Here is a 130,552-nt window from a genome sequence, read left to right on the forward strand (position 1 = left end):
TGAGAAGGCAACAACTGTTGGCGCAATTATTAGAAAATGGAAGAAATTTAAGATGACGGTCAATCTCCCTCGGTCTGGGGCTCCATGCAAGATCTCACCTCGTGGGGCATCAATGATCATAAGAAAGGTGAGGGATCAGCCCAGAACTACACGGCAGGACCTGGTCAATGACCTGAAGAGAGCTGGGACCACAGTCTCAAAGAAAACTATCAGTAACACACTACGCCGTCAGGGATTAAAATCCTGTAGCGCACGCAAGGTCCCCCTGCTCAAGCCAGCGCATGTCCAGGCCCGTCTGAGGTTTGCCAATGATCATCTGGATGATCCAGAGGAGGAATGGGAGAAGGTCATGTGGTCTGATGAGACCAAAATAGAGCTTTTTGGCATAAACTCCACTCGCCGTATTTGGAGGAAGAAGAAGGATGAGTACAACCCCAAGAACACCATCCCAACCGTGAAGCATGGAGGTGGAAACATCATTCTTTGGGGATGCTTTTCTGCAAAGGGGACAGGACGAATGCACCGTATTGAGGGGAGGATGGATGGGGCCAAGTATCGCGAGATCTTGGCCAATAACCTCCTTCCCTCAGTAAGAGCATTGAAGATGGGTCGTGGCTGGGTCTTCCAGCATGACAACGACCCGAAACACACAGCCAGGGCAACTAAGGAGTGGCTCCGTAAGAAGCATCTCAAGGTCCTGGAGTGGCCTAGCCAGTCTCCAGACCTGAACCCAATAGAAAATCTTTGGAGGGAGCTGAAAGTCTGTGTTGCCCAGCGACAGCCCCGAAACCTGAAGGATCTGGAGAAGATCTGTATGGAGGAGTGGGCCCAAATCCCTGCTGCAGTGTGTGCAAACCTGGTCAAGAACTACAGGAAACGTCTGATCTCTGTAATTGCAAACAAAGGTTTCTTTACCAAATATTAAGTTCTGTTTTTCTGATGTATCAAATACTTATTTCATGCAATAAAATGTAAATTAATTACTTTAAAATCATACAATTTAATTTTCTGGATTTTTTTTTTTAGATTCTATCTCTCACAGACAGTTGAAGTGTACCTATGATAAAAATTACAGACCTCTACATTCTTTCTAAGTGGGAAAACGTGCAAAATCAGCAGTGTATCAAATACTTGTTCTCCCCACTGTATGTGGTTATTATTATGAGGAATATGGGATGGCAGACCACCACTACATCTGAACAAATAGTAATACGTGTATTTGCTAGTGTAGACTTTTTTTTCTATCATTATTGAAAATGAACAGACTGAGACAACGGTCTTCTCTGTTAACCAGTGGAACGTGTGCAGCCGGGCAGGCATTCAACCATGTGCACCTGAGTGAAGTCTGTTTTGCTCTGGTGGCCATGAATTTCCCCTCTTGTTAATTAAGGGCTGATTAATGATGTGTTGGGCTGGAGTGTGGTGTTTGCCCAGGGTGTGAGTTTTCCCATTCACATCCTAATCAGGTCATACTGTGTCGACACTGACCACTTACACCTTCCAGAGCGAAGGAGTGGTGTGTGTGTGTGTGTGTGTGTGTGTGTGTGTGTGTGTTTTGGGGTGAGACCATCATGGCCTTGGAAAGAGCTCAACTTGTTAGGGCATTAAGGTCATCGCGTCATCGCAATGTTCATTCAGAGGCCAAAGGAACCAGTCTGTCTGATCAATACTGTTATTACTAGGGCTGCAGGGGTTTTACATTATAGAGGCGACTACAGCAAGTTGTCTGTTAAAATGTTGCAGAGAAATTTCGCATTTGGCCTTCAATAGTGGAAGCTTATGTGTAAGTATCCATTGCAAATGCCACCTGATACCTAGGCCTGATACCTAGATTAAACAGGCTTAATTAAAGTTTCAAAAACCCAATATGGACATGATTTACCTGATACTCCTGCCAAGAGGTAACCATTGTCTCTTTTTGTGCAACCATACAACACAATGATTTCAAAATCATCGCTAGGCTAATATTTCTGAAATTATAATGCTATGTCCTAGCCCTTCTTCTACCTGCCAACACAACCAGGAGACTACCATGTAACCTATTCAGTCAAGATATTTACTTATTGGCCTAGTAAATACACTGCAAGCTACTGTAAATTTGCCGCACAAACGTTTCCCCTCACGGTAGTAGAATCATGTTTTTCTCAATATCAGAGTCCTAGACTACAATGTGGGTTCACAACTGATTGGGGGGGGGGGGGGGGGTAATTAATGACAGCTCATATTTTTGTTCCCTTTAATTACGAGTCATCACTGTCCAAGAATCAAGTACCGGTAGTAGTAAATATAGAACTGAAACCAAGACACTGTCTTTACATTCACATTCACATTCCCTACCTACTGCCTAGTGCCTGAGAGGAGCCACACGCAGCTTTGGACATGGCCTCTGATAGAATGAGAGAATCACATCTGGTGCAAAGGAAAGAGGAGATTGGTTTACGATGGATCAGTGTAGCTAGGTAGAGACAGTGAAAAGTAGCCAGGGTGTGATTTCATTTGGTGTCATTATTTTCCCAATGTCCAGTCATATTCAGTTAAGGAAAGGTGAGGGAAGTGCTTGTGGAAACGCGTTTCAGAGTATTTATTTATAAAATATGCCAGTCTTTTGATAAGGCGACTTGTAATCTCTGAGGGCATACCAGCTTCGGTTGCTGTAAGACAGATTTTTTTCTGTGTGCGCGCCTGTGTGTGGACCTGTGGGTGCGTGCAACAGGGTTTTAGTAAACAGCTCCGAACAGATGCTGATTAGCCTGAGCTGCTTAAAGCAGGAACTGACTCATGGATTCCTAAGCTTACTCCCCTCCACCAAAAACACCATCAAAGGATAGAGTAAGGAAGTCAGTCTGAAGCAGAATATGCAGCGGAATATAATTTTGCTCAATAATACTGTAAGCCTACATTTAGCGGAAGGCAGATCCAAAAAAAATAATGGATTCATTAATAGTCATGTGAAGATGTCCTTCATCATCAGATGCCTCACCTGTGATTGTGGTTAGGCTATGTCACATGACTGTGAATCTGAACAGCTTGTTTACCAGGGCCATGTGAGCGTGTGTCAGGGGGAGATAGATAGCATTGCTGCAAGGGAATCCTCCTCCTGACTGTACTAGACTCTGACTCCGTCAAATGGCTGCTCAGCCCCCATGCAGCACACACAGGATCTGAATCCACTCAACCCTTGGATTCAGTAACCATCTTCAATTTCCTCCTGTGCCCAAGAGTCAGTTTACAGTCCTCTCTGATGGAACTAGAGCACTCATGAGTCTGTTTTCATAGACAGAGAGGTGTTCAACCTAGTACCCATAGTGGAACGCTCTGCTGTGTGAAGCAGTGGAAATTGTGCTCAGACGTTTGTACCAAGTCTGCATTTCTCCCCCTCAAAAAAGTTTAAACAATCTGCCATTTCTGGTTGTCAATGTTATTTTCCAGATCCATGCCACAGAATGTGTGCTCTTTTCCTTTGTTGAGTTTCGTGTTTTTAGTTTTGCCTTAGATTTGTGTGGAGTTTATTTGTGCTTGTAGGTTAGCATTTTTTTAAATTGCAAAACATCTTTCTCAGTCTTCAATCTGTAGTTGTAGGATGATTGTGTATGTGTTATCACACTGTATTCTCTCCACTGCACCTCTACTCCTGCATCCAGTCTTTTTTTGCCTTTTTTCCCTCTGTCTCTCACAGTTTCTCTCGCTTTCTCTCCCTGTTTTTATATCTCCTCTTGTGACTCCTTGTTTTTTTTTCCAATTCTCCTTGGTTCTCCTTCTACCCTCTTCTTACCTTTTTTTTCTTTTTCCCTTCTCCCTCTCTCCTGCTCTCTCGCTCTCTCCCAGTGAAAGGCTGAGAATACCCAAGGGAGCTGATGCAATTAAAATGCTAATCCTGTCTGTCTACAGAGAGAGGGAGAGAGGGGGGGGGCTGACAGCATGAGGGATTGCGGCTCACATGGAGAACTCGACTGAAATGGAGAACAGAGGGAGAGAGGGGGGTGCTGGGGGGTGCGGAGGGGGGAGGGGATATGGGGGGGGGGGGGGGGGGGGGCGGAGAGAGGCCAGAGTGAAAAGGGGATGCGAGAGAGAGAATAGACAGATGAGGATAAAGCATGTGCTGTGAGCTGAGCAATGATATACCGAATCTGTTTTGGGGTTCGTCTCTCTAATGTACTGTAGACATTCCGTTTAATATACAGCGCTGCACTGTTAGTTAGACTTCCCCTACACTTCCACACATGTATTGTACCTGCACTGCACTGCACACCATTGCGATATTGCCTGTGCAGAAATGAGAGTGATTATGTATGCAGTCGAAACCCAGCTGGATACCCTGAATATTTCATAGTATGGGTTGCTCGCTCTGTCTCTCAATGCCACACAACCTGCCTTAGGGTGGTAGCAGGTCCGTAATGATGTGGTTTTAACAGCTACGCATATAGTTTGTGGGCCTTCCAACAGCTCCCTATTTTTTTATGGGGGGGTTTTGGAAAACATTGCCGAAACATTATACACGTACTTAGTAGAATTACGCATTTTGTCTGATGGGCAAATGGGTATGCCTTAGAACATAGTATCAGATTAGCATTCATAGGCTTATAGGCTACTACGATGTTCATGTATAGGCTTACTAGGTGTGTTTACAACGATGATTGTTTTACTTGTGTCACCGGCTCTTCGCTGTATCTCAACTCTTCTGAATAGCCCTAACCCCCCCCCACTCCAGACTGTGTGAGTGTAATTGTCAGAAATCACAGCTTAATTGGAGTAATTAGGGGAATCTAAGGGCATTAGGCTACAGCTGGGGGCCATAATGAGTAGTGGGGGGGAGGAGGAGAGGTGGAAGGCCTACAGTTTTGCCCTCTTGACTGTAGGTCAAATTTTTCAATCCCCATGTATGAATATGGCAAACCTAAAGACGGCGCTCTCCTCCACTACCCTGCCCGCTCTGCTGGGCCAGGAAGTAGTCAGTCTGGAGCAGAGTCTGTGTCTGGGACAGGACCGCCCAGACGGACTTCCACACGCACACACACACACACACACACACACACACAGAGAGAGAGAGAGAGAGCCCCAAACTTAGTGAAGCACAGATGAATCATCCAACTTCATGTACTCAGACGCACACCAAACTTCTTAACACTTAGTGGGACTTAAAGTATAGGCTTGTAGGTGCATACACGTTATAAAAGCACTCTCTACCTAAGTACTAAAGTAGTGCTTTGTGAGTGACTGAAGGGTAGAGGGTGAAAGGGAGAGAGGGAGAGGGATGGGCCAATCGGGGTCATTAGTTCAGTCGGCTGGGTCTGCTGCATTCCTGGGCCCTGAGTGGGGGAGCAACAGAGAAGGAATGTGACTCTGTGAAGGGGGAGCAAGAGAGAGGAGCTAAGTGGAGGGAGTCAGAGGCAAGAGGGAACAGGAAAAAAGAGCAACAAGCAGGGGAGGAAAAAAAAAAGGAGGGAAGGGGAGTTTATAAAAAAGGAGGGAAAGTTGGAGAGAAGTTAGAGAAGGGAGACCTTTGAAGGGGGGATGGGGTACTTGGCAGAATAGTTCTGGTGCAGTTTAAAGTGAAACAAAGGACTAGGGCAGTGTTAACTAACTCCTTTACTAAAACAAGATTTGTCTTGTGTTTTTTCTGCTGGACAGAATATGCTTTCCGCAAGCTGCTAGTCATGGCATTAATGCAGTAAAGTTCCAGATGTCTCTCTCTCACCTCTAGTCTAAATGCTGTCCTACTTATTCCCCCTGTGGAGTCTGATGTCTGTCTATTCAGTGATTCTGTTATGGCCATGCTCTTGTGGCAGAAGCAAAAAACATCAACAACAAAAAAAACACCTTTGATGATATTTTTTGATTGGCTTAGGCTACATAATCCCCAATGTTGAATCTCAAAGTGTGTAAGCGGCAATAAATACATTAACATTTCTTTTGTAATGAATCTTGTCATCCCTATTGCCTGCGTCCATCAATTACTCAAACACACGTCTGTTTCTCCTGCTGTTTAGATGCCTAGATTGCCTTGGTGCAATTTGAGCATGTTACCTACCTTGGGCCCTACATCATAAAATCTGACGTAAATGGTGAATGGCTTGATACCAATATAAATGCACAATGCTGGTCAAGTGTTGGCTACATTTTGACTATCACCTATTGTGATAGATGCCCATTCATGGTGTTGTTGGTGATGACAGTGAAATACATTGCTCTTTTGTTGACCCACAACAACACATTTAAAAAACGGACAATGGCTTCACCATGACATCCAACACACACTTGCATACTGACTCGCATATGCTGTTAGTTGAAACTTGTGTTTCTGTGCGAGAGAGACTGCACTGTGTGTGTGTGTGTGTGTGTGTGTGTGTGTGTGTGTGTGTGTGTGTGTGTGTGTGTGTGTGTGTGTGTGTGTGTGTTTGTGTGAGAGAGAGAGAGAGAGATGAGTGCATGGCTGGAGGCTGACAGAGGTCCTGGTTTAATACACTGGTGGAGTGGAGCGGCTGAAAGCTGTACTTATGGCCAGTGGAGCTCATAGTGACAGCACATGCACTCCTATTACTATCCCCATGCCTCATGAGCCCCACATTCCAGCAGCCTGCCACCGAGGGGCCACACTGCCCTCTGCTGTCGGAACAGGGCAACTGCAGGCTCATTTAGAATTCACTAAAGATCCCAGGGCAGTGACTCTGGGGAGCAACTTGACTGGTGTTTTGACAGCTTTGCACTTCTCCTTGAAATTTAGCATTGATAGAGTGTCCTCCCTTGCAGTCCCCGAAACCCAGAATAATGTCACTCTTTGGCAGAATTAATGTGGTGTTTGCAACATTTTAAACAGTCTCCACTGTGCAGTGCAGCATTGAGAATGACAGTTAATGTGAATAATGTTGTTTCTGCCTGCCTGTGTGATTCCTGTGACTCCTCTCCAGTGCTGAGTATCCGGGGCGTGGATGAGGAGGACCCCCCAGATCCCCAGATCATGCGCCTGGACAACATGCTGCTGGCGGAGGGCGTGTCAGGCCCAGAGAAGGGCGGAGGCTCCGCAGCGGCGGCCGCAGCTGCAGCAGCGGCAGGAGGGTCGCCCAATGACAGCAGCATCGAGCACTTGGACTACAGAGCCAAACTGACCCAGATCCGTGGGATCTACCACTCTGAAATGGAGAAATACGAGCAGGTGAGAGCGGGGGATGGAGGGGAGGGGGGGGGGGGGGGTGGTGGTAAGTAATGGGCTAAACTTGTCCGAGCTCGCTCACCAAATGATTATGTAAAGTTTTATTCATATTCATTCCTAAAGATCTACCCTTGGGGGCAGGTTTCTTGTCTCTTGACTGGATCGTCACTCTCTCTCCTCTCTCTCCTTACTCCAGGCATGCAGCGAGTTCACCAACCATGTGATGAACCTACTGAGGGAGCAGTCACGCACACGGCCCATCTCTCCCAAAGAGATCGAGCGCATGGTGGCCATCATCCACCGCAAGTTCAGCTCCATCCAGATGCAGCTGAAGCAGAGCACCTGCGAGGCCGTCATGATCCTGCGCTCTCGCTTCCTCGACGCCAGGTCTGTGTCTGTCCGACTGTTTGGAATTTCCCAGACAGCCTTTGTATAATTGCTGTACATGTAGCGCTAATACTAAACACAAAACACATTCTACGTCATCCCCCTGACTGACTCGTTCGTCTCGTTTGTGCCTCAGACGCAAGAGGCGTAACTTCAACAAGCAGGCGACAGAGGTGCTGAATGAGTACTTCTACTCCCACCTGTCCAACCCCTACCCCAGCGAGGAGGCCAAGGAGGAGCTGGCCAAGAAGTGTGCCATCACCGTCTCTCAGGTGAGCTCACAGCCTCGTCCGTAGCTCTGTTGCTGCTGCTGTCTGTCAACAGCACTAACCGTGTGTGTCTCTGTGTGTGTGTGTGTGTGTCTGTCTGTGTGTGTGTCTGTGTGTGTCTGTGTGCGTGTGTACCCCTTCCCCCCCAGGTCTCTAACTGGTTCGGCAACAAGAGAATACGGTACAAGAAGAACATTGGTAAGTTCCAGGAGGAAGCGAACCTCTACGCCGTTAAAACAGCGGTGGATGCTGCCAGCGTCTCAGCGCAGGCTAGCCAGGCCAACTCTCCGGCGACGCCCAACTCAGGTACCGTGTGCCCCCACCCCCCCCCACCACCTCATCCACACCATCACCCTCATCAGGTCAATGCTTTTATGACACTAAAAAGTTCAACTCATCATACAAACACAGAAGAGAACTACTGAAACATACGAACGTCACAGTCAGAAGGACAATGTCTGTCTGTCTGCCTGCCTGCCTGCCTGCCTGCCTGCCTGCCTGCCTACCTGCCTGCCTCTCTCTGTCTTGTCTGTGGCTGGCTGGCTCTCCATCAGACTCGTTCTTCCATTTTGCTTGTCTGCCCTGTTTGGTGTTGCTCTCATTGAATCTTTGATAGAGCAAGTCTTTATTGAGTCTTGAACTAGTTGAAGAGCGGTTGGCTGGGAGGAGATGAATGTCTGGATTTACCAGTTTTTTTTTTGCTTACTCGTCGGGGAGTGTGCACCTTATAGGTAGTAGCAATGAAGTATCCTTGCTAGTTCTGTAGACCATTATTCTCAGCCATGTGCTCTGTAGCACTTTACTACTAATGAATGCGTTTCCGGTATGAATGTTCTATTGTTATGCTTGTGTTAGCTTATGGCCATATTTTATCGAACTATTATCGCTACTAGGAAATGACCCCACCCCCCTCCCCATCAGACCACAATTCCTGTAAGCATTCTGCAGTTTTCACCACTTCCTTTGACATCCACTCTTGCATCTTCCATTTTTCATCCTCAAAATAAAGACATGTCACTTCTTTTTTTTTTCATTTCTGCAAGCACCTCAAATACTCTGTTTGCGCTGTCTTCATGTATAGCACGCTTCACACAGTCAGTTTACACACACACACACACACACACACACACACACACACACACACACAGACAGACAGACAGACAGACACACACACACACACACAGAGAACAGTTACCCCTATTTGCTCAGGAAGCAGACAGGAGCAGGTAGGTGATCATTCAGTCATTGTGACCTGTAGAAGGACCATGTCATGATCAGCTCCCTGTTGCTACCTCCATGCTGAATCTCCTCCGCTGTAAACCACTGGAGGCTGATAACAGCCAGTGAAGGAGTCGTGGTATCATGCTACTGTATGACTTGAAATGTTGAAGAGATAAACCGTATCCTGACACTACATGAGTCGATATTTTTTGACGTCCCAGTTTGGTCAGTTTTGGTATTGGAAAGAATTTCCAAGTCCTTTTTTTTTCTCCATCGCTTCTACTCATGGCTCACCCATTCAGAATGCCATGACCGTGATCAGTGACGCTCATGTTAAAGAAGTTGCTCGGATCAGATCATAGGGTGTGACTGTTCCTTTGCAAAGCAAGTGTACATGACCCCTGATGAACTCTGACCCTGGCACCGATTGGCTGCGTGTGTTGCCTGCAGGGTCATCGGGGTCATACAGCTTGTCTCACACAGGCGACGCCTACCTTGGCCTGCGCTCACTCAACGGGGAGGGTCTCAACATCACCCCCTCTCTGCAGCCGCAGGTAGGCACTGAGGACATCTGCAAAGCCTGCCTCAATGCCCCCCCCCCCTACAAACCCAGCCACCTAAACATCCTTAGATACCTGTTCTTAGCACCTCCTGGCTGTGACCCCACCTTAGACCCTGCCCTAGCATCAACCCCTAACTCCCTTGACCCCGTGGTACTTGCCCCTTTCCACCCTGCACAAATGTCTCATGGTGCACACGGCCCTCTCCATCTCCAGACCTTCCATAACCCCCTGTGCTGTTCAGTTTAGTCCTTGGTGTAACCCCCCCACCCCACCCAGACATTCCTCCTCTCCATACATACATCCCTTCCACCCCCCCCCCCCCTTCCCCTGTCCCCCGTCCCCCATCCACCGTCCTGGATTTAATGTGTACTTGCACACTTATGTCGTCCCTCAGAGGATCCACAGATTTCTGCTGTAGTCAGCCTGGCGTCCTAAAGAGTCCAAGAGACCAGTAATACCACAGTATCTACCTACCGGTCAATAGCTACTGAGAATAGAGAACTAACAATGGATGGTGAGATCATGTCATTTCATCTCATGCCTTGTCTGAACAGTTAACACTAACGGATATTGACTGTAAAGCTGTCACTCCAAGAGATGGTGTATGACAGCAGCCATGAGATGATAGAGAATTGTGATATTCCAGTGGTGGATATGAGCCCACGGTGAAATGGTTGTAGTACAAAGGGAGAAATTAGGGAGAGCAGTCAAGGGTGATGCTGATTTGCATTTACAGATACAGCAGAGGTTTGTGGAAGCTTTAGTTCCTTGTTCCTCCTTTGTTTGTGTGAGAATATGTTCTGATGCAAAAACTGGGTGGTTATATGTGTGTGTGTGCGACAGGGTTTCCGTTAACCGGTAATTACCGGTCTTTGTCCGGTAAAATCTATTGAAGTCCGACAAATTGAAACCTCTTCGGTCATAATGTCCGGTGAAAATAATTCCCTCTAAGCACAATTTGAATACAATTCGCTAAAGTTTAATTGTCACATTCTGATTCCTTCTATATTAAAAAAGACGAATATATAGGCTATATATTTCTTTTATTATTATATGATTTGACGCCGGCATGATGATGACTCCGCGAAACAGCGGTGGCAGGGTTGCCAGATGGGATTTTACAGCCTAACCAGTCTATTACCGCTAAACCCAGTAGCCCATTCGGCGATAACCCGGCCCATCTGGCAACCCTGCTTTTAACCTGCAAACGTTGCAGCTCAAAGTGCACCATAGCGCGCGAGAGGTAAACATGGCAAGACAAAGTAAGCTTAACAATTACTTCATGAAACCAAGCTACAATGAGTCTGAGGAGAAGTCTGACTCTGAAGAGATGGAGGTAGTGGCTCCTCCAGCCAGAAAGTCTCGAGGGTTCCGAGTTGAATGGAAAGAACATTTCCCCTGGCTGCGTTTAGATGGGGAAGGAAAAATGTTCTGCTCACCGTGCAAAAAATCGGGGAGGAATAACGGATTCACGAGAGGAGCATAATATAGCATAGCGAATATGAGAATGTCTCACTGATCACAGTCGGTGCAGTGAGCACATATCGGCGGTCAGTTTGAGGCAACAGCAAACCGCTATGAAAGGCCACTGTGAGCAGGCTAATGAAACGGCTAACAATAAGCTGCACTCTCAGTTGCATTTCACATGGCAAAAAATGGCATCGCATGTCATCAGTATGTGGGACTGACTGAGCTACTGAAAGCAGTTAAGTTCATTTAAAGCCTATTTATTTTCAAAGAGTTTTCTTCTATTTTATTTTATCTGATAAAAGGCATATGAATGGAAATTAGGCTAGCCGTGTCACGCCAGAAGCCTACATGTAACCTCTTGCACTTTTCAATAAAATGTTATAAATCTAGACATTGTGGTATTTCTTTATATACGTATCCCAGCCTGCCTATCAATCGTTTCTCAATAAACAGTTATGTTCTCCTCATTGTCATACTCGCGAGTCCGATTAAGTATGATTTGACAGGCAGCTAAACTAAATGCTTTCCCAACCAGCGAGACCTAGTTATAGAAATGACGTTGTTTTATTGATAAAAAAGGGTAAAACTGGAAAGAGAAAATAGAAAATTAATCCCAAACAATTTAACAGACTTCAGTTAACGTAATGTGGAGTCCGTTCATTGATCGATGCAGTCTGTTCAGTTCCCAGTGTGGCGCGCGTTCAGCGCTGGCCAATATTATTATATTTAGCCAATATTATTATATTTATTATATAGCTCGCATCTAATCGTATCGGATGAGAAATAGACATTAAACGGCATATACTATAGGCTACACAACAGTAATCACCGCGACAAACAGCTATATTATATTTTAATATGATGACCGGAATATCTCACGTTTGTCCGGTAAATTGAAATCTTCCCGGACACGTTGACCGGCACAATTTTTTTCGAACGGAAACCCTGGTGTGCGAGTGCGTGCGCCTGTGTATCCTGGTGTTTTTATTTAGCTTACACCCTCTTGTTTCTGATAGGTGGATACCCTGCACCATGCTACACACCTGACGGGCGGCTATGAGGAGCTGTCAGGTAGCGCCCTCTACACCCCTCACCGCCTGGATGTGAGTGCTGTCTATTATTTGTCTCCTTTTGTTTACAGCTTTTGACCCTTAATATAAAACCTTTACATTTATCCATCATGATTTCTGTCCATCATACAAGACTGACGTACAATATTCATCCATGTACCATCTCTCACTCTCTCTCTCTCACTCTCTCTCTCTCTCCTGTTCTTGAATTTTGTTGTAGGCTAACAACAGCTGGCAGGACACCACCAACCCCTCTGTCACCTCGCCACCTGGTCCTCCTTGCAGCGTCCACTCTGACACCTCCAACTGAGACACCATCGTACCCCTCCCCCCTCCACCTGCCCCCTCCTCCCCCAGCCCCCTCCCTGACTCTACACTCTGCTGTGGTCTGCTCTGATCACTAGGCTTCCCTCTGCCACAATCTTCCACTTTCCAACTCCGGACTGGACACCCATGCCAGTTTGTACATGTACCTGCTCACATACACACCGAAACAAACAAACACACACACACACACACACACACACACTCTCTCTTCTACACTTCTGTGGACCGTGAAACGGACAGCCGAACAGAAGATGGAAGGAATTGCCCTCCACCCTACTATTGAATTTGAAACGTCTGGAGGCTCCTTCATTCTCAGATTGAACGTGACCTACAAGACCCAGGCATTCCCTCACCTCAAGGACCTTTTGGAAATCCCTAACCTGGCTGTGTCGGTGGTCATGATGTCTGTACATTACCTGTGTATATGCACGTCTTAACTCCACCCAGTATTCACAGCCTGTCCATGTTGTATTGACCTCTGCACTCATCCTTCACTGGGGGAGCCTAGACCCTTTGCTCTGGTAAACTGTGTGACTGCCTCATGAAGCACTGGTGTTGACATGTGATTACCAGTCACTCGCTCTCGCCAGGCACCACGGTGATGCAGGTCACTAGAGAGAGCTCTGCTCACACCTTGCTTGTACCAAAGTGCTGCCCTGATAGTTGTCACCCCTTCGGTTCCTCCGAGAACGACCTCTGGCAACTAAACGCTAAGACACCGTAGTATCTTCCATCCTTTATCGCTTGATGTTTAATTTTGGGGAGGATTTGTAGTGCTTTATAGGTCAGATATGCTCAGACACAACCACACACACCCCTCCTCTTTTACCACCTCTTTTATGGAAAGTAGATATATACTTTGGATCTGTCAAGCACAAACCTTTGCACCTTTTTACAGGCGCACCTATCTGGTAACAGTAGTTTTAGGAGTTAGGTTCTGGGTCTGAGGATTGGACTGAGGAAGATGGATGGAGGGATGGAGGGAGAGGGCAGAGGGGAGATTTGAATTATCCTCTATTATGTTAGGGTGATTGGCTCAACAGCCCCCCTGTGGCTAGTCATCAACAGCTTAAGTAGATGGTTTGTAGACTTTACTTATCTCTTTCTGTCAACTAATTTTAGTTGATTGTAGCCTTTTTTCTAATGCTGTTTCACAAAGAATGCACCAGCCACCAAATAAAAGTAGTTAAATAGAACTTAACAGTGGTGTTAGGAGAGATGGGTGGAAGGAGTTTGGGCCAGTGATATAATGTGACATGAAAAAAAATATATGTGACTGTCTTCCATGCATGTAGGCTTTTAAGTGTTAAGTGATGGTTTTCAGTTCATCTTCAAGTTTTTTAGCTTCACTTTTATTAGCAAAAAGAAAGGGTATAAATGACAAAGACCAAAAAGGAATACATGCATCATGCATTGTAATGCTGTATGTACAGAGTTCTTGAGTCTCCGTCATCATGCTGGCTGGTGCCCCGTTACATTTCTCTGAGTTATTTGGTGTATTTCAACTGTGGACAGGGGACTTCCACCTGCTAATGGGAGGCTAGACAGGGCTCTTCTAGGATCTGCTCATAACCTGAAACCTGTGAGATCACAGGCCAACAGATAAAACACACTACAACTTGTCTTGTACCAAAACCAAAAATACCGTTATCAATAATGTAATTATGATATGTCTCACAATATGTTTGGTTAAAAGCCAAAATTTTCTGTTTGGGGGAGAGGAGGAAGTCTATTTGTACTTTCTGTGTCTTTCTGTGTATGGTGTTGTCTCATGTTACTTCATTTTGGGGGTGGGAGGGGTGGGGGGGGGCTGTCATGTCTGTCATGTCTGTCACACCTGTGCTTAAGAATTGATTGATTGTATTGTGTGCAGTTGAGCAGCCATTCCATGGGAAGGCATGTTGTTCTCCCCCTTTTATCCATCTTATAACATCCGCTGGTAAAAATGGTACCTTTGGTTGATTTGGCCGATCAGCAAGGGCTTTTCTCTTCCTAACTGTTACCAAAAAGGCAGCACTGAGTTTATTACAACTTAAACAGGTGGTCTGGAGCCAAATAAGAATTGGTCAGATGTGTTTCCTTTTTCATTCTTTTTTTGTTTTCTTTAACACTCGTTTTGATAAATAAAAAAAATCTATATTAAACAAAGACTTACGAACATTGAAATGTAAATTGAGGCTTTGTTAATACATGTTACAGAAACAACTCTTGAAGAGCCTTTATGCTTTGATCAATGTATTACCCAGATTACTGTGTCCTTGTTTGCTGTTACATATTATAAACATTTCATGAGGCTATATCTAACAAATAATGCTATCAGTACACCAAATTAGTTGTCGTCGTCCCCCCCCCCCCTTTTTATTTTTTTGTTTTTTTTAATACCAGTCGTAAATGGATGTCACTGTACAGATTGTGGAATGTTTCAGTGTGTTTCTCTTTTATAAAACTTTTTTTTCTTTCCTTTTGGGTGAGTTGCCTGGTTTCTTTGGCCTTTATTGTTCTGCTGGGTTGGGGTAAAGTGTTTTTTGGGGGGTTTATGGTTATCTGAATACTTTGTTAATTGGGTTTCAATGTGGGGTTTTATGGGCCTGAAGTTGTTTGTTTGGTGCTGTGAGAATTCCCATTCCATCTTGTTAAAAAGGCATTCTAGCAATAACCTCCAAATTAATGCCAGACTTTGCAGGCCATCTAGCTAAAAAAAAATGTATCATGAATGATTTGTAACTTATTGTTCATTGCATTCTGGAAAAGGACTGACTTAAGGCCAAATTGGGTTCTGGTCCAGAAACCACTGCTAGTCCCTAGGCAGCTCTGAAAGGATTGGATGGGTAGGATCAATATGGTGAGGGTTCCACCAAGGTGGCACAACTCCTGTATTGCTTATTTCTATGAGAATGTTTCAGATCTAAATAAGTGTTAGTGTTTTTCTGGAGCAGACATTGGTCCTTTTCCCAAGACAGGGGGCGCCCCTCTGCCCTTACCTCTACAGAACAGGAGAAAGACTGGATCTTTCAAAAAAAAAACTTTTTAAAATATCCGTAACTACTCATGCTTCAAATTGTGGTTGTTATTTTTGTATTATTATTGGTTGGTGCTATTTCCCTATCTATTAATTCATGTTTGTCCTCCCAGTATTTGTAATAATAGTACAGAGCCACAGATGAATATACAATTTCTGCCATCTACCATACAGGTTGAGACAAAATTACCACGTTTGAATTCTCCAGCACCAAATCAGATGATCCTTTAACCCGTTGGTCAATTTGTTTATCTTTGTATCTCCCCTCTTCTTCACATACCCTTGTATTTACCCCCCCCCCCTGTCTCTCTCTACCTCTGTCTCTCCATTTCTCTTGTATATAAACCCCACTGTTTTCAGACTTGTGAGTCTGTATGAACTCCTTTTATACCTCAACTTTAGAATTGTCCTAGAAAGAGTCAAACAAAAGAAAAGGAAGAATATGACAAGTTGTAGTGTTCCTTAGAAAACTAATAAAATAATTTAGTGTGATTTTCATTATTTGGAGGTTGGTTATTTTGGGGGAGTTGACTGTTTTAATTATAATGGTTTTAGTCACTATCTATGCTCTTGTGACATTTAAGCATAATAAAGTTAAACAACATTATACAATTTGATGGCATTTTACCTAATTAAGTATTCTGGCAAAGTGAATATTTGGCACTCAAAAGCCCAATGCATACTTCAACAAGATATGGCATTAGGACCTCTTACAGGACATTTGAATCATGTACAAAAAAATGTTACATTTAGTCTGGGTTTTTATAATGTATTACAAAATATACAAAAAGAATATGGAGGTAGTCTTAAGTAACATGCCAGTATGTAACACATTTACAGATAAACAAAGACAATGTTTGTACAAACAACAAAAAATGATTAGCATTTACAAGAATGGGTAAACAGGTTACCATTTGAGTGACTGAGATTACCATGTTGTTCCAAAGATAACTTTTCATTTTGTCAACTCAACATGCTAGATGACCTATTTTGATCCCATTAAGTTCATGCCCCCTGTGTAGGCTGTGGGTTTTGCTAGCCATCATCTTTCCATGGCTCCAGGCATAGTCCAGCTCTCTGGAGGAAGTGGCTTGTAGATTGTCTGTAGAGCAGAGTTGGCCTTGTCCTCCTCTGATTTCATGGCACAACCTATATTTTCCTGTGGGGATGGAGAGACAGACTACTATCACTTAACTAATATTCTTAAACCCCTATTATTTACAAATACACAATAAGGCAAGCATTAGCAAAAGGAGAGGGTATAGAGGAGCAAGAATAAAGAAGACAACACAGGAAGTGTGCCGCCATTACATATTTATTATACTTTATGTGCATCAAAACATTATATTTTAGTTTTGGACTCATTACATTTTAACCAAATTTGATTGTGTAATGATAGCAGACCGAAAATGTTTTTTGTAGCAGCCGAGCAAATATCTGGAGCATTCAGTGAAAAACATCCACATTGATAGTGATGTGAGACACTGACATGCCACTGTTATGACTTTCAATAAGTCTGTTACAATATTTTGTGTTCACAGATACTACGGAGGAATTCAAAGAAATGCACCACAGGACAGGACAAGCAGAGCCACCATCTTGTCCATCTTAGATGGAGATATCAATTACTATCAGTGAATCAAGGGGAGGGAATATGCCATAGCCAATGCCAGTGTTTGAGGCAAAGAAAATATTCTCTTCTGTTAGATGTTTTCAAAGTTGCACTGTGCTGAACTTGCCAATGGAAATGTCTTGTACCTCTGGTTGCACCTTATCAAATGGGGCAGGACTGATCACTGAGGACTGATCACCCTGCTGGTCACTGCCCCTTCTGCACAGGCAGCAGAGGATCCGCTTAAACGTCCTCCTCATCTCCTTGTCCCGTAACGAATAGATGATGGGATTGACCAGAGAGTTACACTCAGCTAGAACCAAGCAGTACTTCTCATATTTCACTGCATGGCTGTATTTGCCCAGAAGTCCATCCAGTAACAGAGTCATCAGGCCTGGGGTCCAACAGATCACGAATGCACCTGCAGAGATGGGGAAAGGAGGAAGAGGAGATGATAAACGAGAGAGAGAAAGGGATCATGTTCATTTAATGACCAAGTACTCAATTAACACACCATCATGTCCATTAGGCTTACCTTTACCTTACCTACCCACCTACCACTTAAACAGAACACTGTAGATAAATGAGCAATAAACAAGTGTGAAAAGGTGTGTGGAAGTGAATAATTTTAGGAATGATTCATGATTGATTGTTGGATAAATGACACGTGTGACATCAAGCTGATTTGGTAAGCACCACATCCGCCTGGAGATTTGATTGAGAAAGTTCAAACAAGGTTAGAGAGAGTTGAAATACCTTTGAGTGTCTGTAGTTACTGTATGAGGAATGCTTAAGTATATGTGAATGGAGTGTCAACACTCACTATCTCAATCGCATTACAGCGTGTTAGGTCTCTGCTATGCTGGCGAAAGCAGAGCACATTTAGGGATTGTGTCTCTAGGACGGGTCTGGATCCTACAAACATGTAAACTGGAAACTAGCATGTCATGACTGTGTGACAACGCCGCTCCGACTGGAACAGTCTGGGGATACGGACATGGTGGCTGATTGATGGATTACACAGATAAGCTTACATGTACGTCATGTGACTCATACTGTGATAGTGTCTTCATGCCGAACTTGAATGGATGCAGTTCATAAGCCTTAATTCACTGACAAGAAATCCAAACTTAGATATTGGACATACTACTACTACTACTACTACCACCATCACCACCACACTCACCCAGAACCATGGAGATGGTCTTCATCAGGTTGACAACAGTTTCGTTGTCAAGCTCATTGGTGAACTGGGACATGCGCTGGCTCTTGCGCCGCACGTAGATGAAGATGCGGGTATACATGGCCACCATGATGAAGAAGGTCAGAAGATTGAGCAAAGCCCAGAATACGAGGTAGCGTCGGCTCAACAAGGGAGCTATGGTGGAGCAGTTATCCAGATCACACTCGCAGTTCCAGTAAATGGGCACCACGCCCATGACGATGGCCACAGCCCAGATGCAGATGATGAGCAGCACCACCCTGCGTTTGGACATCTGACTGTGTAGCTGCATGGTGACGATGGTCTGGTGCCGCTCCACCGCCACAGCCAGCAGGTTGGCCACAGAAGCAGTCAGGCTAACGTCAACCAGGAGCCCGCGGACAAACCACTGGTGCTTCGACAGCTGTATGGTCCAGGGCCCGGTGTTAAACATAAGATTGGTATAGGCAAGACCTGCAAAGAGGTCTGCAGCTGCCATGTTGCACAGTAGGTAGTAGATGGGGAAATGATAGCGTCGGTTGATAAAGATGGCTGTCATTACCATCATGTTGGCCAGAATGACAATGAGGCAGACCAACAGGCCGAGTCCCACCACTACAAAGTCCCGTTTTCTCCATTCTCCAGTAATGGTCTTATTAACCAGTTCATAGAAGAAGGTAACATTGTGGCTATAGTCACATGCATTCCCACTGCTCTCCATGGCCATTTCTAGAGAAAGAGAATGGGGAAATGAAAAGGTAGGTATTGGCATTTTATTGGTTTTAATTACTTTCTCTATTCCAGGTGGAATTACACCCCATGACATATGCCAGTTGTAATTTAGTTGCCTCTACCGTCTATATAGGCCTACATTGTTATCAAATATGTCGATGCAATTCAATTTAATCTATTTGATGCATGCCTGTTGCACACAGATATAGGCTTGAATCTACAAAAAGAAAATGCAAAACAACATTATTGTGAATGATTACTACCTACTACTACTTATGGTACAGGTGCATTCAATTGCAAATGCATGACATTTGATACTTGTAAAAACAACGAACAGACAACTCTGAGGACAACTTTTCAACATTAAATGATTTCCAGTTTTTCTGGATACACAGGATATACATGGCATCAGCAAGGTATGCAGATTGGAAGACGTTACTTAATGATCTCGACAAACACACTTTAGGGCACAGTGGGTCAACATTGTGTACAACTTCAACGGCTATTTATCATATCGAAATAATAATAATAATAATAATAATAATAATAATGAATAGAATAAAGGAGGAAAAGAAAAAGTCGTTAGAAAGGGAGGTCCGAAGAGTGTAAATTAAGACTTTTTATTTTAAGTAGCTATTTTTAAGAGCAAGATTAGCTTCAACTTCTACAGGGAGAGTGTCTCTAAAAGTAGTCTTCCTATTGCGCTAATTGTTAATCAAAACACAAATATTGATAAAGCTTTCTAACACAAAATGGCCAAAACGTATTGAATACAATCATGCGTAGGTCGATCTATAATGACAGAAAGAATGCCATCAGTTACTTACCACTTGCTGCGGACAAATGTAATCAGAGTAACAGGACAGAGTTCGCTCCACGACCCGACATGTCAACGCTCCGAGTGGGTTTGGTAGGAGACATTTTATAGCAGACGTGCGACCCGATGGACAGACGAGCCACACCTGTCTCACCTTTGGTTGGGCGACACACCTACTGGCGCTGGGCTGGCGCTCATGTTGGCAGAGGAAGTCTTGTGAAATGTACAGTTGGTGGTGCACACCATTTTACTAGGAGATACACACCATACATTTGTAATTTAATTCACTTTAATGATCAGACTTAAATTATAATGGTAGATTGGTTATTATTTTTCTCTCTCTCGTATTTATCAAGTGTGCCTTCCTGTCAGATCAAGGCTCAGATTGAGGCTCTTTCACCATATTAGTTTAGCCTACTACCTACCCATTGTTTTAATTCTCATATTAATTTGTAATGTATTTTATTTAATCATTCGACTTACATGCTTTGCTGACATTCTTTGCTGCATTTTTGTTTTGTTTTAAGTTGCGGGAAACAAACATCGTGTGTGTGTGTGTGTGTGTGTGTGTGTGTGTGTGTGTGTGTGTGTGTGTGTGTGTGTGTGTGTGTGTGTGTGTGTGTGTGTGTGTGTGTGTGCGTGCGTGCGTGCGTGTGTGTGCGTGCGTGCGTGCGTGCGTGTGTGTGTGTGTGTGTGTGTTACACATGAAAATGTATACACATGCTTGTGTCAATGCATCCATGTTCAATTTCTGTAATGACCAATGTCACTTTTCACAGTTGTCTGCTAACACACCAGATGTTGTTGTTGTTAATGAAGAGTCCAGAGAGGTGTCTGTATTAGAGGTAGCATGCACCTTTGATATAAGCCTAGAGGAAGCCTTCATGACTAAGGTCATGAAATACCAGCAGCTTGTAGACACCATCTCAGAGCTAGGCTATAAGTGTACTCTATTAGTCTTTATATTTGGCAGTCTTGGACATGTGCACAGATTGGTTGTCAGAGGACTACGTCTACTGGGAATGTCCAAGGGAGAAGCAAAAAGGCTCAGCAAGTATTGCTCTGTCTCTGCGATTATTGGCAGCCGCCAAATATGGCGGAGACGGTGTTACTTGTACCCGTGAGTCTTGTATGTGAAAGACATTGTCCATGTCTGTTTGTGAATGCATCCCATCTGTGCCTTCAGTATTTGTGTCCTTGTATACTTGTTTCTATGTGGACAGAAATAAATGATTAAAATGTGTGTGTGTGTGTGTGTGTGTGTGTGTGTGTGTGTGTGTGTGTGTGTGTGTGTGTGTGTGTGTGTGTGTGCGTGCGTGCGTGTGTGTGGGTGTGTGTGTGTGTGTGTGTGTGTGCATTTAAAATGTGTGTGTGTGTGTGTGTGTGTGTGTGTGTGTGTGTGTGTGTGTGTGTGTGATCAATGCAACTTGCAAGGTGTGGATAACATAATAATTTATGTTTCCTTTTCGATTCCTATGAAGCAAGTGTGAAAACTGCCAGATGCCTGTGCCAGGAATCCCTAGAGCTATGGCCTACTAATCTTCCAGCAGTCTAGTGATCTAACACATGGCCTCAGTTGTGCAGAGTCCTTTCCCTAGACAAAAGTCAAGTTTCATTGTAAGCAACAAAGAGTAATCTAAGCACAATCCTCAATCCATGTTGCAGTTAACCAATCAAAGGAGGATCGTATTGCTGATGTGATTATGGTGAGACTGTTATTTTAGTATTCCCACTCATAAGCAAATAAAAATGTATCAGGGATTCCTCAATATAGGTAGGTCATCCCTCAAGAGTGTGGATTCACAGGAAGAAAAATACCTGGAAAAAATATGTAAAAGTAATCAAAAGAATGGGAGACGATGTTGTTTATTTTGTTGGGGACCATTTTATACAATAACACCACTGACATTAGATGAACCTAAGATGACCACAAAACCTATGGATAACAGCAGGCCCAAATGGCAAACACTTATAATCCATATATATACATAATTTTTAAAAACTATTAAAAAATATTTAAACCTAGCACTATAAGAAATACTGTGTTAATGTGCTGTCCTAAAGTTGGGGGTTGGATGGGCATTGTTCAGTGACTATGGTCTCTCTCGCTTTGGAAACATGAGCGGTAGCGTTATGTCAACACAAACTGTCTGCAGCCAGGACAGAGGTGCACAACCACAAGAGTTCCTGTGGTTAAATAAAACAGATGATTATCCTAATGAAGGCTACCAGCAGGACCCCCATTCATTCTCCATTCATGTGATATGAATGTCTGTTGCCAGCATGGCTGCTCCTCTCTGTCCAGAATGAAGTCCCACAGCAGTTTGTTGACTGTCTATGGCTTGTCCTGCTGTACTCAGTGACTGCATCCTGGGATGGATCAAAAGACCACAGAACCCCTAGTGCAGGGTCTGTTCCCCTAGACATCCCCTACACTAGTATGCTGTCAGCCTCCCCTCAGAACAGCAGACTTGACACCTCCACTTCTTTCCTTCTACTTGTAGACAGCATTATGGAACCACATTGTAGATTAGAATGTAATATAACACTGATCTACGGTAGTGTTTTCCGGTGCTGATCCAAAGTGCTATGTTCTCACTATTTCTATGTTTTTTTTGGTCTTTATTCTAAAATATATACAAAAGGTCACTGATTATGTTAAAACAATCACATTGAGATGATGTGAAGAAGATGTTGGGCAAAGACCCAATACTACACAAAGAGTTTCAAGTGCACAAGGTATTTCTCAGTACCCATGTTATACAGTAGTTGTGTTTTGGGGATGGGTTGCTGACCTGAGGAGTGAGGTAGTGAGGTAGTACTTTAGAGGGGCAGTCAGGCGATAGAGGTAACCCTCCAATTGGGCTTCAGTTAGCCTCCGAGCACGGTTCCTGATGCCAACACGCCGTCCACACAGCAGACTCTGCATGAAGTGGACAAAGAGAGAAATGAGAGAGAGAGAAAAGTAGGTCTGATCATGACAGGGACAGGTCTGAGGACAAGGCGAGGGTCAACATTAGGTGGAGAAAATGAGGGGAGTGGACAGTGAGTGAGACATGGTACAGAAGGGGAAATACAGTACCTGTTGTGTGTCCGAGTGAGTGTGTGTGTGTGTGTGTGTGTGTGTGTGTGTCTGAATAAGAGATAATGAATATACCTATATGTTTGATGTAAGTGTTACCCTGAAGTCCTCCAGCGACAGAGCAAACTCTGACATTATAGGTAGTTGGAAGGAGCAGGCATGACCAGAGCGTAGGACCTAGGAGGGTTCCTCAAGACTGCATCTGTGTAGATTAAAAACACTGGAATATACAGGCGCAAAGAGACAACATGTAACATGTTTCAACAAGCTGTTTTCCTCTGGCTATGCTGGTGGCGGAAAATCGCCCGAAGAAGACTTATTGCAACATATTGCCTACACCAGTATTGTGGCTTTCATACTGATAACGTTGCCACTAGGATTGCAGTGGTCTCTCTTCTTCAGTGAATGTACATTTCTATTGTTTCTCAAGTACAGCCATCATCATGAAAACCCTCCTGGGGCTTAGACAGGCATGTCTACAGTTGCTACAGAGAAGGTTGTGTTTAGGTGTAAGCTACGAATGCTTTGTTACCAAGCCAGTCACATGGCACTCTAACACACAACTTGTGTGGCCTGTAATCAAAGGGGAAGACACAGTATACAACACTAACTACTCTCTTAACTACTCTCTGACACATTCATTGTACACCAGAAAGATTCTTCAATAGTGTCCCTGATGTCATAATAGAGAGTAGTCATCTAGCTGGGAGGGGGCGTCTCCACAGCTAGGTCGATCCAGCGCCACCGTGTGGAACTGCCTGCTAAATTCACACCACTGGTATCTCCAGGGATACCCGAGGGATGGGAGGCCAGAGAGATACTAATGCTATGGGAAAGTCAGTGCATTCTTGCCTAAAGAGATTGGATCAAAATATTGTAACTTTGGACAGGTGCAGTAACAGTTTCAATGTGTTACATGAGAAAGGTATTTGGTGAAAGAACATGGAAAAAAGAGGGGAGAAGATAAATGTGCAGATGAGTTGCCAGTTCTCAGGCAATCCATGAAGGTGCTCATCATGTAATGGAACCTCAATCCAGAGCTCATCATCTGACAGCTGATTTGGTTTCCATCATACTATCATTACTTCTGGAATGTCAACATTATTGGCAGCCCCATGTTCATTTCTCAGCTTGTTGTTGGTCATCCAGGCTCTAATATTAGGGGTAGATAAAGGTTGAAACGTGGAGGTGGAGAGGGTGCTAAAACTAAAACTAGGTGCCTCTTACCTCTTAAAAAAGATTCATCTCTCATTTTCAACTTACATAGATCAATACAACTTCAAGTTGATTTCCTATTCCAATGACATTCTAAATAAATAATAGGAATACCATAATGTTAACCATCCAGATATTTTATACAGTAGTATTGGGGATAGACTACCGGTACTCAAATCTCAATCTTACCCTGCCCCACAGTTGCCGGTGTTTGCCGAGAGCAGGATCCCGTAGGATTTGATGGTTCCGTACAGGGCTCTCATTACTCGCCATGTGATTTGGGAAAGAACCAGGCAGGATGTGATGACAACCATGCCATACACAAGGACCCAGTACTGTCAAGTAAGAAACCAGAGACAGGTAGGAACCACTAAAATGGATGTCGTTGAATGTAACTTCAATATTCCTGTGGCGCTTGTACCTGTCCAGACCAGTGGCTCGGTGACGAGTGTGAGCTGTCCCCTGTCACAAGAAGTAAGCGGTATCAGGCCACTACTACACTGTGGTGGATTGGATACGCTTTGCCAAACAACTACAGCTGTGGGGCCACAGTCCACTTATGACTATGGTTATAAACACAACTCACATCTCCACAGCATCACATGATTCAATCGCAAGCGGTTATAAATAGTTAGAATGGGACCATTCTGATCTCTCCATTCAAACTTATCAGATGAAGCAACGATGAGTAATGCATTTCTAGACTACACTAGCACAGATGGGGATAGGATGGGGCTGTATATATCCTATGCCCCCATAGCACTTCACAATGTAAATCTGGAAACATTGAATTGATATAGGCCCAGAGCGTGCAGGCTTTTGTTGTAGCCAGTGTGCACCAACACACATGACTCAATTAAGCTCTTTGATTGGTTGATGTGTTGAATCAAGCTTGTTATTGCTGGGATGGAACAAAAGTCTTGACGATGGAGACCTACTCAGAAACATCATAATGAATAGCAGGACCAAGCTGTTATGTTTCTTTTTTATTTTCTATAAAAGAGATGAGTTTATTTCATGACCATAACAGATTGAATCACTGACCTCGATAGACCACTCACATACCAAACAATAATCGAGGAAAATGCTTAAAACACAAAACCCAAAACAAAACAAAATGTAACACAAAATAAAATACCTGAATAAAGCAAACTCTCTGCTGAGCAGCAGGTCAGCACATTCTCTGTAGAATCCATTTCTATGGCACATTACGTCCAACAGTTACCATGGAAACAATGAAGAATTAAAAGGCTTGCAGGAATGAAAAGTATTGTCTTTACCTTTTCAAAACCAATCTAACAATAAAAATGATATATATTCATATATGGTGGACTTCATCTAAATTATATAAAACAAGATGAAGGTGACTTTAGCAAAGAAATGTGTTCTTGAAGCATTGTTTGTTCATCCCCATTAAAAATGCTTGTATACACATGCTTCCCTATGCCACAAACCAAAACCATACTTACACACGCATATATACGCATCCACACCCACGCACGCACACGCACGCACACACACACAGACACACACGCACACTCGCACACACACACATGCACGCACGCACACGCACACAGAAACATGTCTACCTAAAACGTACTGATTGAACAAAATGAGAAAGTAGCTGTGAAGTGTACACTCATCATAGAAGTCCAGCTAAACTACTTTTAAACCTGAATATTGTAAATGGGTAAAATATAAAATGCTGACTTTCCTTTTTGCCTTTTTACACAAGCTCTCCCGAAATCTCCCTCCCCTTCAAATATTACACCACCCAGTCCCTCCCCACCCATACCCACCCAAAGTGTAATATATGCCAACTAGAATCGCAATACAATACAGGCACTGGAGAAAAACACCATAAGAGAAAACTCAGGAGGACACAGCAAGATTTGAACTCGTGCCCTCACGGTCTCAAATAACAGAATTAGAACTCACATCCACTATAATCGAACAAGAACAATGATAAATCAGAGCTGTTTTTGTTTTGCTATTTTTTTTTATATATTTTTTTTGTACATTTTTGTGATTATCTATCATATGTTGAACAGCTGACAGAGTGCCCTCTGTTAACTTGTAATAAAATGATCTGTGAACTAAACGACATCTCATGCAAAGAAGAGCTGGGAGCTCTTTTTGGTCTCTGCTCTCTGCATGAAGTCTGAAACTGAATTTATAGTGTCTAATAATCTGTCAAGAGTCAAATTAAGTTGTTTTCCCTCCTATGTTTTGGAATTGCCTCTTACCCCCTTAATTATCCCGTCTGGGTAAAGTTGGGTGGGGATTAATTTAGAGAACAACCACATTATACACATGGTTTTGATCTGAGCACTACAAATTCAAGGCCAATAACAAGGACATACACAGCTACTCATCAACCATGAAACTCGTATCCAAGGTTCAGTAGTGTGAATGTGACTTGGCTGTGATGAGGAAATTGCAATTAACACTCCTGTCTTAAGGTGTAATACACATAAAGGTGTTGCAGTGATCATAAAATGTCTAAAGCAATGGGGTAGCTCAGAAACAACTGGACTCTTCCCTCTACATGATTCTGCTCCAGGTTCAGATTAATAGATGAAGGAAATATGAACATTTCAATGGTTCTGTCATTAATTAACACTCGTTGGAATAATGCATATATTAGGTTTTTCCTCTTCTAATAGCTAAATGTTTTGTGTGGGGTGAAGAGGACAAGAACAAAATATTTATATATTAAAAACATGTTAAAATGAAGTTTTTAGGACTAGGACTTCAGCATATAGGTAATGGTTGTTTGGCATAGACATTGGTGGGGGGGGGGGCAAATGTGTTTGTGAGGGTTAAAATATTTAAAAAATAAAATAAAAATAAAAAATCATAGTATAACAAAATACTTTACAGTAGATCCTACATAATGAAAAAGTCTGCACATAATAATGCTCCTGCTCCTAACTAACGGTTGTTATTGATTTGTTCATATGTCCAGGCGAGGGAGAAAGATAGAATGTAGTATTGTTTGTGTGTATAGGAAAGAGGTGTAAGGCAAGCTGTACCTTCTCTCCTGAGAAAAATACATGTCTGAAATGAATCCCCCACCCCCACCATTTCCTTGCATGTGTTATTTTCTAACAAACAAAAACACAACATAACAAAAACATCGTCTTATCATCCACCTCAGACATCTGGCAGTTCATGAGCGCCTCAGTACAGATCACCAGTCCTTTATCATAATTGTTTTTGTGTTTAACGGTCTTTTTCCATTTACATTATTACTCTCCTTTGCTCCCAGGTATCAAACAAGTGTGACATCAGGAGTCCTTTCCCTCCTGGGCGAACATTGTCAAATCCCCAAGAAATGACAGCGAAACATGGGAAAAATATCCCTGTTTGCAATGTCCCTCTTTCAACAGAGCTGCAGCAGAGGATCAGTCTCCTGTCCTGCATGTTTCCACAGTATGGGCCAGTCCAGCTGAAGGTCAGTCTCTGGAGGATTAGTCACATCCACAACGGTTCCTTTTCCCCTCCATCACTTAATCAGGATCATCTCCTCAGAGGAAGTTCATATTATTTTTGCAGTTAAGTTTCTGTGTTCCTCTCCTTATCAGAACAGGTTCTCCTCAAAGATAGCCATCAGCTCACTTTGGAAATTCATGTCAATGGTTGCTGTCATCTGTAGAGGTGAGAGGAGAGAAAATAGGCATCAAAACACTTGATCAACTGAAATGACAAAAGGAGAAGCTCACCCTAACAAAAAGAAAATGCACAAGCACTTTCCCCTATGTTCAGTACCAAAGTATTGAGGAAACTATCTTACCGCCTCTCTCCTCCTCCTCTCCTGTTCGCGGCGACGTGCTAGCTCCCTCTGCTGGTCGAGTGCGCTCTGGGCTGAGGGCTGAGGAGGTGTGGGTGCCTGGGGGGGATGTGAGACTGCAGCGGGCTGGGCCTGACTCTGGGCCTGTTGTTGTTGGGGTTGCTGCTGCTGTTGTTGTTGTTGTTGTTGCTGCTGCTGCTGTTGTTGTTGCTGTTGCTGCTGCTGTTGTTGTTGTTGCTGCTGTTGTTGTTGTTGTTGTTGCTGTTGTTGTTGTTGTTGTTGTTGTTGTGGAGGTGCCTGGATGTGCTGCTGTTCCAGCCGCCTGCGAGGCTCCTCATGCACCCTTCGAGGCTGCTCCATCACATCCTCCTCATCGCGACCCCTGACACAGACAGACAAAGAGCAGTTAGTATTTGTGTGTTATTGCGTTTCTCAAAGTGTACCCTCCCCCCAATGTCCCTCTTCCACCTCTCCTCTCCTCTCCTCTCCTCTCCTCTCCTACCGTAGTTTCTCCTGCTCCCTGCGTAGCCGGTCCTTCTCCGCCTGCTCGGCCTGGGCTTTCAGGGCCTTCTCCCTCTCCTCCTTCTCCCGGGCAGCGCGGCGGAACTGTTCGAAGCTGTCACTCGATGACTTCACAGCAGATGAGGGAGCTGACGTGGACTTCTGTGCCAGGCTGGCCCACGAGCCCATGTTCTTCAGTTTCACATCCTGACAGAGACAGACGGGTAAACAGAGGGAAACGGTACAGGAGAGGAGACAGGTTAATAACTTACCTAAGACTGAACCGTCAAAGAGATTCGCTATACCTGATCACATAGCATGTAAGTACTATAAGCTACGACTCAAATTAGCGTCAACAAAGGAGGGAATCCTCCTAATGTCGGCAAAGTGTGTCCTTCCACCCACCTGTACCTTTTTCGGGGCGAGAGGCGTCTTGGACTCCTGCTTGAACTTGTCCTTGTCCTGCAGGGAGGAGGGGGGCGGTCCGCTGGGCTCTGAGGAGCGAATCACAGGCCGCGAGCTGTCCATGGACTTCAAGTCTGTTCCAGGAACACACAATGTATCAAAGACGAGGAGCATGACCCTTCTCACACGTTTGTTGATGCACATAAGTCACACACACAGAAAAAGTAACCCCAGTCCCACGGTGACGACTCACTCGGCTGGCCATGGCCTGGTAGAGAGGGCTTGTTGTCAGTGTGTTTGTGGGGGTCTTGTCGCATAGCAGGGTTGAAGGGCTCCCCTCGCGTCACTGGTGAGGGTGGCAGCTTCTCCTCTTTTAGTCCACTGAGAGCTGGGGGCGCCCGCTGCTCCTTGGACAAGCACACAGCAACACAGTTACATACGCATTCATCACACACACGCATTACCATAGCTTTACTGGACATGGTGAGGTATGCACACACACAACTCACTTTTTTAGGCTGCAGGGTGTGAGGAGGAGACTGGTGAACTATAGGAGGATACTGGGGTATCTGGGGGGAATGCATCATGAGTGAGGCGGGGTTCTCCCGCAGGTGACCTGTTAGGACAGAGGAAAAAGTCAGTGCCGTTTAGTCTACTTTAGACACAGCACGGTTATGTCCTAGCGTAGGCAAAACCAAAACACACTCGATGTACTGTGACGCGGGTCCTCACCAGTGTTGTAAGGGTCAGGCTTGAGCTGCCGAGGAGAGGGATGCTGCTGCTGCTGCTGCTGCTGCTGCTGCAGGATGATCTGCTGTGCTTTGGTGGGGGGCATGGACACCTTGTGTTGCGTGGCCTGCGACTGGGCTGTCTGCACGGGCCCCTGCGGGTAACCCATCTGCTGCTGCGCATGCTGCAGGTGGCGGGCCTGGTGAGGGGGCATCTGAGGGGGCTGGGGTTGGTGCGAAGGAGCCGTCTGGGCCTGGGTCTGGACCGAGAGCTGAGGAGGTGGCAGGGAGGCCTGGGAGGGCAGCTGAGACTGCACCTGGACAGACTGCAGGAGCGGCGCCTGGCCTGACTGCTGCTGCTGCTGCTGCTGGCGAGCCTGGAGAGACTGCATGAGCTGCTGTGGAGGCTGGGGCTGGCGGCCCTGCTGGAGCTGCTGCAGGTAGAGCTGCATCTGGCTGAGAGGCATCGGGGTGACGGGCTCCTCGTCGTCCTCCAGCAGCATCTGGGGGGGCTGGGACGACAGCAGGCCCTGGGGGGTGAGCGTCGGGGGGGACAGGGGGCGCTGGCGCAGCGGCTGGGGAGGGTGGAGGATGTGAGGGGGGAGGTGGTGTTGCTGGGGCGGAGGGGCTTGCTGAGGCTGAAGCTGCGGTTGTTGTTGGTGTTGCTGGGTTGGCTGCGGCTGCTGCTGCTGCTGCTGCTGCTGGGGTGCTGCTTGCTGGGGGGGTTTGGGAGGTAGAGCTGCTGCCCTGTGACTGGGCCGGGAAGGTTGCTGGGGCAAGGCGTTGTGCAGGGCTTACAGGGACCAGAGAGGAGAGGAAGAGAACAATAGCAGAGAAAAGGATTCGGAGAGTCAGGATCATTGACGTCACATTTACATTTTTGGCATTTAGCAGACGCCTTTATCCAAAGCAACTTACAACAAATACATTTGTTTAAGTGAGTGAAGTCATCTAACCATCAGTCATCACAAGAAAAAGTAATCTATGCTCGGGCCAGGGGCCACTGGCAGTCATGAAGAAAAATGTGGTTTTTACATTTTTATTTCCCAATCAATCTAATCACACGTAAATGAACGCAACTTTGATCAAGCCTTTAAACGGTAGGAGACAAGACAGCCAATGTACATACCTGGGGGTGGGAGTATGGGGTGCTGGTTGAGGAAGGGGTGAGTCTCCGGGGACACTGGGCCTGCAGAGTGGGCGTTGAGGTGAGGAGGAGCAGGTGAAGAGGAGTCCCCGGCGTGCTGGGTCAGGTGCATGAGGGGCTGGCCGAAGTGGGGCAGGGAGTCAAACGTGTTCTCCAGCATCTGGGAGGACTCCAGGGCAGCCACGGGAGGGGGAGGCATGTAGGTCACAGGAGAGGGATGCTGCTGCTGCTGCAGTTTCAGATGGGCACTGGGCAAGAGAACAGGGGCCTGGGGGTGGAGATGGGGGGCACCCTGAGACAGGGGACCACCTCCACCCATAGCATGAGCATGTGGCTTCTTCCCGTCCTTGGTAGGGTGGCCTTTCTTCTTAAGTTTGGGAGCCATTCCTGAAAAGAGTAAATCAAATGTAAGACAGTGGACATCCTCCAATAAATGTACTGCGCTGTCTGCAGACAATTCCAGGGCAAAGCCGCTAAAAATGTATAATTTTTCTGTGGCAACGACAGCTACAGAAAACTACATTTGGAGAGCCATGCCAAATCCATGCCACACATGATTTGCATGGAGGCAAAAAAAAGTCTGACTGTTCCTGGACCGACGGACCACACGAAGACTACACGAAGATAGCCACAACCAGCTAAAAAAATTAATTGCCCCAGCTTATCATGTCGCAAATACAGAGCAGCCTAATACTGGATCTGCAAGAGATAAATGGAGTGGACGTCAGGGGCAAGTACAAGTCTGATCAAGCTTGCCCAAGGTGAGTGACTTTATTTACTCTTTACTTTACTTTATTAATGTTAACTACTTATTTTCAATGAATCTGATGTCTGTGATGGTTAAACGAGGACAACGACCTGGCCCACTACAGTGCTGACATCCTCCAAACAGTCACTGACCACTTTGCTACGGTGCTGGATCGCAGTGGATGCGATCGCAACAAGGCATAGCATCACAAATGGCTATCTGCCAAAGTCTGCCAAAGTCCTTGTTAAGTCCCTGACACACAGAGACAACAAGCCAGGGCATGGGGGGATTTCCTTCTTGACCCGGATCGGCAGAAGACTTTCCTTAACCTCCTGATGGTGGTGGAGCTGATCTTAGTCATTCCACTGTCCACTGCAGCATGTGAGCGCGGGTTCAGTGCGATGAAGAGAATAAAATCTGATTGGAGGAGCCAGCTATCGGTTAGGCTATCGGTTAGGCTGATGTTTTTGGCCATTGAAGGCCCTTCAGCTCAAAATGTCAACTGTGACCGGGCGTTAAACACTTCTGTTCAGAGAGGGCACAGAGGGTGTAATTGGTCCTGTCTGAATACTCTGAAATAGCACTCGTCATTTCACTGATCTGAAATGACTACTGATTGATAGGTTCAGTTTCTGCCATATTGCTTTTACCCATCCATGCTACAAATAAGTTAATAGTTGGAACCAATTCTCATCTAAAATTAAATATAATGATTGATGAAATATTGCTAATACATTTTATTTTTTAAGAAACTTGTGTTCTGTAGTGTTTTACACACAATCAACAGGCAATGGGTTTTAGTTAGAAGTTGTGAGAGAAATCTATGCGCCGCACAGCCGGCAACGGTACCCCCTAGGCAGGGCAAGTAGAAATTTCGATGGGGCAAGTAGATTTGACAAGCAGGAAAAAACCTTAACACCGAACCCTGAATAATATACTTTTTTTGTGTGAATCTGAATGTGACTGCAGCCACAATGCGAGTTAGATATTATTTGTTAGATAGTTATAGTTAGATAGTATTTGAACATGCTTTGAATTTTTTCTTCCAAAAATAGACGTCTCACCCGTCTCAGAGTCGTCGCTGTCTGAGGAGCTGGACTCACTGCTGTCTGAGGAGGATTCAGTCTTTTTGATGGCAGTCATGGCCTCCATGGTTTTCTCAGCGACTGCAGAGAAGAAGGAAGGAATCACATTCTTTCACACAAGTTTCCCAGAACGCTGAAAAAGACACTGCCTCGGGTGGGGGGGGCATGTATGTAGGTCATGGTTATACACTGCATTGCTCAGACAAAGGATCAACACAGAGAAAGAGAGTCCCTCACCTGGAACCTTCTTCTTGTTCTTGCGGAGACAGGAGGAGACATATCGCTCCAGCTCGCGCAGCGTGGAGGGCTTGAGTGTCTCAAAGTCAATCTCGATTTCGTCGGGATTGGAGTTCTTGAGCGAGGGCTCTCGGGACTGGATGATGTGCACCACGCGGCCCAGCTTGTCTCCAGGGAGCTTGTTGATGTCCAGGCTCAGCTGCCTCTTCTCCTCATATGACATGGGTCTGCACTTGTCCCCGGCAGCCATGCCTCCTGCTGCACCGGCTGCCCCCAAGTCCTGCTCTGCATCGAGGCCAGACATGGGCAGCAGGGTAGGGGGCCCAGCTACCTGGGGGGCTATCAACCTGTTGTTCTTCACCCCCTCCTTCTTACTGCAAGACCAACAACAGACAACAAAGACACTCAGTGTTGTTTCACAGGGAAAAAAACTGTCAAAAACCCATGTGAAAGACCGTGCCAACGGCGTAGAAAACAATCCATGTTTAACACTTGCCATGGATATCAGAACCATATAAATGGCTTAGAGGATTAGCTAACAAAACAGCTGCATGAACAATAATCTGGCAGAGGCAATCAGTCAAGTCTGCCAATACAATTCAGTTGCTCCCTCCAAAATCTCCTTGGTCCTGTGCTGGTTCCTGAGCTTAGACAGAGGCTAGCGGGACGGTGAGGGGGTTGGGGGCTTACCTGGGCTTCTTGGTCTTCATTTTGGGCATGAGCTCCTTGTTGTTGTTGTTGTTGTTGTTCTTGGTCTTTTTCGGGAGCTGGATGGTTGGCGGAGGCTCCTGGATCTCATCCACCAGTGCAGACATGCCTCTCGTTTTCTTTTTGTGCTTGTCTTTCTTTTTCTCTTTCTTCTCCTTCTCTTTCCTCTTTGGTTTGCAGACTGGTGGTTGGGACAGGGCAGCCAGCTGCTCGTGGACAGCCTTCAGCTGGAACAGAGAGGAGACCTGTGGTAAATGCACTGGGACAAGAGGCTGTACACACAGATGATGACAATGACGTAGCCATCCTTCCCCTCCTCCTTTCCCCTCCCCTTCCCTCACCTGCTCCTGGAGCTCTGCCAGCCTCTGGGCCCTCTCTTCCTCAGAGTCATCTGTGGAGGACTCGGACTCTGAGGACGAGTCACTGGAGCTGTCAGAAGAGGAGGGGGGGATCATGGGCGGCTGGGACTTGATGGGGACAGAGTTGAGCACAGGAGCTGGAGCAGAGGCCAACGTCTCCTCAGACTCATCTGGCATTTTGGCAAAGCACATCTCAAACACGTCCTGTCAAAAGAGAAGACAAGCTCAGACTCACAGGCACACACACGACCACAGCAAATAGCTTCATAAGCCTATCTTGTCTTTGGCAAAAGACTATGGCTGCTACATGAGCATGGAAACAGGCTTCACCTGTAGCTTGCGTGCCATAGCCACCACCTCGTGGTCTGGTGGGTTATACTTGTAGCAGTTGGAGAACATTAACCGCACATCTGCAGCAAACTCCTCTGCCTCCCGGTACTGCCTGTTCTCCAGCTTGACCTACGACACAATACAGACATAAAGAACCAGCTACATCACACACAATTACCCCCCCCCCCCATCCCCCTTAACCCACGGTGTCCTAAACACACCTTGATGGTGCTGAGGTCCATGGGGTGTTTGATGATGTCGTGGTAGTCGTGTAGTCCCAGCGTGGCGACGTCCACGGGCTTGTAGAAAGGCCACGCGTAAGCAGCGTGCTTCTTAGAGAGCATGTCCCTCACGATGTCAGCAGAGTGGCGCAGCTGCTTCTGCTGCTTAGGGCTGACTGGTCCGACTGGTCTGCCCAGCCCCATGCCCATGCCCATGACCATGCCGATATGGTGCTGGGAGTCAGGCGCCTCCTTCTTGATCAGTTTAGGTGGTCGGGTGCTATCCCGCCGGGGCAGTGTCTTCCCCGACTTGGACTCCGCCGGTGAGGACTCGCTTAACTGGTCGTTGGCTGTAGGGGTAGTCGTGTCTGCTTTCCTTTTCTGGCTCTTTCTCTGCTGAAAGGGATGAAGGGAGGGTGGGTGGGGGCCAGAGAGATGAAGGCAAGGGGAAAGGCAAAGGAATGGAAAAGAAGTAGAGTATGAGAGGAGAATATGAATGTTTATATCAGATGCCTTTGTGTACCTTTTGGAAAAAGCATTCTGAATAATATGCCCACCCTCCCTCGCATATTTCCCTCTTTCACACTCACTTTGGCCATGGGCAGAGGGTTCTGTAGTATGGGGGCTGTGCTCTGAAAAGTCGTGGGGGGCAAAGTGGTCTGGACAGGGGGAGGCACAGAGGTCATGATGGGGGCTTGGGGAGTGCAGTCCGATGGGCCCAGGGAATAAGGGGCCCCAAGTTGCGGCGCATGGGTGGGTATCATAGGGGGGACCCGGGGAGGCAGAGCCTGCATGATAGGTTGGGGAGGTAGAGAGGGCGGGCCCTGCACTGGTCCTCTGGTCTGTGGCCCTGGAGAGATGTCGCACAAGCCACGCGTGTGTGGGGTCGTGGACGGAGAGTCCATAGTCGGCCCTGGCTTCATGTTCAGACCTACGGGAGAAAGACAAACCGTCAGTAGGATCTCACCTGACAAAAACATTTTAAATGCAATAACGACGAGACAATTTGGAAAAACACACAGACGAATAACATACCTCCTTCTCGCCGACCCCGGCCGCGTCCCTTGCCTGTCATGACGGCGATCTCTGTCTCCACCTGAGGCATTTCTGTGATCTTTTTGAGGAACATCTTCTCCAGAGCCTCTGCCATTAAGACTATGTCATCTCCGGGCTGCAGGGGGAGACAAACACTGTTCATAGTGCAGCAGTAAACGCCACTACACAAGTTTGTTCAGCACAAGATGGCTAATGTGCTCGTCAACACCATCATTCTAATCAGCGTTTCGGTTGAAATAGATTTAATTGAACACGGTGGGGATATACACCCACCGGCCACTTCATTAGGTACACCTTTTCAACTGCTCGTTATATATCTAATCAGCCAATCACGTGGCAGCAACTCAATGCATTTAGGCATGGAGACATGGTCAAGACGATCTGATGAAATTCAAACCAAGCATCAGAATGGGGAACAACGGTGATTTAAGTGACTTTGAACGTGGCATGGTTGTTGGTGCTGATCTACTGGGATTTTCCCACACAACCATCTCTAGGGTTTACAGAGAATGTAAAAAAATATCCAGTGAGCGGCAGTTCTCTGGGTGGAAAAGCCTTGTTGATGGCAGAGGTCAAAGGAGAATGGCCAGACTGGTTCGAGCTGATAACTTAAAATAACCACTTGTTACAACCAGGGTATGTACAAGTGCATCGCTGAACGCACAGCACATCGAACCTTGAAGCAGATGGGCTACAGCAGCAGAAGGCCACACCCAGTGCCACTCCTGTCAGCAAGAAGCAGGAAACTGAGGCCACGATTTGCAGGGAAACCGAAATTAGACAAGTGAAGAAAAACATTGGCTGGTCTGATATGTCTCGAATTCTGCTGCGACATTCAGATGGTACGGTCAGAATTTGGATCCATCCTGCCTTGTTTCAACGGTTCAGGTTGGTGGTGTAATGGTGTGGTGGATATTTTCTTGGCACACTTTGGGCCCATTAGTACCTATGAGCACTGTTTAAACGCCACAGCCTACTGATGGGTAATGGCTGAAAGTTAAGCTATGTATTTATCTAGTTTTAGTTTTGCTATATTTCACTAAACACTAAATAGTGTATTTTGTATAATGAGTAGTCGAGACATAAGGCCTTGTCCACACTACACCGTTTTTTTTGTAACCGGGGTTTTCCCTAAAAAAAGAATCGCGTCCACACAATCACAGTTATAAAAAAACACCATCCACACAAAACCGCGAACATTGTTTAAACCGCGCCATAAAATGTAGGCATATTGGGAGGCTGCTGTTTGAGCGTCATCTTCCTTTTTTTTGTACTTTAATTCCAAAAATTGGAAAGTTGTTTTAAGAACATTGTTAATGTTCACCTGTTGTTGAGGTGTTAAATGTAAAATGTAAAGAGAGCTTGCAACACTTTTGTTGTATGTAGTGTAACCATGTAACCAATGTTGTATGTAGGCCTACACCTTTAAGTTTGTTTTTTTTACTGAAAAGGCAGCTCAATTAATATTACCTTGTAAATAACAAGAGACTTTATTTTACATTTTTATTGTACAGTTTGTTTACGTTACTTTAAACGTCTGTGTCGTGTTGGGACTCTTGGTTCTAGCAGCATTCTCCGTTGCATATTCCGGTGCCTCTGTTGCTCCAGTAACTCGGCGATTAACTGGATTTTATTCTGCATACAAGAAACTACTCCTGTTAGCATGTTTAAAATCAGCAGGATCTTCCTTACGTCCATCTTAGCACATGTAGCCTCTTCTTCTTCTGCTTCTTCTTCTTCTTTGTTTACAAGTAGCCTAATGCCTAATGGCGCATATATTCTGACGTCATAGATGTCGCACAATTGACGTTCAAGCCGAAAACCCCGGTTTTCCCGTATACACCTCTCCGCTGAAACCGGAGTTTCTACAAAAGTTCACCCTGGCCGGAGTTCTCAAGAAAGCACGGTTTCAGTAACCGCGAACGCCGGGTGCGTGTGGATGGAAGGCAAAACCGGGTAGAAAAACGCCCGGTTTAAAAAAAAACGGAGTAGTGTGTACAGGGCCTAAGTCACTAATGGGGCTTTTCCACTACGGTGCTGACCCGGTGCTGACCCGGGTCAGCCCGCTTCGTTCCCCTTTTCCATTAGTCGTCCCAGGTCGGTTCGGTCCCAGGTCAGCTCGCTTCTTTAGCTCCACATCGACCCCAGGGTCTACAATTTCATATCCGGGTCTTTTTGCCAGGCTGCGTGTGACGTGTGACGCTGCACACCGTTGATTGGTCAATGGAAATCGTCATCCCATGTCCCATCCCATATATTTCTTCACTAACCGCCATCTTGAAATACCACATTCGATCTAGGAAAATGTCACTACAGTTTCTGTAATAGCTTATTAATAAAGATTCGAAAAATTATGCTGACCATCGTATTATCTTAGTTTAATGTCATTTCAATGAATCATAGAACTTTTATTTACAACAAGCACAACACAAAAATCGCTATTATGCACCGTCTTTGCCCGTGAATAACACCGGCTGTGGAGGTGGAACAAACAAAATACTCCTTTGCTAACTTCACCATCTGTCTACGGTCATTTTGAGCCCTTAACCACCGCGCTGACACCCCGAGAAGTTATGCTTTTAACCGTAAACTTGATGAACCGGGAGTTCACCCGGCCGCTGCTGCTGTGCTGTCCAGCCATTCACTCATGAGTCAAATGCCGGTTTTAACAGGGAATTCGCTCCGCGCTGTGTCCACGGTGATAGGAGTGGAGGATCGACTCCATTCAAAAACTTTTGGATTCCCTGGTTTCTCCTCTTTCCGGACACGTTTGAATTGTTATCCTAACCCCCGGTAAACCGAAGTTATTAACCCGCAAACGGCACCGTGTTTGTCTGTGAATAATGCCGGTAGATTCGCGTCTTGTCGGCGTTTCCCGATGATGATACTACAGTTCATAAAGCAGACAAGTGAAGGCAGTGGTTTTAAGGGTTCAAAAAACATGACTTTATTATGTGTACATAGCTTCCTCTCTCTCTTTCTCTCCAAAAAAATCACTGTTGTTGCTGTGTACACCCGGAAGCTTTTTGCCAGGCTGCGTGTGACGCGTAACTCCGCCTACTATCGTCTACTCCTCCTACTAGTCCGGGTCGGTTTGTGTATAATGGAAAACCAGAACAGATCAAGTGACCCGACTTGACCTCGAACCGATCCGAACTGCACTAACCCGGGCTGCTGATGGAAAAGCACCATAAGTGGTTTCACATGTTAACTCTCCCTAGCAAATTGACAAGCTTTGTTTGTGTTGAACTGTGGTTGGACCTTCTCTTGGGATCCACTAATCCTGTTGCTAGTAAGAGCCCTAATACTGACCCTGAGTTTAAGGAGAGTTACGACCACCTTAAGGAGAGCTTTGACCTAAAGTGTCTCAGTGTCCAGTTTCTGTGTGTTACCTAACGGCCTCGAACCATACTGCTTAATATTCATATAGGATGCTTATGTAATTGAGCGTGTACAAATCCTATAGGCTGAATAACAGTTCTTTGTCTCTGAAGACTATATAAACTCATGTATGTGGACCAGGGTTTCCGTTAACCGGTAATTACCGGTCTTTGTCCGGTAAAATATGTTGAAGTCCGACATATTTAAACCTCTTCGGTCATAATGTCCGGTGAAAACATTTTGAATACAATTCGCTAAAGTTTAATTGTCACATTCTGATTCCTTCTATATTAAAAAAGACGAATATATAGGCTATGTTGTGTCTTGTTGTTCTCTAACTTACAAGATACACTTTATATTAATAATACTCTGGTCTCTGGAGCAACGTTCAACGAGCGTCTTTATTCAGCATCCCAACGACAACTAGACCACACTAGTCGATCGATGATAACATTGTCAAGATGTAATGCTACGGAGGCAATAGCAATCAATCCCAGATCTATGCTAAACATAGCAATATACTACAGGCTATATATTTCTTTTATTATTATATGATTTGACGCCGGCATGATGACTCCGCGAAACTGCGGTAATAGCCTGCCTAGCGTTTAGATGGGGAAGGAAAAATTTTATTTTTTTCTAACGGAAACCCTGATGTGGACTTTATACTTTGAAGACTGTACCCTATACTTCTTCCCGACCGGTCGTATTCATTAAACTAAGAAAGAGATCTCTGAGTCTGTCGTTTGTCATCTGTATCTTCAAGACCATCACTTTTGATAAAATCCCTACACTACGTATTGTATTGGTAAATGGACTGACCTATATAGTGCCTTACAATGGCCTTGCATGCACCCATTCACACACACATTCACACAACAATAGGGGCAAGCTACCATGCAAGGTGCCGGCCTGCTCATTGAGAGCAATTTGGGGTTCAGTGTCTCGCCCGAGGACAACTCGACATGTGGCCAGCCGGGGTTCAAACCGCCAATCTTGCGATCATTAGACGCCGGCTCTACCTCCTGCTCCACAGCCACCCCAGTATTGTTGCTGACCATGTCCATCCCTTTATGACCACAGTGTACCCATCTTCTAATGGCTACATGTCACATAGCTCACATCATCTCAAACTGGTTTCTTGAATATGACAATGAGTTCACTGTACTCAAATGGCCTCCACAGTCACCAGATCTCAATCCAATAGAGCACCTTTGGGATGTGGCGGAACGGGAGATTCGCATCATGGATGTGCAGTCGACAAATCTGCAGCAACTGCGTATAATGTCAATATGGACCAAAATCTCAGAGGAATGTTTCCTGCACCTTGTTGAATCTATGCCACGAAGAATTAAGGCAGTTCTGAAGGCAAGAGGGGGTCTAACCCTGTACTAGCATGGTGAACCTAATGAAGTGGCCACTGAGTGTATACTGTTGATCTGTCAAATTGTGACTGACAGCAAATGTGAGTCGGCATGGTGGTGATAAAAGCTTGTGGGTTACCTTGTTGTATATGTAGCAGTTGGTATACATGGTGTTGAAGTCTTGAATACATTCTTGGGCATTCCAGTAGTAACTGGTCTCAAGTCGCTTCTTGATTGTTCCCATGTCCATAGGACATTTAATTATCTTGTAATAGTCCTGAAAAGAAAACAAACTGTCTTAGTACCATACAGTGGCGGCTGGTGATAAAAATGTTGGGTGGGGCACAGGTTATGGGGGCTTGCTCCACGGGGAAGAATATCAACTTTAAAATCTGGATTTACAGTCGATTTTAGCATGAGAATATATACAGTGGGTTCGGAAAGTATTCAGACCCCCTTACATTTTTCACTCTGTCATATTGCAGCCATTTGCTAAAATCAATTAATTTAATTTCTTTCCTCGTTCATGCACACACAGCACCCAATATTGTCAGAAAAACACAGACTTGTAGACATTTTTGCAGATTTATTACAAAATAAACACTGAAATATCACATGGCCATAAGTATTCAGACCCTTTGCTCAGTATTGAGTAGAAGCACCTTTTTGAGCCAATACAGCCACGAGTCTTCTTGGGAATGATCCAACAAGTTTTTCACACCTGGATTTGGGGATCTTTTGCCATTCCTCCTTGCAGATCCTCTCCAGTTCTGTCAGGTTGGATGGTGAACGTTGGTGGACAGCCATCTTCAGGTCTCTCCAGAGATGCTCAATTGGATTTAAGTCAGGACTCTGGCTCGGCCATTCAAGAACATTCACAGAGTTGTTCTGAAACCACTCCTTCGTTATTTTAGCTGTGTGCTTGGGATCATTGTCTTGTTAGAAGGTGAACCTTCGGCCCATTCTGAGGTCGTGAACACTCTGGAAAAGGTTTTTGTCCAGGATATCAATGTACTTGGCTGCATTCATCTTTCCTTCAATTGCAACCAGTCGTCCTGTCCCTGTAGCTGAAAAACACCCCCACAGCATGATGCTGCCACCACCATGCTTCACTGTAGGGATGGTATTAGGCAGGTGATGAGCAGTGCCAGGTGTTGTCCACACATACCGCTTACCGCCCAAAAAGTTCGATTCTGGTCTCATCAGACCAGAGAATTTTATTTCTCAGAGTCTGGGAGTCCTTCAGGTGTTTTTTGGCAAACTCGATGCGGGCTTTCATGTGTTTTGCACTGAGAAGAGGCTTCCGTCGGGCCACTCTGCCATAAAGCCCCGACTGATGGAGGGCTGCAGTGATGGTTGTCTTTCTAGAACTTTGTCCCATCTCCCCGCTGCATCTCTGGAGCTCAGCCAGAGTGATCTTTGGGTTCTTCTTTACCTCTCTCACCAAGGCTCTACTCCCCCGGATGCTCAGTTTGGCCGGACAGCCAGTTCGAGGAAGAGTCCTGGTCATCCCAAACTTCTTCCATTTAAGGATTATGGAGGCCACTGTGCTCTTAGGAACCTTAAGTGCAACAGAAATTTTGTAGCCTTGGCCAGATCTGTGCCTTGCCACAATTCTGTCTCTCAGCTCTTCAGTCAGTTCCTTCGACCTCATGATTCTCATTTGCTCTGACTTTACACTGTGAGCTGTAAGGTCTTCTATTGACAGGTGTGTGCTTTTCCCAATCAAGTCCAATCAATATAATTAAGCACAGCTGGACTCCAAGGAAGGTGTAGGCCCATCTCAAGGATGATCAGAAGAATTGGACAGCACCTGAGTTAAATATACAAGTGTCACAGCAAAGGGTCTGAATACTTATGGCCATGTGATATTTCAGTGTTCATTTTGTAATAAATCTGCAAACATGTCTACAAGTCTGTGTTTTTCTGACAATATTGGGTGCTGTGTGTGCATGAACGAGGAAAAAAATGAAATTAATTGAGTTTAGCAAATGGCTGCAATATGACAAAGAGTGAAAGATTTAAGGGGGTCTGAATACTTTCCGAACCCACTGTATATAATATAACTTAATTATTTTTATATATAACTTATTAAAGGGCAAACTGCAAACACAACAAAAATATAATGCACAACAACTGACAAATCAACTGGAATAGTCTTTGTTAGCAGAGTAGACCTAATGTTAACAGAATGGACTTATACCCTTTGTCTATCTGTGCAGCGGTAAGGTGAATAATTCTAGCAGTACTGTCCAGACAGTTGTCTTGTTTAGCCATTCAACTAGGCATTATTTATTCAATGGAGAAAGACATGGAACACAATGCAATTGTGATAATAAATGTGTTCTTTGTTACTTCTTTAATTAAATTAAAGTGTACCTTTCTATTATCATACAATATTTCCGTGAACATGTAAACTCTATAATCATACAGTTGTCTTTCTATTAGTTGTCTCTGTCATACTGAACTGTTTGTTATCATCCTGAACTACAGTACAGGCCAAAAGTTTGGACACACCTTCTCATTCAATGTGTTTCCTTTATTTTCATGACTATTTACATTGTAGATTCTCACTGAAGGCATCAAAACTATGAATGAACACATGTGGAATGATGTACTTAACAAAAAAGTGTGAAATAACTCTAAATATGTCTTATATTTTAGATTCCTCAAAGTAGCCATCCTTTGCTTTTTTGTTGTTAATAAAATAAAAAATTGTTGTTGTTAATAAAATATATAATAATAATATTAAATATATATATATATATATAATAACATATTATTATTAACACATTATATTTAATATTATTATTATATATTTTATTAACAACAAAAAAGCAAAGGGTGGCTACTTTGAGGAATCTAAAATATAAGACATATTTAGAGTTATTTCACACTACATTACATAATTCCTATGTGTTCATTCATAGTTTTGATGCCTTCAGTGAGAATCTACAATGTACCAAATAGTCATGAAAATAAAGGAAACGCATTGAATGAGAAGGTGTGTCCAAACTTTTGGCCTGTACTGCATCTCTGTTGCTCACCTCAGTTCTGTCTCTATTGCCCTCCTCTCCTGTTGTCTGTCTCTCTGTTGCTCTCCTCTCCTGTTGTCTGTCTCTCTGTTGCTCTCCTCTCGTCTGTCTCTCTGTTGCTCTCCTCTCCTTGTTGTCTGTCTCTCTGTTGCCCTCCTCTCCTTGTTGTCTGTCTCTCTGTTGCTCTCCTCTCCTTGTTGTCTGTCTCTCTGTTGCCCTCCTCTCCTTGTTGTCTGTCTCTCTGTTGCTCTCCTCTCCTTGTTGTCTGTCTCTCTGTTGCTCTCCTCTCCTGTTGTCTGTCTCTCTGTTGCTCTCCTATCCTTGTTGTCTGTCTCTCTGTTGCTCTCCTCTCCTTGTTGTCTGTCTCTCTGTTTCTACATTGGTCATCGCAGTTGCATTTTTTTTTTACTTAGCAGTCTCACGCATTTTTTATTTTTTTTTGTATCCAATGTTAGGTGGCCGTCGTGGCCCCCTAGTGGTAGTGGCCCTAGGCTGCAGCCTAGGTAAGCCTATAATCTGCGCATGCTCAGGGCGCACTTTTCTGCGCCCCAACCGGGGAATAGGAGACAGCCAATTGGAGCGCTGCTACAGCTCACGTTTTTTTTTTATTTTTATCATGTCAATACCAAGCCAACATACCGAGAGACAGAAACAAGGAGTGCATCTTTATAGTGTCTCTGACATTTCTATAGTAGCAGGACAGCAAGCCGGACTGGGAGCAGTAGGGCTGCACAATACATCATATAACTACCAATATACAGTGCCTTCAGTAAGTATTCACCCCCCCTGGACTTTTTCCACATCTTGTTGTGTTACAACCTGGCTTTAAAATAGATTTTCTTTTGTCACTGATCTACATTAAATACCCCATAATGAAAATAACATTTTAGAAATGTTAACAACAAATTAGGCTGTTTACTACTTGGGCACTTGTTGTCAACCACGTCAAGTGAATAGATGAAGTGTTCACCTCAGTGTTTGATATATTGCTAAGTCATATCGCTATCTCAATATCATGCACAAATGACTGCGATATGATGTTTTGTCTATATGGTGCAGCCCTAGTGAGCTGTACTCACCGGCAGGTTGAGCTTGATTGCGTCCACAGGCGCCTGGAAGGGCCAGGAGAACTGGTGCTTCCAAAGGTTCTTCAGCACCACCTTGAGCAGATACTGTAGCTGATTAGTCTGGCGCTTGGGCCGGGAGTAGTTGGTGGTCTCTGGGGGCGGGGGGTTGATGGAGTTGGGCGGCTGGGTGGAGGGCTGCCCCTGGCTGCTGCTGCTGCTGGCCGACATCTGTGCTGCGTCCAGGCCGTCCCCCATGCTGACGACGGGGAGGGGCGTGGGCACGGGGGCGGGAGCGGGCACAGGGGTGGTGGCGGCGGGACACCAGTTGTTCAGTCTCGACCCGGGCGCGGACTCCACTGAGAGAGCACCGCTGATTCCATTGCACTCCTCACTAGGTTCTCTGGGGAAGGAACAGTCATTAGGCTCTCCATCAACCACGTCATCAACACCCAGCTACAACCATCATCATCATCCGCCTCAGGATTCTTACAGCCACCATTAACATCATCATCATCATCATCATCATCATCAGCAGCAGCAGCAGCATCAGCAGCATCATCATCAGCAGCAGCATCATCAGCAGCAGCAGCATCATCAGCGATATCGCGACAACCGATACCGACCTAAACACAATCACTGCTATCATCAACATCAAATCACAACTACAGTCACCGCTGGCTCTGGCTCGCCTTCTGGGTAAATGTCATCCATTTAGCCATCATTTTAATAATCTCCTCTTAATCATCATGTTCAGTGTTCCACAGCTCATCTCGCTCCCTACAGTCACTCATCAACCAACCCACTGCTGCACATTTCACAGTAAAACCGTCAACCTGTTGTTGTTCTCAGAGATGTGTGGTTGAACAGAACATTTGAACATTTTCATCCCCTCGGACCTAAAATGTAAAAAAAAAAAAAAGAAGAAGCTTTCTGACATTTTGCATCAACTAATAGCCGAATGGTGGTGTATTCTACAAACATATCCAGTGTAGTGTTTCAGAGGTTGGCCTGGCGTGGCTAACATGTCCACAGCTGATGTACTCAAAGCCCTATTAAATGCAGGGCTCCACTCCACGGGAAGGCTGTGGTAATTGGGTCGGTGAGGCATCAGAGTGCGAGAGCAGCGCCCTGCCAAGGAGGGATGGACAGCAGGGCAACGGGAGGTCACAGCACACATCTCAGGTCATAACGAGGGACACAAACACTGGGGCGAGCAGAATAAGCTGTTGGGGGATCTAAGCTGTAGGTTGTAACTTGTTACTGCAAACGGAAAGCACATTGGCACACGCACACGCCACACGCACACACACAGGTACACACACGGTATAATCAACAACTCTAAAGGTCAAATTCCTATTCTTGTATTGGTTGGCTTAACTGATTACAATAGTGTGCTGAAGAGTGATCCATGCAATTCCATTTGACAAGCCCTCAGAAATGTAGTGACACTGTCACAGGGCAAGTTGACGAGTGTGTTTTTGTTCCACGGTGCAGCGGAGACTGAAGTGGGTTCATGAATGTATGCATTTCTTTTTGATGAGTGCTTGTGATGTTATGAACTTGGGACATGGGTGAGGGATCTAGAAATAGTCGATGTAGAGGTATGGGGGGGCGGGGGTGGGGTGTTCATATTTTCGTAACTATTTTCCATAGTAAGAGGGTTGAGCAATAGGAACCAGAGACTCATATGGTTTTCACTATGGGGAAACAACCATGGTCTGTAGGCTAAATTGTGGGGGTGAAAATGATGCAGAAATTTGTCATAGGAGTTTCCTACACAAAACTACTCTGAACAATTCCTCGTCACGATTTGCCTTTCAAACAGTACACTCAAAATGTTAGGCTACACAAAGGAAGATAAAATCCTTGTTTTGGCAAGCATGGGAGTGTAATTTACAGAGCTGAAATAGCCCATTCACAAAAGCACTTCCTCATAAAAAAGGCAGTGATGTATCTGTGTGAGATCAGAGGTGGGTTCTCTGGGTTGAGTCATGAGTCATGGTGTGGTTTATGCGGGTCTTCTTGAAGACGCAGCCTTCCCACTCTTTGGAGTCTCTGGAGTGTTCAGGATATGGGAGTTTTGGGGGAATGTTTGGCGTCATCTGGCTGCTGGGGAACTAAGTGTTCCACTGCCCCCCCACCTGCCTCTCCTAAGGCACCGTCTCAGGGACACTGTGTTCACTTCGAGACAGAGTACAAAGACAGCTAAGATCATCTGCAGCCCAAGGCCACACACTGCTCTAGAACTAACTCAGCTAAAAATAATAGAAGAATAAAAGAATAATAAAGAATGCTCCCAAAAGGAAGACATCGATCATGAGAGGTTTAGTAAAGACACCCACTCATGCTCCGACCAGTCTTAAACACACACACACACACACACACACACGACTCTCACACAAATACACATCTCTGACTAACTACATTCTTGATGAGTCACTTTCTGAGAAATAGGAAGCAGTAAGAAGACCACATGATCAGTGCCTGTGCTTCCCTGAGGGAACCACACAAAGAGTGGAGAATCTGACTGACCGATGCATGACAACAGGGGGAAAGAATTCAAAATCTTCTGGTAGCAGCCTGCTTTCTGACTTAAACTACACTACTCTAACCAGTAACCTCCATCCCCAATGTCTAAAATCTTTCAAGGTTTATTGAAAGTGCAGAAGTACAGACTTTCTGAATATAAAACACAAATGCATGATACACAGCGCAGAGATGATACAGTATCAGCTAGGGATGCTCCGATTTATCGGCCACCGATTTAAATCGGCCGATTTCACTCCAAATGACTCGATCGGTGATCGGCAAAAATGGCCGATCGCAAAAACCGATCTTTTTTTTTTTTTTTTCTTTTTTTTTTTTCTGGGGAAGACAGATAACTGAACAGAAAACATAGGAGGACGTAACAGTATGTAAACCATGAAGGCCACGTTTATGATGTCTTTTATACAGCCATATCGACTGACTTGGGCTTCAGGCCCTAACTGGGTGATAGGCCAGACCTTTACTATGCCATAAAAATGGGTCTGCGTTTGCTTGGTGCCTAATGGATCAAAACTTTTGTCTAAAAAGCAAAAAATATTTAGGCTATCCAGTCAGTTATGTATTTTTTTTAAAATCGGTATCGGTATCGGTATCGGTTGATCTTGAGGAAACAAATCGGTGATCGGTATCGGCCCCAAAAATCCAGATCGGAGCATCCCTAGTATCAGCAGCTATGATGAAAAACTAGAAGGCTACATTATATTGAGATAAAATAACTAATAAACCATCTAGTGGTTTTAAAGACAACCCCAGATCCTAATTGACTGCATGCTATGCTGCTAGACATCACTGTTTGATGGGCATGGTGGTGATGGTGCGATGCACTTCTCTGCAGGGAAAGAGTGGCACAGTGGACAGTGTGTGTGTGTGTGTGTGTGTGTGTGTGTGTGTGTGTGTGTGTGTGTTTGGTCGATTGAAGCTGAAAAACAAAGAGGTCAATGAGGACACAACGGAAATAGGCAGAAGTGTGGACAAGCCAGATGTGGGACAAGACCTAGGAGGAGCTCCTACAGAGACAGAGTCAGTGGTACTGCAGATGTCTGAGGAGCAGAGCAGGCAGCGGCACCAGGAGCAGGCCCAGCATAGACAGCTCAGGGACCGGGGCAGGGGGCATCCTCAGGGACCAGTCAGAGGCTGCTAGCACCACATGGGCCTGCTCCAGCTGCACAGTGCTTCTGTGATCAGAGACTCACTACACACACACACACACACACACACACACACACACACACACACACACACACACACACACAGACACAGACACACAGAACCACCAGATGGTCTACTACATGCCAGCAACAATCAGGAACACACACATACTCCCTGTGACAGTTGTTGCTGTTATCAATGTTTCAGAGCCATCACAGACACGTCTCGGAGCACAACAACAAAAATACCAGTTCTTCCACCTGCAAGAACTCTGTGAACTACTACTTCATCTAGTGTCTGAGCACACTTAGCCTTGTAGGCCTACATGTCAGCAACGCTAGGGCTTGCAGTGACTTACCAGGTAGAACATCAATGTCTTGCAAAGTGTTTTATCACGTGGACGTTACACTTTCATCAATGTTTAGCCTATCGATTTAACCACTGAAGCCAAACACTGAACCCAACCTGACGAGACTAAGCCGACAGGAAAAACAACCCTCACTTCTCACTTCTGATGGTACATGTTTGGTTGCAAGTTGAAATGTGTAAAGTAAGGTCAACAACAGGCTGCTGACTACAACAGGCTGCTGACTAACCTGTTTTGAAACCTATCTACCTGGGCCCATTGTCACCTTTACACACAGAGCCTTAGGTAATAGCTGGTTTCAATGGGTGAGAACCCCCCGTTTTCACTGATAGTCTGGAAGACAATGGATATGTACATTTCAATATCATCAGGTGGTAATGACTAGTTGAGTGGGAACCACAGCTCCAGGTGAGGTCAGGGCTTATTGATGAGTTAGGCCTACATACTAGGAACTGCTCAACAATAATAATCCATGACCAATTCCTTTTTTATCAGTGGCCTGCTGCAGCGTTCAAAGGCCAACAACAGTTCATAGCCTGCTAGCCCAACCAGCGGATTCCAACAGAGGTGTATCTAAAGCTAACTTCCTGCCAGTCCATGTCCTACACCCCTCTCCCCTCTGGAATAACAGTTGACCTTTGACCTGGACATAGATCATTAGACTGCTGTGGAATGTTTGGAGGAGAGGAAGTGGCTCTGGTTACCGAGGGGCCATGTCACACCAGGAAATCTGGTTCTGCCAGAAGTCTCCGTAGGACTGTGTCACATATTAAAGTGGATGGGGAAAAAAAATAAAATAAAAAAAATGGCTGTATCCCATAAGAAAGTACACAATTAATAATGTATGTTTAGTGGGACGTTTCAGGCGAAATGTAGGCCCAATGATCTTACTCCAGAGGGCCCCCAGTTAGGGACAAGGGAGTGTTTTCTTTGCCTGAAAGCAAAAGCATACATAATTAATGACACTACAAACCAGGGCCAGACCACCACTCCCTGTTCTCATCCATCCATTCCTCCCTCTCCTCTTTCACACTGTGACGCGTCCCTCTGACTCGCTCTCCAGGGACCAGCAGGCTACCTCTCCAGTGTTTGCACACCAATAGACAGTGACACATTCATTCGCTTCATGACTCAGAGCGTAGTCATACTCTAGTCAAGACAAGAGTAGTCCTTCTGGAACACAATATCCCAATGCGCACAGTGATGCTTTTATGACACTTTTCTAATTCCTGCATGCAAATTAAAGTGACTAGTTGACAATCCACTTCTGAACGTCTGCATAGAATCTTTGAGGAATCTACAGTGTGTGTGTCGATGGGGGATTAGCACCGTTAGCTACCATTGGAAGCACATGCTTTCTGTCATGCAGAGCTAGCTCTCACCCACATGCATGCATACGTACGTACACACTAGTGTGGCATAAGGAACGCAACTTCTTGCGCCGAAGGTCCAACTAAACCAAAGCCATAAATTCAGAACCAGACTGGCAATCCAAGTGAACTCTGTGTGCTGTCAGCTCTGTGTCAGCCTGGTCCCCTCAGTCACACTGCTGCTGGGGCACATCTGCATTATCAGGTTTAGCCTGTGTTAAGGTTGATCAGGTTTAGCCTGTGTTAAGGTTGATCAGGTTTAGTCTGTGTTAAGGTTGATCAGGTTTAGCCTGTGTTAAGGTTGATCAGGTTTAGCCTGTGTTAAGGTTGATCAGGTTTAGTGTGTGTTAAGGTTTAGTGTGTGTTAAGGTTTATCAGGTTTAGTGTGTGTTAAGGTTGATCAGGTTTAGTCTGTGTTAAGGTTGATCAGGTTTAGTCTGTGTTAAGGTTGATCAGGTTTAGCCTGTGTTAAGGTTGATCAGGTTTAGTCTGTGTTAAGGTTGATCAGGTTTAGCCTGTGTTAAGGTTGATCAGGTTTAGCCTGTGTTAAGGTTGATCAGGTTTAGTGTGTGTTAAGGTTTAGTGTGTGTTAAGGTTTATCAGGTTTAGTGTGTGTTAAGGTTTATCAGGTTTAGTGTGTGTTAAGGTTGATCAGGTTTAGTCTGTGTTAAGGTTTAATGTGTCACAGAACACACTCTGCTAAATGACTAGTATCTAGGTGCCCCAAACTACCAATGTCAACTGCACAGTGGGATTATTGCAACATAGGCCTACACCCTATAAACATGCACACATGTGAACATGTTGTAACTAGTTACAGGGCATACACAGGTATACAGGTGATACAACTTGGGGTACCGGACAGACAGACAGACTGCTTCCTTCTTCCAATTTAAACATTGACACACCAAGACTGCAGACCTAGGGGGAAAAATACTACAGCCACATCTCATTTTTTTTTAAATGACTCACTTTGAGAACTGTCTAACATTTTCTGACTCAGTAGAGAGATAAAGAAAAGCTCCCTCTCTCTGCTGCACTCCCAGCCAGTCCACAAAGCTCTGCCAGGAATCAGGAGAGCTTTTCCCAAAACTAGCCTGCTGCCACAACAAATACAGCACCTACCCCTCCCCTCTTCCTCTGGACTCCCCCTTCCCCCTCCACACACACACCCCCTCTCACCAGGAGGTTTAGGGCTCCTGGCAGAATATGGGCTAACAATACAGTCCTTAAACCACTGATTTCATTTGGCTTTTAAACTGATAAGACAAATAAATGTCCTGTTTGAGACTGATATTCACAAAGAACAAAGACTTCAGACTGTGAACAGGAGCTTTCGTTTGGTTTCACTTTAGCATTTTCCAGGGTTGTCTTTTACAAATGCTAGTTCTATGATTTCAACATGATGGTCTTCATTTCATTGACAAAGTCTTAACTGAACAGAAACATACAACTGTTTTTCTATATTGACAAAATGTTACCTTTTCACAGAGACTGAATAATGTGCAATTTTTTCCAAAAGCGCATCCAGTGTCTGAAAATCCAGCAAATCGTTAGACTTGGCATGCATCTTGAAATCCATTTATGATCTCCTCTCGAGAGAAACTAAAAACTGAAACAGAATAAACTAGGAGAGGTTGGGTTCCTTTTCTCTCTTTTTGCCAAATCACAAGAAGAGGGATGCCTCTTCTCATAGCTCCAGTCCAGTTCAGATAAATATCCCAAAATCCAGTGAGACAAACACACATTAATCCATATTCCAGACTGAGGGAGGTTATTCCAGAAAAAAAAAAAAAAAAAGCAGGAGAAAGGAGCCTCAGAAGCGGGTAGATTCAGCTCTGTTGAGGAGGCTGTGGAGGCCTGCAAGCCGGCTGGCTCTGCTAGCTGTGTGTGCCGGTCTTCACTCTACCCCCTCCCCCTCTAAGCAGCACAACGGCCCAGTTGCCACAGGCTCTTCGCCCCATTGTGTGTCCACCCCAGGCCTCCCCCGCTCACACGGACACAAGCAGCAGGAGAGAGGGGGAGAGAGGAAGGAGAGAGGGCTCCGGTAAGATCCAGGAGGAGCACTTTCTTTCTGCCGTTCTCTCTCTCAAACACACAGACAGAGCAGCGTGCAGTTACTCAACGGTGAAAATGGCTCTGCTGCTTCCTCATTGAGCGGAATCTCAGCCCACATACCCCTCCTTCTCGCTCTCCTACGCTCGCGCTCTCTCCACCCCCCCCTCCCCATCAATAGCTTGGTCCCCACTCCCTCCCTCCCTCCCTCTCTCTCTCTCTCTCTCTCTCTCTCTCACTCACTCGCTCGCTTGCTCTACACCTTTGGCACCCCACCCCCTTCCTCCCTACTTCCATTTCACCCTGTATGCCCTGCCCCTCCCCCACTCACTCTTCCCTTTTCAGACTGATCTTGTGGACGCCTCCCCCACCAAATCATGGGCTCCCTTATCTGCTCTCCCTCTCCCCATGCTGCACTCACATTCACACATGTCTAGACTCCACCAATACAAAAGCATCCACGCCGGGTCTTTTGTATACGCACAGAGAGAGAGAGAGATAATAATAATAAGGGTCATGATATTTCTGTTTAGGGGGGTTCAATATTCCTAAAGCTACATTTGACCAACCATAAACCTGGCAGGAAATAGGCTTAATAACAATGACAACTATGCTAGTCTTTTCATATTCAAACAATATCCAGCATCAACCAACTATCCGTTTAAAGAGATTACCATAAACAAGACTAATTCTCAAGTTACCTCAGAGTTTTAGGAGTGTACCGGTAAGCAGTGGACACCAATTTCATTCATGGCATAAAACCATATCAAGCCCTAATGACACAATGGTGTGTGTGCGTGTGAGTGAGAGAGAGACGTATGGCCACACCAATCCCCCGAAGACCCTCTCCCTCTAATTGAGTGTGCCATCTGTCTACAGAAACGGCACTATTCAAGTCATCATGACTCATTAAAATTACACTAATCAGTGTGTGTACAACCTCTCAAACAAGAGAAGCCATGGTAAATAAAACAGGAGATCCTGCCATTGTCATTTTGAAGGGGAGAGTGAGCGGGCACACAGAGGTGAGAAAGAGGAAAAAAACGGGGATGAGAGTGAGAGAAATGCAGGAAGAGAGAGTGTGTAAATGAATGAGAGACCACCCATGTCTTCTTTCCGCAGGTCCATGAGAGTACAGTACAGTGACGCTGAACTGGAGTTAGCTACCCCCCAGAGGCTCATTAAACAATCCATTAACCAATTGCTCACGAGTAGATCACAATAATTCCAACAATGACGATTCAGATATAGAAAGCCGATTTTTGGAACAACATATTGAAAATAAATCATGAAGATTCATTTGTGCATTGTTTGTGCATTGTTTCAACAATTTACAATCACTACCTGATCTCAACCCGATCATTAGGGATGGGATTTGTTGCGTTTGGTGAGGGTGAAAAGCTTGGGGAACAAACAAGAAAGGTTAAGCAATAAGGAGGGGGGGGGGACTCTTGCCTCCAGGGGAGAAGCTAGTTTGTGAGTGAAGAGGAGGCGATGGGTCAGATGAGTGTAGAGCAAAGTCAACCACAGTGCCAGGCTGGGGTCACATTACCAGATACAATCTCAGGGAACAGATGTTTTTATGAAAGACGTACCTTACTTACAACCCTCCTTCCACCTCTCCCTGTAACACAATCTCTAAACCCCCGCTGTGCCACACACACTCACACACCTCTAGTCCTGTTCACACTCACCCTCGCATAACAAATGGTAAACCTGGAAAAACATCCAAGAAATGTCTACCATAACGAGGCACATCATATCTACAGTAGCTAATTAAATCCTCCTCACAGGCCTAGGGACTTATCATACACAGTGGCACTGACCCATCACCTCTCCCAACCCTCTCGATCAATAACAAGTATATCTCGCACACACGCGCACACACACACACACACTACAGATTGAGTACACAAAAGACTATTCAAGTAGTCTCTGTACCGTTGTCCAGTGATCAGCGAGAGATATGTCGTATCTGATTTCACAGATGCAGCCAGGACCCCTTCTGCACTGCAGACGCACTGTCCTTGCAGCCCCTCTACCCTGTCCACGTGCCATATGCCCCCCTCCCAGAGACAATACAGCAGCTGCCAGAGTGACAAAGCTCCAACCTACAGTGATTCAAGAAAGGCTAAGATGATGGGCCTGCCATTCGGGGGGACTGCAACATTTAGACATGTTGGGGGGGACGGGGGGGGGATGGCTGCCTGCCACAACATGGGGATGGGGGTTGGGTCAGAGGGAGAGGCAGAAGAGCACAAGGAGATGAAACTCAGCAAGGAAGCGCCTTCAGACTTCAGTCCATTAATCATCTGGGCATCTGAGCAGCCAAAACCAACAGGGACCCTGGGTGGAGGGGAAAGCAGGGACGGGCAATCTGCTGGCCCTGTGTGTTTGTGTGGGTAACTGGATCAGAGGGGGTGGATCAGGGGATGGAGAGGGGATGCAGAAATAGAGTAGGCTACTACATGGAGGACAAAATACAAAACATACAGCCTTTTCATACACTTGAACCAGTAGCCTCCTGCTCTCAAAATGCAAGAACATTATGAAATTGAAAACAAAACAACACAAAACACCCAACATCAGCCATCTGCCCTAGCATCTGCCCCATACTACACAGACCAACCAGCACTCCACAGGCCCTCCCATCTGTACTTTGGTGATGTGTAGCCTCAAATGACACAGGTACATTTCGAAGCCCCCCCGACCCACACACACCTCTCACCTATGAACTCCTTCAGCAGACATGCATAGTACTACGTAACTTCATGGAATCGTCAACACACAAACTCTCTGCTCTGCAGCTACAATAGGTACAGATTTGGCCAAGCAAGCCAAAGAGCATGATGTTGTGTACCCTAATTCCCAATTCCACACAGCTGTCTAGCCAGCCAGACACACTCTCCACAAATGAAAGCAGCACAATGTGATTGTTGATGAGATCCACATGAATGTCATTCATTCCGTCTTCTTAATTCATTCCGATCATGCCATGATTATGTATAATCATGAATGAATCATGAATAATGATGAGGGAGAAAGTAGAGGTGACGACAAAAGATGCTTCTCATCAGCACCAAACATAGGGGAGGTTAGCATGTTTCAGTGTGGCCTCTAAATTTAGCACTCATCACATTATTCATGATCTTGCTGGAATCAGAATGATTTAGACAAATTCAGTAACCTCTTCTCTGCTCACATTCCCCAAAAAAGCCAAAGAATATTCACATGTCTCTGTCAACTTTTGTATTTTGCTGCAATGACCATGTCGAAGAACCTGAACCTAGGAATTGTACTTTGTGTACCCGTACATTAGATGTAATAAAAGCAATTCTGATTCTGTCACCATTCAGCAAGACATGACCATAAGCACACTGCAAAAACATCCTAAGAGTTGCAGGCTGAATGCAGTCATTATGTTTTGCCTGCTTTGCCGAGTATCTTCCTCTCCAACGTAAGGTCTCTGGCTAACAAGATGGACGAACTGAGACTGCAGGTAGCTTCCAATAACACCATGGGGGACAGCTGTGTGATTATTCTCACAGAGACCTGGCTCAACGACTCCATCATCGACTCCGCGGTCGGGCTAGAAGGCCGCACTTTACACAGAGCGGACCGGACGCTGCTTAGTGAGAAGACGCGCGGAGGCGGCCTCATTATATCTACGAAGGACAGCTGGTGCTTAAACACGAAAACTGTAAGTAGCCACTGCTCCCCAGACCTGGAATACTTGACTGTTAAATGCCGACCCACATACCTCCCGAGGGAATTCAACGCGGTGTACATAACATCTGTTTACATCGCACCTAGCGCGGATGGTAGCTTAGCATTGGCGCGGCTACATGACGTCATCAGTGGTGGACAGAGCGCAGACCCACAGGCAGTACATATAATCGCCGGGGACTTTAATCATGCTGACCTGAAGGTAGTACTACCCAAGTTCTATCAGCATGTTAAATGTGCAACAAGAGGAGAAAAAACACTGGACAAGGTATACACCAACATCAAGCTTGCTTACAAGGCTAGACCGCTAGCTCATCTAGGCATGTCTGACCACGTGTCAATCCTCCTGATCCCAGCCTACACTCCCATGAGGAAAAGTGCTCCCATCAACACTAAGACTGTCAGAACCTGGCCAGCAGGGTCCGCTCCACTGCAGATCTGCCTGAATGACACCTCATGGCAGGAATATGAGCATGAGGACCTGGAACAGTTCACGTCGTCGGTTCTGAACCACATAATGAACTGCACCAACTCAGCCACCGTGGACAAACGTGTCCGGGTCTACCCCAACACGAAGCCATGGATGACTGTGAATGTCCAAAAACTGCTCAAGGAGAGGGACAACGCCTTCTCAGCGAAGGACACACTGCTGTACAGCACCACCAGGGCTAACCTAAAGCGTGGCATCCGGGAGGCCAAGGCAGACCACAGAGAGAAGATTGAGGAATGCTTCCTGAGCAACGACTCCAGGCGGGTGTGGCAGGGGGTTCAGCACATGACAAACTTCAGAGCCAACAGGCTCACAGCCGCGGAGGACGACCCCCTGCTGGCGGAAAAGCTGAACTCCTTCTACGCCCGGTTCGACGAGGGGCGAACGGAGGTAACCACAACACAAACACCACTCTCTCCAGCTCTCAGCAGCCTCACCCTCACAGAGCATGAAGTGAGACGCGTGCTGAAGGAGGTGGACCCCAGAAAAGCCTCAGGGCCGGATGGCGTCCTGGGACGGGTGCTGAGGGACTGCGCCGACCAGCTGGCCGGGGTTTTCACCAACATCTTCAACCAGTCCCTGTCCCAGGCCACCATCCCACCCTGCCTGAAAACCTCAACTATCATCCCAGTCCCGAAGAAAAGCACGGTGAGCTGCCTAAACGACTACCGCCCGGTGGCACTCACACCAATCATCATGAAGTGCTTCGAGAAACTAGTCCGGGCCCACATAGTCACACGCCTCCCGCCCAACCTGGATCCATACCAGTTCGCCTACAGAGCCCACAGGTCCACAGAGGACGCCATCGCGACGACTCTCCACTCCACTCTATCCCACCTGGAGAGGGGGAACAGCTACGCGAGACTGCTCTTTGTGGACTTCAGCTCTGCCTTCAACACCATCCTTCCAGACAGGCTAGTGACCAAACTACTAGACCTGGGACTATCACACTCTATTGGGGCTTTTCCACTACGGTGCTGACCCGGGTCAGCCCGCTTCGTTCCCCTTTTCCATTAGTCGTCCCAGGTCGGTTCGGTCCCAGGTCAGCTCGCTTCTTTAGCTCCACATCGACCCCAGGGTCTACAATTTCATATCCGGGTCTCTTTGCCAGGCTGCGTGTGACGTGTGACGCTGCACACCGTTGATTGGTCAATGGAAATCGTCATCCCATGTCCCATCCCATATATTTCTTCACTAACCGCCATCTTGAAATACCACATTCACTCTAGGAAAATGTCACTACAGTTTCTGTAATAGCTTATTAATAAAGATTCGGAAAATTATTCTGACCATCGTATTATCTTAGTTTAGTGTCATTTCAATGAATCATATAACTTTTATTTACAACAAGCACAACACAAAAATCGCTATTATGCACCGTGTTTGTCCGTGAATAACACCGGCTGTGGAGGTGGTACAAACACAATACTCCTTTGCTAACTTCACCATCTGTCTACGGTCATTTTGAGCCCTTAACCACCGCGCTGACACCCCGAGAAGTTATGCTTTTAACCGTAAACTCGATGAACCGGGAGTTCACCCGGCCGCTGCTGCTGTGCTGTCCAGACATTTTCGCCGTTCACTCATGAGTCAAATGCCGGTTTTAACAGGGAATTCGCTCCGCGCTGTGTCCACGGTGATAGGAGTGGAGGATCAGCTCCATTCAAAAACTTTTGAATTCCCTGGCTTCTCCTCTTTCCGGACACGTTTGAATTGTTATCCTAACCCCCGGTAAACCGAAGTTATTAACCCGCAAACGGCACCGTGTTTGTCTGTTAATAACACCGGCTGTGGAGGTGGTACAAACACAATACTCCTTTGCTAACTTCACCATCTGTCTACGGTCATTTTGAGCCCTTAACCACCGCGCTGACACCCCGAGAAGTTATGCTTTTAACCGTAAACTCGATGAACCGGGAGTTCACCCGGCCGCTGCTGCTGTGCTGTCCAGACATTTTCGCCGTTCACCCATGAGTCAAATGCCGGTAGATTCGCGTCTTGTCGGCGTTTCCCGATGATGATACTACAGTTCATAAAGCAGACAAGTGAAGGCAGTGGTTTTAAGGGTTCAAAAAACATGACTTTATTATGTGTACATAGCTTCCTCTCTCTCTTTCTCTTTCTCTCCAAAAAAATCACGGCTGTTGTTGCTGTGTACACCCGGAAGCTTTTTGCCAGGCTGCGTGTGACGCGTAACTCCGCCTACTATCGTCTACTCCTCCTACTAGTCCGGGTCGGTTTGTGTATAATGGAAAACCAGAACAGATCAAAGTGACCCGACCTGACCTCGAACCGATACGAACTGCACTAACCCGGGCTGCTGATGGAAAAGCACCATATCTGTGCATGGATCAAGGACTTCCTGTCTGACCGCCCCCAGAGGGTGCGGGTGGGCTCCCACACCTCCACAGCCCTCAGACTCAGCACTGGGTCCCCCCAGGGCTGCGTGCTAAGCCCCATCCTCTACAACCTCTACACCTCGACGACTTCACCCCCGTCCACCCCAGCAACTCCATCGTAAAGTTTGCAGACGACACCACCGTGGTGGGCTGCATCTCGGGGGGGGGACGAGGCGGCGTACAGGGATGAGGTGGAGCAGCTGGGCAAGCTGTGCAAGGTTAACAACCTGCTGCTGAACCAGTCAAAGACCCAGGAAATCATCGTGGACTTCAGGAGGAAAACATCTGAGGTCCAGCCCCTGCTCGTCGATGGAGGGAGCGTGGAGAGAGTCTCAACCCTCCGATTCCTGGGGGTGCACATACAGGATGACCTGTCCTGGAAGACCAACACAGCAGCCATCATCAAGAAGGCACAACAGCGGCTCTACTTCCTGAGAGTCCTCAGGAAAAACCACATCAGACAGGAGCTGCTTGTGACCTTCTACCGCTGCACAGTGGAGAGCATCCTCACCTACTGCATCTGCATGTGGTTCTCCAGCTGCACAGCCGCAGAGAGGAATGCGCTACAGAGAGTCGTGAGATCGGCCCAGAAGATCATCGGCGCCCCCCTCCCCTCTCTGGAAGAGCTGTACAACACACGCTGCCTCAGGAAGGCCTCCAAGATCTCCAGAGACTAGGGGTGTAACGGATCACGGATAATCCGTGATCCGTTCGGATCGCACTCCACGGTTCGGATCGCATGTGTACCGCGGATCAATAGCAAAAAATAAAAAAAAAATAAAAAAAACGTGCGCTTTATTCTCACTCTCTGCATGCGTACTGAGTTGACAACAACATTCATTCACTCATCTCTGTCCCACTTATATCACGTCATATCACCCGCTAAGCAGCCTGGGTGATTGTGTAAACACACACCTCCACGTGAAGCTGGGAATCCACAGTAACAAGTATGGCGAGTGCTAGCAACGTTGGCGAACTGGAAAGGCCTCCCTCGTCATTGAAATCACATGTATGGGAGCACTTTGGCTTCCCTGTCACTTATAATAATGATGGAAGGAGGGAGGTTGATAAGAAAGTTACGGTGTGTAGGCATTGTGCCACGCGGAAATCTTATGAGGCAGGCAATACGTCAAGCATGGCCACACATTTAACGCGACATCACCCTGGTGTGTTGATGACGGGGGGCAAGAAAAAAGTACCGCAACAACAACTTCTCCAAACGTCATTTAAACAAACGATTCCTGCAGACTCAGACCGGGGTAAAGCCATTACCAATTCAATTGGGAAGTTTATCGCGGCAGACATGAGGCCATACTCCGTTGTGGAGAACGGAGGGTTTCAAAATATGATCAATGTGCTTGAGCCACGTTACAAAATCCCCTCGCGCCCCCACTTCAGTGAGAAGGTTGTGCCCGACCTCTATGAAAAGGAGAGGATCCTAATTGTCGGCGAATTAGCAAATGCATCCTCTGTTGCCCTCACCACAGACGGGTGGACCTCCCGTGCAACGCAAAGCTACGTGACCGTGACGGCTCACTTCATCACAGCAGAGTGGGAGATGCGCAGTCCCGTGCTGCAGACGCGCGCACTCTATGAGAGTCACACAGGTACCAATCTTGCGCAGATCCTGACAGGAGCAGTAGCAGAGTGGAAGCTAGAGAGACCCAATATAAATATCCCAGTCACCACAGATAATGCCAAGAACCAAGCAAATGCAGTGATAGAAGCTGGACTGGGGCCACAGATAGGGTGCTTTGCACATTCCATTAATTTAGCATCCCAAAGGGGAATCTCTGTCAACCGGATGGACCGCCTCCTTGGGAGGATCAGGAAGGTTGTTTCCTATTTCCACAGGAGCACAACAGCCGCTCATTTGCTTAAGACCAAGCAAGAAATGCTACAGCTACCAACCCACAAGCTCATACAGGATGTCACAACAAGATGGAACTCCACCTATGACATGATGGAGCGCTATCTGGAGCAGCAGGCAGCTGTATACTCTGCACTGACAGACAAGACCCTGAAAAGAAATGTCAAAGACATTGTCACCTTGTCTGATGGTGACGTGAAAGTGGCAGAAGAGGTCCTCGAAGTGCTCAAACCCCTAAAGATGATAACAACTCTGATGAGCACTGAAACAGCACCATCTGTGTCCATGATCCTACCTCTGAAAACAAGGATTCTACAATCCATGGCCCCAGATGAGCAAGACAGCAACATCACTGGAGATGTCAAGGCTGCCATTAGAGGGGACCTGAGCCCCAGATACACTGACCCCCCTCTACAGGACTACCTTCACCGATCTACTGCACTGGACCCAAGGTTCAAGTCGCTGTCTCACCTAGACCCTACCCTACGTCAGAGGACATACAGCGATCTCATCACTGAGATTATGGGCACTGAAGAAAAGGTAAATATATATATATATTAAAACGTTTTTTTTACCTAATATTTAATTACTTAAATAATAAATACTGCAATTATTTTAGTCTATGCCATTTTGGATTTAGATAATAATGTATGTTATTGCTACAATTATAGTTCTATGAAATATGAAAATAAATGATTAGATTAATAGATCGATTCCTTTTTTCTGCAGGGTCAAGCCACAGAGCTGCCAGGAGAAGACGCAGAGCCAGAGGCATCTCCTCCACAAAAGAAGTCAGCCATGCAGGAGCTTTTTGGGGAGACCTTTGTGAGCAGCATGGACATAGCCCAGACGTTTGCCAACACCATTGAGGAGGAGGTGTCATCCTACAAGGTAGCAAGCAGCATTCCACTGGATGGTGATCCACTGGCATGGTGGAAAAGGAATGAGGATAAATACCCTCACGTTGCCATGATGGCAAGACGCTACCTGGCTGTGCCGGCTACTTCAGTTCCTAGCGAGAGGGTGTTCTCCACAGCAGGAGACATAGTGACTGCAAATAGGTCTGCCATCTCCCCAGACAATGTGGACATCCTCATCTTTTTGAAAATGAATATGAAGTTATAAGCTTGAGGCTGCTTTGCTTTATTTACTTTTTTTTCTTACCATGTTTAAAGGATTTCACTTTATTATTTAGGTAAAGTTAGGTTTCACTTGGCAACCAGATTGCAGCAGTGATGTTATATATATATATATATATATATATATATATATATATATATATATATATGTTGTTATATATATATATGTTGTTATATATAGATGTTATATATACAGTGGGGAGAACAAGTATTTGATACACTGCTGATTTTGCACGTTTTCCCACTTAGAAAGAATGTAGAGGTCTGTCATTTTTATCATAGGTACACTTCAACTGTGAGAGACAGAATCTAAAATAAAAATCCAGAAAATCAAATTGTATGATTTTAAAGTAATTAATTTACATTTTATTGCATGAAATAAGTATTTGATACATCAGAAAAACAGAACTTAATATTTGGTAAAGAAACCTTTGTTTGCAATTACAGAGATCAGACGTTTCCTGTAGTTCTTGACCAGGTTTGCACACACTGCAGCAGGGATTTGGGCCCACTCCTCCATACAGATCTTCTCCAGATCCTTCAGGTTTCGGGGCTGTCGCTGGGCAACACAGACTTTCAGCTCCCTCCAAAGATTTTCTATTGGGTTCAGGTCTGGAGACTGGCTAGGCCACTCCAGGACCTTGAGATGCTTCTTACGGAGCCACTCCTTAGTTGCCCTGGCTGTGTGTTTCGGGTCGTTGTCATGCTGGAAGACCCAGCCACGACCCATCTTCAATGCTCTTACTGAGGGAAGGAGGTTATTGGCCAAGATCTCGCGATACTTGGCCCCATCCATCCTCCCCTCAATACGGTGCATTCGTCCTGTCCCCTTTGCAGAAAAGCATCCCCAAAGAATGATGTTTCCACCTCCATGCTTCACGGTTGGGATGGTGTTCTTGGGGTTGTACTCATCCTTCTTCTTCCTCCAAACACGGCGAGTGGAGTTTATGCCAAAAAGCTCTATTTTGGTCTCATCAGACCACATGACCTTCTCCCATTCCTCCTCTGGATCATCCAGATGATCATTGGCAAACCTCAGACGGGCCTGGACATGCGCTGGCTTGAGCAGGGGGACCTTGCGTGCGCTACAGGATTTTAATCCCTGACGGCGTAGTGGGTTACTGATAGTTTTCTTTGAGACTGTGGTCCCAGCTCTCTTCAGGTCATTGACCAGGTCCTGCCGTGTAGTTCTGGGCTGATCCCTCACCTTTCTTATGATCATTGATGCCCCACGAGGTGAGATCTTGCATGGAGCCCCAGACCGAGGGAGATTGACCGTCATCTTAAATTTCTTCCATTTTCTAATAATTGCGCCAACAGTTGTTGCCTTCTCACCAAGCTGCTTCCCTATTGTCCTGTAGCCCATCCCAGCCTTGTGCAGGTCTACAATTTTGTCCCTGATGTCCTTAGAAAGCTCTTTGGTCTTGCCCATTGTGGAGAGGTCGGGGTCTGATTGATTGAGTGTGTGGAGAGGGGTCTTTTATAAAGGTAACGAGTTCAAACAGGTGCAGTTAATACAGGTAATGAGTGGAGAATAGGAGGGCTTCTTAAAGAAAAACTAACAGGTCTGTGAGAGCCGGAATTATTACTGGTTGGTAGGTGATCAAATACTTATTTCATACAATAAAATGCAAATTAATTATTTAAAAGTCATACAATGTGATTTTCTGGATTTTTGTTTTAGATTCCGTCTCTCACAGTTGAAGTGTACCTATGATAAAAATTACAGACCTTTACATTCTTTCTAAGTGGGAAAACCTGCAAAATCAGCAGTGTATCAAATACTTGTTCTCCCCACTGTATATGTGATATATATCAGTTTTGACATCTTGAATGTTGTTTTTTTGTTTCACACATTAAAAGTGGTGTTATTACAGAATTCAAGGAAAATGTTGTTTTTATTTTTAAAAATATATGTTTTGTGTTGATCCGAAAAATGATCCGATCCGTGACTCAAAATCCGTGACACGATCCGATCCGTGAGTTAGGTGATCCGTTACACCCCTACCAGAGACCCATCCCACCCTGGGAACGAACACTTTGTTCGGCTGCCCTCGAACAGGCGGTTCAGGACCATGTTCGCAAGGACAAATAGACTGAAGCTCAGCTTCTACCCCAGGGCCATTCAGGCCCTGAACACAGCAAAGACCTAGGTTCTAGTCCCTGGACAATCTAGACAATTTGATGGCAGCTAGCCAGCTACTAGATTGTAATCAAGTGCAATACTGAAACACAACTGTGAACATTTCAAACCTGCAAACTGCGACACTTTAAATGAATGTGCAATAACACTATGTGCAATATGACAACCCTCGGGTACATAAGGTTCAGAGATAGGAAATGTTAGAATAGGTATAGCATAGCATAGAGTACAGCACAGTGTTTTAATTGTATAGTATAGTATAGTGGATAGTGTACATAGCCTTTATTTATGTAAACCAGCTCTTTTCCCTTCTTGTTTTTAGTTTTTTTTCCTAGCACCAGGGGAGCCCCCCCTCCCAAATTTCGTTGTATGGTACCTGTACTATATCAATGACATTAAAGACCATTCATTCATTCATTCATTATGGGACCAAATACTAAAATAATATTTTTCACATGTTGTGACTAAATAATACAAGGGTTAGGGTGCTTTTATTTCTAAATGGTAGGTAAATACCTAAACAAAAAGTATTTTGGTTTTGCCTCATATTCTCATTTCATATAAAATCCACACTACTGGAATATAGAGCCAAAATGTCAACTATAGCTTCAATGTCCCCGTAATAGGGTGGTGTAGATAGAGAAAAGAAAGAAACCATCAGAGGCACATTTCTTAGAATACAACAACTGCTAAACTTACATGTTTTAACTCTTGAGTGGAATCCCTTATAGGAGAAAGCATCTCATCCTGCCTTATTCAGCAAGGTGAGCTGCTGTCATCTGTCCCAGAGAACTGTCCCAGTCCGGAAGCTCTGTCTGTGTGACAGTGTCCAAGGTAACAGATCACACTGTTGCAGGTGGCAAACCTGGGGAAAGGAAAGAGAGGACCATCTAGGATCAGACACAAAAGAGGCTAGCAAACTTAAGGCCGATTTAAAGTTCTGCATCGAATTTACGTGCGTAGCTTACGTTCCCTACGTAAGGGCTCTCGCACTTTACACTTCTGCGTAGGCCGCGCTGCAATTACACCGTCACATCGCTAGGTGGCAGTGTGTTTTCTATGCCCCTGTGCTGTGCCTCTTTCGGTTAGGAAGTCAACGGAGCTCAAAGCTCAAAGCGGCATAATAGCGATCTTTTTGTTGTTATGCTTGTTGTAAATAAAAGTTCTATGATGCATTGAAATGACATTAAACTAAGATAATACGATGGTTATCATAATTTTTCAAATCTTTATTAATAAGTAATTACAGAAAAAGTAAATGACATTTCTATCATGGCTTCCGCATTTTGGCCTACGAGAGAGTCTGAATCATGTGCTACCAAGCGGACCAATCACAGAGCTGACACACTGACGCGTACTTAGATTTTTTGAGAGGAGCGCGTCAAGGCTACGCACGGTCACGCGGGACTACGTAAGCTTACGCGTAGCCTACGGCGTCGACTTTACGCAGAACTTTAAACCGGCCTTTAAACACACACACCTTCCCCACACACAAACCGGCACCATTCTCTACTACTACTCTATATTCTCATTACATAATGCAATTGGAAATGGGCATATGGAAGGGATACAAGGAAAATATATGCAAAGGAAGCATATTGAGTAAGTGTAGGCACTTGTATTCAAATACTTGGGCAGAGGAGCTGCTTTGATTAGATTACAGAGATAACAGATCCATATCAGTTGTTTAATATCCGTATAATTTCTGTAATACACTAGTTTTACAATAAAATAATCACTACAATTAAGGCTGCATGCCAGCCTAGATCATATTGCTCAGTCATTAAAATAAATAGCTTTTCAGAGCTTTCTTCATCCAATATAATGTATTTTATTATTGCTCCCCGTCCAGCCACTCCTCCTTCTCATTCAGAGGTTATTCACAACTAGGCCAAGGATAGAGTTGCCATGGCAACTCAACCTCAGTGAACACCCAAAAAAGCATTTTTGAAGAAGGGAAGCATGAGATGTTCACATACATGGCCTCTTGAGATGCAGGCCTACGTGCCAGCCAGCTGTCAACAATACCAGATGAATTGTATTGTCCTGTTGGTAATTGTGTATTGTCCTGTTGGTAAATGTGTGACACATTGTTATTACTAACTAACATGACTAATTTAAGTTTACCTGTGTGTATGATCAGCAAACGATCATCCTCTGGTTTTAACCTCTAAGCTTTCCCACTTGTTATCGGAGGAATCTTTGTATTAGTGACTTCCCATGCACACAGGTTACAGATGCCATCATGTGGACTAGAGATGCATTGATCCGATAGAGAGCATTGGTATCGGGATGATATTGGTCTAAAATGTTGGATTGGGACTTGAAGATAAGGAATGCTATATCGATCCGATGGCCTGAAGCAAACTGTTGTGAAGCAAACTGCCAAAATAACTTGACAAACATGTGCATCGTCGTTTTTACATTACATTTTTGGCATTTAGCAGACGCCTTTATCCAAAGTAACTTAAAACAAATAAGCAAGTGAGTCATCAAGTAATCTATGCTATGGCCAGGGGCCAGTGGCAGTTACAATGCTAGAAGAAGGAAGAATTAGCCTACTTTTTGATTTGATTTATTTATTTATAGTAGAAAATATCTGTACAGGGGGGTAGTGGGAATGAGGAGGTCTTCAGGCAGGACAGTTAAGATGTAGCCTGAAAAGATGGGTCTTCAATCTACGGCGGAAGATAGGTAGTGACTCTGTAGTCCTGACAGCAGTGGGCAGCTCGTTCCACCAGCGGGGTGGCAGTACAGTGCAATGCGAGTGGTTCCAAAACGCACTTAAAACTTAGCAAATGCTAACATCTCATTTTACAATGCAAAGCACATCTACGATACATCACAACAACATGGCCCTTTGTTTCAGCAGCAATGAACGATATTATGGTATATCATGATATTTTGTAAAGTAATATCATGCATGAGAATTTGGATGTCCCAACCCTACTCTTTACTTTTCATTACATTATGTTGTGCAGTAAGAAATTGTATTGCTGATAACAGAATGTACGCATGTTGTAGGCAATAAACCTACTGTCCCAAAAGGGTAGTATTCTGGAAATAGATCACAGAATGTATTAATATTTACACGCTGTAGATGCTGACAATTCCATTGAAGTCTAAAACATTTTTATGAAACTGAAGGTCTCCTTCAGTAGACATTAGAAACATGTCTACTGCATACTTTCTGTGCATTATAATATTCAATGTAATTGAAATGCATATTTCAAACGATCTATTGACATGAGGCCTATGCACCTAGGTTAAATATTTAGTACTGTAGATCCAGCTGTCTAAAACGAAAGGACTTGTTCCTTCCAATGAGCCTAGTCGTTGCTAGGCTGAGCAGTGGTCCAACACATCCCCTTGACTCGAGGGTGGTCCCACTGTCCAAAGGGTTACTTTGCCACACTCTCCTGCTCTTCCTCTCCCTCTGGCATTCAACCTCCTTGAGACTGATCAGAACTAGCATATGTCCTGTGCTGCAGATCGAGACAAGTCTGGTTTGAGCAGGTACTTCAGATCAAACTTTCTGCTTCTCTTTCCTCCATGCTTTTCAGGCACTCAGTGTAAAAATGTAACAATGTTAATCAAATGCGTGTGTGTGAGTGTGTATGTTCAGTGACGTGCTCCGATGAAGCCGCTGTATTCGAACCGACACCAGAGACCAGAGAGGATGCTCTCTCGCTGATACAATGTCGCGTGTTGACATTGACAGCTGTCTGTCAAAACGAAAGCGAGTCAGCGGAAAAACGGGAATGTTGCATCTTAAATCCTTTGCACGTTACATTAGCTAATGTAGCTACAGTTACATTAGCATTTAAGACCTACACAGTATGATGCCAATTTGTCTTGTTTTCTCGCAGCTATTCGGCAACGTTTCTCCACTTCTCTCTCCACCTCCTGGGAGCACACAAAATGGCGACTGAAAGCAGCTCCAAGTCCTTCTGGCTAAAATCCCAAACACACTAGCCGTCAAATTGCTTTTCCCAATGTGTTTCTAACAACTACTAAGTTGTATTTGACTGGGCGCGACTAATTGTGCTTGATAATAATGTCGCTAGCTACCACAGTCTTCTCTGAAGCGGTTTAAAAGCTACAGCGATGGGTCCCTCGGCGTACCTCTTACGCAATATTTCAGAGTTAGCTTCGAGGATCCAAGCTGAGCTGAACGCCAATAACGTAGCTAGCTATGACTCGTCCCCTCTCGGCAATGTTGTAAAAACAAAGTCATTAGCTAACCAGCGAGCTAGTTGTTCAGTAGAAACAATTATACGTCTCGCTTATTTCAACAAACGTACACTTAGTTAGTTAAACTTAGCCAAGATAAAAGCAACAACATATAGGTATGATGACATCTAGCGAGCTAGCTACAATTCAAAGACATGCGTTTTTTGGCGTATCCGCTTTTCAAGAATTCCACACATAGCTCGCTAAGGTATTCCCAGCATCGGAAGTCTCGCACATTCCCACCGTTGACTGCTAGCTAACATCCACCCTACACAACAACAACCCGCACAGACAGTCCATTACGGCAGGCTAGCAGACGAGCTTGCAAAGGAAAGTTAGCTAGCTAGCTGACCGTTCTGCATAGCTACCTTGGTATAACGGAACAGTTCGGTAGAATTAAGTAGTGTTAACAAATCAGCTCTGGAACACGGGTCTGTGTCACAGCAGACACGCATCTCCCAGGCTAGCGTAGGGTCCTAGTGACACTATCCCGGATAGAGATCTGTTACTGACTGTCTTTCTTAACAAGACAGGCTAGCCTCCTCTCCACTTGTTGATGAGATGTGCTCACGGGGGTCCACATTGAGTTCCAACCGCTTTGCCAAGCACACCGAGCTGGCTAGATTTGATTCCGAATGATCGTTTAGAGTCATAAGTTAGCGTTAGCACCTAGTAGCAGGCCAGGCTACGTTCAGACGGCTCGCTCCCTGTTGGCGTCGCGAACAAGCTAAGGGCCTCATTGCGATTGAATCCCCCCATACTTTAGATTTTGTTTATACATAGCATGTGAAATAAAGTATTGGTGTAACCGTGTAACTTAACGGTGTATAAAACAACATCTATTACCTCGTTTAATCGGTTGTCAAGGCGCGCGGGATCTTCCTTTCCCAGGGTCCATGGAACAAACACCTCTCGTTGTCGATGACGTGATGCGCAGATGGGACGTCAAGAACGTCGGGACAACATTTTTTTTTTGTATGGACACTATTTCTACAAAAAGACAGTTGAAGAAGGTTCTACAATCTACTACCAGAGACGTTATATTCGTTATATTTAGAATCGGTTGCTGTAATTACTCAAAAAGCCCTGGCAAAATCAATGGAAGTGCATAGCAGTCATACTGTCAAACCCTGAAGAAAGCATGATAATGATTATATTATGATTCAGCAAGTGTGTGTTAGTTCTTTCAGCTTTGCCGCTGCATTACGAGCGAATTCCTTCGATATGTGTTGTTCTGTTTATTTGTTGTGACTTGAGTGTCAAACAATCCCATTGATCTAGTATTAGCTTACACACATTATACGAAGGTAACAAGGAGATGTAGAATAGGGTACTTCTATAAAAATAACAAAAATATGGTACTGCACTTAATCACTTCGATAATGCAGTGCACTGAATTGCTGTTTTTTTGTAGTGGTCTATGATGATGAGAGTGCAACTGGAAATCCATATTGGTGTGTAGCGACATCTCATGGTTAATTTGAGTAGTCCTCACCAATTATCGGTGCCCCCACTTTAATTTAATTATTTGACAGAATAAACTAATGCCATTTGATTTTAGAGATACACATAACAGACCCGTCACCAGGGCCCAGTCTTAGGGTGGGCCAATGAACTGCATGGGGGGGGGGGGGCACAATTATTATTAACTATTTTATATAATCCGATATGCTATGGTATTCGTCATGCAACACTGACATGCATAGTAGGTTGCAGAGGCTAAATTTGCCTACCGATGAAGACTAGACCTAAAATTATCAGAATGCAGCAAATAACATAACAATAAACACAGGCGAAGCTGGTTTATTACAAGGCCTTGTCGACCCGAGTAGGCCTAAGCTAAAATTATTTGAATGCAAGTTACTTTATAGCGTGGAGAGGCCAAGTTGTGCATTACAATGCGCACAGGTCAATAATTGGCACCAACACGGCACACTTACAAGAACAAGAATTAAATAAATGCCAGGGATAGCCTACGTAACTAAAATTAGGAGACTGGCACGCAATCAGTGCACTTCCAAAAGGTATACAGTATGACCGACCGATCGTGTGATCATCACATTAAACCACCCATCTACAGCAAATAGGATCAGCCAGATCCTCACCATTGAACACGTTATACACAAAGCACCTTAAATATAGCATAACCGTGCAAACAGCTCATCTCTCCAGTTGGAAAAGCTGTCGAGAATACAACTAGCAAAACATCACCACGGCGGGTGCTCACACACACACACACACACACACACACACACACACACACACACACACACACACACACACACACACACAATATTAACTTACCCTGAATTCGCACTCTCGTCTCCTCCCGGCTCAGAAAAGAAGGAGGCGGCGTTTTTCAGTGCTGAATCTCCTCATCAGTAAGTCCTTCCACTCATCCTTGAACTTGTGGGTGAGGTCCTTTTCGAAGGCAAGCTGAATCAGTTGAGCCTTGCGCTTGTGCAACATGCTGCGCCGATGCTCAGAGAAAACATGTTTAATTAAGTGTTGAAAAAGAGTTTTCACAAGTCGCGGTAGACGCTCCCAAAGTTAGGGCGAGTGTATATATAAGCTTGGATGACAGTTGGCATGGCCTGGAGTGCAGAGTGGAACGTACTGAGAATATTGGCTATTGTCCATTTTCCATCTTTGGGGGGAAACGAGGTGTCCTCCATCTTCTTTACCAGGAACCCACGAGCCACAGCATATATTCAGATTCAACCACTTCAGTTCGAGCTAATCTTAGGAGAGGAGTGACCTTCGATGGATCCATGAAATCCTCGGCCTCTGGGTTTAAAGCAGCCAGCGCACCAATGAGCTCGCAGCTGCGCTCTCCAAAACGTGCATCCATCTCTCCTTGCACAGCATCAATAACACTGTAAAACACTCTCAGGAAATCTGTCTTTTCGTCAGTGTCCCTCTGTGACTGTCCAACTCAGTGTCCCTCTGTCCTTCAACTACAAATGCACCAAAGCTCTTGTTAATTGTGCGTCTTCTCTTAGTTGGACAGCTGGGACCAGCCTCGTCAGTGGCTGAGGCTGGAGGAGAGCAGAGGTCCCAGAGCGCAGTAAACTCATCCTCTGTGCGCAGTGATTTTATGCATTCAGATGCACTGTTCACAAGAGTAACCGCAGTGAACAGGTCCATGTTCTCGCTTTGTAGCAGTCTGTTTGGTGGCTCGAAAAGTAACAAAACGTTCTGAACAACGTGTGCAGTAAAAAGAAAGCTGCGTTGTGATATGGCACGAAGAAGCCCAGTAGCCTCGACACGCGCCTCAGCATGGCCCCGCGCGTTCTCCACCTCGGTCAACACCGTGGATATATCCTGGAAACTTTTCAGCACCACATTGACTGTTGCCAAATGGCCAGTCCATCTCTGGTCCAAGAGGCGTTTCAAGGTCTCGCCCTTGTATTGAATGAGAATAGAGAGGAGAACTCTACTGTAACCCCCTCCCTGACAGCCAAGAACCTTGGAGTGATCCTGGATAACCGACTATCCTGTGCGGAGAACATTGCAGCAACGGCTCGCTCCTGCAGATTCCTCCTCTACAACATCAGAAGGATACGACCATTCCTTACCAGAGAGGCAGCGCAACTCTTGATCCAGGCACTGGTCATCTCCCGCCTGGATTACTGCAATGCACTCCTGGCGGGGCTCCCCGCTTCAGCCATTAGACCTCTGCAGCTCATCCAGAATGCTGCTGCCCGGCTGGTATTCAACCTCCCCAAATACTCGCATGTCACCCCTCTCCTTCGCACCCTGCACTGGCTCCCGATAGCAGCTCGCATCAGATTCAAGACCCTGGTGCTTGCATACCAGGCAGCTAAAGGGACAGCCCCTGCCTACCTGAAGGAAATGGTAACCCCCCAAACCCCTGCCCGCTCACTCCGCTCCTCCACCTCGGCTGGCCGACTGGCCCCTCCTCCTCTACACAGCAGTCGGGCTGCCCGATCACGTCTCTTCACAACACTGGCTCCCCGCTGGTGGAATGAGCTCCCCACGGCTGTCAGAACGGCAGAGTCACTACCCATCTTCCGTCGTAGACTGAAGACCCATCTCTTCAGGTTACATCTTAACTGCTCCTCCTGAGACATCTTCCGATCCTCACCTCTACGTCTCCTAAAGACACCCGCTTTCCCCTCTACTGTGTCCCTAGAACTTCTATTGCCCCCCTTGTACTGTTTCTCAGTCTCCAGTAAAAAAAAAAAAAAAAAAGTTAGTAGAAGGCGATAATAGGGAGAAGGTTTTTCCTTCTATCAGTGGCCCCCGGCCCGAGCTAGAGTACTCTTCCTGCAACGAATGGTGGACTGCTGATTCACATGCTTAGTATTCAAATGTATTGATTGTAAGTCGCTTTGGAATAAGGCGTCTGCTAAATGCCAAAAATGTAAATGTAAATGAATGTTGACGGTTGGCCTCCTGATGAACTTGTAGTATATAGCATATCGCATACGCTGAAAAATTCCTGGACAGCCTCTTCACAGGACATGGCATGAATCACAACTAAGTGAAGTTGGTGATTAAAACAATGAATATATGGTATGTCACGACCCAGTTTGTTCTGTAGCAGTTTCTGCACACCGCCGTGTCTCACTGACATTAGTGACGCGCCATCGTAAACCTGACTCAGGATTTTGTCAGGGCTCAGTCCAGCTTTCTTGAGCTCATCAATGATGACACCTGTTAGTGTCTCTGCATCCCCCTTCTCTGACGTGGACATTACCAATAGGCGCTCACTGACCCCGTAGCTCTCATCATCAACAAAGCGCACAACTATCGATATGTTTTCCTGGCCTGTAGGATCCCGTGTCCCATCCACTTTTATTGTGTACCAGCTGTCCCCTACTTGTCTCACTATCTCCTCTGTCACAAGTTTGCTCATCATTTCTATAATCTCGTTTTGGATTACTGGGCTGGTGTAGCGTGCATTATGTGGAATTGCTTGTGTGATCTTTGCCAGTTCTGCATCTCTATACGCATGGTGTACTCGAACAGCGACTAGAACAGCCCAACGGAACCATGGTCATCGTCTAGCACACCGGCAAAACCCACAATTATCTCCACGTAGGGGCAACTGATTGACCACTAAAAACTCGAGCATATCAATGATAGCTGACATGTAATATCTGTTGCGTGCCAGCTGTTCGGAGTTTAGGAGAGTGGAAATCTCCATTCCCGGCTCTTTGCGTTTTTCAGAATCCCTCCACATTGCTTCACAGGCTAAATGCTCCTTTGAAAGGGCATGCTTATTTAAGCCCTTGTTTGTTTCAACGGCATGTTTCCAGTCATTAAATCCCCTAATGGAGAAGGTTGCATCAGATGATTTGAATTTTCTACACGCGTAGCAAAACGCGGCGTCCTTTTTCATAGAATACTCAAGCCAGTCCCTGTTCCTATACCAGCTAGAGGCGAATGATCGTTTTTTTGCACCAAACATCCGGACTGGATATTTGGTCAAAATAAGCTGTTTAGGCTGGTCCATCCCAAGGTCATCCGATGGCTCCACCACTGAACCAAGATGAACAGTAGTCGTCGGGGGGCTAGCAAGGCTAGTAGTAGCCCTAGCTCTAACATTTGTTGGGCTAGTAGCTAAACTCACCTCGCTAGTAGTCGCCGTCGGGGTGCTAGTGTCAGGCTGCCCACAGTCGCTAATGCTGGTTATATGTCCATCGGGGTTGGGTGCAGCTGCACCTTTCGAGGATTTACCGGTAATCCACTTTCTTATATCCATGATCTTTAATCAAAAAGCTTTATCCATCAAAAAGCGCAGATTTCACTCAACTGCTCAGTGCTCGCCTGCCTCACACAACTGAATTGGCGGGAGCAGCAGCGTGCGTAGCGTGCAACTTTCAACTTTCAACTTTCAAATGATTGGTTGTCACTAGAATCCCGTCCAACAAAATGAAAAACACACTATTGTTTCTCAATTTTAATGTCTTCATTTAACATAAAATATGAATAATTTTAAAAATATAAATATATTTCTTTATTTTTACTGTGTAAGGCAAAGTAATTGACTCAACCACCTGACGTGACATGACTCTGTGCCTTCTTGTTTAAGTTAACTAATTAGCCCACTAATTAGGGGGCGGCTGTTCTGAAGGCCCAGAGTAAGAATTCGAATTAGTTAAAATAGGAGTCAGTTATATTTATTAGTAGTAGTTCAACCCACTCCCACCCCTTCAGGTTCCCAAGTTTGTTATTTTCTATTAATGCCACTCGTTTGAATGATGTGTGTGTTCTGTTGTGAGACGTTGCCGTTTTTGTGTTGCTGGATAATTGCGCGAGTTTTGGTGAACGCACCTTAGAATGTTCTCGCGAGGTTCTATATCGTGGAGCTCCGCCCCATAGGGGAGCTCTGCTCCTATTGGTTTACCCGCTACCTAAAGTAGCCAATGACTGAATTTTTCAATGTCTGCGCCCGCCCTGGGGTGCTATATAAAGGGGCGTCCTTCGCTCCTCATTCTCCCAAAAAGTTCAGCACGGGTTTATATCTGAAGACTGAGAAGGACGACTACTAAGACTGGAGGACCCGCCAGACTTCCCTTCAAGATGGATCGTCCGCCGCCTATGGAGAAGTTCCTCCGGGACGCCTGCCGCTGCGACTTCCAAGCAGAGGAAGACGTTTTTCAGCGGAGGAGACTTTTCCCTTCAGCGATGGATCGTTCGCCGCCGACCACGAAGAAGTTCCTCCGGGACACCTGCCGCTGCGATTTTCTAGCAGCGGAGGACAAGCAAGAACGGCGTTCTGGGCAGGCACCTCCCCAAGTAGGGATGGTCCCGCCCGCTCAGCCGGCCCTGACATCACGCCGCCCTCACCCAGCTGAGTGGTCGGTGCCGGTGTCAGAATCAGAAAGCTCTGATGAGAGCGAGCGGCAGGTAGAGCACGTGCTCCCCGCCCTCGCCCCCCCATCACTCCGCCACGACTTCCAGGGCCTCCTGGAAGCTGCGGCAGGCGTGTTGGCAATTCCCCGTCCCGCCTCCCCTCCCCCAACGGAGTCCTTCTGGGAGAAGGACCTGTTTTACGGAAAAAGGGCGAAGCGACAGGACCAACCTCCTAACGCTGTCCTCCCGGGCTTAGATAAGTTCGTGGAGGACAAGTAGGGAGAACCACTCACAGGCAGGGCGCCGGTGAAGGCGTTCTTGCCCTTTACCAGAGTGGAGGGGCTCGCGGAGGAGATGACCAACGGCTCCCCGCCGCTCGAACCAGCGCTAGCCGCCTACTTGGTACCGGGGTCCAGCGCCTGGTCGGTGCCTAACAAACCTATGCCGCCCAACCAGCGTGACAGGTTTAACGCCACCCTGGTAGACAAGAGCTACGCTCTCGGTGCGCAGACGGCGGCAGCGGCGAATAACATCGCCGTGTTTAACGCCGCCATTGCGAAAATCACCACAGACCGACCCTACGGTTTGTCTGCAGCGGAGACGGTGCTTCTGAGCAAGCTCAGTGCCGCGACGATGTACCTGGCCCAGGGCGTCGCGGTTTGTGGGGGTCGCCTGATGGCAAACGCGGTGGTGCAGCAGCGACAGATGTGGCTGTCTCTCACCACCATGACCGGGGCGGACCGGATGACCCTACTGAATGCTCCAATAGAGAGACAAGGGCTATTCGGTCCCGCCATGGACACCTTGACGGGGCGCCTGGCCGCGATGGAGGAGGCTAAGAGGCACCTTGCCAGCCACCTCCCCCTCCAGCGACCCTCCACCTCTTCTTCTTCCGCCGTGGTGACGACTAGACCGTCAACGGCTGCGAAACGGAGGTTTCGGTGTGATGCGGCACTGGCTCCACCTCTACAGACGGAGCCATGCCCCACTCGGCACCCCCAGCCCCCGCCGCTGACCACTGGGAGGGCCCACTACGGCCCCCCACGGCAGCGTGGCCCGGTTTCACTGGCGGAGGGGTCAGTAATGACCCCACCACCGGTTTCCTCTTCATGGCTGCTACCTCATAAAGAGGTAAAAGAAGGAAAATCCCCACCTTACTTTTTCAGTAAAGATGATTTTCCCATGTTATCTACCGGAGCGGAGACCCGCCTGCCTTGTCGGAGCGTGGTCCAATCGCTACCGGTTAGAAACGAAGCGGAGACTGGCCCAGCGTACCAGCGTGTGGCCAGCTCTCTGCCTAACAGACTTACCCCTATCACGACACAAACAGGGTTAAACACCCCTGTCTGTAGCCGTATAGAGGGATCGTTATTTACATCAATAACCCCTCCATGTCTATCAGGATCTGGCCCAGCTCATGAGCGTGCGGACGGTTCTTTGATTATCAGACATAATAAACCTGCGTCAATAAAGGGCATTGTTACACATAGCAAACACTCTTTACAGACGGCAGCCCATCCCTTTCGAAATGACCCCACCTTGGGCTGTGCCACCTCCTCGGTGTGCAGCGGCGGCTGGGGTCATACAGAAATTCAAGCTTTTTCTGTCGACTGCACCACAACAGACGGCCCAACCGCTGTCGTTGCGTTATGCAGAATGGCTAGAAGGGGCAGGTATTCTGTCGGGCTGGCTGGACAGGACATTGAGGAGGGGATATGCACTACAGTTCATTCAGCCTCCTCCGCCCTTCAGGGGCGTGAGAGAGACTGTTTTGTCCTGCCCGATAAAAACACGTGCACTCCAGGAAGAGATTACGAATCTCCTAACAAAGGGCGCAGTGACAATGGTTCCGAGGGACCAGTGGGACGTGGGGTGGTACTCCCCGTATTTCCTTGTCCAAAAGAAATCCGGAGGCATGAGACCCATACTAGATTTAAGGGTCCTCAACGAGAGAGTGGCGAAACGCCCCTTTCGTATGTTGACGACGAGGCACCTTCTGTCTTGTATACAGAAAGGCGACTACGGAATCAGCATAGACCTGAGGGACGTGTATTTTCATGTGCCAATCACAGAGAGGCACAGGAAATTTCTACGTTTTGCCTTCCAAGGGAAGGTTTACGAGTACACGCGCCTGCCCTTCGGGTACGCGCTTGCTCCTCGAACTTTCTCCAAATGCGTGCAGACAGCACTCGAACCACTGAGGCGAAACGGGATACGCATATTAGCTTATCTCGACGACCTACTGGTCTTGGCCCAATGCCCAAATCGAGCCATTCGGGACGCAACCTCACTGGTGCAGCACCTCACTCGGCTGGGGTTAGCTGTCAACTGGACAACGAGTGCTCCGTGGCCAGCTCAACAGTTTTCCTATCTAGGCATTCAGTTGGATACTGCCAAGATGAGGGCCAGTTTATCGGCACCACGGAGAGCGACACTGACGTCAGCTCTCCGGGTGTGTCGAGTGACAAATACAATCACCGCTCTGTCAATGATGTCCTTACTAGGAATGATGTCTGCAGCCCATGTAGTGGTCCCCTTAGGCCTATTACACATGCGCAGACTGCAGAGGTGGTTCGCACGACTGCGACTGGATCCAGTGAGACACCGTCGCAAATTGATTGTAATACCGAGATCGGTCAAGACCGACCTGAGCTACTGGAGAGACCCGCGCGTCATCGCGCGCGGAGTCGCCATGGGCAGACCGGCATCCCACTACCCAGTCTTCACGGACGCGTCGTTGACTGGGTGGGGAGGAGTGTGTCAGGCAGGTTCGGCGGCAGGAAGATGGGGACCGTTAGAGACGCGTCACATCAACCTGCTGGAACTCGAGGCGGTGAAGTTAACGCTACTTCATTTTGCCCCAGTGTTAAAGGATCTGGACGTGTTAGTCAGATCCGACAACAGGACAACAGTAGCATACATCAATCGTCAAGGGGGAGTACGCTCAGCGTCACTTCATCGCCTAGCGACAGATATATGGCTGTGGGCTGTCACACACCTGAGTTCGCTAAAAGCTCTCCACATTCCAGGTCTGCTCAACGAAGGAGCAGATCTGTTATCACGGGGAGGCCCGAGGGACGACGACTGGAGGTTAGCACCCCCCATTGTGTCTCTGATTTGGGCACGGTTCGGGCAAGCAGAAGTGGATCTGTTTGCGTCCCGGACGAATGCGCAGTGTCGCCTTTGGTTCTCCCTGCGCGAACAGGACAACCCGCCATTGGGAGTCGATGCATTCGCACACCACCCATGGCCGAGGGTCCTGTTATACGCGTTCCCACCCCTGACATCTATCCTCCCACTGTTGGCACGAGTGAGGTCAGAGAGGCTAGAGTTAATTCTTGTAGCCCCGGACCGTCCCGGAGCCCCGTGGTTTCCGGAACTGATGGAGATGTTGGTAGAGGGCCCATGGCCCATACCTCATCGACAAGATGCACTCTCTCAGGCCAGAGGCTTGGTGAGGGGGCCGCCGATGATGGGGGGCCCCCTCATGGCCTGGTTACTGAGAGGGATTTGTTAGAACGCAGGGGTCTGACAGACGCGGTCATTCAGACCATTCAGAGTGCGCGCGCGCAATCCACTGCAAAGGGATATGCGGCGTGCTGGCGAGTGTTTACACAGTGGTGTGAGGGACAGGACGTTGACCCAGTCTGCTGTCGGGTCGAAACGTTCTTGTGCTTCTTACAGTCGCTGTTTGACAAGGGATTGGCGGCGGGAACTATTAAAGTTTACGCGGCTGCCATCTCAGCTTGTCATGAGGGTTTTGCGACAACGACACTGTTCAGTCATTCGCTGGTTAAGCGTTTTTTGACTGGAGTGTGTAGGCTTAGACGCCCTCTTAGGACTCTAATGCCAAAATGGGACCTGTCGATTGTGCTAGAGGCGCTGTGCGTGCCCCCATTCGAACCCATTGACACTGTGTCGTTGCGTTTATTGTCTCTCAAGACGAGTCTACTCCTCGCCTTGACTACGGCTAAGCGAGTGAGTGATTTATGTGCTCTCTCGACACGGGCAGATTGTTTGATCATATCTGATGACGAAACAAAAGCTGTGTTACGCCCTAACCCGGCGTTTATCCCTAAGGTTAATCGTGGGTTTAGGGTTCAGAGCTGTGCTCTGAGCGCCTTTTTTTCCTCCTCCTCACGACGGAGAGAGGGAGAGGCGTTTACATTGTCTATGTCCGGTGCGCGCGTTGGCACAATATGTGAAGCGCACGGCAGGACTGAGATCTTCTCCCCAGCTTCTGATCTGCTACGGCGGACAGAAAGCCGGGGCACCACTCTCGAAGCAGAGGCTGTCCCATTGGATTTGCGAGGCTATTAGCCTCGCATACGAATCGAAGGGGCAGCCCGTGCCGACTGGCATTCGGGCTCATTCCACCAGGGGCATGGCCACATCAGTGGCCATTCTCAGGGGAGTGGGAGTGGAGGAGATATGTGAGGCGGCGTCTTGGTCGTCGCCATCACCTTTTGTACGGTATTACTTGAAAGATATTTCTTCCTCATCCTTTTCTCATTCTGTCCTCAGTTTTGCTGATGACTGATGTAGTGGGGAAGGCACTTGGATTACCCTGGTCATGGGGATTCTATTCAAGTGCTGTCAGGATGAATACGGATGTGCCTGGGGAGGGGACCCTCCTCCAGGACATGTTCCGTTAGATCTACAACCCTACGTGCTCACGTAAGGGTTAGGTCAGTGATATTCTTCCTCAATCCTTTCTCATTCTGTCCTCAGTTTTGCTGATGACTGATGTTATGGGAAGGGCACTTGGATTACCCTGGTCATGGGGATTCTATTCAAGTGCTGTCAGGATGAATACGGATGTGCCTGGGGAAGGGACCCTCCTCCAGGACATGTCTGTTAGATCAACAACCCAACGTAAGGGTTAGGTAAGTGATATTTCTTCCTCATCCTTTTCTCACTCTGTCCTCAGTTTGCTGAGGACTGAGGTAGTGGGGATGGCACTTGGATTACCCTGGTTGGGGATGCTATTCAAGTGCTGTCAGGATGATTACGGATGTGCCTGGGGAGGGGACCTCCTCCAGGACATGTTCCGTTAGATCTACGACCCTGCATGCTTACGTAAGGGCTAGATCAGTGGAGCAGACTCGGTGTGGGTTGGGCCAACTTTTAAGGTTGTCTTGAACCAACATCAGTGGTCAGCTCCGGGTGCCGCTGAGATTGTTTTCGGATTAATAGTCTCAGTGGGGGTACATTTGGCCTCGTTCGCTCCGCCTAAACCAATAGGAGCAGAGCTCCCCTATGGGGCGGAGCTCCACGATATAGAACGATAGTTATGGAGATAGACTCCAGTTCTATGAGTGGAGCGGAGCCCCATAGGGCTGCTGGCCCACTTCGACTCGTTCAAACCCGGCTGTTTTGTATATGTTTGGGAGAATGAGGAGCGAAGGACGCCCCTTTATATAGCACCCCAGGGCGGGCGCAGACATTGAAAAATTCAGTCATTGGCTACTTTAGGTAGCGGGTAAACCAATAGGAGCAGAGCTCCCCTATGGGGCTCCGCTCCACTCATAGAACTGGAGTCTATCTCCATAACTATCGAAATGTTTGGTGCTCCTGACGGTGCGAGTCAGTTGGTGTTTCGTAACGGAGAAGAAGGTTGCCTTTCGGGACTCGTGAGTGGCTAGGATAGAGAAATGTATCCCCTACATATAAGCTAAATCATAAACCTCTAGTAAACCGAAGTTAAAGGTTGCTGTTGTGTGGATAGTTGAAGTGAACAACGAACTAGGACCGTGGGATGCCATCTCCGCTCCAATTCATCGTGAGTCTGACGTGCCCGTCCAGTCCTGAGTCGGGATATTCAGAAGACGATCCATCTGTCTACTAGCTACCTCTACGGAGTTTCCACTGAACTTTCCACCTCTCCCTCCATCCATCACCATCACCACACGTGCTACAACCCGGGCTACTGGTACCATTAGATAGGCTAGATATATTTCAATGTTATATGTATGTGCATTTGTGTATGTTATCTGTATATATTACATGTTGTAATTGTTCCATCTTTGATACCTGTCCCCTCCCCCTCAGTTATTTAGTCAGTGTCCACCATTTAAATCCAATTTAGTCCATATAGAGTGTTAGTGTTAAATTAGTGCCACTAAGGTTATAATAGTCCACGGGTGTGTATCCCCCCGATACAGGTGCACTAATAGCATCCGTGGGCAACGATAATGAACAAAAGTAGTTTAAATTGCTTTCTGTGCAGACCTGGGTCACTTGCCTAAACAGTCGTTTTGTCTCCTTTCCTTCCGCAGAGTCTTGGGACTCATCACAACTTGTTGCCAGGTAAGGCTGTGTCATCTCTAACGTCTGTGTTTGTTACAAGCATATTTAATGTGATGTTTAATTGAATTCACACACATGCATATTCTTTTCACTATCCTACCACTGTGCCCCTTAACAAGAGGAACATTGACCCCCAGACAGTGTACCAGGTTGTGTGTGTACACAACCTTAACTCGTCATTATTATATCTTTTGCACCACACCACCTATTACCTATTGCCCTTATTCTATACATATCATACTGTATTGTCATTTAATAATTGTGTATATATATTATATTGATAATTCACAGTACATATCATTTTCATAACTGTACACATTATACTCATGTATATTCACTTTATATTCATTATTCATACTCATTGAAATACCTATACTGTAATCTTTACACAATACCACTATTTGTGCTTTCTGGTTCGATGCTAAACTGCATTCGTTGTCTAAGTACTCTGCAATGGCTAAAGTCGATTAGATTGACTGCATTCTATCTTGGATGTAAATTTTGCTGCCACGACCAGCTGTCTTTTTTGTATAGCCTACTGCAAGTGTCTGCACAAGAACGGACCCAACGCTTCTTCCTGTAGTCATTAAGTGTGTTAACCTTCAGTGTAGAGGTAAATGGACTGACTTATATAGAGCCTTATTCCAAAGCGCTTTACAATGGCCTCTCATTCACCTATTCACACACACGTTCACAAAAGGCAGCAAGCTCCCATGCAAGCACCGGCCCGCTCATTGGGAGCAATTTGGGGTTCAGTGTCTTGCCCAAGCCACCCCACAGCCACCCCCTAATGTGTTTTGTGTCCTTACTTCCTGGTCATGACGTATAGTGGTGAGAGTGACTCTATCAAAGTGTTTGTGCGGGTGCGACCTCTGACCTCTGGCACGGGCCTGAGCACAGACGGAGACCATGGTCTCTGTCTCACCGTCACCTCCCCCAGCACCATCCGCCTCCACTCCAAGCCCGAGCCCCGGACCTTCACCTACGACCATGTGGCCGACATGGACGTCACTCAGGTCAGTGGTGGAGACAGACTGATACTGTTCTTCCTTCTACAAGCATGGTAACACTACAGACTGTCCAGCCACCTTTCCCTCAGTACCATTGCACTACCTTATTTTCTGTCTTATTTTGCACTTTTAACCTGTGCACTTTATTTTCTACTGCACCAATGTATGTCCCTATGGTCAAATAGCCATTGTTTTATGTCCTATTTTATTGTGTTGTGATGCTGTCCATTATTCTTTATCTATTGTACGATTTTACGTCATGAGGACTACGGATGCGAATTAGTTCACAGCTAAGTCCGGCATATTTACTGTCACCATACTCTGTTTAAGTGGCTGTTCATTAATGTGCACTGTCCTGACTAAATAAACATATCTATCTATCCAACTGCCAATGGCCCTTGGTCATTTCATAGATGACCTTTTCTTACCATGGCTGGTGGATAGATGATTCACTTACTTGTATTTGTTGTATGTATTTGTTGTAAGTCGCTGTGGATAAAGGAGTCTGCTAAATGGCTTAAATGTAAAATGAGTAATTGTCCTCACTGGAAGAGAGACGTCAAACCCAGATGTGTCGTGTGTTTGTTCTCTCTAAGCCATGTTGTGTGTTTGTTCTCTGTGCAGGACGCAGTCTTCTCCAGTGTGGCCAGGAACATTGTTGAGTCTTGTATAAACGGCTACAATGGCACCATCTTTGCCTAGTAAGATGTTCTTCCTGTTGTTGCAACTTACAGTTGTTGTTGTTGTTGTTTTTTGTTGTTATGTGCTAGAATATCTCATCATGTATCGTGTAACATTCTATATCAGTTCTGTAAATTATTATTATTGTCTTTTTTACTACAGTGGACAAACTGGTTCGGGAAAAACATTTACTATGCTTGGTGAGAATTAGATTTCATTCATTCATTCATTCATTCATTCATTCATTCATTCATGCATGTATGTATGTAGATTTCATAGTTCATCTGGTTATCTTCACCAGGGTATTCCCTTTTGAATAGTTAATGTAGGCTACCCCATCTTTCCTAAGAACATAGAGCCATTGAATCTGCCAAGCCAGACAGCTAAGATGGTGGTGTGTGTTTCCTCCTCAGGGCCGTCCGACTCTGACAACTTCACAGATGACCAGCGGGGGGTCATACCCCGCAGCTTTGAGCACCTGTTCTTCCTCATCAACAGGGAGGTGGAGATGGTGAGCAGTGACATCAACAAGCGACAACTATGTGATCATTTATTTAACCATTATTTATCCAGGTTAGCCTCAGTGAAAATCTAAGAGGTTTTACAATGGTTTTCTAAAAAACAACGATACCAATAAGAAGGATTATATGAAACATTTTCACCGGGGGGGGGGGGGGGGGGTTAAAGTCAAAGCTAGAGTGTGAAACAGTCCAAGTTTGAGCCTAGAATGTCCACTATTGTGTCCATGGTCTTGTTTCATCTCTGTCCTTATAAAGCAAGGTTCCACTCCATTTATGTCTTTATAATTGTTCTGCACTTGGATTTGATATAGTCACCTACCTCAAGTCGTCTTTGTGTTCAAATTATTTCAGAGTTGAGTTTGAGTGTTGACTTAAAAAACAACATTTACATTTTTTTTATTATGATGATTCTGACAGAAATTGAGAAATTGATTAATCAAAATATACAATCAATGCATGTACAAACTGTCTGGGGTGGGGTACAACCTTGAATACTAGTGCCAGACAACTATACAACGTTATTATTGTAGACCTTTGATATTTAAATGTGCCGTGTCTTGATTCCTTTACATTCTGGGAACTCCCAAGAGCTTCCTGTGTAGATGTTCCTTCATAGAGATCTACAACGATCAGATCTACGAGCTGCTGGGCACCGCCTCCGCCAGCCTGTTCCTCAGGGAGGACAAGAAGGGCGTGTTTGTCAAAGGGGCGACCAAGAAGTGTGTCACCTCACCTCACGAAGCTTATCAGGTAGCAATAATAATAATAACTAGACAGGGACAATTCCTGTGGAAATTGTGAAGTGTGCTTGCCCCTCACAGCCAGTAGGGGGCAGGTCAGTGGCCTCTGGGCCACCCCCCTGCACCCCTGGGGAAGACCGCGTTTCTCTAGCTCACCCAGGGGCCGAGTTGTGGGATTTGGGTGTGTGTAACTAGCGCTAGCAATAATAACAATAATGATAATAATAATAACTTCAATTTATGAAGTGCCTTTCAGGGGACCCCAGGTCGCTTTACAGAGAAACAGAAAACAGTCAGATAAACAGACAGGCAGCCAAAACAACAACAGAACTAGGGGCCGAAGGCTTTGGTGAACAGGTGCGATTTGATTTGGCTGTTTTAAAGGCGTCCAGGGTCTGATTCATCGTATAATTCACTTACTCCCTTTCTGTAATTCCTTTTGATGTTGTGGGATAACCAAATAATGACAAGACTGATACTCAAAGACCACTGGGTGTTAGATTGGTTAGGTTAGTGGCCTGGGGTGGTCCAGTGGTCTAGCACCGCGGTCTACAGTGCACACATGCCCATGTCGGCATGGGTTAGAATCCGGCCTATGCCCTGCTGACATGCCCTATCTCCCTTCTTCTCCTTACTTTCCTGTCTGTCTTCACTGTATCTGTCCAATAAGTAATGAAAAATATGAATGGGACTGCCCCACTCAGAAACAATTACTTGGTAGTTAGATTGGTTAGGTTGATGTTAAACTAACTCGCGTTCGGTTCGTTGTTCCCCTCCCAGGTTCTGTCGATGGGCTGGAGGAACCGGCGCGTGGCGTCCACCTCTATGAACCGGGAGTCCTCTCGCTCCCACGCCGTGTTCACCATGACCCTGGAGTCCAAGGAGACCGCCAACGGGCTGGTGAATATCCGGACCTCCCAGCTCAACCTGGTGGACCTGGCCGGGTCGGAGAGGCAGAAGGACACACACACAGAGGGCTCCAGATTCAAGGTGACACACACCCACACACACACACACACACACACACACACACACACACACACACACACACACACACACACACACACACACAGAGGGCTCCAGACTCAAGGTAACACACACACACACACACAAAGGGCTCCAGACTCAAGGTGACACACACACACACACACACACGCACACACCGACACACACAGAGGGCTCCAGACTCAAGGTGACACACACACACACACACACACACACACACACACACACAAGGTAACGCTCCAGGACGTCGCCCTTTAATGTGCCATTGTTCACCCAAGTGATATATTTGTTGTACCTAGGCCTGTAACGATTCCAAATGTTGCTGTACAATTAATTGTCTCAAATAATTGCGATTAACAATATAATTGTTTCACTGTTATGTGACGACCAAGATAATGTAATAACACAGCAACCTATGAAGTAAACCATGCCTCTTTATTATCATAAAACAAAATTGAACATGTATCCTCATCAATAAAAAAGAAAAGGGACTGTGTGTCATCTAGTTGTGTGTAGTTATGTATTTTTAACATGTTCATGTTCTATCAGCATGTTGTGATGTGCTTAACATGCAGAGCAGCTATCTAGCTAACGCAATGTTCTTTGTTGTTAGCCAGCTAGCTAGCTAGCGTGTTGGAGCATTGTCAAGATTGCCATTAGACAATTAACACTAGAACAGCCGTGCCTTTTTACCTACTAAAAGAGCCGCCTCTTTACAATGGGAAGCTGCTATTTACACACAATGACCACTAGTTGGTCGCTTGTTAATTAGCCTGCCTCCTACTAGGGGTGCAACCACGGTTCCGTATGAATCTCGGTTCGGTATGAACCACGGTCTGGTTTCGGTACGTGTTTTTATTTTTATTTTTTAAATGCTACTATTTATTTACAAACTGTTACTTTACTTTATTTTGCTTATACTTATGGTACTTTAACATTTAGACACATTCCAGAATATGACTGGTATATTGTATAATATAAATATAAAACAAAGAACATAACTTTCTATAAACTTTCTAACTTTTTATAAACAAAAAAACACTTTCAAATGTAAAAAAATTACATAAACACTTTCAAATGTGACTTGTTGTGGATTGGAACTACAGATCATAAGCTTTCAAATGATGTGTCATACATTGAAATCCGAAAAAAGATGACGAAGTTAGAGTAATTTGAATGTTGTTAGACGTCAGGCACATATCCGCTTGTTAAGTCGTGACGTGTTTCCGGGTCCCAACGTTGGCTGAGGCGCTGTCTTCGAAATGGAGAAATAATAATAATAATAAATTATATTTATATAGCGCTTTTCCGAGGCTCAAATACCCTGACAATATGGAGAAAACGGGAAAGTGCTGTGTCCCTTGTTGAATGAATAGATCCGAGTCTAAAAAACGATTAAACTGTCATTCTACCGCTGTAGTTCAGAGGTACTCTGGTGCGGAGAATTTCTGGTTTGGACACGGAAATGGCTAAACGTCACTTTTGACGTCAGACTTAACAAGCGGATAGGGTTAAACTCTCTGTCATGAAACCGGAAGCAAACGCTGCTAACAGCTAGTGGCTAACAAAACACAGCGCTACGAACGTCTAAACTGTATTTTAATAACATCACAACATGCTGATAGAACATCAACATGCTAAAAACACATAACTAGATGATCACACAGTCCTTGCTTTTGAACACGTCCTAAAATTAAAGTATGTTTACAAGCCATGTATCACTTACCGTTAGCCTCAAACAATAACAATGAATCCATTCCACAAAGTATACATATAGCCGTTTTACGCGAGTGGTTTATGGTTTCACCAGCTGGCGTCACAAAAAAAGTGTCTCTTAGGCTTGAGGACTAGTATATAATAGGAGAGGAAGAAATGAAAGTAAAAATGCACTTTAGCTACGAGAGCTGTATCCCATATACCCATTATGCGCATTTTAAGCGCATATAGGACATGCGTGAAGCATTTCTGCGACACGCGTTTCTGTTCACTGTTTTCATTCCCTCATTGCTGTATTCAATACCAAAACCAGAATGAATGACCCCACAACGCAGATTTGTAGCAATCCAGGGCTTCCTCAAACTGTTGCCATGTTCTCAATTCCGCTCGCCATGAACAAACATCCGACTTTGAATGAAACACAGGATAAACCGAAAACCGCCACGGTTCACTAGTGTATTGAACCGTGGAACGCGAACCGAACCGTCCGTAAAAAAAAAGAGAACCGTCGCACCCCTACCTCCTACACAGAAAAACGTCAAAATAGCTTTATATTAGCTTATCCTGATGTGATTTTGAAAATGTAAGGATACTGGGTGGTAGAACGAACATATCTAGGAAAAGTCATGAAAGGAGGGTCCTGAAATGTTATTGAGTGCAAAGATATAATATTTTTCTTTACTCAAATGACCCCTCATGGCTGTTCTAGTGTTAAATTGTCATTGTCAATTGTCATTGTCAATTGTTACAGGCCTAGTTGTTCCGCCTCTGACCACTGCCCTGTTCTGTCCTGTTCTGCCCACCCAGGAGGCCAGCAGCAACAACCGCTCCCTGATGTTCCTGGGTCAGGTGATCACGGCTTTGGTGGACGTGTCCAATGGGAAGCGCCGACACATCTGCTACAGGGATTCCAAACTCACCTTCCTGCTTCGAGTGAGTGTCCAGGCAGGAGCCAAAATGTCCGTCTGAATTCTGACATGATTGACTAGAAAGTAAAAAAGGGGGAAGTGTTCATTTAATTCCAAAAGCTAATTAGCTTCCTGATGTTTCAGTGATATAACAGAAAACTGTTCTCTTGCAGGACTCTCTGGGAGGAAATGCCAAGACGTACATCATAGCCAACGTGCACCCTGGCTCCAAGTATTTTAGGGAAACTCTGTCCACCTTACACTTTGTCCAGAGAGCTAAATTAATAAAAAATAAGGTTGGTATGAAAACTGCTCTTATTTGTGTACTGTGGGTCTGTTTTGTATGCATTTAGCTTATGGAACAATACGAATACACATACAAATAAATCAGGTCTGGTTTGCAGAACCGATTATAAGATTAGATTCAACTTTGTCATCGCAGAGTACAAGTACTATACAATGAAATGCAGTTTAGCATCCAACCAGAAGTGCAAATAGTGATATAAGGGCATGATATAAATAGAACAAGAGTTAGTGATGGGTAACTACTACTACAGTATGTGCAGAGGTAGTATTGTAACATATAAAGACTATATAAACATAGTAGTCATACTTCAGACCTTGATTGTAGTGTCAATTAATTAAAACGGTTATTGGGCGTTTCTTAATCTGTCATCGTAATCTTAATCTTAATCCCCTTCTCCCCCTCCCCTTTCCATGTGTCCCCAGCACTACCTTAATTATACTTTCTTTTATTTACTTTCTTCTTTTTATCTTTATTCATTTATATTAGTTCCTACTACAGGATTCTACCCTACGTCTTTGAGTCTCTAGAAAAGCGCTATATAAGTCTGATGTATTATTATTATTATTATTATCATGGTCCTCCTGCTCTAACATCATCCTCTCATGCTCCTCCTGCTCTACCAGGCCATGGTGAACGAGGACATGCAGGGGAACGTGAGGCAGCTGCAGGCGGAGGTGAAGAAGCTGAAGGAGCAGCTGTCCCAGGCCCTCTCCTCCCAGCCCCCCATGGAGGTGCAGGTAACAGAAACAAGAAAAAAAAGCAATAAAATGGGGGGAAATATTGCTTAAAATCAGCAAAATTATTTGCCAATGACATGCGGAGTTCTCCAAGGATCAATCCTTGGCCCCCTCCTATTCAATCTTTACATGCTTCCATTGGGCCATTACATTTTACATTTGCATTTAGCATTTAGACACCTTTGTCCAAAGCGACTTACAACAATAAAAATAATATCTCTCTTGAATTGTAGGTGCTGACCGCCTCCCTCCAGACTGAGAGGGACCACAGCAGCAGCCTGACCTCCCAGTCCAGACATGACAAGGAGAGCACCTCCAAGTCAGTTTTACCAACAACCTTCAGACTGTGTAAAAACTGTAGATGTCATAGTTTAATTTGTCCCCCTATTTCAACAGTTGTTCCTCCTCTGCACTGTGAAATATTAACACATCAAATGTCATCTGCTTATCTCCAGAGAGCTCCTACAGGCTCGAGAGCAGATCACTCTGCTGAGGAGGCAGGCGGCTGACCTGATGACTCAAAACCAACAGCAGGTGTGTTTTATGTTCTGTTCTGAGTACAGTTCATCCTGTGTGTGATTGTGAATATAGTATCCCTGTTCTGTTCTGAGTACAGTTCATCCTGTGTGTGATTGTGAATATAGTATCCCTGTTCTGTTCTGAGTACAGTTCATCCTGTGTGTGATTGTGAATATAGTATCCCTGTTGTGACAAGGATGGTTACAATGTAATAGAGAATCCTGTTTGTTTTCACTGAGCGTAATCTAGTTCTGAACACTAGACAACCCTAACCCTAACCCTAGACAAGCTGACACATCTTCATCTTCAATCCAAACAAATTGACTCTGCCTCTCTATTTTTTGTCTGACTTTCTATTGTTTTTCTGTGAAGGTTTCCAACAATGCAAGTCTTGAGCAAAACGTGACAACTGCCAATGGAACCATCACAAGCCTCGAGCAAAAGATTGAGCAAGACAAAGTAAGTTTCCCTTTTGAACAGTTTTTGTTGGCATTGATGGTCCAACAAGCACCTGGAGAGCATTCTGGAGGCCACAAAGGCCCATATGAATCTGGAGGTTTCTCAGCTCAACAAAATACACGTTGAAACTATCAAGGTAAAGGAAGTTACCTTTCTGGAGCTCTCACATGGCTCAATTCTCAAATACTGTGAGTTTTCAAGTGCAAGAGCTCAGAGTTTAAGCTTTGTCTGTCAAACCAGCCCTGTACTATATATGGCTATGCTAAAAATATATATTTGTGTGACAGCGGTGGGGAGCGGTTAGCGGTTGCGTAGCAGCCATGCAGCCATAGTTCTATTGGTTGTCTCTGAGCTCTCCTCCTCCCTCCTCCAGGCCCAGCTGGACCAGGAGCAGCTGAAGACCAGGAAGCTGCAGCAGCAGATCACCAGGCTGGAGGAGCAGGTCACTCTGGGGTCAGAGGAGGCCAGCCGCACCACCGAGGTAGGGAACGCCCTCTTCTTGTTTATATAATATGTACAGTATGTGGATGAAATAGAAACTAGTTTCGCTTCCATTTTGACTCGTTTAAGAAAGTCCCCCAACCTAAGTCCCACTCTTTTGTGTCACACAGAATCTCACCACCCCAACCAAGTTCTACAACCTGCGGACCCGCATGGTTCCTCTCTCCAGCCCGGGCCCCCTGGGAGGGGGGGGTGCATACGGGGACCTGGAGGCTGAGCTGATGATGAGAAGATGATGGCTCAACTTTTGTGTGCCACTTGGTCGACAAGAGAACAGATATGAGTATTTTGTGGACCTGGCATCTTTTGCTTCTATTGTACTACAGTACAGATCTCTTGCCTGTGTCCAAATAGATCATCTACAATGTAGATACTCTTGATAATCTAGTGTCCATGTAATCTAGTCTATAATGGTCTATCTATTAGACACTAATGAACTACTCCTAGCAGAAACATGTCATATGTTGGCAAATACCTCCGTCATTGCTCTCAAAATCATTTTTCTTTCATATCAATCTGTAAACAAAATGTAATCTTTAGAAATAGTTTGATGACCCATGAAAGAATTGCACATTTTAGGACATTATTTAAAAATATATTAAAATGGGTAAATTCAACATTTGTCATGGACTGTTTAATGTAATAAAGAGTAAGCATTCAGTGTCAGGGGTCTTTACGGGTTAATTGTCGTAATATATTAATTTAATTGGTTTTATTGGTGATAATGCCATTTAAGTTACCTTTCTCTGTCACTGTCTCCTGCATGCGATTCAATTGGCAATTTCCTCTGCCTGGAAGGGTCTGGAAGGGTTTGGAAGGGTCTGCATACTTCCATTAGTTTCCAAGGTCCCTGTGGAATTAGGAGCAGAAGAGCAGAGAACAACAGAACATAAACTCCATAACAAAAGTCAGAGCAGGAAGTATATCCCTTTATTCATTTTATTAATGAACCTACTAGGGGTCCTCATTCTGGTTTATTTGATATCCTACCTTTACCCATGGGACCTGGAAGCAAGGTCTTTATGGATGTTCACCTTAATAATGAACGTATTAATGAAATAATGAACAAAACATAAGGGGCTTTAAAAGTAACGTTCTGTTCTCTGAAGAGAACAGAGTTTTCGAGGGGTTGGAGTTCTCGATTGATGGGTGTTTAATCGACCGGGGTGGGGGGGCTAGATGAACATACATAACATTTGAATTAAATAACTATAAAAGTCAACATTTTAACCTATAAAAGCAACAAACTTAGACATAACAAGGTCTATAAGACAGTGAAAAATGAACACCAATAAAAAGAAAACATATTTTGACAAATAAATATCAATGAACAATCAATATGAGTGCAAAATATTCATTTTTCTTCTTCTTTTAAGTGTGGCCCCCTCTAGTGGTTGTGGCCCTAAGCGACCACTTAGTCTGTTTATGCCTTGGGCCGGCCCTGATTGGGAGAATGTCCTCACTATTTCAGTGGATGTTACATTCCAAGAAACCTCCCCCACAATGTCTATAGAATGGTTGTTTGTTGTTATTTGTTTAATCTTTTCCAACTAGGTAGGACTATTTTGCAGAGAGGTGCTAGTCTATGCTAGCTTGCGATATTGTCGAAAATTTAAGAAAACCTGAAAGGTTAAGAGAGAGGTGAAAAATAGCAGGAGGGAGAGGAATGAGAATTGTGTTTTTAAAAAAAAACACAGGCGTGTAGGGATGATAATGTCCTTCATCTTGCATTTGGATGACTTCATTTTCACTTCGATTTCTTCTCATAATGGCCAACTCATGCCCCGTGGAGCAGCTCAGTCTCTCTCTCCCACGGTGTGTGTAAACCAGGAATAAGCCAAATCAGCTCTCAAGCTGCCAGTATGAGATGATAGCTGACTTTATGGAAGCAATCTACTCTGGGCATCCCCTTGTTGCACTACAGACTCTCCAGCTACCTTTCCCTCAGTACCATTGCACTACCTTATTTTCTGTCTTATTTTGCACTTTTAACCTGTGCACTTTATTTTAACCTGTGCACTTTTATTGTATTCTGTTGTATTGTTGTCCATTATTTTTTTTATTTTTATTTTAAAAATCTATTGTACGATTTTATGTCATGAGGACTATGGATGCAAATGAGCTCACAGCTAAATCCGGCATATTTATATTTATACTGTTCATTAATGTGCACTGTCCTGCTCTGGAGTTTTCCCGGTGGGCCGGTCTGGGCCGGTGTTCAGTCCAAACCTGTCAACACTCCCGTTTTTCCCGGGATTCTGAGAATTTCTATGTACCCCAGCTTCATCTGTGCCCTGTGAAAGGATCTTTTCAAAAGCAGGTGAAATCGTCTCAAAAAAAGAAACCGCCTGAAGCCCAGCACTGTGGAGAAGTTGTTATTTTGAAATAAAAATGAATAAATGAATAAAATGTTGTTGTTCCTAGTAACACAAGCACATGTATTCAATTCAAAGCTTCACACACCAAAGCCACGGTGTCATTATCACTCTGCCTGCTAGACATTTATTGTCCACTTGATGGCGCAGTAGAGCAAATAAAGCAACACGAAGCTTCGGCCTATGTGTGACACAATTGGATGGAAAGCTTCAACAGTTCATGAAGCTTCATCTCGCCATCACTACTATGAACCTCACCTGTATAACATGTACTACTCAGACAACGGTTGTAACTTGAGTATTTATTGTCAAGTTTATTGAATCTGAATCTGAATCTGAAAGTGTATACATCACAATTTCGAGATACACAGACTTATCATACCCGTTACCTGTTTACCATACCTCTGTTTATACATTTACCTGTTTATACATTTAAACATTTAAACATGTATCTGTTTATACATTTACCTGTTTATCACACCCGTTTACCTGTTTACTCTCATCGTGGACGGTGAACTATCTAGCCAACGACCAGCTAGAATAGGACCATCATGAACACGAAGGGAAAAGGTAGCTAATAGCATCCGTGGGCAACGATAATGAACAAAAGTAGTTTAAATTGCTTTCTTCTTCTTTCGTGTAACGTCAGAGGTCCAACTCTGTGTCGCGTAGCCATGCTGGCTTCTGAGGGTGGTCTATATAAGGGGCAGATGGTGATTATGTGGTCGGCGGTCTGCTAGGAGGACATAATCTAGACTGGTCAATGTGCTTTAGGAGGCATCTGAACGTAGAGCTATTACTTTAACCATCATACTCTTGTAAAGTAGTTACGTGAAGAATCCTTAGTAGTTATGTGAGGCATAGTGGCAGCTGGAAAGTAAGAGTCAGTCAAAACGATGGAGTGGAAGATGATAGAGGAGAGGTTTTGGAGGGAGAACAGTTTTGGTTAGATTGACTCTTTCCTCCGAATTACATGAACTATTATCTTTGCATTAAGATGCACTCAATTCAACTTATTAAGTGATTTGTTGATGACATTTTAGCAATTTTGCTAATTCAATTTCACAGCAAAGGGTCTGAATACTTGAGGTATTTCTGTATTTCAATTTGAATACATTTATGACATTTCTAAAACCGTGTTTTTGCTTTGTTATTCTGGGGTATTGTGTGTGGATTAAGGAAGATTCTTTTAATTCAATACATTTTAAATTGAGTCTAAAACACGACAAAATGTGGAAAAAGTGAAGGGGTCTCAAAACTTTGCTAAGGCACTGTATTATAAATGTACTGAAAGGTAGGAGCTCATAAGTACTCCCTACATGAGACAAAGTTTTATATATTTAATTCTGTGTGTTCGGTTTGGTGTCCGCTGTTCTCCCCTTGACTCACGTACCAGAGCGCACTAGTGCGTTATAGGCAGGCTCAGAGTGTGCACTCCATTAAGTTGTATTGCCTATTTAATTGAGAAATTATGTATTATTATTGAGGCGGTATTTATTGGTGCTGCTTAAGCAAATATATTGTTTGCCCTAGAGATGTAGTGTGTTACATTGGATTAATCAGACTTGTTCTCCTAGGGCAGTGGTCTTCAACCGGGGGTCCGCGACCCCTAGGGGGTCCGCAGAGGTACTGCAGGGGGTCCGCCAATTGTTGTCATCATAATTGACATTTTTCACCAAAATAATCAGTGAGAATTAAAAAATATAACAAAAATGATATTGAGTAAAGTACGAGCATTAATAGGGAATAATAAGCAACTTTTGACAAAAACTATTTACAAAATAAATGATGCCCATGATTCTAGAGTCTCACATAACGTCAGCTGATAAAAAAAAAAAAAAAAAAAAAAACTGTCTAGCAAGCTAGGTGTTGGCTAAAACGCTGCAGTTCGGTCTTCATTGCGAAATTAACGTTAATTAATAACTAGCATAGAGCCTCTTGCCTTTTGCAACAACTTATCTTTGTGAAAGTGGATTCTCCTCCCTCACCTACCTGAAGAGCAAATACCGTTCCAGACAGCAGTCTGAGGATGACATGATGCTCTGCCTGACAACCTCCATCTCCCCCAGAATAGACAAGCTGTGTACCACCAACCAGGGCCAGTCATCTCACTGAGGTAGGCATACCTGGCTTCCTGAAGCTAAAAGTTTCATTGTTGAAAAATAATAATAATAGAAAATATAAGCCTCATCAACAACAACAACAACAACAACAACAATAATAATAATAACCAATCATAATTATGCATGAACGTTTTATCAATCATAAACACATATAGGCTAATAACCCAGTATATAAATAGGTTAATACGGTGAAAGAAAAGGTGAATGAAGTAAATATAAAAGTTATTATAGGCTTTAAAATGTGAGACATTTAAAAATATATATTACATGTGGGGGGTCCCTGTTCTGTTTGTCTCTCGTCCAAAGGGTCCTTGGGTTGAAAAAGGTTGAAGACCCCTGTCCTAGGGCATTGATCACAGGTGTGGCCATGGGGAGTTGCCTACTTATAACTGTCTGAAGGTGTGTTTCTTAGTTTAGCTTGGGTTATGGTAGTAAGTGCATGGGCAGAATGGTCAGAGCCTGGTAGACCCCAACCTGTTCACAGTTAAACTTGCTTTTTTGCTTTTTTATATTTTGCTGGCTCAATTTTTTTAAATTCACTTTTTTGCAAGAAATTACCACCGTTATTTTTCACCTCCAAATCTACCTCCTACTATCTTGCTCTTAAGACTTACCCGACACGTTATCATGTTCACAGTCAATGGTAATTTGACCATGGCACCCTGTACACTGGTTATTCCTTATTCAAACACCTTTTTCATAACCAATTACTATGAATTAAAGAGCATCGGGAGCTTAGAACATAAACAAAGAGTCTCTTTCTATGATCATGCTTCTGGCATTCCTATCAACTCATTACTTCAACCACAGTGGAGTGATTCTTCACTCATACTGCCAGATGACAAAGTCATCATCCACAGTGCCATGCCAGCTGATGGCTTCCTGGAGAAAAGGGAAGTGGTCACCTCCTGACACTCGTGTGAAGTTCAGGGGTTTTAATGGGTAAATCCTGTTAGCACAGTTGCTGTTGGAACAATCTAAGGAAATCCAAATGGGACACACACCTTACGCAGACAGCATTACAAACGTACTTGTTAAGGCCTTGTTAAGATGAAGTTAATGTGCTAAAACTATTATTGCTAGGTGCTTTTGTTTGAAATCTCTCCAGATGATAACGTGAATACATGATAACATTATGGGGACTTTCATAGTCAAAGCTTTCTTCTACCAACAAATTTACCTCAGTGATGTTATTGCCAACAGTGGACATGCTCAGTCTGCTAACGGACCAATCATTGGAGAGAAAAGTGACAGTCCTCTGCTTCCTTTGCAGCTCTTCACCTCAGCCTGCTGATGGAACATGTGCTGATGTTAGACTGTCCCGATGGATACTTTTTAAGTAGCAGCACTTCACAGCATTGCCAGGGTATGAATACCTCTTATATCCTTTATTCTTCATGGTGACAAAAGGAAGTTGTGAATCATATGGCTGTTCACTAGCTCAACCTTTCTTCATGCTGTTCCTGTTTCTTTGTTTCTGGCCCCAGATGATGATGAATGTTATATTGAGAAAGATTCTGAATATGAAGATGAGGTTAAGCCAATCTGTGGCGAGGGTGCAACCTGCTTCAACACAGATGGCAGCTACTACTGCCAGTGTGACAATGGGTTCAGGTCACAATCACAGAACATACATTTTACTGCTACCTCAAGTGAGAAATGTAAAGGTAAGCATCCCTCCATTTTAGTTACTAAAAGAATTTGAGTCAATTAGTACTGGACAGAGACTTCAATTACACACTTCAATCTAACCCATACCTCTCATTATTGCAATAATATGATTGCAATACTCAACAGAGTAGACTGACCAGTCCTCTTTCTTACCCTCAAGACATCAATGAATGCCTTGAAGAGAAGGATATCTGCGGTCCCAATGCCCTGTGTCATAATACAGACGGAAACTACACTTGCACCTGTAATGAAGGGTTTTTAACCAGTACCAGAGTGGAGACTTTTCATTATGGTCCAGGAGTCACATGTGAAGGTAAGATGCCAAAGAAAACAAGAAAACACTGTTATAATTAGCAATGAGTGTACGATCCAGAGAGCATAAATCATCTTATAGCAGCCTACTGTATATTTATATTATCCAGATAATCTGAAAGGTTGTAGCATAAAATGATTGAGTGTTACCTAACTGTCTTCTCTTTACCCACATGTAGACATAAATGAGTGTAAACTTGACAAAACAATATGCGGACAGAATGCTAAGTGCACCAACACCCCCGGCAATTACCACTGTGTTTGTGACTCTGGATTTGGAACAAAGACTGGCAAAACTAATTTCACAAAGAATGAAGGGCCATGTGAAAGTAAGTGCAATGCCAGATCAGTGGGTTACAGTAGCATTAGTGGGATTGTACTACAATTGTACAAAATGAACAATGAGTGTACATCCAGAGTGCTATCTGAAGTAGATTTAGATTTAGAAAAGTGGGGGCATATCAGAGGAGCACTTGAAGATATGAGCAATGGCAGATCATCAGATATTAATTACTGTCATTCCGTTAGATGTTTGTGTGATTGATAAGTCTATCTGTGGAAATGGAACCTGCCATAGTGAAGACGGTGGCCATCGCTGTGCGTGCCATGCAGGATTCACTAACTATGGCAACAGGCAGTCCAAATGCGCAGGTGAGTTTCTACATTTCATCTGAAAAAATAAGTGGATTGTGTGGATTTTTTTCAATGTATCAGCAGATCTCACTGTTAACATGCTTTAATCACAGATCTTTCATGTTTCCATAGAGTTTAACTGTAACACATTCACCAGTGAAAGCAAGCTTGTGAAGGTAGGTTCTATGAGGTGTAAATCACATATTTCTTTAACCAAACCAAAAAAAAAAACCTAATTTATCCTCCCACTCTCTCTCTTTCATCGTCCCTCATTCTTAGGCCCTCCCAGATGTACAGAATGTTCTGACCCAGCTGAGCAACATTTGTCTGGAGCTGAGTGAGAGTGAGGAACCAAGAGGAGTGGATGGAGAGGCCTTGCTAGAGGTATGGCTCCTCATCAACATCAACATCCCTTTGTCTAGATTGACATACCACTTGACATACCCACTTAAACTCAGCCTACACCCATGATACATGAACTGAAAAGACATGTTAAAAAAAAGTGTTAAAAGATTAACACTGCTTGGTGAATGTTAGCACAGCATGCTGAAATAGAGGCCTAAATATAAGGTTGTGGTCTGTGTATGCCAAAATGTGTGAGTCTCTGGCTCTGACTTCTTCCTCTTGCCCCCTCCTCTCCTCTCTCTGTGGTTGTAGAGAGTGTTCTCTATGATAGATAGGCTCCTGTCAGGCGGGCCTCTGAACGATAACAGGAAAGTGACCGCCCTGCTGGTCCTTGTTGAGCACGCACTGAGGATGATAGCACCCCTGCTGCAAAACCCACAATTCAGGTGGTCCTACAATCACACGGGTAAGAAAACATCCAAAACGACAGTATTTATACAACTGCAATACTTTCCTGTTCACCACAAAATGTATATACTCAGTAATTTTTGTTTAGACTTATACAGTTCCCATACGGAAGACTAGCAGTAGCCTACTGGTAATTATTTGAAGAGGTCAGTTGTATAACAGAATTTGTATAATATTTCAATACCTGACAAAGTCTGTATTACAGTATAGTACAGTGGATTGTGTACATAGCCTTTATTTATGTAAACCAGCTCCTTCCCTTCTTGTGATTTTTTTAAAAGTTTTTTTTTTTCTTTCCTAACACCAGGGGAGCCACCCCTCCTAAATTTCGTTGTTTGGTACCTGTACTGTAGCAATGACAATAAAGTCCATTCATTCATTCATTACTGTCTGTACAACTACTGTACATGTTGGCTAATGTGGTGGAATGACTAATGTAGGCCCCATTTAGGCCTGTTTCTTAAAAAAAAAAAAAACGATGTTTCCTCACAGAGGTGGAACTGTTGGTGCAGAGAAATGCAATGCCACCCGTGGGACCCCTCACCTTGTCCTCCGACTACGCCCAGCTGGACAGCCACTGGGAGATGGCTGCAGGGGAACCCTCCTCCTACCCAGGTCATCATCATCCTCATCATCATCACCACCACAATCATCAGAAACATGTTCATACTATGGATTATTAGCTTTTACAATACTTCTTTTTAAAATATAAATATATACACCTCGTTCCAAATTATTATGCAAATTATATTTTTCTCAGATTTTCGTAAATAGTCGATGCAAATGACAATCAGTATAATTTTCAAGTCATCAACCGTTAGAGTATAATTCAAATTTTATTGAACAAACCTCCCAATGATAACAGTATTTTGTTTTTTAAATAAAAAACTCAAAATGCACTGTTCCAAATGATTATGCACAACAGAGTTTCAAAACATTTTATAGGTTGTAAAGAACTAAAAATGGTAATTTGATGAATTTAGGGTTAGGAGGTCATATTAGGAGGTCATATTTACTGAAATCAAAAGCTATTTCAAACAAAAACATCTTAACAGGTCAAGTTACATGTTAACATAGGACCCCTTCTTTGATATCACCTTCACAATTCTTGCATCCATTGAACTTGTGAGTTTTTGGACAGTTTCTGCTTGAATTTCTTTGCAGGATGCCAGAATAGCCTCCCAGAGCTGCTGTTTTGATGTGAACTGCCTCCCACCCTCATATATATTTTGCTTGAGGATGCTCCAAAGGTTCTCAATAGGTTTGAGGTCAGGGGAAAATGGGGGCCACACCATGATTTTCTCTCCTTTTATGCCTATAGCAGCCAATGACACAGAGGTATTCTTTGCAGCATGACTCAAATGGGGAATCGTTTACAAATGTATGACTACCCGAGCTGTACATATAGACCTCCTCCAATCCATGAGTACAGATTCCTTCCTCATGTCGTTCCGGAGGTTCCAGGCCAGGAGAGGGACCCCCTCGGTTCTGTTGTCTGACCAAGGAACTAACTTCCGCGGAAGAGATACAGAGCTGAGGGAGAGCTTCAAAGAGATGAGCAAAGAGCTCAGGACCCGCCTTGCTCCATCACAAGTGACCTTCCAATTCAACCCCCCTAACGCCCCCCACTTCGGAGGGGCTTGGGAGAGGTAGGTGCGGTCTATCAAGGCAGCCCTGTACACAGTCCTGGGAGCCCAGACCGTAGGAGATGAGGTTCTGGCCACCGTCCTCGCAGAGATAGAAGGGGTACTGACAGGGGCGGACTGGGATCAAAAAACAGCCCTGGCATTTGCGACACAACAGCCCTATTTCCAAACGCAACACGCAACACGGATTGTTAACATAAAAAGTCAGAGGACAGATGCCAAACTACCGACATGTTTGCTGTAATTATATGTATTATCAGTAGGCAGTCATCAGTCAATATCTCTTTCAATAGCCTTTTCACACCGAATGTACTTTTTTGTGCTATTTTCGGCCCAATACATGCGAATTTCGGTGCATTCCTACTTCCAACTACACTTGCTCCCTGCATCCAGTTGTTGCACATTAACTGCATCGCTCTCATCAAATTCCCCCATTCTGAAAATGAAAGCAGTGTAACGTTAACTGCTGTTATAAACGGAATGATGACATGAGGTGCGTGTCCACTGGCGATATAGAACTGACTACGATAGTTATGGAGATATACTCCAGTTCTACATCGTGGAGCTCCGCCCCATAGGGGAGCTCTGCTCCTATTGGTTTACCCTGCTACCTAAAGCTCTGCTCCTATTGGTTTACCCTGCTACCTAAAGCTCTGCTCCTATTGGTTTACATACTCCAGTTCTACATCGTGGAGCTCCGCCCCATAGGGGAGCTCTGCTCCTATTGGTTTAGGGCCCTGGGCATCCGCGATGCAGAACTGCGTGGATGGCCCGGCCGATATAAAATGTTTTGGGCCGCGGTCTGCTGAAATAAGTTATTTTCAATGAAAATCACCAAAGACAAAATTACAAATATATATATATATTTTATATAATACATTCTGAGCGGCCCAGAGTCTCGCGGCCCTCCTGGCATTTGCCAGGCTTGCCCGGTGGCCAGTCCGCCACTGGGTACTGAACTCTAAGCCGCTCGGCTACGTATCCACGGACGTAGCTGATGTCGACCCCATTACACCGAACTACCTCCTTATGGGGCGGCTGGACCCTGCCCTACCCCAGGCTGTGTACCGGCAAGATGAGATGCGTGGGAGGAGGATGTGGAGACATAGCCAGGTGCTGGCCGATCAATTCTGGTCCCACTTTCTCTTGTACTACCTACCATCCCTTCAAGCCCGCCAGAAATGGGTCAAGGAAAGAGACAACCTGACAGTAGGGACAGTCGTAATGGTTGTGGACCAGTCGCTGCCCCGAGCCATGTGGCCAGCGGGTCGAGTGAGCAAAGTCATTGAGGGATCGGACGGGAAGGTCAGGGCTGCTGAAGTCATAGTCCAAGGGCGGACCTACACCAGACCTGTAGCGAAATTGATCGAGCTCCCTGCTTTCCCAGACTCCCAGGATGACGATCGACCCGACCCCTCCACATCTATACCCCCAACCTAGTCAGAGATCGACTATGGACAGTAATCGACTCAACCACCTGACGTGACATGACTCTGTGCCTTCTTGTTTAAGTTAACTAATTAGCCCACTAATTAGGGGGCGGCTGTTCTGAAGGCCCAGAGTAAGAATTCGAATTAGTTAAAATAGGAGTCAGTTATATTTATTAGTAGTAGTTCACCCCACTCCCACCCCTTCAGGTTCCCAAGTTTGTTATTTTCTATTAATGCCACTCGTTTGAATGATGTGTGTGTTCTGTTGTGAGACGTTGCCGTTTTTGTGTTGCTGGATAATTGTGCGAGTTTTGGTGAACGCACCTTAGAATGTTCTCGCGAGGAAATGTTTGGTGCTCCTGATGGTGCGAGTCAGTTGGTGTTTCGTAACGGAGAAGAAGGTTGCCTTTCGAGACTCGTGAGTGGCTAGGATAGAGAAATGTATCCCCTACATATAAGCTAAATCATAAACCTCTAGTAAACCGAAGTTAAAGGTTGCTGTTGTGTGGATAGTTGAAGTGAACAACGAACTAGGACCGTGGGATGCGGCTAGCGAACGACGCTAGCCATCTCCGCTCCAAGTCATCGTGAGTCTGACGTGCCCGTCCAGTCCTGAGTCGGGATATTCAGAAGACGATCCATCTGTCTACTAGCTACCTCTACGGAGTTTCCACTGAACTTTCCACCTCTCCCTCCATCCATCACCATCACCACACGTGCTACAACCCGGGCTACTGGGTACCATTAGATAGGCTAGATATATTTCAATGTTATATGTATGTGCATTTGTGTATGTTATCTGTATATATTAAATGTTGTAATTGTTCCATCTTTGATACCTGTCCCCTCCCCCTCAGTTATTTAGTCAGTGTCCACCATTTAAATCCAATTTAGTCCATACTGGGCCGGTTTCAGAGACAAGGCTTAAGCCTAGTCCTGGACTAAATCACACTTTCAATGTAAAATCTCCATTGAAGATGTTTTTTAGTCTAGGATTAGGCTTAAGCCTTGTCTGTGAAACCGGCCCTATAGAGTGTTAGTGTTAAATTAGTGCCACTAAGGTTGTAATAGTCCACGGGTGTGTATCCCCCCGATACAGGTGCACTAATAGCATCCGTGGGCAACGATAATGAACAAAAGTAGTTTAAATTGCTTTCTGTGCAGACCTGGGTCACTTGCCTAAACAGTCGTTTTGTCTCCTTTCCTTCCGCAGAGTCTTGGGACTCATCACAACTTGTTGCCAGGTAAGGCTGTGTCATCTCTAACGTCTGTGTTTGTTACAAGCATATTTAATGTGATGTTTAATTGAATTCACACACATGCATATTCTTTTCATATCACTATCCTACCACTGTGCCCCTTAACAAGAGGAACATTGACCCCCAGACCAGGGACGTGCCGTCCATATAAGCAGAGGTAAGCAGTGCTTACCCAACGAAAAAATAAAAAAGGACCGTGAAAATATTAAAATAAAAGTGCATGTAACCGTTTGTTTGTTTTCATTAAAAGAGTCGTATTTTAGGTCCCAGGGCAGCAGGAGTCATTCATTTTGACGTTGCATTTTTAGCGCCACCTGCAGGAGTAAGCACTTCCTACTCTGCATTGCGTTGCATATAAGCACTCCTCTCTCTGCTTTCCCTCGCGTACATTCGAATGCGTGAAAATGTCTTTTTTATTTTTTTCCGATGCCTCAGCCCGCTGTTTAATGTGGCCATGGTAAGCATGCTTATAGCCAATCAGTAGGTCTTTAATTCCGATAAGAGCTACTGATTGGCTCTTATCACTTTCAAGTTCACTTAACATTTCACCTTACTTTCTCTCGCCCGGCAGAATAGCTTATGCCAGCTAGCTCAAACGATCTAAATAATAATAATCAATAAGGATAACTTGCTTGATTTTGTGAATATGGACATTACTGTCAGCGACCTAAAGGGATTTCGTAGACTGGACTGGAAAAACACAACTACTGGCTAAAGGCCGCCCGGGAGAGTCGCTAGGGGATGCAGCAAGCCTGGTATGAGCGGTTTATATGATTTATATGATTGGCGAGGCTGGTGGCGATCTGTGCTTGTTTATATGGTGTGGTGACTGTTTCCTCCTTAGTCACCGCGACTGTTGAACTGTAAACTTTAGTTGACTCGTGATACCAACACCGACGACTTCTGTACGTTGCAATCATTTGTTTACTTTATTATAAAAACATGATACACTAAAAGGTTTCGCGTGTGGCAACACGTTCAAAGACTGTGTGCTCACCAGTTCAATCAGTAACACCTGTAGCCTACCGGTGAGCTCACCTATATACCTGTGCACTCCTATGCCCGCGCCACCCAGTGGTCAACAGTAAAATTGACATCCAGCACAGACATAATGGCTGCAACAATTTGTATAGCGCATTTCTCACAAGATGCGACTCAATGCGCTTCACGTAATGACAGATGTTCAGTGTCCAGTGTAGTGTAGTGTTCAGTGTTGTGTCCAGTGTCCAGGTTCCAGTGATAGCTTCGTCAAAAGGACGCAAGGGTAAAAAACCTGTGCACTGTGCATCAAGGAAAATTCCCCTGCAGCCCTCTAGTGGTAGAGCGACTACTTACCAGGTTGCCCACCAGTGCAAAGCCGCGGCCCCCCACAAGCCCCTCGGGGGGACCCCACACGCCCGACCCGCCCCACCACCGGCGCACCCGGCCCAGGCCACCAGGCTCAGACTATCATAGCCCTGCACGAGGCTAGCCGGGTCAGGTGCCCCAGCGGCAGAACAGACCAAGCACGCAGGCCGGCCGGGGGCCCCGAGGAGAGGCCCAAGGAGCCCGGCGCATGGCAGGCAAGCAGGGGCGAAAAACCTGTACACAGCGCCTCCAGGAAAAGTGCCACTAGACCGTAGGGGTCTAGCCGGTGTGTATCTTATAAGTGATGTCAGAGACCAGGAACAGTATAAAAGGCTCTTTAAAAACAGCAGGGTCCGATGGGATAGGATAGTACGATAAACTCTTGACCGGGGCTCCGCCCAGGGTTAACTCCAGACTGTACCCCGTCGCCTATGGGGAGGTCCGGCACATCCTCTTGACCCAGCGTGGCTCCAATCACTTAGCTGAGGACAGGAAAGAGTGACTCAGCAGGTTGCACGAGTGACAGGCAACCACACAGTCCACAGTCCTTCAACTGGCTCTCAGCTATGCTAGACAGTAGGGTTAGCCCTCAACCTCCAAAGTAAGCAAACAAAAAGTCACTTAACTTTGGGAAGGGCGCTGGCTGCACCCTCCCAAGTTTCCCAACAGGCCTCTGGAATCACAACCCCCAGTGGTCAGACACGGACAGCTCCGTTGGTGGCCAGTCGTCCCTCTGCTCGGGACCACAGCTCGGCGCCTGGCGTGTATCAGGTGTTCTCTCGTTCCAACGTCGCAGGTCCCTCTGGTACTCGGCAGGTTTTCGTCTGGTGGTCGTCTTGTTGTCGCTCTCTGTCTCGTTGTCGCTCTCTGTCTCGTTGTACTCCCTCGTCGTAACCCTCGTTCCCAAACCACTCTCCCCTCCTACTGTTTGCTGGTGCCTTAAATAGAGAGCAAAGGGGAACAGTGTCACTCCCAGTCCCCAATCACTGCTAACCAGCAGCCAGATGAACAAAACTACGTGTGAAACAGCCAAATGCGTAACACATGCAACAACCTAAATAATAAATACACATCTGAAAACTATAACATGTTTGCAGGGTGGAGTGTACTCCCGACCGCTAGGGGGCGATAGTATCGGGTTAAGAGGTTAGAGTTAGGAGAAGTTGTGGCGGCCATTGTGGATGCCAGGTGGTCCGAGGATACACGGTGTTTCTCCTCTCTCGTTAGGACGTGTTTGCCTGTTATACGTAAGTCTGTTATTAGTTATATGTATCTTGTTATCCGATTTTGGTGAACAGTAATCGTTCATGTTTGTTTATATCTTGTTATGTATGTCTTGTTATGGTAATTGTATTTACTCATACACTGTATTCTCACCCACAGGGTGTTGACATCTTCGTCTAAATAAATATTATAAACAGACATTGAGGAGTCTTCTTCAATGTTCATTAATAATATTTCGAAATTCTCACCTGAGCTGCATTTGCCATTGTATTTGTAATTCTTCTTCTTCTTCTTCTTCTTCTTCTTATCAATTGCGTGTTCAAATTATTGTTCGTTAAATGTCCTTTAAAATCTCGCCGTGCTTTTAAGATCCTTCAAAATCTCGCGGTTTCTCGCGGTTACTTCTGTGATGACGCGCTCCAACCAAATATGGTCCATCAAGCGTCCGGGTGATGCGCGTGATGCCTGCAGCTGGACCCTTCTCGTACAATGACAGTTTAATCGTTTTTTTAGACTCGGATCTATTCATACAACAAGGGACACAATACTTTCCCGTTTTCCCGTGACGGGCCTGACACATAATGTATTCCTCTGAGCTCCTCCATGATCGGTAATAAATGGATTCCAAATGCTGTGACACGATTCATCTGTGGCGCTGTCAAACTTTGAATCAAAAATTCATAAACTAGAACTTCAACAGAACTCGATGTATGATATCCAAAATCGGACAAACTATTAACAGATCAAATCAGTAAATCAGATCGATTTACGATCATATTAATTCAAACCTGTCAAGGCTCATGTATTTATGAAGTGTTACACATAGACATACATATATATTCCCATATACGTATTAATACCATATATTGGAATTTGACTCATACATGTATGTATAATACACACATAGATAGGAAGAACTTATCTCTTATTATTCTTCATTCTATAGGCCTAATCTTTGGTATTCATTGCAGACCAAAGACCGAAAGACCGGATGCTTCGCATGACCCTCTCCACTCTGGGCCTGCCCATCACTGCCTAGCCCATCACTGATTGGACTGTTTGGGAAATGACGAAATGACATCGTTTTCGATCACGTCGGAAGTAGCGTGGACGTTCAAGGTTGGAGTTGGAGCTGGAGCAAACATGGGAGTAAAGATAGAGGTGTTTCGGGTGAGTGTGATATTACATGTTATATATCTCCAACGAATGTCCGATAAAGTACTTACCATATGTTGATATTTCAGTCGGTGTCATCAGTTGCTTGACTGTAAAAGCCTGCTGTAGCTACGGACGTTAACGTTGGCTAGGCTAGATAGCGCTAGTGTAGTGTTGTCATCAAGCAACCCAGCCGCTTTTGTGTCAACATAAGATTCAAGCTAGAGAGGACTTGTGCCATTTGAACAAGAACTATACCTGACAACCGTTGCTTATCCTATAATTATTATCGATTGATTTGTAGATGTATGACCTATTACTAAGGCTAGCTGATGGCGTACAAAGCCATCAAAGGAGTGAGTGTCCTCAAAACATGTAGCCTAAACAATGCAGTATGCGAGTAGCTAAATGCATTCTTTTACATTTTCACATGCAAATAACACTTTATTTACATGATTTTCCCATGTTCAGTGAATGACATTCCAGTTTTACTATCTGTCATACTTCTACAAGTGAAGCACTGTATTCCATTATTCTTACTGAAAATACTACAGACTGTGGCTTTACATCTGAGTGTGTTGCTATCTATTTTCTGAGCAGATGATGCTTTATCTATCCTTTCCTGTGACAATGTTCTGGATCTCCAATCAAGCTGAATACTTTGAGGAATATATTGTGAAGAGAAAGGTCAGTGTCAATTCTTACAGTTCTATATTGTGGAGCTCCACCCCATAGGGGAGCTCTGCTCCTATTGGTTTACCCCGTTACCTAAGGTAGCAATGACTGAAACTTTTTAGATGTCCACGCCCCCTAGGCGGCACAGGCGCTAGCCTCAGGCACGAGGTACGCCGCTAGGGCTGGCTCGAGGGGTGGGGAGCCGTTCTGTAGGGCATCCGTCAGTCCCTCCACCTTAGTGAAGGGTAGGAACCTCCCATGCGCCCTCCACAAACCTGTCAAGGTCTGGCATGGCAGCATTGGGAGGCCGGCTCAGTTTAGCCCTCTTCTGGTAAGCTCCCCCTTCCCAAAGGCTAGTAGGCGCTGGGGAGGAGGGAACCGGAAGAGGGATCCCCAACATTTCAGCTGCCGCTTCCAGGAGGCCTGGAAAGTCGGCACAAAGTGATGGGGGAGCGAGAGCAGGGAGCTCGGAAGCTGCCACCTGTCTCTCGTCTACCGTCTCCCTGAACCACGCTGCCCGCGTCTGCCTGTCCGACATGGGGAGGCGGATGCAGGCCGGGTACCCGGGGGAGGCGACCAGGGCTGCCTTGGCGTGTTCAACGCCGAGGCAGACAAAGCACAGGTCGTGCTCGTCGGTTGCCGTTATGGATTTGCAGCTGCAAGGAGCCCTCAAAGGGCTTTTGGGGGTGGTAGATTCATCTAAGGAAATGCCGGCGGGTTCTCCAGCTTTCTAACCTCTTCGTTTCTAGTCTTCAGCATATCAACCCGTGCTGAAATTTTTGGGAGAATGAAGTAACGAGGACGCCGCATTTATAGCACCCACAGGGGGCGTGGACATCTAAAAAGTTTCAGTCATTGCTACCTTAGGTAGCGAGAGAGCTCCCCTATGGGGCTCCGCTCCACTCATAGAAGTGGAGTCTAGAGTCTACCTCCGTAACTATCGTTCATTCTCATGCTTATGTCTCATACACAGTCTGAACGGTGACAGTACTATTTACTGGGGAAAACTGTTGAGGTTTTTGACAATACAGCATCATTACCTGTTCAATTACACAAAAGTGTCTTCTTTTTCATGGTGACCTCCTCTGACATACAGAGGGAGATCTTCCCACCAGATGAGAAAATGCATGTAAGTGTGATCTTGTGTGTCAATATATGTTTTTGAACTATAATAAATTCTATCCCCAACACTGGCGAAACTATCAAGTGTAATGACTGAATGATCTCTGTTACAGAGGAAAGAGTTGGAAGACTTCAAAGAGCGTATGCGAAATCGCAAGGACCAGCGGATATTAAAAGAGATGGGCATGGTCTCTGAGGAGTGATGATGGTGCAAAGAGGGAAGGAGGATGACCCCAGTGCATAATCCAGAGCTTGAAATCCTACTTGTTGGTCCACAGGAGTATGTGCTTTGTCAGACCTGAGATTTGGGATAGAATCTCTGGGGCTTTGGATGTCATGGAGTAGGTTATACAGTGAGAGTGTATGGTTGGGATAACCCATTGATTTGGGGGAAGATAACCCTTCTGATGGTTGCAGTCACACTGTAAGACTTTTCTGAAATGTTCTCAAACTGTTTACTGTGGATGGTCTGCAATTGTGACTATGTAAACAATTATTATTTTAGATTGTCCCACAAAAGTTTGTTGATGGCAGAATCATGACTTGAAATGTATTTATTTTTTTATGATTTAGAATACATGTATTTTCTACACAGATTAACATGTTTGAACTCTGTCTTTCATTAAAGTGTGAATATGTTGCTTGGCTCATCAATTAGAGATTTTTTTTATTTGTGTAGTTGACAGAAGAATGTTTGGAAGGTCCACTGTGATGTGATCAGGATTGGGATCAGAAGTCTGCATAGGTGACTTGCTAGTCAGTCAAGTTGTGTGTAGGTATGTGGCACAGCAGGTTGCGGTGGGTAGACAGTATGAGTGAGTACAGTTATGAGGAAACTTCTGGACCTGCTCTGGAATGAACTGGCCATGTGCCTCGAGATACTGATTTCTGCTAAGATAGATGGGAGGATCATTTAAATACAATTAATTTAATACATAAATATCAATGTCATAGTGTGCACTGCATGAAAAAACACAGAATTCTCATTAACTAAATCCTTGGTGCGATGTTAACGGTAAGGTTCTCGGGAACTCTGCTCCCATTTGGTGATGTCATAACTAACACATTTTACATTTCAGTCATTTGGCAGATGCTTTTACATTTGTTAAAGTACATTAATGCATTCCAGTGCTTTTGAAGTGGGAACAATTCTTCAACCAATGACATGTCGTACAAACATACACTATACATACACACGTGATTGTTAACAATTAATGTTGAAATTGTACAGAAAGCTGAATACTGTTGACATTTTTACCATGACAGTTGAAATCAGCGTCTGTTTTCTAACAAGAAGGTTACAGTGGAAACGTCACAGCTCGTAAACTGGTATCGTCAGACTTTCCCAATTGCAATCTTGACATGACGGGTTGTAGCGGTTATTTCCCAGTCGGTATGTCTTTCCGTGAGAAAAAAAAAGTCTGAAATCAAGTATATCCAGCTGCAGCATGAACGTAAATAGCTCGAACACCAAGCGGACATGACGTCAATTCTTTGACAGCCACTAAAAAGTTACATGGAAAAAAAGTCCTCAACACGGAAGTGTCAAGATGGCTCCGAGCGGACTGAAGGCGGTAGTCGGAGAAAGTAAGTTTGGAACTTCTTCGTATAATAACTCCAAATCATTCAAAGTAACTCAAATAGACACAAAATAAACTCTACTACAAATAGTGAATTGTTACTTTCTACTCGTTTAGCTTCTTATCACGAAAATAAAGAAGAACAGAAACCATCCAGATAGTCAGTCTGGCAATGACTACTACCTACGTCATTCGAAACATTGCTTCCTTGTATTGTAGTTAGCTAGCAAAAATGTTAAAAAGCTAATCTTTTACATAGAATTGATGAATGAATATGATGGGTGACCAAAACTTGTAGTATTACGTTCCTCAAAGTTGTTTTGCTAAGCGCACATTTTAAGTTATAAGGACTTGCAATGCTCACTAGAATTGTTCACTGGGTCTGGGAGTAGTTGAAAAGGAATCTTACTTGTAAGTGACGAAAGGCACCTACAACTGTTTAAATCTATAACATTTTAGTCAGTGACTTTTACAGCAAAATAAGTTAATATTTCATACTGTAAGAGACCTCTCGTTTCTGTCAAAGATCATACGAGGAAAACGTACCTGCCAGTTCTCACTACAGTCCATTTCCCTCTTATTTCCTCATTTCACATTGAACCATGAACCATTCGATTAAAAGCATGATTTGAGAGAATTGTCTTTGTAAACATGAGTCATCATGGGTGAGATGCCTCTATTAGGACTGACAATGGGGAGTAACATTTTATTTTTGTAATCTACCCACAGGGTTAGGTTAATTTCTTTTTCTATCAGTAGAGGTGGTGGCTTGTGGAGTTCAACATGCCATGACATTGACCTGATGTTACTATGAATCAGAACTGAACTGAAAGTGTTATTGACAGTCTGCACCTTATGAGTTTACTGTAGTTACCCTCCAGCCTGTCAGATTGTATACATCAGATTGTGATTTCAGATTTCATCAGACTATATTTTCTCTTACTCTCTAGAAATCATCAATGGAGTTATCAAGAGTGTTAAGAAGGATGGGGAATGGAAGGTACTTGTGCTCTTACTGAACTCAAAAGATGCTAAGTATTGCAGTCAGTCAAAACCAATAAAGCCATGTCTTATGTCTTATCTCTCTCACTCTCTCTAGGTGCTCATTGTGGATCACATGAGCATGCGAATCCTGTCCTCATGTTGCAAGATGTCTGACATAATGGCAGAGGGGGTGACTAGTGAGTGAAACATTTTATGGATATTTAGTACTGGGGGACTAAAGCATATGACCTTTAAATGTTGAACTGTCATACTCTCTGTTACTCATGGATTTAGAAATTACAAACAGCCTTTTCAGATCAAAATGAAATGCACTGCAATAATAGTATAAAAATAAGATCTCCCAGGATTTAATATAGGATCAGAGTATGAGGAAGTGAGTGTTGAGGCCATTGTTTTTAATTAATAGAACCTTCTTTTCTCTCACAGTTGTGGAGGACATCAGTAAGCGCAGGGAACCAATCTCTAGCCTGGAGGCCATTTATCTGATTTCCCCTGTGGAAACGGTGAGCAGTTGGTGTCCCCCCAAACCTTCTTTTACAATGTCTAAAACTCCCTAACTCCTTATTTTGATATTGATCAGGAGGTTGCTGATCATCGGAGAGCCGGTCGAAGGAATCGCAAAAAACCTGTAGTATTTTTTTTTTACCATGTTATGTCTGATGCTGTTCTATATATACATCTTATGCCCCTCTCATCTATTCCATTGCAGTCAGTTCATGCTCTGATCGATGACTTCAAAGAGGCTGCCTTCACATACAAAGCAGCGCACATCTTCTTCACTGACAGTAAGATCATTTGTTACAAAACACCCTAAAAAATGTACACCCGTATAGCATGAGTATACATTCTTGGTATTTTGAAATCGCTCTTACAATTAAATGGTAATGCACATCATGTTGACATTGTACATCTGTCCTGCAGCTTGTCCAGATGGTCTCTTTGCTGAGATTGGGAGGTCAAGAGTTGCCAGGGTCATCAAGACTCTGAAGGAGATCAATGTAGCATTCTTGCCATATGAGTCCCAGGTGGGTGCCTTCTTTATTTCTCTCTGTTTCATTCTCACTTGGATAGAGAATAGGTTATTGATACTACTATAACACTAACATCTCAAATGTTCTCTCACTCTTGTAGGTATTTTCCCTGGATGATCCCAGCTCCATGTACTCCTTCTACAGTCCTGTTGGAGAAGGAGATAAAAGCAAAAAGATGGAGGCGCTTGCTGAACAGATTGCCACACTCTGTGACACACTGAAGGAGTACCCTGCTATCCGCTATCGCAGGTACTAAATACGTACTCATAGGCTGGTCCTCACAGTCTGTCCCAATGGTGCTATCACTGTATGTATGCATGTTTTTTTGTTCAGTGTGCACTTGTTTGATCAAACATATTTTCTCTCTCTCTCTCTCTCTCTCTCTCTCTCTCTCTCTCTCTCTCTCTCTCTCTCGCTCTCTCGCTCTCTCGCTCTCTCGCTCTCTCGCTCTCTCGCTCTCTCGCTCTCTCTCTCACTCAGTGGTCCTGAGGAGAATGCCAGACTGGCTGAGGAGGTATATCAGCGTCTGAATGCTCATAAAGCAGACAACCCCAGCATGGGGGAGGTGAGGAGAACACACACCAACATTTTGCAGCTCACAACTTCTCATCTGTACAGTGTTCCATCTGCATCTGCTTATCTCAACGCTCTATATTTAATGACCTCCTGTAACATTTTGTCTGTGATATGATTATCACCAGCTACTAGTTGTACTTCAGATCTGCACTATCCACAGGGTTATGGGTGTTTCCCTTACAGTAGCTTCTTCTTTCTTGCTTGAATTCTGTTAATTATTTTTCATACTCTCTGCTGGACCTTGCACTGTCTTTTCTCCTTCTCTGTCTTTCATAGCTGACATATCCTTGAGTCTGAGTCGGATCTTTGAAGGCATGTATTCATTTGCTGTTTCCTCTCATCTTCTGGATGGAGTCTCTTTCTCAGCACGTCTAGAGTACATGTCACAATACCTCCTCCAGATATTCCATAACCTGTATTCTTATAGATAGACGTCTATCACTTATGTCTATTCTCAAGAGAAGATTGCAGTGCTCAGAGTTGTAATTGTTAAATTGTGATGTCACTATTTCTTATGGATAGACTTGTGTTCTTATGTCTGACTGTGGCACTATAGTGAGAACAACCGGTTACCCATGTACATGTCTAAAATTCCAAGTATTGAGTAATTTTGACCGATTTGATGAAAACCAAGCATTGTATCAGCTCTGAGTAGTTGTCATTGGCCAAACACTCTGATGTACTTACATGTACTAGATAACAGAGACATACATGTATACATTTTCCTTGTAATTAAGATGATATGTTTAACCAACTGGTTGTTAAGTGAGGTTAGGTATATTGACATAATTATGATTTTCAGGGTGCTGACAAAGCGCGATCTCAGTTGCTGATTGTTGATCGTGGTTTTGACCCGATCTCACCCATTCTGCATGAGTTGACCTTCCAGGCCATGGTCTATGATGTGCTGGATATTCAACAAGACATCTACAAGTGAGTCTGTATAGCACTGTTCCTCTGATGAACCAGATGAATGAACTGTACAGTTCATATATATATATATATATATATATATATATATATATATATATATATATATATATATATATATGTATAGAACTGTATTTATATATGTACAGTTCTATACATACAGTATGTACTATACCATACCTTCGAATCAACCTGTGTTTTTTTTGTACATTATCCACTGATGAGGTAAATCACATCACTGTTGTAGTCTGTCCTTGTGTAATGTTTTCTAATCTGTGTTTTTCTTAGATATCAGACAACTGGAATTGGGGACTCCAGGGAGAAGGAGGTTTTATTGGATGAAGATGATGACCTGTGGATACAGCTGAGACACATGCACATAGCAGATGTCTCCAAGTAAGACAAAAATAGCATTCAGATGATGTCTACAGGGATTAAAGTTCTCCGTCGCTACGACAGATTTCCGTCAATTTATTCCAAATTGCGACGGATTTATTCCAAGTTGTGACGGATTTTACCTGGTGTAATATGATTTGTAGATGCATACAATCTATTTTGATGTTGGTATTAGGTATATAAATGATATATAATAGCCTATATAGCCTACATATAGGCCTTTATTGGCTACAACTATGCGACAGTAACAGAGCGGGGTGCACTGACGCTGAACCCCTTATAGTGATAAGTAGGTGGACAATGGTTGGTGCTGAAATAGCCGACATGCGGTGTGTGGTTTGAAAAAAGTAACGCCAGCTCAGTAAATCATTCAAACTTAATGTTTACTTATAGGCTATGGGAATGTGACTGCACCACACATGTGAACAGTAACAAAGCAAATGCAGTTTAATGTTATGAAAAACATTGGCAACAAAATCGCCCCCCCCCCAAAAAAACTGAATCCGCTTAGCCTATATGCTCCTGAAACGACAGAGCAAACACGCTACATTACTAGGGATAATAATTACAATGAGCCATTCATTAAAAATAGAAAAAATTATATTACACTTAATGAGAAAACTGGCATCTCCCATCGGTCACTATTTGTTGGCTATCTGGTGATATGGACGTCTTTGAGTGTCTAGAAAAGCGCTATAAGTCTAATGTATTATTGTTATTTATTATTATTATGGACGTCACTTTAATCCGGCAGTTCTCAAGGTTTTTATGCACCAATCGATTCCTCTAGTCAGTGCGTCTTTATCGCATTCATTGACGAAAAGGACGACTCGCATGTATAGGTGGAAGGGAACATTCATTGAGAGCACGTAAAATGTGAGTCTCACAACGGCTTTGCATTGATGAAACCAGGTAGGATGAACGCATAGTTCGCTGTCCATTCCTCTTTAAATGCCCTGTTTTCACCGTCAACTTTCCTCTTTAGACCTTTGGAGAGTGACATTATGTGTCTCTTGCTAGCTAGCAGGTTAAATGTTTAGCTAATTTCACCCGGCACGCAAACAACCAATCCAATAATAATGTGACCGTGTAAGTCTGGGAGGAGGGGGGAATAATTATCACAATAAAACTATGTTAAATGATAATTATTAGAATAAGTTAGGCTGCGCTACATCGTCAGTCCACACATTTATTATTCAAAACTATGGAAAAGGGTGAAACTACGTTTCAACGTTGTTGAGAATCACAACACAAACTCGCTAGTCAAGCCAAAATACTGCAGCGAAATGGATTGGACTGCTACCTAGTTAACTAGAACACTACTTTACATTGTTAGCAGGCTCACAAAACAAGCTGTGTTAGTCGACTAGCGATGTGTCATTGATTTTCTACAACGCGGAAATGTGTTCACATTTTTCGAAAGAAAAGTCAAAGCATTAGAACGTAGAACGGAAAATCGCACGGAAAGCCACGTTCAGGTCACGATTTGGCCTGAATTTTTTTTTCCGCCAGGAGATTTTTTTTTTGCTTTAATCCCTGTGTCTATACTAATGTTATTAAATACATATCCAGCTAATGCTGAGGTCTTTGTGACCCTTACAGGAAAGTGACAGAACTGCTTCGTACATTTTGCGAGAGTAAGCGGATGTGCACTGATAAGGTTTGTGTGTTGTGTGTGTTTCTTTTTTATTAGGGTTAGGTGATATAGCCAATGTTTATGCAGTAAATATGTACTACATATACCATTTGTGTTGTCTATGAACCTGTGTGTTTGTTGAAAATGTGTGTTGTTCTTCAGGCCAACATCAAAGACCTCTCCCAGATGCTGAAGAAGATGCCACAGTATCAGAAGGATCTGAGCTTGGTGGGTTTTCTTTGTGATGCCTCTGTCTTAACCCACCCCCTTGGAGAGAATATCTTATGTCTAGCTAGGCATTGTTGATCTCAATATTTCAGAGGCCAATAATGTACAATATGCTATGAAAGGGACTAGGCAATTTCTGTCATAGCAACAAGGTCGGCTGGAAACAAGCCAAACAGAAAGAACATCAACATTAATGGTCTTTCGTGATGTGGATCTCTAGTGATCACATAATGTGACGTATTCACATTGGTACTGAAATGATTAAATGGTATGTGTTTCAGGGCTCGACATTGAGGCTTGTCCGCTTGTCCGGGACAAGTATATTTTTCGGACAAGTGGACTTCCTTTTGCAATTGTCCGACGGACAAGTCAGAACAAAAAATAAATCAATATGTATTCATATCTCGTCGATGTTATAGTGTACATTGTGGGTCGCCTATCACTAGTGCCATTTGCGTGAACGCGTATTCACTTCTTTGCAATGCCGCTTATTTTCATTCATGTATTAGTTCGATGCGATCGTATTTTAGGTTTGAAGTTTTAAGACGAACACAGTGCAATGCGAACTTCAGAATGCCACTAGTGATAGGCAACCAACAATGTAGGCTATAACATCCACAATAATGAACTACGAGAACACTTAACGTGTGCTCGTACGTAATCGTTTATAAGTAATAGGGAGGGGGAGTCAGAAAAGGCATTATTTGAAGCTCGATGGTGAGAAAGTGTCTAGTTCCACCGGTCAACGAAACTGTCAGCCAGGATTCAACCCTTGGTAGGATGGACTGGAGGAAGATTTCTCAATTTGAATATAGGTTACTATCCAAAAGCTAGCAAATAAAATTGCTTCCATTGGGCAGGGAGGCAGGCGGGGTACTTACCCAAAGCATTTTTGGTAAATATTCCTAAATATTCATGCCTATCTAAAAGAAAATCACTGATTACCCCTTCAACCAATTCATTTTTTAATGAAGGATACACCACTATCAAATCAATAGTAAAATCTTTGTATTTGGACAAGTAACTTGAGCTCTCAGACAAGTAAAAGATAAGTTAACTTGCCCAAAGGACAAGTACCTGAAAAAGCTTAATGTTAAGCCCTGCTGTTTTCAAAGACTGGTTGTATACTATAGCCCTTAATTGCCTCTTGTTTTATTTGCAGTACTCAACCCACTTGCACTTGGCAAAGGCCTGCATGGCGAGATACGAATCATCTCTGAACACGCTGTGTGAGGTGGAACAGGTCAGTACTACTGCAACATACGGAGTTAGTCAAACATCAACTTTGTATAAAAGGAAATGCAAAAGACCTTGTTGGCCCAGTGGCATATTTTTGCATCCAAGATGTGTAAACCCTGTTGAGCTGTGTTTAGCTGAGGCTAACAAACTACTATGTTTATATAGCTTTATAATTCTATCATGGAACAATGTTTGTCTCCTATTAATACCTCTCTATTTGGGTCTGTTTAAGATTTGTCATTGACAAAGTCAGATGATGTTTACTCTCCACCCTCTGATCATAATGTTGCGTAAGGGGCTTGAGATACGCAGGACTTTCCCTCCCTAAACCAGCAGTAATGTACAGGAAGCTGTTATGAAAGTAAAAACCTTTAACATCGCACAGCTGTGTATCAACATGATCCAGAAATCCTCCATCAGGATGCTTTCCCAAACCCCATCAGACCCATCAGATGACAAATCCCATAAGTTCCAACACATTGTCTGCTCTCAGCCCGTCTTTGTTTACAAGTGTTTAGAGTGTTTACTATTCAGGGTTTACACCAGTAAGTGATGATCCATGTATCACTGGTATCAAAAAGTGTCTGTGTCTGTGTGTGACTGACTGACTGACTGACTGACTAGACACATTGCACTAATGGATCGTCATCAGTGCGTCTGAAAGCTTCTTTGTAATCCTTTGGGCTTGGCATTTGGTGCCTCTGTTTAGATGGACAGCTTGAGCTCTCCTGTCAGCTGTCCATGAATGTTTTCTTTTATGTCACAAACATCCATAACTTCATCAAAGATATTTAAAAGTGTGTGTGTATATACATATACACTTATACACTTATATACACATGTATATATATATATATATGTGGGTGACAGGTCCTACATGTGTTGAAGGGTGTGTTTTATTTCTTCAATTTGGCATTTGAGGAAAACACCCAGTTCAGTTCTGACTGTGCATAGATAGATAGATGGATTCTCTCAAATGGTCAAATAGTATGTAAGCTCACTACCACATGCAAGATATCGGCAAGAACTCTATTACAACAAACTATTTAGCCAGGACAGGCCATCCAATCTCTCTTTTATTTATTACCTTGTTTGTTTTACAACACCAGGTTGTATGTTGTATATATCACACAAAACTCTATTTGAGAGGTATAATATAATGTGGCATTTGATGGGTCTCTGATGGTTGTTTCTCCATGTACTTCTCAGGACTTGGCCATGGGGACAGATGCAGAGGGTGTAATCATAAAGGATGCTATGAAGAGCATCGTCCCTGTGCTCCTCAACACTGACATTGACCCCTTCGACAAGATCCGCATCATACTGCTCTTTATATTCCACAAGAAAAGGGGTGGGTACACGTCATAACCTCTAGTGTCCACCTGACTGGTATTAAAATGGAATGATAGCTATTGATACTTATAGAATATAACTTACACATGCCTCAACTGTCTTACCCTATCAGAACTCCTAATATAAGCTTGTTTTACTCTATTGTTTGTAAACAAAGTAATTGCAAACAAACAGTTTGATATATAACCCCTAGTGTCCACCTGACTGGTATTAAAATGGGATGATAGCTTTCATTCAGGACCAATGTTGTGTGAGTGGGTGGAGAATGTGTGAAGTGTTTGTAGGGAGAATGTGTCTCTACTCTATGTAACTGTCATCTTTACACAGGAATTGGGGAGGAGAACCTGGCCAAGCTCATCCAGCATGCCAATGTGCAGGCAGACAGCAACATCATCACTAACCTGCAGCACTTGGGCTGCCCCATCATAGCTGGGGTAAGCCTTTCTCTCTGTATAGTGCCATGCAAATGCTTTGCTCTAGAGTGAAGACTTAAATTCCATAATATCATATATATATATATATAAATATATAATATAAGTAAGTGTAATTGTTGTGTGTTATCAGGGCCCTAATGCTGGGAAAACACTGCCAGAGAGGAAGGAGCGCACAGAGAGCACTTACCAGCTCTCTCGATGGACACCCACCATTAAAGATGTGATGGAGGTATGGAAGAAGTGAAAGAAGGGGTAGTTGACTGCATGGTGTTGCATAGCTGTCTTAACTCAACCCACTCAACCCATAGCTGTCATACAGTCGGAATGCTGAACAGATTGTATGTGAGTCTCTGACCAGCCTTTCTGTTACTTATCTGTGTTCCAGAATGCCATAGAAGACAAGCTGGACAGAAGGCAGTGGCCATTCATCTCAGACCCTGCTCCCATCAGCACCACGCAGACTGCAGTCAGGTGTGTATATACAGAAGAGCTTCAGTCAGAGCAGGGATGGGGCCACCTGAGAGGATGACCAGAGGGGTATTCCATCAACGTCACTAAAGGAAAATCCAGGCTTATTCTGATAAATCCTGATAAATAAGCCAAAAATAAGCCTAGATTTTCTTTTAGCGACGTTGATGGAATTACCCCCCAGGCTTCCACCAAAGCTTTTATCTCCTTGTTCACCCTAAACCAAGCTATTGCAAGAGGTGAATAGGTGAAATTTACTGTACTGTACAAATTGCTCATCTGAAGCGGTAAAGCTTCCTAATCTGCGTTCACTAATGGACAAGGCTTCCTCTTTGCCAAAAGCACTTTTTTAGGGTTTAAATCTGAGTAGTCATTAAAGGGCAATCTGGGATTTGTACATCCATTGGACTTGTTTTAATTATATAATAGCCATTGATACTTGAAGAATATAACTTACACAGGTCTCAACTGTCTTACCCTATATACCACTACTTACCACTAATATAAGCTTGTTTTACACTATTGTTTGTAAAGTGTAATTGTGAAATTGTTTTAACTTGTATAATTGTATAATTATTATAACAGCTGTTACTGGCATAACTTTTCTTTTATAACTGGTAATGTAACTGAACCTTAGCCAGCAGCTGTGCTCTCCCTTGTGCTTTTATTATGCTGTTTTGTGGAATATAGCTATTCATGTTAAACCTTTCCAGTCCTCTTACCAAAGGATGGTTTTGTGAGGCTTATCAACATAGAATGTTATCTAATGAAATATAAAGTAATGTCTGATCTGCACTTGTGTTGATAAAGAGGCATTATGAAAGATTATTACAAATATACATGTTAATTCATACTGTAGCAGTGCACGGTTTGGACACTGGCACAAACACAAGTCGCCAACAGAATATCGCTCTGGTCCCCGGCTCATCATCTTCGTGATTGGTGGCCTGTCACACTCTGAGATGCGCTCTGCCTATGAGGTCACCCGAGCCACAGATGGCAAATGGGAGGTCCTGATTGGTAAGTAATGGAAACTTGTTTGATTCCTGAACTTCTAACATGCCATAAATCAGTACCCCAGCGTCATGGGTTTGATGTTCTCTGTCCCTCTCCTCAGGCTCCTCTCACATACTCACCCCCACCAGCTTCCTGAAGCAGCTGAAGCAGCTGGACCAGGCCCCACCACCACCACCACCTGATTGTTAGGCAAGGCCTTCGTGTGGATGAGAGGCTGTCTGAGCACACTGGGAAAATGTCTCGGAGTCTTTCATGATTGGGTACTGATCTTCTGTTCCAGAGTTTGAGACAACTGTACAACATGAAGTGACATTTTAAATCTAATCATTAAACAAAATATACTTCTCATTCTTTTTTTAAAATTAACTCTCACATTTTAATGCTTGAAGTGAAATTAATGATGTTCTGTACATAATAATGCTGTGATTAAAAAATGTTGTTCTGATTATTTAATTTAAAACGTATACCTTTACGGAGATTATTTGAATCTGTCTCTGCCTTCTACTGTAATTGCCTTGCAAATTAGTGAATCATCATTACCGTTCTTGTCGCTTTTGTTTCCCTTTTATTTAGGTATGTATGTAATAGCACCATCCCTGTCAAATCACTGTTGATAGCTAATCTGATATATCAAAAGATTCTGTGAATATTGGATATATATTATCTCAGTTGTTTCAGACTCCAGATTTACTTAAATGTGCAAAGTTTTCTCTCCTATGCTCGCTGTAATGTTACACCAAAGATGCTTGGTGTTGGGACCATTTACAACCGGTGTGGCTTGCCACTGAGTTGGTATCTGCTGGTATCTTCTCTGAAGTTTCATCTCAGTCAGAATGTCTTAGATAGTGTGTCTTCCTCTGAAATCATGCACTTTTATTATGTATACATTTTATAAAAATGGTGGTGAAGGGTGATGGGCCTTCATTTCTTTGTTGTTCTTTTTTGTCCAAATTATTAATAAACAATCTGCATTAATTCAAGTTGTGTGTCCTAACTTTATTAAATGAGAATAGTCCCTGTACAGTACACACAGTGAGTAGTACCACGTGTGGCAGTGAGGACAAATGTGTGACCTGCTTCCTCTGGATATCCTGACCTTACACACCAATCCTTTCACGTGAGCGATTGAAAATGTCAGTATACAAACATAGTTTTAATGTTATCAACAAGAGAAAGTACCCAGCAAGAAGATCATCCCCCTCCATGTGGAGGATTATTTTAGTTTTTATCTGGGATTACAGATATATACAGCAATATTAAGACCGGGGCAACGGCTGTGGCATTTAATGGACATGGGTTAATACTTCAGTTTAAGACCCTATAAAAGTGTTCTCCCTAGCTTCAACCTGCTTCTTGTGCACTGGGAGCAAAATATAACCTTGAATCATATGTTACAGTTGAAGTAATTCATTCTGTGCAATATTTAACACTTAGCTTGGCTTTTGACATTTGAAGAATACTGGATTATGACAGCAATTGAAGAAGAGACACAAATGGGCGCGAACAGCATCCAACTGGTAGGTCATGGAATCCATTAGTATTTTATCTAAATATTATATTTGTTTAACATTTTTGTAATCAGTACAAATCAGTACACATAAAAAAATAAAAATAATGTAATCAGTACAAACTTACAAACGTAACTTAATTTGGACTCTTAGTGAGTATGCCAGCAAACCAAGCACTAAAATAGTTTATTTGAAAGTATTTTTGATTGCTTTAAAAAACGTCAGTATCCTATTACAACTTTGAGTATCAGACTAGGGATCGTAATATAGAGTGAATTTCTATAACCTGACTATAGATTTTGTCTGGTTATGGTCATGTGTTCAATAGATTTTCTATGGACATTTACATTTTCTGTGTGCCATTCAAATAACTAAATGATTATCAGAAGCTGCAAATATACAACACTAAGGTATTTGGAATATTAACCTCTGTTCATATGTAATGAAATATTTTTTATCAGCTTGTTTGATTGTCCATCAGAAAACTCCAGCTGAAAAGGACCAGCGTGGGATTATGGAAGAGCATAAGAGCTCCTTGAATCCTACCAGGAGCACCTGCTCCACCCCCAAACACACAAGCACTGTACCATCAGGTCAGCACTAGACCCTGAACTTCAAACACCCTACTCTCAGGGTTGTACATTTTATTTAAAAGTGTTACTGTTATATCTCATGCTGACCCCCTGTGTTTACAGGTCCAGGTTCTGACCAGTTGTTCAGCCACTTGGCCAACTCTCAGGACTGTCGCCTTGATGACCAGAACGTGTCATATGTGGTGATCATACTTAAAAGTCAAATTAAATCAGTTAATCAAATCAGTAGAATTTAGGTGTTTTCTGAGGTAGAATAAGAAATAAAATCGAATGTGTACTCATTGATATTCCCTCTGGGCAACCATACAGTCAATGCCTAGCAGTGATACATAATCTCATTGAAGTTCTGAATGCCTCTATCTAATTGGTTTATTTGATTGTCCAATAGGAAGTGCCTCTAGCTGAGCAGGACCAGTTCATCACCAAGTTGTTTGCCGCCCAGCGTGGACGAATGGATGAGCAGCGCTGCTCCTTAGGTCCTACTCCAAAACACACCAGTACTCTACACTCAGGCAAGCTGGCCGCCACCATTACACATTAACTGTCCTACCGCTTCTTAGGAATTTAGACGTAAATAAAGAACCAATATGTTATTTTCTCACTGTCATAATTCCTCACATGTTGAATTTGTAGGTCCAAGTTCTGACGAGTTCTTCACCGTCTTGTCCAGCGTTCAAGGCCGTCGACTTGATGACCAGCGCACGTTTCTAGCTGCTTTGCCGGGGATTACAAATGGAAGGAGTACATCACAGGAGGCTGGACAGGATTCAGACCGCCTGCATTACATCATCTCCAAAGCCCAGGTGGGTTTTTTCGTACAAGTTCTCGTACAGTAGGTTAGCTATAACTTTCAGAAATATGGTTATACAGATTGCCATAATTGGTTGGTATTGGTCAGTGGTACTAATGATATAACACATAATAATGGAGTTTTCTTTTTCAGAGCTCCAGGATGAATGAACAGAGGTGCTCTGCACCCCACATCGTTCAGAGCTGGGAGACTGGGTCCACCTCTTTCCCACGGAAACAATATTCTGGACCTGACATCCCCAACCTGGCTGTCCCTGGGGCAGCCTGCCTAAACAAGCCACCCCAGAGGTCAGCCTCCTTCAGCCCTGCCTCAGCTAAAGAGAGGCATCAGGTCAGTCATGTTAAACATGCTCCTCCTGTTTTGCTTTATATATCATGAGTGGTTTAACCAATAGTAGTTGAGTATTTTCTTGTCAAATTATTTTTACTCCCACCACAGGAGATTCCTCCCGCTGAGCAGGACCAGTTCACCAACATGATCAATCGTGCCCAGCGTGGACGTATGGATGAGCAGCGCTGTTCCTTAGGTCCTACTAGGAGCACCCCCTCAACTCCGAAAAGCTCCAGTACTGTACTCTACTCCGAACTAGACACAAACACCCTGCTCTCACTCAAGTTGATATTCAGGCTCCTGTCGTCTTCACTGATCCTTTCTCTCTTACAGGTCCAGAAGCTGATCAGTTTGTCAGCCTCTTCACCAACTCTCAAGGCCGCCAGCTGGGTGGCCAACTCATGTCACCTGCTTCTCCAGGGATACAGAATGGAAAGAGTCCATCAGAGGCTGGACAGGATTCAGACCGCCTGTGTTACATCATCTCCAAAGCCCAGGTGGGTCTCATACATGGCAGAATACAAGTTCTCATACAGTAGGTTAAGTTATCACAGGTTAGCTATAAACCTCAGAAATAGGGTGCCATAATTGGTTGGTATACAGTATATCAGTAGTACTAATGGTATAACATGTCATAATAGAATTGGACATTTTCTTTTTCAGAGCTCCAGAATGGATGAACAGAGGTGCTCTGCACCCCACATCATCCAGAGCTCCATGTCTGCCTCTCCCCGACAGCAAAACCGTTCCCCCAACCTGACTGTCCCTGGGGTAGCCTCTCCAGACAAGCCACTCCAGAGGTCAGCCTCCTCCTTAGGTAATTCCTCCAATTTATCATCATGATTAATCGCGCCCAGCCTGAGCGTATGGATGAGCAGCGCTGTTTCTTAGCTCTTACTAGGACCACCCCCTCCACACTGAAACACACCACTACTGTACTCTCAGGTCAGAACTAGATACATTGTTATTCAATTAATATAGCATATTCATGATTCTGTCATCTTCATTGATCCCTTCTCTCTTACAAAGACAAATTCTTCAGCCTCTTGGCCAACTATCAGGGCCGCCGGCTGGATGACCAGCGTGTGTTACTTCCCTCTTTACCAGGGATATGTGGGACTTCTGATGGTCAGAATGAAGGCAGTAAAGCAAAAGTTGTCAAGCAACCAGATCACATATCCTCAAGAGTTGAGGTAGGTCAGTGTGTGTCTCACACATCATCTCTAAAACTAACTGTAAACTAGGGCAAAAATCAAGCGCAGTAAAGAAGTGTAAGTCTACCAATAGTACAATCCTTTGATGAAAACCTCTGATTTTCCACCAGGGTGCGAAGAAAGATGAGCCCTGTTATACACCTCAAATCACTCTGACTCAAGAGACTCCAGTTTTATTTAGGAAGGAGCAGTCCAAATCAGCCTCTCAAACCCACACCACCCTTCAACCAAGCTCATCTAGAGATCCGCAAAGATCAGCCTCCTTCAGCCTTGCCTCAGAGTATGAGAGGATGCAGAATCCCCAAGCTCAGGTACACTGAATAATTTTTATTATATGATATGATAATAATAATGATATGTTTAGTTATATTTAGTATAGTTTGATGTTGATTTGTTCATGTAGCTTTCTGTACATTCTCATCATCAAACACCATCAGGCACTTTTATTTCCTACTTTTTATTTTAACCAATGTTTGCTTCACTACAGTCCTGAATAAATGGCTTTATGTTTTCAATTACTTTCCAATAACAATGGAATATTTTCTACCAAAAGGTAACACTGAAATTGTCCATGTCCTTCAGCCCACAACTGGTAAGCCTACCGTATGTACAGTATGCTATTGTTGACTGTTCAGGGAGTGGTCAGTGGAAGAATTACATAGAAAACACTAATGACAATGGTGTATTTTTGTATGTAACAAAAATGATAAGATCAAGTAAAAGACCAGTGATTTGAATATTAATTTGGGAACTTTGAGAAAAACTTTAATTAGAATTGAACATGACTTTTGGTATCTTTCACAGGGACGCAAGGCACACGACCAGTCATGCTCTTTCCCAGAGATCGTCCTCACCTTGGGAACCCCAGGAGAATCCCAGGTTATTCCTCTGAGTCCAAAACCAGGCAGACCACTCTCTGTTAACCTAAACCTGGTTCCAATAGAGGGCAGTCATTCCAGACCCTCCTCCCCCAGCCTGGCAAAGCCACACACCATTAGGAGACCTTCCTCTCTTAATGCAGCAGCTCCCAGGCATCCCTGCCCTGGGCCTGCTTCACCTCATCGGGATGCACTGAGGCGACCACAACCAAGCCCACCTCAGCCCAATAAGACCAGCCCCATGAGCCCAGATGAAGACTACTTCTCCCTGATCCAGAGAGTCCACACCGCCCAGATCCAGAAAGCAATGGGACAAGGAGATAAGGGGAAAGTAGATCAGGGAAAGGGGAAGGTGGATCCAGGCACAGGGGAGGGAAAAGGGGGTGGAAAGAAAGACAGGGAGGAGGGTAGGAGGAAAAGATAGCTGGATAATGGTATTAGTATACCACATGTACTCAAATGACTGTAAACGTGTAATCTATAATACTGCAAATATACAAAAACAATCATGTTACAAGAAAAACATAAAATACATTCCTGGTTCTTTAAACCAATCAATAAGTAGGTTACTTCTGTGCTGTTTACAAATGTTTAGAGGTAGAAACCCTGTTATTGTACAAACTACCTTCTGACAACACTGAAATTGAGAGTAAAGAATAAAAAAGAAAAAATAAGCTACAAAGTCATGTGAAATGTAAAAGGTTAAACTACGCTGCATTTGTTGGTGTAAGGAAATGTGCAATGTGTAAGGTGCTTTGAGACTTTTTGTTATTAAAAATACATTTACATTAGGTTATAACCTTATGTCTTATAACAGTAATGAACAATATATTAGCAAAAAATACATCATATAATACAGCAAAATATACATCGATGACTTAAATCACTAAACCTTTATGTTTGCATGTGTGTATTAAAACATATTTGGGTTTGTTTATGTGTGTGTGTGTGTGTGTGTGTGTGTGTGTGTGTGTGTGTGTGTGTGTGTGTGTATATAGGTCAGAGGCAGTTTGAGTCAAACTGTGTGTGTGTCTGTCTGTCTGTCTCTCTGTCTGTCTGTATGTGTGTGGTGTGTGTACAGGTCAGGCAGTTTGAGTCAAACTGTGTGTGTGTGTGTGTGTGTGTGTGTGTGTGTGTACAGGTCAGAGGCAGTTTGAGTTAACACAAGCTTTGGGAGCCCTGAGTATAGCTGACACAGTGGGGACTGGGACCAGTTCCTTCTTTGTGAAAAGCTGTGTTGTGCTATGCACCTCTTTGCTCCATACAAGCCCAAAAAACATCTTTGTCTCTAAAATGCTAAAAGTCCCCCCCCCACACACACACACACTCTGGATGGATGATTGGGGTGTGTCTCACAAGGATGCAATCTGTCCATGCACACGGAAGCGGTACACACAGGTGTATTCCAGGTGACCCCAATTACTGAGGATAGCCAGCTCAACATAGCGATATGGGGTGCCATTACGGTCCTGAGAGAGAAAGAAGGAACAACATTTGGGAGGTTGAGGGATAGAGGGGTGGAGAAAAATGGGAGCGAGCAAGAGTGGATGAATGCTAGGGTAGTCAAGCTGAAGAACATCTCTACATGTGTCTCTATTGATGGATTTCATGTGCGACCACAAACATCACCACAAACATCTATTAAGAATGTTTGAACACTTTTTTTGGTACTATGTTCCCTATGTACTTCAATGTTATCGCTCTCAGCTCACAACTCATGCATTCACGTACCAACATGAAATCCATCTATTGGTACAGCACTTTAGTGGAGTCTATCACTCACAGGCAGTTTGAAGGTCTGGATGGACTCTCCTGCCTGGTCATATGAATGTTCCAAGTAACCTTCCCTCTTCACCCTCAGTAGACATTCCCTGAGAGAGATGGAGGAATAGATAGAAAGAAAGAGTCTTTTGATGCACTTTTAAAGAGACATCTTTCTTGAAGGACCGATCCGCAGTTGTGAATTGGCTGGCCACCATTCAGGGTAAACAACATTGGAACAACAGGGAAAACATTGTGTTGAGATTTGAAAAAGTAACATCAGTTACTCTACACAACAGCCTTCAAAAGTGAAATCATAAGGAGCTAGCAGCATGTATGGTTCATGAAAAGCGTTCAAATATTTTGAGCGTTTACTCAAGTGGACTACTTACTCAAATGACTATTCCATTGGTTTCATTGTGCCAGGCAAAATAAAGTATCAAAATAAGCAACATGGACAGGGGATCAGCAACAGCAATGGAGGCATCAACAACAGTGAATACCAGTACAAATGTGGGGAAATGCATCATTAACATTAAACCTCAGTGTATTGCTCTGAATTCCTCTGTGTAGTGTCATACACAATAGATTTAATTTATTAATGTATGAATGAATGAATGAATCTTTTTATTTTGAACATGATTTAAAATAATAAAAGAACAAATAACTAATACGAAGAGTACAGGCCGATCAATGTTCGAAAGAGAGTAGGATGAAGCCTACGCTTATCATGTCCTACCCCTATCCGTCACTCTCAAGTGAGAACAATTATACTTAAATTATATAATCCAGTTAATTAATTCATAATAATCAATTTTCATTCTTAATATTGAAACAACACTAAATAAATAAACAAACATAATTTTCCATTCTTAATACTGAAACAACACAAAATGAGTTAGTGAGATTGGTGCGAGCATAACCCTTGTTAAAGTTGTGGTTACCTCTCAAATGATATCCCTTATCCCTCTCTATAAATAATTTTTGAATGTTACCTGGGAGTTCATGAGTCTTTGCTTTGTTTAAATTTGAATAAGTCCATGAGCTTTAAGGCATTTGACATCATAGCTTTTTTCTGTAGTGTAATCAATGGTTTTAGAGTGCTTTTGTATGCATTCCCCCATATCTCCACACAGTAACTCAAATAATATTTTGGTAAGACAAGACAACAATAAAGAGTATACAACATCCTCTGTTCCAGAATATGTTTTGCCCTACACAATACACTCCTTGATACTTTGGATCTAACGTATCTTATGAGATTTCTAACAGAATTTACTGTCTAATATTACTCCTAGAAATGTGTATTACTCAGGTTGGGGTGTAAGAGGTTAAAGGTGACTCACATAGACTTGGAAGTCCTTGGGGGCGCTGTCGATGTGTCCTGTGGGGGAGGTGAAGCGAGGCAGGTGGTCCAGGGTGACGTGACTGATCAGGACGGGGTGGGACAGGGCGATCACCAAGGAACCCTGCGCCCCATGGAACGCCCAGCACTTACCAGGCTGTAAGACATGGTGACCCTAATGGGAGGTGAGGTTTGGAGAAGGTTACCGGTGAAGTGGGAGAACTTCAATTCTGCCCGTATCTTCTTCAGTTCTCTTTCCCCCTCTGAAGTGTCAAAATGAATTCCGATTGGTCTACCTGCTAAACAGCTCCTAATTTAAGTACTTAAATCTATATAACATGGGCAACAGGATACATTCTTTCTCCTTCCTGTGTCCTGTTGTGAGGTTCTCATCATGACCTGTGGTCATCTCTATCTCTCTCTGCTCGCCTCATTTGATTCATTCTATTTGGCCATTCTTGCACTAAATATTCTTTGCACTTAGTGATAATTACATTGGAGTCAGATTATCAATATAAATATGCTTTGCTATTAACAAACAAAAGTTTTAAGTCTCTGCCAAACCTTTGTGTGGAAACTAATATTATTAAATGTGACTGGGTCTTCAGACTAGCTTGAATATGAATACTAGTTAAAATATTATAATTATATATTAATTTAATTACTTAATACTTAATTTAATTACTTATTCAGAAATCATCAAAACAAAGCTGAGAGGTGCACTTTCAAGAATCTCCTGTTCTACCACATCCCAGACAACGTCACTGACGTTTGCTGAGTGTACTAGAATGAAGACTATTGAATGCTCAGAGCTGTGTGTATGTGTGTGTTTGTGCAGGTGCCAGCGTGGTCAGCACTAGGTGTTCTGAAACCTACCGAACCCGGTCAGCCTGTGTTACGTTGTTTGGGTTTGTCCACGGACAGTTATCCAGGTACCAACTTCTCTCTCTTGCTGTCTCTTTCTCTCTCTCTTGCTGTCTCTTTCTCTCCGTCTCTTTCTCTCTCTTTCTGTCTCTTTCTCTCACAAAAATAGGCTAAATAATAATTACGTTTAAAATATAGTATTTACTAGGTATTTTTGGGTGGAGATAAAACAAAAACATGGGTGATGTTGGAATAAAGAAATGCATGACAAACTGGTTAGAGGAACTAGTCTTCTTTTTACTTTATTAGAACGAAAGAAAGAAAGGAAGAAAGAAAGGACAAATAGAAGCAAGAAAGAAAAGAAAGAAAGGTGGAGAAAAGGAAAAGACATGGCCATTTCTGCTCCATTGAAGGGATGTCTAGCCCTGCCCTGCTGTTATTGGGCAAGATGGAGATCATCATTTTCTCAAGTGGAACCTTCTGGGGAGGGAGAGAGAAAAGGTGGATGGAGGAAATGGAGAGGGAGAAGAAGGGGAAGAACGCAATTAGAGCACAACTAAAAAATCTGCATGAATTGTGTGATGTAATCATGTCATTATGGACCAGAATCTCAAAGGAATGTTTCCAACATCTTGTGGAATCAATGCCACAAAGAATCGAGGCTGTTTTGAGAGCAAAGGGAGGCCCTACACAGTATTGGTATAGTGTTCCTAATAAAGTTCTCAGTGAGTATATAATGTATGATGTGGTAAGCATTTACATGTGTCACATTCAAATGAAACACCACATCTAGATGCTAATGAGCAGTGAATCACAAACCTTGTGACTCTAAGGCGAAGTCAGGCATTCTCTCTGCCATTGGAGGACTGCAATCCTGACCAAACTGTTTAATGCATGACACGCGCGCACACACACACACACACACACACACACACACACACACACACACACACACACACACACACACACACACACAAAGAGTTAAGATGCTTGTAGACATGCAGCAGCAAACTGCCAATCTTGCAACTCTGGCAGTCATAAAAATGTCAGCACTGTATTCACTGAGCATGACCTGACCTATTAAGCAGTTGTTTTGATATTTACGATCAAAAGTCCTCTTGTGTGTGGGCAACTCCCGAGTCCCAACAACTCCCGAGCAGGGTTGCCAGATGGGCAGTTTTTTGGGTGGAATTTGCGGTTTTTAGACTGTGGTTAGGCTGGAAAGTGTCAATCCCATCTGGCAACCCTGCTCCCGAGTCCGATTGTGACGTGGATGGAATGTAGCCAATCAAGAAGCGAGCTGACTTCTTTCGAGATTTTCGAGATTTCTGGCTTGAGTGACGAGACTCTGTCGTAGGACAGATCTTTATGTATGTTGTGTGCTGTATTGAGAATATCGGAACACACCACACACAATACGATCAAAACTGTTCAATCCATGATTTTTTAGATTTAGAAAATCTTTATGTGTGTACCAGGCTTTAGGCAAGACCTGATTAACAAAACGAGAAGATTTCTACTACAGATTTCATATTACAGCTGTGTTT

At 44.4% G+C, this 130,552-nt stretch overlaps 8 protein-coding genes across 11 annotated transcripts in view; 5 read left to right on the forward strand and 3 right to left on the reverse strand.

Annotated features, from left to right (window-relative positions):
• pbx4 (pre-B-cell leukemia transcription factor 4) overlaps positions 1–12,437 on the forward strand; it is a gene marked incomplete at both ends in the record, with an annotated part of 23,131 nt that extends 10,694 nt beyond the window's left edge. The window contains 7 exons of one of the 3 annotated variants that reach the window (XM_080524547.1): positions 6,906–7,150; positions 7,344–7,534; positions 7,671–7,806; positions 7,953–8,109; positions 9,475–9,578; positions 12,074–12,160; positions 12,348–12,437. In XM_080524547.1, the coding sequence (XP_080380673.1) occupies positions 6,906–7,150; positions 7,344–7,534; positions 7,671–7,806; positions 7,953–8,109; positions 9,475–9,578; positions 12,074–12,160; positions 12,348–12,437 (1,010 nt within the window). Of the gene's footprint in view, positions 1–6,905; positions 7,151–7,343; positions 7,535–7,670; positions 7,807–7,952; positions 8,110–9,474; positions 9,579–12,073; positions 12,161–12,347 lie in introns of those variants that run through there. The other 2 variants (XM_080524548.1, XM_080524549.1) reach the window with 2 other exon arrangements.
• Positions 12,438–13,983: 1,546 nt separating this feature from the next.
• Positions 13,984–19,007, reverse strand: lpar2a (lysophosphatidic acid receptor 2a; the record flags this gene model as incomplete). Its single annotated transcript, XM_080523297.1, has 3 exons — positions 13,984–14,034; positions 17,232–17,506; positions 18,272–19,007. 3 exons carry the CDS (start codon positions 19,005–19,007, stop codon positions 13,984–13,986), a joined length of 1,062 nt encoding a protein of 353 aa, XP_080379423.1.
• Positions 19,008–19,985: 978 nt separating this feature from the next.
• On the reverse strand, positions 19,986–24,395 carry LOC308150471 (epoxide hydrolase 3; the record flags this gene model as incomplete). The annotated part of the gene is given in 14 exon segments (XM_080523298.1): positions 19,986–20,085; positions 22,115–22,170; positions 22,174–22,191; positions 22,195–22,215; positions 22,219–22,254; positions 22,260–22,265; positions 22,269–22,292; positions 22,296–22,329; positions 22,631–22,758; positions 23,017–23,096; positions 23,099–23,137; positions 23,565–23,602; positions 23,604–23,699; positions 24,322–24,395. Coding segments are annotated over 14 exon segments (750 nt in total).
• A 1,558-nt stretch (positions 24,396–25,953) lies between these two features.
• Positions 25,954–51,312, reverse strand: brd4 (bromodomain containing 4; the record flags this gene model as incomplete). The annotated part of the gene is made up of 19 exons (XM_080524836.1): positions 25,954–27,784; positions 27,929–28,307; positions 28,428–28,633; positions 28,832–28,965; positions 29,085–29,232; positions 29,341–29,447; positions 29,564–30,352; positions 30,689–31,093; positions 32,519–32,620; positions 32,777–33,150; positions 33,467–33,711; positions 33,826–34,047; positions 34,174–34,302; positions 34,395–34,790; positions 34,985–35,325; positions 35,430–35,565; positions 40,335–40,472; positions 44,310–44,697; positions 51,212–51,312. The coding sequence occupies 19 exons, from the start codon at positions 51,310–51,312 to the stop codon at positions 27,716–27,718; spliced, it is 4,809 nt and encodes a 1,602-aa protein (XP_080380962.1). The 3' UTR covers positions 25,954–27,715.
• A 23,652-nt stretch (positions 51,313–74,964) lies between these two features.
• On the forward strand, positions 74,965–90,259 carry LOC308150472 (kinesin-like protein KIF15-B; the record flags this gene model as incomplete). The annotated part of the gene is made up of 15 exons (XM_080523299.1): positions 74,965–75,112; positions 80,889–80,919; positions 81,749–81,935; positions 82,554–82,630; positions 82,773–82,810; positions 83,024–83,121; positions 83,705–83,881; positions 84,652–84,861; positions 87,400–87,525; positions 87,674–87,796; positions 88,431–88,544; positions 88,799–88,863; positions 89,000–89,078; positions 89,560–89,658; positions 90,134–90,259. The coding sequence occupies 15 exons, from the start codon at positions 74,965–74,967 to the stop codon at positions 90,257–90,259; spliced, it is 1,698 nt and encodes a 565-aa protein (XP_080379425.1).
• Positions 90,260–96,125: 5,866 nt separating this feature from the next.
• LOC308150473 (adhesion G protein-coupled receptor E5-like) lies at positions 96,126–99,603 on the forward strand (the record flags this gene model as incomplete). Its single annotated transcript, XM_080523300.1, has 7 exons — positions 96,126–96,135; positions 96,353–96,505; positions 97,033–97,155; positions 97,427–97,521; positions 97,795–97,948; positions 98,443–98,565; positions 99,383–99,603. The coding sequence occupies 7 exons, from the start codon at positions 96,126–96,128 to the stop codon at positions 99,601–99,603; spliced, it is 879 nt and encodes a 292-aa protein (XP_080379426.1).
• A 6,360-nt stretch (positions 99,604–105,963) lies between these two features.
• Positions 105,964–108,448, forward strand: pet100 (PET100 cytochrome c oxidase chaperone). The gene is made up of 4 exons (XM_080524317.1): positions 105,964–106,026; positions 106,612–106,698; positions 107,783–107,815; positions 107,922–108,448. The coding sequence occupies exons 1-4, from the start codon at positions 106,000–106,002 to the stop codon at positions 108,009–108,011; spliced, it is 237 nt and encodes a 78-aa protein (XP_080380443.1). The 5' UTR covers positions 105,964–105,999; the 3' UTR covers positions 108,012–108,448.
• Positions 108,449–109,346: 898 nt separating this feature from the next.
• Positions 109,347–120,670, forward strand: stxbp2 (syntaxin binding protein 2). Of its 2 annotated transcripts, XR_013937322.1 has the most exons (20): positions 109,351–109,395; positions 110,339–110,388; positions 110,488–110,569; positions 110,820–110,896; positions 111,103–111,178; positions 111,315–111,418; positions 111,525–111,673; positions 111,905–111,989; positions 112,803–112,933; positions 113,219–113,326; positions 114,929–114,986; positions 115,125–115,190; positions 116,353–116,433; positions 117,639–117,780; positions 118,110–118,216; positions 118,347–118,445; positions 118,602–118,687; positions 119,544–119,704; positions 119,802–119,961; positions 120,275–120,670. XR_013937322.1 is itself a non-coding variant. In XM_080524931.1 (19 exons), the coding sequence occupies exons 1-19, from the start codon at positions 109,359–109,361 to the stop codon at positions 119,888–119,890; spliced, it is 1,788 nt and encodes a 595-aa protein (XP_080381057.1). In that variant the 5' UTR covers positions 109,347–109,358; the 3' UTR covers positions 119,891–120,670. The 2 variants fall into 2 exon arrangements, 1 of the variants encoding a protein (XP_080381057.1); XM_080524931.1 differs by having other exon boundaries at positions 109,347–109,395; positions 119,802–120,670.
• The last annotated feature ends 9,882 nt before the right edge of the window (positions 120,671–130,552 follow it).

This window comes from Nansenia antarctica (genome assembly GCF_963989245.1).
Source record: "Nansenia antarctica genome assembly, chromosome: 2".
Classification (NCBI taxonomy): domain Eukaryota; kingdom Metazoa; phylum Chordata; class Actinopteri; order Argentiniformes; family Microstomatidae; genus Nansenia; species Nansenia antarctica.

Coding starts and splice junctions, on each gene's coding strand:
- pet100 (XM_080524317.1), top strand. CDS start 106,000: ATGGGAGTAAAGATAGAGGTGTTTCGG. Junction 106,027..106,611: donor TAAAGATAGAGGTGTTTCGG/GTGAGTGTGATA, acceptor TTTTCTGAGCAG/ATGATGCTTTATCTATCCTT. Junction 106,699..107,782: donor AATATATTGTGAAGAGAAAG/GTCAGTGTCAAT, acceptor TCTGACATACAG/AGGGAGATCTTCCCACCAGA.
- stxbp2 (XM_080524931.1), top strand. CDS start 109,359: ATGGCTCCGAGCGGACTGAAGGCGGTAGTCGGAGAAA. Junction 118,446..118,601: donor CCATTAAAGATGTGATGGAG/GTATGGAAGAAG, acceptor TCTGTGTTCCAG/AATGCCATAGAAGACAAGCT. Junction 119,705..119,801: donor CAAATGGGAGGTCCTGATTG/GTAAGTAATGGA, acceptor CCCTCTCCTCAG/GCTCCTCTCACATACTCACC.